Source organism: Zingiber officinale, chromosome 9B, assembly GCF_018446385.1.
Source record: "Zingiber officinale cultivar Zhangliang chromosome 9B, Zo_v1.1, whole genome shotgun sequence".
Classification (NCBI taxonomy): Eukaryota; Viridiplantae; Streptophyta; class Magnoliopsida; order Zingiberales; family Zingiberaceae; genus Zingiber; species Zingiber officinale.
In genome coordinates this window covers 98,541,580-98,685,758 of record NC_056003.1, presented here as the reverse complement: position 1 = coordinate 98,685,758, position 144,179 = coordinate 98,541,580, and the positions used below count along the sequence as shown (strand labels likewise).

General features: G+C 38.0%; 3 protein-coding genes, 1 long non-coding RNA gene and 1 pseudogene across 9 annotated transcripts; 3 read left to right on the top strand and 2 right to left on the bottom strand.

Moving 5' to 3' along the window:
- Positions 1-15,599: 15,599 nt before the first annotated feature.
- On the top strand, positions 15,600-16,664 carry LOC122023215. Its single transcript, XM_042581291.1, has 3 exons — positions 15,600-16,292; positions 16,389-16,446; positions 16,660-16,664. The coding sequence occupies exons 1-3, from the start codon at positions 15,600-15,602 to the stop codon at positions 16,662-16,664; spliced, it is 756 nt and encodes a 251-aa protein (XP_042437225.1).
- Positions 16,665-19,179: 2,515 nt separating this feature from the next.
- Positions 19,180-20,450, top strand: LOC122025401. The gene is made up of 3 exons (XR_006123686.1): positions 19,180-19,401; positions 19,552-19,650; positions 20,395-20,450. It is a non-coding gene; the product is annotated as an uncharacterized LOC122025401 (long non-coding RNA).
- A 63,112-nt stretch (positions 20,451-83,562) lies between these two features.
- Positions 83,563-84,720, bottom strand: LOC122023214 (annotated as a pseudogene).
- Positions 84,721-85,961: 1,241 nt separating this feature from the next.
- LOC122023650 (transcription factor CSA-like) lies at positions 85,962-96,983 on the top strand. 6 transcript variants are annotated; one of them, XM_042581885.1, is made up of 5 exons: positions 85,962-86,131; positions 86,314-86,434; positions 92,411-95,804; positions 95,914-96,387; positions 96,491-96,983. In XM_042581885.1, the coding sequence occupies exons 3-5, from the start codon at positions 95,414-95,416 to the stop codon at positions 96,664-96,666; spliced, it is 1,041 nt and encodes a 346-aa protein (XP_042437819.1). In that variant the 5' UTR covers positions 85,962-86,131; positions 86,314-86,434; positions 92,411-95,413; the 3' UTR covers positions 96,667-96,983. The 6 variants fall into 6 exon arrangements, with proteins under 6 accessions (XP_042437819.1, XP_042437818.1, XP_042437816.1 ...); XM_042581884.1 differs by having other exon boundaries at positions 89,012-95,804; XM_042581882.1 differs by having other exon boundaries at positions 86,314-95,804.
- Positions 96,984-103,425: 6,442 nt separating this feature from the next.
- On the bottom strand, positions 103,426-125,461 carry LOC122024153 (alpha-galactosidase 3-like). The gene is made up of 15 exons (XM_042582707.1): positions 125,117-125,461; positions 124,947-125,005; positions 122,186-122,242; positions 122,064-122,098; positions 109,533-109,636; positions 109,319-109,391; positions 109,125-109,183; positions 108,968-109,033; positions 108,811-108,894; positions 108,666-108,730; positions 108,482-108,564; positions 108,159-108,249; positions 106,017-106,075; positions 105,472-105,612; positions 103,426-103,697 (listed from the first exon to the last, which is right to left on the bottom strand). Exons 1-15 carry the CDS (start codon positions 125,296-125,298, stop codon positions 103,563-103,565), a joined length of 1,293 nt encoding a protein of 430 aa, XP_042438641.1. The 5' UTR covers positions 125,299-125,461; the 3' UTR covers positions 103,426-103,562.
- Positions 125,462-144,179: the final 18,718 nt, after the last annotated feature.

Sequence of the window (144,179 nt, the reverse complement as noted above, 5' to 3'; positions counted from 1 at the left end):
ACAAAAAACCCAATTCATCACTCAAGGACTAAACATATAGAAGTAAAGCACCATTTTGTAAGGGATCACATAGCTAAGGGTGATATTGAGCTCAACTATGTTGAGTCAAAATCAAACCTAGCTGACATTTTCACAAAGCCCTTACCTGAACTTGAGTTCAGCTCACTTAGAAGACAAATAGGAATGTGTTGGGTAGAATAGGTGTTGATTCTCAAATTCGTGGTCTTACTTCAAAACTCTTATTTAATCATCCTGTTCCTTTTAAAAATTCTAGGAAAATATTGGTTTTAAAATTCTAGCTTTTACTAGATTTTCAAAATATGGATTTAGCCTAGGCTCAACCTTAGAAATCATGCTCCCCTAAGTTTCAGCCAGAGCATCTCACAAACACCTAGGCTTACCTTGCTTGTGTTTGAAAAAACATAGAACGGCGTTAGATGCATAGGGTATAGCCTGGACTCAAGAATGCTTATATCTGTGCATCAATATGAGTTTGGGCATTAAACACCAAGTCAACAGTAATCAAGTTAAGTCTTCCAGCACTAGTCAAATCTAACTGGATTTAGTGACTTAACTTGACTAACCAAGTGAAAGTTGTTGCCCTCTAGGTAATCAGCTAGTAGCTAAATGGTTAGACATGTGGCCACAAAACAACGTGCTTGATATGTAACCAGTTTGAGTTCACTCAAGCATGAACTTTAGGGCTCTGATACCTCTCAAAAGTAAATAGTCTGAAACATATTGACTCATGCTTGGACCAACTGAATTTGAATGAATAACCTTACTTAAAGTTATTAAGGCATTAATTAAGGGGGAGTGATTTTGGATTGGTCTTAAAGTTAGTTTTTCCAAGTTAGTTGTTCATTAGAGTAATTTTTTTTAGGTTTTTAAAATGAAATTATCTTTGACTTGACTTAAAAATTAAAAACTAATTTTTCCTTATCCTAAAAAATTCAGGTTATTTTTTAACTTAGCTTTAAAATTAAAGTTATTCATGACCTGACTTTTAAATTATAACTCCTCTAGAAGCTAAGCTAAGTACTTAATTAAGTTTTTTCTAACTAAACTGAGTTAAATTATTTTCTAAACTTAGCCACTTGGCAAGATACTTTCTCAACTCAATCATTTTTAAGCTGAAAACATAGATAAGCATTTCAAATTTAGCTAAGTGGTTTTTCAAAATAATTTTTTTTAAAGAAAAAGTCTTTTCAAGAAAACTATTATTTTCAAAAGCCTTTTAAATTAAGTCTAAGTACTTAAACTATGCTACCCTTTAGGGGGAGCTTAAAATTAAAGAGACGATTTCTCTCTTGTGTTAATTCCTTTTTGATTTATGTCAAAGGGGGAGTGAAAAGTCAAAGTTAAGAAATCAAGAAATTAAACATAATGAAAGGGGGAAGCATAAAATTTAAATTGCATTCATGCTCATGGTTAACTTCTATTATTTATTCCTTTATTTAATGTTATGTTTTACTTAACTTTGACCCGAGTTGTCATAATCAAAAAGGGGGAGATTGTTGGTGCAGTGAGCACCAGATGATCGAACCTGAGTTTTGATTATGGTAAAGGGCTCAAAGTTAAGCTGTGGTGTTATCTAACAAGGTTCATGGAGATTGCAGGAAAGTCCTAAGTGATACTTAGGCAAAAGTCCTAGCTGCGGCTAGGCAGGTGAAAACCCTAGGGGGTGGTAACCCTAGGTCCTAGGGGGAGGTAACCTATGTGGAGGAAACTCTTAAGGGGGTGGCAACCTTAGGTCCTAGGGGGTCGTAACCCTAGGTGGACGAAAACCCTAGGGGGCGGTAACCCTAGGTCCTAGGGGGTGGTAACCCTAGGTCCTAGGGGTGGTAACCCTATGCGGAAAGTCCAGTCGGTCTGGAGGACTGGACTGGCATCAGGTAAATCTCCTGAGTGGAGTAGGTTAGGACGCGTTCTCCATAGAGGGAACAGTAGGTGTCGAGTCGACCTAGGGTTTTCGGACGAAAACCCGAAGTCAGACCCGGACAGTCCGAAGGCTGTCAATTCATTTGTTTACATATTATCCATTTTGCTCTAACTCTGTTTTTCAGGAGACTAACCTTCTTGTGCAGGATTAGAAGTGACCGGGATCGGTCGACCGAACCCACAAGCCAGCAGATCAGATCTCCAGAGGTTGGACCGGGCTCGACCAGGGGATCGGTCTACCGGACCTCGTGATCGGTCGACCGAACCTGGATTTGGTGTCGACTGGATCAAGTTGACTGGGCTGAGTCAGAATAGTTGATCGGTCGACCGAAAATGGTGATCGGTCGACCGAACCTCAGATAAAGTTTGACCAGCGGAGCGAGAGGATTGGGCGGATCGGATGGAGAAGATCGCCTGATCGGTCGACCGAACATTGGGATCGGTCGACCGATCCGTGTCGGGTCAAACTTGATCCTGAAGCTTGGGGATCTGGATCAGACTTTACAGAGATATAAAAGGAGGCCTCGAGGTGCAGCTCAGATCATCGATTTCGAACAAAAAACTGTGCTCTTCCATGTGCTGCTGCTAACGCTCAACAACGCTCTGCTACTCCAACGAATCACTCCAAAGTTCTCTGTTCTCTTTTCGTTGGTATAGTTCCTTTATTGCACTTAATTGTACTCCAACTTGTAATCATCTTTCCAACATATAGTTGTTGCCCATCGAAAGCGGTCAAGGACCGAGGGCCTTCGAGTAGCAGTCGAGATAGGCTCCGAACGAAGTAAACTACTTGTGTCTCTGTGTGTGTGCATTTACTTTCCGCTGCGTTTCTACTCTTACTTTTAAATCGTTAAAATAGCCATGAGCGCTATTCACCACCCCCTCTAGCGCTTTCGATCCTTCATAAAGTAGCTGCAGGAGTCTGGCCATCTTCCCGCTAACCAACCTCCACCAATTCAATTTTTAAAGATCTCAGATAGCATTCCAGAGGGAGACATGATAGACTTCTCATGATTTTTCTTACGCCTTCTATAAGTACCTTGTGATAGTTTGGATGTGATCAAACCAAGTCAAGTTAGGTCCTGTTAAGTTTTGATACCCTATGTCTAAGTGAGTAGGAACTTAAGAGCACAGGAAGTAGAGCGAAAGATGCAGCTAGCGAGAAGGATGGCACAGGAAAGAGTTGACGAGCTTGGTGTGTCCAAAGGATGATGTGCTAGGGAAGAGTGCGTTGGAGGATGAGAAGGAGGGCGCGTGACATTTTTGAGGGTGAGAAGCCAGAGTGGAAGGTTGCTTGAGAAGGCCGGAAAATGGGTTCGGGTGAGCCCTATTCTGGATGGCCAAAATCACCCAAGTGAGCAGAGCTAGAGTGGAAGACCCGGAGGAAAAGTCAACTGGAGGTTGATTATGCTCCGGGCCTTGGAGCTATTCTGAGCGCCCGGACCGCCCGTACCCAAGGCACCCCAGGCACGTACCCTAGTTAAGTTAGAACAGCTTGATCCGAGCGCCCCAGACCCACGCCCTGGTCAAGCTGGAACAGCTCAATCAGGGCGTCCAGACCAGAAAACTTATCGAAACACGCACTATCACGATCCGGTGTGGCGAGGATAAAATTCTATCCATGTCGAGGCGCCTAGAACCCTTTCAAGTGCCCCAATCAAGGCTATAAATGTAGCCCCAATCCCAAAAGTTAACAACACTGAACAATACAGAAAAGAACAATTGTAAACGTTTTACCTTGAGTTTAGCTTTATAATTGTGAGTTTTGACTGCTGTAAGAGGTTTCTACGCCCGAAGGAGATTTTAATGGGATTTTCAATATCTTGGAGTAACAATCACCTGATTGCAAACCAAGTAAAAGATCTGTGCTTATTTCTCTTTCTAATTTCTTAATTATTTTTTTAAGTAAGTGTTTATTTTAATCAAGCTGTAAAGTTCGAGAAAGATTTCTATTTTTTATTTCAGGCAATTCACCTCCTCTTGTCGACCTCCAAGGGACCAACACCTTCATGTATCCCTTTGTAATTAGCTTTTGTATATGAACTTGATCTAGGGGATTTCTACATCTAAGCCTAGATTTACTATCCTCACTCCGTTAATCCTATGCTGATTGCCCACCTTAAGAAAAACTATACCTTGGATAAGACCTGACAATTCAATGTGAATGACTCCCTAGCGACCAAACAAATTGATACTACAATATAATTAGAAGAACGGTAGTATGGGTCTTGCGAAGGACATGGGCTATATGGTGTATGTAGGACCCATTTGGAAGAGGCGAGGTTGATACCAGTCGGGGGATATTGACCCCAACTATGCCCCAGTCAAAGGAGCTTAGGCTTTGAAAAGGATGTGGGTGATACAGTATATGCTCAACCCTTTAGTAGAGGTGAGGTTGATACCACCGTCGGAAGGATCTTGACCCTGACTATGCCCCAGTTAAGGGAGTTTGGGCTCTAAAAAGGATGCAGATGATATGGTATATGTTTGACCACTCAGCAGGGTTGAGGTTGATAGCACAGCCGAAATGATCTTGACCTCGACTGTGCCCTAGTCAGGGGAGTTTGGACCCTGAAAAGGATGTGAACAATATGGTATATGCTCGACTCCTTAGCAGGGTTGAGGTTGATATCACAACCGAAAGGATTTCGACTCCAATTGTGCCCCAGTCGAGGGAATTTGGGTCCTAAAAAGCATGCAAGCAATATGGTATATGCTCAACCACTTAGCAAGGGTGAGGTTGATACTGTAGTCGAAAGGATCTCGACTCTGACTATTCCCAAATCGACGGAGTATAGGCCCTAAAAAGGATGCGAGTTATATGTTATATTGTAACGACCTGCCTTCTACTGACTAGGCTGTAAGGCCGATCGTTACATTAATCTGTGCTAACTATTCCATGACCATCATTAAATCTAAGTGCGGAAGTTGTACTAATTAAAATTTTCCTAAATTATTATCATTTCTTGGTTCTACATGTGCTAAGGGGTGTAATCTAAACTATTCATGACATATATTACATCCTCCAATGGTCAAGGAACTTAACTAAGAGTTTCTTGCTGATATCAGGCCTCCCAATCGATCTACGGATCGACTGGAATGGCCGGATCGATCCATTGATCGATCCAGGTGGCTACTGTATATGGAACTCAGGTTGGATCGATCCAGTGATCGATTCAGCACACTACTGTGCTCCGGGCAATATTCTGGATCGATCGGCTGAGCGATCTAGACTGGCCAATCGATCCAGTGATCGATCCCAGGGCTTTCTGTTCGCAACAGAAGGCATCCGGATCGATCGGCTGATCGATCCAGGAGCTTACTGTTCGCGGTGCGAACTTCTTGATCGATCGGTTGATCGATTGAGAAGCCCCAATCGATCGGCCGATCGATTGGGGTTTCTGATTTCACACCAGAAGCCTGATTTCAGCACTGTTTCATGCCAAAATCACTCATATCAATTCCAAACTAAATGAAATGCCTCCTAACATCAATTATCTAGCATTCTACACATGTCATGGTGCATAATCCACTAATTCATAACATTTAAGTAAACTGAACGACAAAAACTAAAATAACAAAGTTCTAATAGTTAAACTTGCTAAAATCCCTAAGATCTTTGTTCCAAGTTCCATCCACACACATCTTCATCACTGCATTGACCTCGAGCCTCCACTAGTCCATCTTCTCTTTACCTTTATCTGCAGTATAAGGAAAATAGTATCTGTAAGCTTGAGAGCTTAGTAAGAAACCATCTACCTCACAAAAACATGCATACGATGCTATTTATGCTTTGAAAACATGCTATTTGAAAAGAACATACTGAATATGCTAAACATGGCATGACATACAACACATGGAAATCGAAACTGATCATGGCAATAAATGCTAATCATAATCTATCATGTTTTATCAATTGAAACTAAACTGATACAAAAGCTGAGCTAAGCTAATACTAAACTGATACTAAAGCTGTACTGATTCACATAACTATTTTGTGATGTTTGAAAACTATATTCATAAGTAGATTAAAATAATAATCAAGCTGCTGTTTGGGCCCGGCAACTGTACTTGCTATGCGCGCATCCCTGACTAGACCCGGGTTTGCAAGTCCCGAATTTAGTAGGGTTTACTAGGTTATCTAAACCTAGGGATGACTATGGGAGCCCAACCCAATGGATATCTAATCCAGTATAGTGCCACTGAGAAAGTAATATACTGAACATAAGCTAATAATTCTTGTCTTTCTTTTACTAGGTTGTCTAAACCCAGAACTAGGTTGTCTGAACCTAGAGGCGACTGTGGGAGCCCACCCATTGGACGTCTAGTCCATAAAAGCTGTAGCAAGACTATATAAGCTGTAAAAAATGCTTCTATGGCATTCGTCTAAGCTAATAAAATGCCTAAATTGTATTTTGACTGTGCTAAACATTCTACCGAGCACTTGGTGTACGCTAGTGCACACCCTATGTGCTAAAATTTGCATACGACCAAACTAATGCATAAAAATCATACGAATAGCTACTTATACTACAGGTGAGGGGTTTCTTACCTCTTGCGCTAGTTTCCTTACGAATCTAGTCACTAGTTTTCCGGTGGAGAAGATCTTCTCGACGATTCTCTTGCGTCTACGCGTTCCTCTCGCAGAGAGAAGCGTCCTCGTGTCGGAGTCGTCGCCGGAAGGTGTCCTTGAAGCCCTAGGAAAGGAACCCTAGGTTTCCTTCTTGTGGTTGGCGTCGAGAGAAGGAGAGGGGAAGGGGGCGGCGTGGCTAGGGTGAGGAGAGGAGAAGTTGCGTTAAAAAAATAACTCTTCACTTAATTCCTCCCTTTTTATATTAAGTGGGTAATTTCGCCCAACTCTAATATAAATTTAATTGATTCCCTTTCCTTTCAGCATGACTCTGCTGGGTTCACTTGGTTACTAGAGTCCGCTATAAGTCGTAGGACCCAATAGGTCTTGGGTTCAATTCCCGCGTAGGCTATTTTCGTTTTCTATTTATTTTTGCTACTTCCGCTACTCTAAAAATTCTGTAAAAATATCCTAAAATTCCAGAAAAATACTAGGATATTTATAATAATTATTTTGAGAATTTTTGGGAGTTACAATCCCCCATACCTTATAAAAAGTTCGTCCTCGAACTTAGAATAACTCTGGGTACTTCTCTGTCTCCCAGGTTGCCTCTTCTGCTGTGTGACTTTGCCAAATTACTTTCACTAATGGTACTTCCTTGTTCCGTAATTTCTTAACTGCTTGGTCTATTATCTGAATAGGCCGACTGTCATAGCTGAGGTCTTCGCGGACTTGTACCGACTGGGGCTCAATCACCTGGGTGACATCTGAGATATGCTTCTTCAGCATAGAGACATGAAATACATTATGGATGGCTGACATCTCCTGTGGTAGCTCTAGCTCATATGCTACCTTGCCAACTCTCCTGCTGATAAGGTATGGTCCCACATATCTGGGACTTAGTTTGCCCTTTTTTCCAAAACGTATTACTCCCTTCATGGGAGCTACTCTGAGGAACACTGAATCCCCAACTGAGAACTCTAAGGGTCTGCGCCGTGCATCAGCATAGCTTTTCTGGCGACTCTGAGCTGTCTCTATCCTCTGGCGGATCTGCTGTATAGTTGCTGTGGTATCTGCTACTAGATCTGTTTGAAGCTCTAGTTCTTTCTGTTCACCACTCTCATACCAGCAGATTGGAGATCTACACCTCCGCCCATAGAGAGCCTCGTAAGGTGCCATACCGATAGTGTCCTAATAGCTGTTGTTGTATGCAAATTCTGCTAAGCTCAGATATTTGCACCAACTTCCCCTGAAGTCTAGGGCACATGCTCGGAGCATATCTTCGAGTACCTGATTTACTCGCTCCGTCTGACCATCTGTCTGAGGATGGAAAGCTGTGCTGAACTTTAACTTCGTGCCCAACGCTGACTGTACACACTCCCAGAAGTGTGATGTGAATCTGCTGTCTCTGTCTGATATAATGGTTCGTGGAACTCCATGTAGTCTAACGATCTCCTTGAGATACAACTGTGCTAGCTGTTCCATGGAGTAGGATATCCTGATAGCTAAGAAGTGGGCTGATTTAGTCAACCTGTCGACTATTACCCAGATGGTATCGAAACCATTCGTGGTTCTGGGTAGTCCCACTATGAAATCCATAGAAATGTCTTCCCACTTCCATTCTGGAATTTGAATAGGCTGCAAAACTCCTCCTGGTCTCTGATGTTCTGCCTTAACCCTCTGACAGGTTAGGCAGGTGCTGACATATCGAGCGATGTCTCTCTTCATCCCAGGCCACCAAAAATGTTTTTTCAAGTCCAGGTACATTTTGGTGGAGCCGGGATGCATCGCATAAGGAGTCTTGTGAGCCTCATCTAGGATTTTCCTCTGTAGTTCCTCCTGATTTGGAACACATAATCCGTCACCAAAGTACAATACCCCACTATCAGATACTCTGAATTCTCCACTGTCTGATTCTGCTAATCCTTGCTTGATCTTCTGAATTTCAGGATCCTGTTCCTGAGCTGTCTGAAGATCACCAAGTAAGGTAGACTCTAACGTCATAGTAGAGAGCTGTCCAACTATGAGTTCAAGACCGAAGTCTGTGTTCTCTTTCTGTAGGGGCGGTGACATGGCTACTAGAGATAATAGGGCAGCACTGGACTTTCTGCGAAGTGCATCTGCTACCCTATTTGCCTTTCCTGGGTGGTAGAGGATGTCTATATCATAGTCTTTAACCAGTTCTAGCCATCTGCGCTGTCGCATATTCAGACCCTTCTGAGTGAAGAAGTACTTCAGACTCTGATGATCTGTATACACTTTGCACTGAGCTCCATACAAGTAATGTCTCCAAATTTTGAGAGCGAACACCACTGCTGCAAGCTCAAGGTCATGAGTAGGATAGTTCTTCTTATAATCCTTGAGTTGTCTGGAGGCATAGGCGATTACCTTGCCATCTTGCATCAGCACTGCTCCTAGTCCCAACTTAGAGGCATCACTATAAATATCGAAGCTGTCTGTGTTCTCGGGTATAGCTAGAATAGGTGCACTGGTCAATCTTCTTTTTAGCTCGCTGAAGCTGTTCTCGGAGTCCTCTGTCCACTGATATTTCCTGTTCTTCCTGGTGAGAGCTGTCAGTGGGGAGGCTATCTTGGAGAAGTTCTCTATGAATTTTCTGTAATAACCTGCTAATCCCAGAAAGCTTCTGATCTCACTAGCGTTCTTGGGTCTTTTCCAGTTGCTCACATCTTCTATCTTACTGGGGTCTACCATAATACCATCCTTTGAGATGATGTGATCCAGGAAGGACACCTGATCTAACCAAAATTCACATTTTGTGAACTTGGCGTACAACTGGTTCTGCTGAAGGGTCTGCAGTACTATTTTCAGGTGCTCTGCGTGTTCTTCCTGAGTTCCTGAATAGATAAGAATGTCATCGATAAAAATAATAACAAATCTATCTAAGTAGTCCCTGAATACTCTGTTCATGAGGTCCATGAAAGTAGCTGGGGCATTTGTCACACCAAAGGGCATGACTACGAACTCGTAATGTCCGTAGCTGGTCCTGAATGCTGTCTTGGGTATATCCCCTTCTTTAACTTCCACCTGATGATAACCTGATCTGAGGTCTATCTTAGAGAACACTGCTGCTCCCTTCAGCTATCAACAGGTATCTATTCTTAATAGTGACCCTATTCAATTCTGTTGTTTCTATGCATAGGCGCATGCTCCCGTCCTTCTTCTTCACGAACAACACAGGCGCCCCACGGTGAGTGACTAGGGTGATAAACCCCTGTCCAGCAGCTCTTGGTTCTAGTCCTTTAATTCCTTCATTCTTCGGGTGTTTGGCAGAAATGCTTTAGAAATAGGATTTCTACCCGACAATCTCCCTGTCTGGTGCTAAGCCTGGTAACTCTTCAGGGAAGACTGCTGGGTAGTCACATACGACTCGGACCTCTGCTAGCTGTTGGTCCCTGTCTTGACTGGTACTGACTACATGTGCTAAAAATCTCGTACATCCTGAATCCATTAATCTCTGTGCCTTCATAGCTGAGAGAAATTTCTTGGGCTTTCTCTTTGGTTCTCCGACGAACTCGAACTGTGCTTCTGCTTTAGGTTGGAATACAACTTTCTACTTACGGCATTCTATTGAGGCACCGTATTTGATCAAGAAGTTCATCCCAAATATGACATCGTAGTCAGTCATATTTAGCACTATCAGATCACAAACGATCTCTCTGTTTGCTATAATGACTGGCACTGCTCTGAGCCAGTGCGCGGATGCCATAATTTCTCCTGAAGGTAACGTCGTCAGAAACTGACTACTGAGTACCTCTGGGGGTATTGCTAACTTCTCGGCAAATGCCCTGGATACATATGAATGGGTTGCCCCAGTATCGAATAAGACAGTTGTACTTTGCTGTAAAATACTAATCTGACCTGAAACAACTGTCGAGGCATTTGCTACGTCCTCTCTGGTGAGTGAGTAAATCCGTGCATTTGTCGTAGCTAGAGGGGCTTCTAGTCTGCCCTGGTTGATGTGGGGACCATCTAAAGCGGCCTGCATCTGATGCAACTGTGCTGGCTTGGCTTCGTACTGGATCGACTGTGGTGGAGGAAAGCTGGCCTTGTTCGGACACTGCTTGGCCATGTGTCCTTCTTGTCCACACTCAAAGCATCCTCGTGTGCCCTTACGACAAACTCCTGGGTGAAATTTCCCACAAGTAGCACATTTGGGATAACTAGGCTGTTTGCTGGCTGGTCCTCCCTTTGGGTAACTCCCTGGTTTGCACTTGTTGCTGGAGTTCCCTTTTCAGTTAGAGCTGTGGCCCGGTTGTTTCTGAGTACCTGAGCCTTGCTTCTGCTGCTTGATATTATTCTGGTAGTGCTCGGTGGTCAGAGCACTGCTGACTAGTTCTTCGGTGGTTTGCGGCCTATGAACGCCGCCAGCCACGTTCATCACTATTTCCGGCCTCAACATCTTGAGCATCAACCGGACTCGTTCTTTTTCTGTGCTGACTAGTTCAGGGCATAGACGAGCCAGTCTATTGAATTTCTTCACGGCTTCCTCAACTGATAGGTTGCCCTGACGTAGTGGCTGTTTGTGACCCGCATGTGAAAGAACTCCTCGAAGAATTCTTTCTCGAAGTCAGCCCATGTCATCTGATTTACTGGGCGCTTCGCTCTAATTCTCTCCCATCACATGCGTGCATCCCCTGTCAAGCAGAAAGAGCCGCACTTCACCTTTTCACACTCTGGCCAGTCCAGGAGCTCCATCGTACTTTCCAACTGGGCTTGAGCATCCCATGGTTCGTTGGTGCCTCGAAATTCTCTAGCTTGACTCTCCGCCACGATCGATAGGCTTCTCTCTGTTCCCGCCGAGCTACTGCCGCAGTCGGATCTGTGGAACCTCTAAGACCACCGTGTCGCTAAGTTTGGTTCCGGGTAACTGGGAGTATTCTGCGATTAGCCTTTAAGGTGGCTATTTCGTGTTGCTGTTCTGTAACTGAGCCACTAATGCTGTAAGGTCTAGGGTAGGCACTGAACTGCCTGCCTCATGCTGGGGCTCAGTAGCTGATGCCCTTCTAGCTGGGCGTCCTTGTGCCATTTCTAGAGGAACAAAGGACATACATAACTAGATTATCACGTTTACATAGCTAATACTATCATGTTAGTTACTATCACAGATAAGCATACTTTAGTTATCTACAACATGAAAGCAATAAACATAACAAAGTGAGAGGTATTCTTACTTGGAAGCTGCAGGTTCAATGCTGTTGTGTGTGTAGGAAGTATGGAAACTGCTCTGATACCACTCTGTAACGACCCGCCTTCTACTGACTAGGCTGTAAGGCCGATCGTTACATTAATATATGCTAACTATTCCATGACCATCATTAAATCTAAGTGCGGAAGCTGTACTAATTAAAATTTTGCTAAACTATTATAATTTCTTGGTTCTACATGTGCTAAGGGGTGTAATCTAAACTATTCATGACATATATTACATCCCCCAATGGTCAAGGAATTTAACTAAGAGTTTCTTGCTGATATCAAGCCTCCCAATCGATCCACGGATCGATTGAAATGGCCGGATCGATCCATTGATCGATCCAGGTGGCTACTGTATACGGAACTCAGGTTGGATCGATCCAGCACGCTACTGTGCTCGGGCAATATTCCGGATCGATCGGCCAATCGATCCAGTGATCGATCCCAGGGCTTTCTGTTCGCGACAGAAGGCATCCGGATCGATCGGCTGATCGATCCAGGAGCTTACTGTTCGCGGTGCGAACTTCTCGATCGATCGGTTGATCGATTGAGAAGCCCCAATCGATCGGCCGATCGATTGGGGTTTCTGATTTCACACCAGAAGCCTGATTTCAGCACTGTTTCGTGCCAAAATCACTCATATCAATTCCAAACTAAATGAAATGCCTCCTAACATCAATTATCTAGCATTCTACACATGTCATGGTGCATAATCCACTAATTCATAACATTTAAGCAAACTGAACGGCAAAAACTAAAATAACAAAGTTCTAATAGTTAAACTTGCTAAAATCCCTAAGATCTTTGTTCCAAGTTCCATCCACACACATCTTCATCACTGCATTGACCTCCAGCCTCCACTAGTCCATCTTCCCTTTACCTTTATCTGCAGTATAAGGAAAATAGTATCTGTAAGCTTGAGAGCTTAGTAAGAAACCATCTACCTCACAAAAACATGCATACGATGCTATTTATGCTTTGAAAACATGCTATTTGAAAAGAACATATTGAATATGCTAAACATGGCATGGCATACAACACATGGAAATTGAAACTGATCATGGCAATAAATGCTAATCATAATCTATCATGTTGTATCAATTGAAACTAAACTGATACAAAAGCTGAGCTAAGATAATACTAAACTGATACTAAAGCTGTACTGATTCACATAACTATTTTGTGATGTTTGAAAACTATATTCATAAGTAGATTAAAATAATAATCAAGCTGCTGTTTGGGCCCGGCAACTGTACTTGCTATGCGCGCATCTCTGACTAGACCCGGGTTTGCAAGTCCCGAATTTAGTAGGGTTTACTAGGTTATCTAAACCTAGGGACGACTATGGGAGCCCAACCCAATGGATATCTAATCCAGTACAGTGCCACTGAGAAAGTAAAATACTGAACATAAGCTAATAATTCTGGTCTTGCTTTTACTAGGTTGTCTAAACCCAGAACTAGGTTGTCTGAACCTAGAGGCGACTGTGTGAGCCCACCCATTGGACGTCTAGTCCATAAAAGCTGTAGCAAGACTATATAAGCTATAAAAATGCTTCTATGGCATTCGTCTAAGCTAATAAAATGCCTAAATTGCATTTTGACTGTGCTAAACATTCTACCGAGCACTTGGTGTACGCTAGTGCACACCCTATGTGCTAAAATTTACATACGACCAAACTAATGCATAAAAATCATACGAATAGCTACTTATACTGTAGGTGAGGGGTTTCTTACCTCTTGCGCTAGTTTCCTTACGAATCTAGTCGCTAGTTTTCCGGTGGAGACGATCTTCTCGACGATTCTCTTGCGTCTACGCCTTCCTCTCGCGGAGAGAAGCGTCCTCGTGTCGGAGTCATCGCCGGAAGGTGTCCTTGAAGCCCTAGGAAAGGAACCCTAGGTTTCCTTCTTGTGGTTGGCGCCGAGAGAAGGATAGGGGAAGGGGGCGGCGTGGCTAGGGTGAGGAGAGGAGAAGTTGCGTTAAAAAAATAACTCTTCACTTAATTCCTCCCTTTTTATATTAAGTGGGTAATTTCGCCCAACTCTAATATAAATTTAATTGATTCCCTTTCCTTTCAGCACGGCCTTGCTGGGTTCAATTGGTTACTAGAGTCCGCTATAAGTCGTAGGACCCAATAGGTCTTGGGTTCAATTCCCGCGTAGGCTATTTTCGTTTTCTATTTATTTTTGCTACTTCCGCTACTCTAAAAATTCTGTAAAAATATCCTAAAATTCCAGAAAAATACTAGGATATTTATAATAATTATTTTGAGAATTTTCAGGTGTTACATATATGCTCGACCCCTTTGCAAGGGTGAGGTTGATACCGCAGCCGGAAGGATCTCGACCCTGACTATGCCTTAGTCGAGGGAGTTTGGATCCTGAAAAAGACGTGGGTGATATGGTATATGCTCGGCCCCTTAGGAAGGGTGAAGTTGCTATTGCAGCCGAAAGGATTTCGACCCTGACTGTGCCCCAGTCGAGGGAGTTTGGGCCCTAAAAAGACGTGGGTGATAAGATATATGCTTGACCCTTAGCAAGGGTTGATACTGTTGGAACGAAATTCAAAATTCGCATATTATGTTTCTACACCCCTATATGCAGTGAAAGTTTAAAATTTATTTTATGATTTAATAATTAAATTAAAGGAGTGTTCATATTGTTGGTGTAGGGAGCACCAGACGATCGAACCTAATTTTGATTATGGCAAAGGGTCTAAAGTTAAGATGTCTTGTTATTTAACAAGTTTGAATGAGTTTGTAGGAAAGTCCTAAGTGTTTTTAGGTAAAAGTTCTAGTGTATTCTAGGCAGGTGGAAAACCCTAAGAGGAAGTAACCCTAGGTGGTGAAAAGTTCTAACTACAGTTAGGCAAGGCGAAGTCTTGGCGAGTCGAGCACTTTGGGCGAAATCCTAGAGTCGGGGACTCTAGGTAAAATCATGGTGGTCTCTCACCGAGTGAAAGTATGGACGGAACGTGGAGCAGGCATTCAGCATGAAGACCTAAAGTCTCGGACGCTGAACAAAAGTCCAAACGGTTGTGGAGGACCAATCTGGTAAAAGGTAAACTCTCCTAAGAGGAGTAGGTGAGGACACGTTCCCTCGAAGAGGGAACAGTAAGTGTTCGTTCGACCTAGAGTTTCAACGAAACTCAAAGTTAGAACTAGATAGTCAGAGGCTGTCAAATTTATATTATATATATGGTTTATTACCCGAACTAACTTTGTTTTGTAGGAAAAAGCAAGGCTAGAAAAATTTGGTCCGGGAGCCCGAAAGGGGTCCAGGAGCCCGAAAGGGGTCCGGGCACCGAGAGATGGTCCGGGCTCCCGAACTAGGCTCGCCCCGGATGGGCCTGGGGTGCCTAGGTGGTTCGGGCATCTGGACTCGTCCAGTCGTCCGGACCTGAAAGGTCATCCATAAGTTGACTTGGAGCGCATTCACTACAAGAAAAACCCTCATAGACATCGGTGGAACAACAACGGTTTTAAGCAAAAACCGATGTCTTTGAGTATTTTACACCGGTTTTTCCAAAAATCGGTGTCTATGAGCGCAGATTTTCGCTCATAGACATCGATTTTTTAGCTGATGTCTATGAGCGCCTTTTTTTTGTTAATAGACACCGGTTTTAACAGCGGTTTTTAAAATCCGATGTTAATGAACCAAAAATAATAATTTAATTTTTCCACACGCCCAAATTTATAACACTTCACAAAGTTATCTCCAAATCTAAACCAATATCGTAAGCAGGTTTTATTAATGTGAAGTGGGCAGGCAGTGGCAGTCTGGCGTAACCACGACTCGAACCGTCTGCCACACAACGCCTCTCCTCCTACCTTCCTCTCCCCCCAAACCTAAACCCATTCCCATCGATCTCTATCGTGATGGCATCCATGAAATCCTTTCACCACCTGCTTCTGCTCCTCGCCGTCGCCCTCCTCTCCCTCTTCCGCCGAGTCGTCGTCGCCGCCCGACGCCTGCTCTCCTTCGTCTCCCTGTGCGAGTTGTTGCTCCACCTCTCCTTCCTCCGCTGCGGTCTCCAACCCGTCACGCTCGACCTCGGCCACGCGTCGCTGCACATCTGGGGCCCCAACCCCCGCCGCGCCAGCCAGAAGCCTGCCCTCCTCCTCATTCATGGCTTCGGCGGCAACTCAAAGTGGCAATGGGAGCGCCAGATCGAGGCCCTATCCCGCTCCTTCGATCTCTATATCCCGGACCTCCTCTTCTTCGGCAGATCTCGTTCCTCCTGCGCCGACCGTTCCGTGGGCTACCAGGCGCGGTGCGTCGCGAAGGCGATGCGCCTCCTCGGGGTCGCCCGGTACTCCGTGATGGGGATCAGCTACGGCGGGTTCGTGGCGTTCCGCCTGGCGGAGATGGAGGCGGAGTCGGTGGAGCGCGTGGTGATTCTCACCGCTAGAATCTGCATGTCGCCGGAGCAGTTGAGGGTGATGTCTACAAAAGAGAAGAGAGACGTGTGCGAGCTGCTGCTGCCGCTGAAGGCGGACGATCTGAGGGCCCTCGTCAGCCGGTCCATGTACCGCCCCCCCCCCCCCCCCCAAGTGCTTCACAAAGTTAAAGTACTTCACATTTTCTAAGGCTCTCTTTTCTATAGGGTTATTTAATCTAGTTGTTCTTCCATAATTCATCAAACTAACAAGTTATATGATACACAGGATTCAGTAACTGTTGTAGGATATCCACCTGGTGGAGATACAATCTCTGTGACAAAGGGTGTGGTATCACGAATTGAGGTTTGATTTCATGAAATTGTGATCATAAGCTTTTAGTATTTTTTTGGTGAATTTTATATTCTTGCTGAGATTGTTTTATAGATGATAAATTGCTGACTTAAGTGTTATCAATTTTAAGTTGGTTGAAAATTTTAGAACATGGTGTCTAAATGAGTTTTTTAATATTAATCACTTTTTTTTTCTTCTGTTTCAGGTTAGTATGCTCATGGATCCTCTGATCTGCTTGGTATTCAGATTGATGCTGCAATAAACCCTGGTTGGTAACTCAACCTAGTTTCCTTGCTAGAAAGATAGCATTTTATTTTTTTAGATAGTTGGATGTTATTGCACCACTTTCTCTGGCAAGGTACAGATATATTCTTGTAAAAGCATTTTAATGTTGTCAAAGAAACGTACTTGTTTTGCAGGAAACAGTGGTGGTCCTGCCTTCAATGATCGTGGTGAGTGTATTGGTGTGGCATTCCAGATATTCCTTCTGCTAAATCTGCCTTTTATTTTCCCTACTTTATCTATTCCAAACTTTTCAAAAATCTTTTATAGATTAACTTTGTCCTAGAATAATGTTTAATGGAAATGCATCTGAGTACTGTTTAATGGAAAAGGAGAGTAGGTAGCTGCTTTCCAGGTGTTGTTGTCACCAGTGGAATCTTCTGCAACTCGAGCCATTTCTAGGGTTCCAGATTGGGAGTTTGCTCGGCGCCCGCGCCATACGAGTGCAGTCAAGGTGTTTTCTTTCGATCCTGAGAGAAGGATTTGTAACATAAAACTATGGAAATAATGCTTTTTTTTGTTTTTGAAAAAAAAAATATGAAGAACTGCTGTTCAAAAGCTAGCATTTTGCTACGAGTGGTTGGCCAACAGCTCAAAGCTTGCCTGAAATAATATCACTCCCTTTCATGTTTTGCCACTACTGTTACCTCTGAAATGCAAAAATAGTATCAGTACTATCACTCATTTGCAAATTGCCAGAGTTATTTTTAGTATCATCTTAATTTGACTATCTTGCAGGTTAAGAGTTGATCATGAGAAAATTTTGATAATGTGTTGAAGGGAGCATCAGTAGAAGATGGTAGGAGTATTGCAGTTCTTCGATTTCGGTCAAACCAGCTCCTCCCGTAAGTTGCTGGCACTCAATCGACACAATAGTGGTGACATTGCATCTTGCAAGATGTAAATAATGTACATGGACCTCTAACTTTCTTTTAAGTTAGAACTCAAGAAAACATATACAAACCTTCAACTTTGTTGCTCGAGTTAAATTATTGAAGATTCCTTCGGTCATATTTTACTATCATAATTCCTGATCTTACTGCCTTCACAGGTCTTGAACCTCCTAGAAATAGCTTAGAGGTTCCTCCTATGAATACTTATCATAATTTTCAACTGGTTCATGAAGACATTCAAGTAAGTTGTTGGGTTTAAGAATTGTTCTTCAGAGTATTCATGGCTTCTTTAGGCAAGCATTTCACTGATTTAGCAATAAGAGAACCAAAATTACTATCATTTGTGTATATCTGAACGTACATGCTTCTGGTTATGTTCTTGATTTGGTACTTGAGATTTTTCTTCGTCGATTTATGTGAATCTTCTTGTGGGGATTTAACAAGAACCGAGAACAAAAATTGATTCCCTTTTTATATTCACATGATTTCAGTGCTCAAGTTACTATAAAGAGGACATTTGCCAACAATCTCACACCAAAAAATTGATTGCTGTTGAAAGGCTCCACAGCACAAAGGATCAGCATAATAGACCCAGTGTTGTGGCTCGATTAATGGGAATGGAGTCACTGCCTTCAGACACCAAGCCTACTATACATCAATTCATCAATAAGTCTCTATCAGCTTTGGGAGATGTGATATCTGCTCTTGCCTCCAAGAACCCACATATTCCATATAGGTTCCTTCTAATGCTCATAGTCATATGCTTCTATTTTACTATCTAAACTAGTTTTAATTTTTCATTGTACTAAAGGAGAGATGTATTTTGCAGGAACTCTAAGCTAACACATTTGCTCCAGAGCTCTCTAGGTAAGAAAAAACCTTAAGAATAGTAAACAATCAAACTCCACAAGATGTGATTATAACTTTATACTTAGTTGGAACTTTTTTTTAGGTTGTGTCCCTTGTTGCCACTCAATTCCGAAGCAATCTCTCAAAGTGCCTTGTCTTAACCAATAGGTAATTGTTCATGTAATTGATATTCAACATTGCATTTCTTAGAATTGTCATTGCGGTCGAGGACAAATAGAGAGTATTTTGAATACATCACTGATGCTAAGTTGGGAGATCCTTCAATTCACTACAAATAGAGAGTATTCGTGGAGATTGTGATGAGATTTGGGTTGATAATGAGAATTTTTAGTTTGGTAACTTTATTTATGATTTATATATATGACTATTTACTTTATTTTGGTAACTTCATGAAGCTAATGATGGTGGACTTCTTGCCACTATCATGGCTGCTGGATTCAAAGGTATTGGTATCATAATCCACTAAATATGCACTATTGTTATTTTCTTGTGAGAAGGTCAATAATTTATCTATCAGGTGAGCTTAACCGGTTTCAACCTGGAGTGAGAATGGAGATATTTCGGCTTGATGCTTGGTATTTCAAGGAAGATCTATTGATAAACCCTACTAATTACATAGCGAAAGGGCTTAATCGTAGGTGTTGTCTACCATAAATTATTCTTCGTTGTATGCAGGTTAATTAGAATCTCAACCTCGATACTTTTTTATTTCTGTGCTATCTGTGTTCCTTGACATACACCATGGTGTTACAAATCTTTATTGGTCCTTTTTTGTTCACCAATATGTGTCAGTTTCTCTTGCTAAAACGGGCAATTTAAAAGATCATCGTGATGCACTTGTAGAATTAGTTGCTTCTTCGGAATATGGAATCCTTCATTTGTTTAGTCATCACCAGTTACAGGTATTACCCTCCGCATTCTACGTGAATGAACAAATCATCATAGTTTGAGTTCTACACCGTGAAAATTGATTTGAACTGTTCTTGAATATCACTGCCAACTCCCCAACAAAACATGCAACAAAAGAAATTAACTGGGCATATATTTTTCAGGAATTTTTATTAATTGAAAGGGAATGCTCATTACACGCAATGGAGTACGAAGAAGAGTTGTCTGTCATTAATTCTCAACAAGAATGATGGTAATTTTTGGTAATTAGCTTTGACTCCCTAGTTATAATGTCTTTCATTATCTATGTTTCAAAATTATGCACATATTTGCTAGATTTTTACTGGTTTAATTTTTTTTGATTGATTGACATTTCTTTGAATTGTTCCTGATGTGTTCAAATCATACGCTGTCCAAGTTATCTAGTTTAACTTTATTGCTATTACTTAAATTCAAAATTCTTAGCTGTTTGTGCATAATTAAACAAGTGTTATTCCAATTCCACCCTCTTTTACTCATGTTTCACAAAAACATAAAATCTTTAGTCATATCATTATAGTTGGCAGAACTTTCTGATGAGAGGCTGGAAATCTCTTTTTTCAATTTTCAAAAAGAAGTACCAAGAATATGTTCATTGGCACTTCTCAAGTACTGATTAATTAAAAAGGACCCCAGTTAAGAGAGTTAGATCGTGGAGCTGATATCATTGTTGCTACACCAGGATGTTTGAATGATATTCTGAATATGAAAAGATTGAACCTCCATCAAGTACTGATTAATTAAATTACAACTATGAGAAAATTTTGTTGCAATAATTTCTGGTTTGGAATATATTAAGTTCCCAGGAATGATAAATCTATCACTATATGATGTGGTTGAGATAAATGATGAATGTGTCTCCTTTTAAGCATTCAAATTAGTCATCTTGTTACCTGGTGCTCTTACTACTTTTTCAAATATGATTTTTGGTCTTGATTTACTAATATATTATTTATGTGTTTTTACAGTTTACAAATCTCAAGTACTCCAGAGTTGAAATTGATGAAGTGCGGTTCAAGTGGGCTGAATGCATGCTAGATTACATTTGAAGTGCAGTTCTACCTTGATGTGTTAAAAGAATGTTCTACCTTGATTTTGATATCTATTAGCTAGCTTTTGATGTAAAAAGAATGTTTGGGTATTTTATGGATATTGTTGTAAGAAGATTATTTATATAATTTATGAATATTTATGTATTTTATGGATATTATTGAATGAAGAATATTTGTATAATTTGTGAATATTTGTGTATTTTTTTTTGTTATTGTCGGTTTTTCATTGTTTCGGAAATCAAATTTGTGCTGTAAAAAAATATACATATTACATCAGTTTTCCACCGCTGCAAAACCGGTGTTATTAACTAATATTACATCGGTCATTTACCGCTGCCAAAACTGGTGTTATTAACATACAATATTACATCGGTTTTACACCGTTGATGAAACGGTGTCGTTAAGTGATACTACACCGGTTAATAACCGATTCAAAGACCGGTGTCGTTAAGTGATACTACACCGGTTTTAACCCGATGTCTAAAATGGCAGACTTTTAACATCGGCTTCATAGACATCGGTCGAAAATGAAATAGACACTGGTGGAAAACCGATGTCTATGAAGGTTTTTGTTGTAGTGATTGATTGGCCGGGACACGTGGTCTAGATGCTTGGAGGAGTTCCAGGCGCTCAGAACAGGCTATATAAGTAGCATTCGATCGAGAGCTTGATAACAACACTCAGAATGACTTCTGCTCTTGTGCGCTGCTCAGAGAACACTTCCTTGACGCCCAAACGTTGCTCTGATGACCGAAGGCTGAATTCTTCAAATATGTAGTTGTCGGTATTCCTTACTTTATAGTTGTATTAATCTTGTAATCACATACTTGTCTTATTTCAATTGATTAGTGATTGCCCATCGAAAGAACTCTCACGTGCAGGCCTTAGAGTAGGAGTTGTCATAGGCTATGAACCAAGTAACTCTTGGTGTTTGTGTTGTTGTCTTTCTTTCTTTTCTTTCTTATTCCGCTGCATTTTTACTCGATTATTTTAAACGAATGAACTAGACACGAGCGCTATTCACCCCCCCTAGTGCAACGATCCTACACATATGTCTTTTCAAAAACAAACATGAGTATGATCTTTAATTTAAATATGCATTACAATCTAACCATTCAAGTAAGATCCTTAAAGCATATCAAAGATAAAGTATCATTTAAATGATTCATCCAATATCATTTTAATCCTTTTATTTATAAATGTAAAACTATCTAATTTAAATATACTAGATCTTTTAGCAAAATCTAAATAAAACTATTAACATATGCATCATTATACAAATGAATTAAAACATAAGTGAAAATATACCTTTCAAACAACCTTTGTTTGGGAATGAAGTGAGGTGGATGAAGAGAGAAGTATTTTTCTTTCAAGTTGTCACCCCTCTCAAGAAGATAGAGATCTTTCTATTTCTTCCATCAAGAGAAATTCATCTCTTTGTCAATTGTTTGTTACAACTGTCTCAATGAAAAATGATACTTGATCTCTAATGCGATCAAGCATTGGAAAGGGGACTTCGATCATGGACCGGATTATACCAAGGAAACACAAGTTTAATACAAACAAAGAAGTGGTATTTTGCTAAACCTGAAAACTGATATTGGCTTGTGACACTTAGAGCATACACTATATTAGGTCTTGTAGATATCATATTATATATAATACTACCAATGGCTGACGTGTCATCATCTCTATCTCTTCACCTATCTTGGGGCATATAGACTTGGATAAAATTGTACCATGACACATTGGAAAGTATCCTCTTTTAGATTCTTCCATTGAAAATCTTTTGAGTATGGTATCAATATATATGGAGCCCCAACATCCTCTTTAATTTGTCTCTACAGCTCTGTATTCCCAATATGTAAGATACTTCACCCAAATCCTTCATAGAGAATTTACTGGTTAACCATATTTTTATTAACTGAAGCATTCCTATATCATTATCAATGAGTAGAATGCCATCAATATAAAGTATCGGAAATGTCACTGTACTCCCACTAACCTTCTAATATGTACAATCCGCAAGTGTATGATTGTCGTCAAGTAATAAAATATCGATCCCATAGGGACTATTGATTAAGCACTAGTTAATTTCACATGGTGAATTATATAGACAATCAAAATATGGTTCATTAACACTAGGAAGAAAGAGATTTAGAGAAGAGAGAGAGAGAGTAGGTGAAGTTGGATTTGAGGGAATAATTTAGTTCCACTATGATGCTAGTTAATATCCCTATGGATTATTCATCTCCTTACATCCATCTTTATGCACATATAGGAAGTCTAACTAAATACCAACACTACCCCATCACGATCATGTTGGAGTGCTACCTCTATTGGTATCCGATGTCACTAAGTAGTAGAGGTAACCTAGCAAGTCTGGTTAAAAAGATACCCCTGTCAATAGGGCCCTTCGGTCATACAATCTCTAGACTACACAAAACACTTATTAACATAGGATAAGAGATAACCCATTGAGCCTAATTAGATGCTTCCTTATGGAGAACTGCCCTCCCTTTCAAGGTAATATTCTAAATATCTAGTTAAAGGGATACCCTTGTCAGTAGGGCCCCTGGTCATACAATCTAGAGTATCCCCTCTTTGGAGTGACTGATCAATACATATCTACATGTTTACACCATTCACACGTTTCATCAAATACGTAGAAGGCACAACACACATTGAACATGGCATAAACACTTCATTGAATAAGAAAATATCCAAATGCATAGTTCATACATCACATCATATTATAGTTACTTCCTACATCCTAGATCGAGAGATCTACTCCATAGAGAAGGAAATGCAACCAAGAGACAAGAAGTAAAGCAATCTATAACTCAAAGCATAAAGAGAGAGAGAGAGAGAGAGAGAGAGAAGGCTTATCCTTGTAGTGTCGGTCTTCTTGGATCCAATTGTTACTCCAGAGGTGGACGGATCGGTGAAGATGAAGCTTCTAGGGTTCTCCCAAGCGGGAGAACCCTTCTCCAAGGAATGGGGCAGAGTCCCAAGCCAAAGATGACTAAAAAGGGGAGAAAACCCCCTTTTATAGCAAGGGACACATGCCCCCTCGTGCTTTCTGCCATGGTGATGCTTTTTGGCATGGCCTGGGCATGCATTGCCACAGCCAAAGAGGCACGGTCATGCCAATTGGCACGGTCGTGGCTTGAATCTGTTAGAGTCGATTTATAGCTAGAGGGGGGGGGGGGGGGTGAATAGCTCATCGCACTTCGTTGTCTTTCTTCATGATGATGATATGCAGCGGAATGAAACATGAAACACACTTACAATGCTAACACGAAGTATTTACTTGGTATCCACCTCAAGAATGTTGGTTGCTACTCGGAAAATCTAATGGTTCCACTGTACAAAAATTTTGTACAAGGTCTGAACCTTTTCCTAGCTACCGTGTGTTCTTTAGAAATTAAACTTGGAATCGCAAACGGAACTTATCATTATTGATTCCAAATTTAACTTATTTGTTCTGAGAGGTTTAGACTTAGATCGCAAGCACAACTTAACACTGTTGATCCAAGTCAAACCCATGTTACAAAGTTAATTAAATATTTATTTCTAAAATCGGCTCCCAGATCAAACATGGCGAGGCACTTGACCTTCTTGGGTATGAGATCATCCACCACTACCTCGACAAAGCCTTTTATAGAAATTCAATATTTAATCTACTTATGATAACCCTAGGTTTTAACCACTAAGAACAATCGAATCACAAGATCGAAAAAGAAAAAAAACACAAATCGAAACATAAATTCGAAACCTAGAATCTCTAGCCTCTTGTGTTTGGAATTCATACAAAGAAAAATTAGTATGATGCGGAAAACAATTACTAGTTATACCTTTCTTTGTAAGCAACGACCTCTTGATCTTCTACCGTATTCCTCTTCTTATCTCAGGCGTCGTGTGGGCGATGATCTACCAAGACGAGAACCACCTAAGCTCCTTCTTCTCCAAGCTAGTTTCAGCCACCATAAAAACTCCAAGAGTGGATGAGGTTCGCCCACCACCACCAAGCTCCAAGGGATGCTAGAAACAAAGCCTCCTTTTTCTCCTTCTTCTCCAAGCAATATCCGGCCACCTTCCAAGCTCTAAAGGATGAAGAGGTTCGGCCAAGGAGAAGAAAAAGAAAGGAGAAGGGAGAACAAGAAGGGTCGGCCACTCCAAAGGAAGAGAGGAGGAGATTAGAAGAGAGTTTTCTCCCATGAAGGCACCCCCTCCCTCTCTTTTATAATCCTTGGTCTTGGCAAATAAGGAAAATTTTAATAAAAACTTCCTTGTTTAATTTGCCATGGAAAGGAAAATTTAATTGATTAAAACCAATTTCCTTTTCTTATCTCAACATGGTCGGCCACCTCATATCTCCAAACAAGGTAAGTTTTAATCACACAAGAATTAAAACTTCTTAATTTGTTTTCAGAAATTTAAAATAAAATTTCTCTATAAAAATTCCCTTCATGGTTGGTTTAAAAAGGGAAACTTTTAATAATTTAAAACCTCTCTATTAAAACATATGGATTAATTCCAAAAGAGGAAAGTTTTATTCAAAATTAAAATCCTCCTTTTAATTCTACAAATAAGGAAAGATTTCAAATCTTTCTTTTAATCTTTTGTAGAAAGCTATAAAAGGAAAGATTTATAATTTTTAAAACTCTCTCTTAAATCATGATCATGGTTACAAAAAAGAAAAGTTTTCTCTAAAATTAAAATCTCCTTTCAATCTACAAATAAGGAAAGATATCAAATCTTTTCTTAATCTTTTGTAGAAACTATAAAAGGAAAAATTTAATTTTAAAACTCTCTTTTAAAATCATGAGGATGGTTTCACAAAAGGAAAGTTTTATCAAAAATTAAAATCTTCCTTTTAACTACAAATAAGGAAAGATATCAAACCTTTCACTTAATCTTTTGTAGAAAGCTATAAAAGGAAATATTTAAATTTTAAACTCTTTTTTAAAATCATGGCATCCACATAAGAATGATTTTAAAAAATAAAATCCTTTTTTATTTTAATGTAGCCGGCCACACCAAGCTTGGACTCCAAGCTAGGGTCGGCCACACCCCTTGGCTCATCTTAATTGCTTGGCCGGCCCAAGCTTGGGTTCCAAGCTTGCTTGGCCGGCCCCATTAGGATGGGTAAGAAGGTGGGTAAGGGTGGGTATAATACTCTACAAATAAGAGGCTACGATAGGGACCGAGAGGAGGAATTGGTTTTGGTCTACCGATGAAATTAAGCTTCCTGTGTTCGCCTCGAACACCCAACTTAATTTCATCAATAATAATTCATACCACTAAAAAATTATTATTGAACTACCGCACCAATCCCAAATTACATTTTTGGGCTCCTTCTTATTATGAGTGTGTTAGTCTCCCTGTGTTTAAAATGTTGAATGTCCACTAATTAAATGAGTTACTGACAACTCTCTTTAATTAATATCTTAGTCCAAAAGTAGTACCACTCAACCTTATCGTCATGTCGGACTAAGTCCACCTGCAGGGTTTAACATCACAATCCTTATGAGCTCCTCTTGGGGACACTATCAACCTAGATTACTAGGACACAGTTTCCTTCTATAATCAACAACACACACTATAAATAATATCATTTCCCAACTTATCGGGCTTATTGATTTATCAAACTAAATCACACCCTTTGATAAATCAAAGAAATAAATATTAGATATATGTGCTTGTTATTATATCAGGATTAAGAGCACACACTTCCATAATAACAAAGGTCTTGTTTTTTTATTTAGTTAGTATAAAAAGAACTTACCTTAAATGGTCCCGCTCAATACACTCAGAGTGTATTAGTGTAATCTTATAGTCAAGATAAACTAATACCAAATTACACTACGACTATTCTAATGGTTTGTTCCTATCCATCTTAGTCATAAACAACTGTTTATAATTTATAAAGAACTGATAACATGATCTTCTGTGTGTGACACCACACACCATGTTATCTACAAAATAAATTAATTGAACAATTACACTTAACATAAATTTAGATATTTGACCAATGTGATTCTTATCTCTAGATAAATATTTATACAAAAAGCTAGGTTTTTAGTATACACTCTAACAAAGAAGATGTGACTAATCCAAGGATCCACACACGACACGCTCTCTACTATGAAAAATACTCCTTTTCGGTAACTATCGGATGTGGAGAAACCTCGTACAAGACTTACACAATAAGATACAACACACGCAAAAAGAAAAATACAATAATACAAATAAAAACCTTCTTCTTACTCATTTGTTGCTTGTTGATGCTTCTTGAACCTTGGAAGTTCACCTGCACTTGTCTCCAAGAGCTTCCAAGAACTGGCGATCAATGTCAAGGAAGAACGTCTGTGAATCGAGAGAAGAGATACAAAGACGAAGGCTCGCCACAACTTTATACCTTGCGCTTCTAGGGCTCCCAATCAATTGGGCTTACTCCCAATCTATTGCCACGTCAGATCAGCACGATCCCAACCGTCCAAAACTTGCATCCTGCGCAATGGTCACATCCTAATCGATTGGTTGATCGATTGGGAAGGCTGAACCGATCGACTGATCAATTCAGCCTTCTTCTATGCTCTCATGTCTATGCGAGAAAATTGACCTCAGTCGATTAACCAATCGATTAGGGAGCCCAATCGATTAGTTGATCAATTAGGGAAGCTACTGTGCGCACTATACAAGCTCCCAATCGATCGACTGATCGATTGGGTTGCCATTTGTCGCAGCACTGTGCTCATTCAATCAGCTGATCGATTGGGCTTGGTCTAATTTGATCACTTGATCAAATTGACCAACCCTAGCTTGCCCGAGTCAAGTCTAGGGCTCCCAAACCTAACATTCGGTCAACCGTGACCTGTTGAGATTCCTCTTGCCTAGCATCCGGTCAACCTTGACCTACTGGGACTTCTTCACCAAGTGTTCGGTTAATACTTTGACCCACTTGAAATTTTCTCCTCGTGTCAAGTATCTGGTCAACCTTGACCCACTTGGACTTACCGTCTCATGCCAAGTGTTCAGTCCTCTATGACCCACTTGGACTTCCACCAGATGTCCGGTCACTCTTGACCCATCTGGATTTCCTCATGCCAAGTATCCAGTCAATCCTTTGACCTACTTGGGCTTCCCAACACCAGGTGTCCGGTCAGCCTTGACCCACCTAGATCTCCACATGTTTAGCTTTACTCACTAGGTCTTTCTGTCTGCCTGGCTTCACTCACCAGGACTTTCCATCTGCCTGGCTTCACTCACCAGGACTTTCCATCTGCCTAGCTTCACTCACCAGGACTTTCATCTAGTTTCACTCACTAGGATTTTCATTTGCTTGGCTTCACTCACTAGGACTTTCTATCTGCCTGGCTTCACTCACTAGGTCTTTCACCTGGCTTCACTCACCAGGATTTGCCAACTGCCTGGCTTCACTCACTAGGACTTCCCCTTGCCTAACCTCCAATTAGGACTTTCCCAGTCAAGTATTCAGTCAACCCTTTGACCTACTTGACTCTTCTTCACATTTAACTAGTCAGTCCTTGACCAGAGGGGAATTGTATCAACAATCTTCCCAATCGGATGATTACATCTGCAATCTCCATGTATTGTCAAACATCGAAACAGAAACATTAAGACTCAAGCTTGAGTCAACTCAAGCTTAGTCAACCAGGTCAACCTTGACCTAGGGATATTGCACCAACAATCTCTCCCTTTTTGATGTTTGACAATACCTTTAAGTTAGGTTAATCCCATAGCCTCAATTTTCCTTCATGTCAATGCATGAATGAGGGTTTCCTTCATTCTCTCCCTTTCCTAGAGAGTGTTCTCCCCTAAACTTTCCTAGAGGGGCAATGAAGGCCTAACTTAAATCATACATTCTCTCCCTATTAGCACACATAAAAAACTCTCCCCTTGTAGAGTTATCCAATGTTGTTCACAACCTCACATGTTGTTCACAACACCACAATGAAGGTCTCATACCCTTCATTGTATCCAATGCTCACCCTTGAGTATTAAACTTCTTCACAATGCTCATCTTAGAGCATTCATCATTCCAACAATGAATGTCCCATACTCTTCATTGTATCCAATGCTCCTCCTAGAGCATTCTTCTTTCCAACAATAAAGATATCTGATCTTCCATTATTTCCCCATGCTCAACCTTGAGCATTTTTCAAAATGAAGATTTTACCACCTTCTATGGTTTCGGAAAAAGAAATTTCATGTCCTTAAAGAGTAACTCCCTCTAAAGACATGCTTCAAACTTCTGTCATTGCACCAACAATGACTTAGAGTTCCTAAATCTTTAGGAAATCCAAAAACTTGAAGTTTTGAGGTTTAAAAGATCCAATATTGAAACTAACTTCATCCTAAACTTCAATCTAGTGTTCCTTAATCATTTCTCCTTGTTTTCATCATGAAAACTACTATTAAATGTATATAAATATATTCTAAGGGGTTAGGAATGGTTAATAAGGCTAAAATGACTTGAAATACTGAAATCAGGCTTTTCTAACCAAAATCAGCCTTTTTAATCGATTGGATTGGGACTCAATCGATTGACACTTGCTCAATTGATCCACTGATCGATTCAATGAGGTTCTGTTCACAGAAAAACTGAATGAATCGATCCACTGATCGATCCATTCAGGGTCGAATCGATTGGTTGATCGATTCAACGAGCTTTTGCTCGTGATAATACCTTTCTCAATCGATTGAGATACTCCAATCGATCGGGTGATCGATTAAATCTCTGATTTCTTGAAAGTGAATTTCAACAAAATACAGAAATACCTCAAAAATTCTACAAAATTCTAAAAATTATGAAAACTCTTGTAGACATTATTTAGGGTATATACTATCAGGAAAAAAAATAGTTTTCTAAGAAAATACTTCCTATTTTCAAAGATTGACACAAACTTGAAAACTTGCAAAAACTTCAATATTTTCTTCTAGTTTGTGTTTAACTTTTCCATGATGATTACTACCAAAAGATAGCCTTCACCAAGCTTTTCCAAAGTATATTTAAAATATTTTTCAAAATCAATTTCCAACTATGTTCTTTTGACTCAATGCACATAACTTGTACATTAGCTTTCCCAATGATTGGAGTACACATAACTATGTGTTTTAATGAAGTAAAACTCAACTAGATGCACTAAATCAACATCTTGAGTCTTGTTCATCATCCTAACATCTCACTTGTATCTAATATGTACTAAAACACATACAAGTTAACTTATAGTCTTTGTGAGATGTAGATTTTAGTTTTGCCCTAAACTAGGGATCATGCATATCTATCTAGACATTTTCAATTATGAGCATCCACCTAGGATGTCACTTATTAGTAAATGTCATTGTCCTTAATTGCAAGGAATTAAAAATAATGCATGATGATTTATAGCATACATCAAAATAAGAAAACTTTCAAAAGAAAACATACTATAGCTACATGATGTATGTATGACATGACATGATATTTTTATATTTTTCATAATAAACATGAATGCAATATATGATGTCATGGAATATGATGGGCAAACAATCGTGGAAAATTAGCATAAATAAAATATACCTAGATAACCTATCTAAGTATCCTTAATCCTTGCTAAATCTAAAATTAATCCTAGATTTGCCCTCGTTTTCTCAAGAAAATGTCAAAACCCAGCTTGGCATTCCTTTTACTCTGGATTTGTTGTGCCAAATAAAATTAAGTCAAATTCCTCAAATTTTAGCACATTTTACTCTTTCAAAGAGTAATCAATTTATCCTTTTTATTTTCAAAGGTTAACAAAACCTTGAAAATGCCTCCAAGTGTCAACTTCATCAAGGTTGGGTTAACCACCCTAACCAATTGGAGTTGACGCTCTCTAAGTCCATCTAGGGTGTAGAGAATATACTCCTCGGAACCCAAAACCTATTGGTGCTCTTTGGATGTTCTAGGTATTCACTAGGGATAACTTCCCTAGATACCTTTCTAATGACCTTTCTGTTGGGGATCAGACGGCCGGCTTGAAGGGGGGTTGGACAGACGGCACCCCCAAATACTCGCTTCCTATGTATTCGTTAGTGCACAAGCGGAATAATACAATACAAAATACGAATAAGAAAGCTAAACACTAAAGAAAAGAAAAACAAGCAACCCGCTAACACGTTCGTTTAACTTGGTTCGGAGATTAGGGCTCCTACTCCACGGCGTGTCCTTGAGGTGGACGATCCCGATCCGTCAGTGGATTAGCCCCCGGCAAACTCCGGCTATCTTAAGTCGCTCCTTGTGGCGGAGAAACCTCACCACAACACCAACCAAGACTCTTGAGACTAGTAGACTACTAATTAGGGTTTACCACCACTAATTTCGTCAGAGATAACCAAGCTTCCAAGCCTTGGTTATATAGGCCGCGGGTTGGAAAACCCCGCCTACTAGTCGACTGCTAAAACATGCAGTCGACTGCCCTCTATGGAAATTCGACCATTACATCCCAACGGCTCGATTCCACACTAACCGAGCGAACAGAGACATTCTGTTCGCTGCCAGTCGACTGCCCCAGTTGACTGCTAAAACATGCAGTCGACTGCTACAATACTGCTACAGTAGCGCTGCAGTACTGCTACAGTAAAACCCTAAAACTAGGATTTTACTCCGAGTACAATCTCTCATGCACTCGTACCCTCACCCTTGTGACTCATTTGACGCTTCATTTGCAGCTTTAACCTCTTGCCTTCAAGCCTACTTCCTTTGGCTCTCGTCCCTCGGATGCATTCAAGCCCGCGGCTCGTCCCCAATGTCATCCTTCGCGTATGCCTCGAAGTCGCTTCCATCGGCCCTTGTCCTCGCTGCCTTGTCCACGGTCCCTCAGATGCTCCATCCTTCACCGGACCCGAAGCCATCAACCTGAGTCACATGTGTATCCTGCAAACCTGCACAACTCAAATACACATATCAAATACAAGGGTGAACCTAACTTAAACCCTTTGCCCAAACACCAAAACACATGGTCGCACGGACCATTGGGATTGCTCCAACAATCTCCCCCTTTTTGGTGTTTGGCAATACGTTTAAGTTAGGGAAAACAAATAGCAAATAAACATGCTAATACAATGGACTTACGATGCCAAGGCTACACACTTGGACTTACTCCGCCGAGTGGACTTACGATGCCAATGCTACACACTTGGACTTACAACGCTGAATGGACTTACGATGCCAAGGCTACACACTTGGACTTACAATGCCGAATGGATGCATCATGCATTTGAACCTATCCCAAGGCTCCCCCTACACCTACGCTCCCCAATGAGCTAGGATTTTTACAACGGGCTTTTTAAGAACCTATCCCAAGGCTCCCCCTACACAAAGGTACTTTCAGGTTTTTCCAACTAAACCTTACTTCTCCCCCTTTGACTAACATCCAAAAAGTTCTGCAACAATATTCTAATTGTTGACAACTTGTCTTCCAAATTGACTCTAAACTCATGTATTAATCCCCCATGGATTTCATACATCTATACGAGCTGACCCGGTCAAAATCCAGTGTTGAAAACACTTTCAGACTGGTATCAGTCGACTGCAAGAAGTACCAGTCGACTGCCCCCATGAAAACAAGCTTACAGAGACATTCTGTGCTCGTGAATAGTGTTACCAGTCGACTGGTACACTATTCATGAAAAAATCAGCCTTTTCTGGCCAACTTCAGAAATACGCCAGAAATTCCACAGACCTCCAAAAATCCCCAAATTTTGTGGAGAGGTCTATTATATCAATATCTACTTGGGAAAAATATATATAAAAATATATCTATCACCAATCCTAATATTTACACAAAACACAAAACTAGCTAAAAAGTTCAATTGAACCTTGACCTAAAGTCCTAGTTTTGGCTTCCTCTTGATGTATTTGCCCATACTAACCCACAATGCATCCCTAGCATTGGTTTATATGACATCTATATATCCAAAACCAATTATCATGATATATGACCCCAATGTCATATTTTCAAGCATGAAACACAACCCATGTGTGCCAATTCCCTAGGTTTGAGCCTCAAGTCCGTCTCCAAACCACTTGGCACATTCCATGACCTAACCTAGACTCCCAAGTAAAACCCACTTGAGATCCATTGGCCATGGGTCTCAAATTGACTCTTTGAGCTCCCCCTAGAGCTCTTAGCCTTAGCCACCTCCTTAGGTGACTCATCCACAATGGCTAGGCCATTCCGGTGCACCTCCGGTGACACTTGGCCTACAAATCTAACTTTCTTAACCTTGGACATTTTGTCCTTGGTTAATTTCTCCAAACCATTAAATGACTTTCCCTTGCCATTTATTGGCTTCTCCTTGTTATAGTAATATGCAACCCTAACATAAGACTTTCCCTTAGCTTTGGAGGGCTCTCCCTTGCCATGATCATTTGCCACCCTAGCACATTATCTCTCATTAGCCTTGGAGGAACTAGATCGGTTTCCCAAGCCTGATCTATCATGGTTGGGTCTTTGGCTACCCAACACCATATTTAATTCCTTAGATCCAACATTGAATCTCTTAAGGAATTGTTCTAACTTATCAAGCTTTCCCCTTAAGGCTTGATTCTCCTTCTCTAGGTTCCTAACCCTAGAGTTAATTTGTCCAAATTGGACATTCCTAGACCTACCCTTTCTAGGCATATGTCTCCCCTTCTTGGGATTAATGCCTTGGGTCTCCTTAGGTCTACCATTTCTAGATTTTTCATGAATGGGTCTCCTAGGGTTTTGATCTACAATTACCCTACTCCTATCATGATATTTGAAACCAAAATTTTGCATGGGCATATAATGATTAACATTATTTTTCCTAACATGCATGGGAACATAAGAATTTGAATTTGAATTACACTTCAAATTAGGGTATACCTCCCTTACCCTTGAAGCTCCCCCTTGACTTGAGCTCCTCTTCTTCTTCTCCCACTTCTTTAGATGCTCCAACTTCTCGAACTCTCCCTTCCTTGAGCATCTTGTGTGGTAGTGTCCAAGTTCTCCACACGTGAAGCATCTAATGTGCTTCTTCTCCTTCTTCTTCCTACAACTCAAATTAGATTCTAAAGAGATTGAATTGAGTTTAGGAGATACCTCTTTCTTACCCATAGGACATCTACTCTTGTAGTGTCCTTTCTCATTGCACCCGAAACAAATGATGTGATCTTTCGACTTTGCTTCGGTGGAGGTGCTCACTAGGTTGACTTCTTCCAAGATTTCTTCTTCTTCTTCTTCACTTGTCTTGGATTCTTCTTCAACCTTTGAGGATGTAGATGCTATATCTTCCTCATCCACACTTGTGGATGACCTTTCTTCATCCTTTTCCTCAAATGTGACCAAATTTACTTCCTCTTCTTCTTTTGATGTTGAATTGGTCTCCACATCCGATTGGTCCTTCTTCTCCTCTTGGACCACTTCATCACTTTCTTCGGATTTTTCTTCTTCTTCTTGTGTAGGAAAAAATTCCTCCCATGGTAATTTCTTCACTTTGCTCCACAATTCATGGGCGTTCTCATATTTACCTACACCACTTATCACATTATGAGGCAATAAATCAATTAAAATTGCTATTACCTTTGAGTTTGCCTCCGATCATGAGGTTTGCTCCTCCGTCCAATGTCGTGTTCGGAGCTTCTTTCCTTTCTTGTCCTTTGGGACTTTGAATGGATCCTTTACCACCATCATGGTGTCCCAATCCGTGTTGAAGAAGATCTCCATCTTTATCATCCAATAGGTGATGCCCCCAAGGCTTCCTCCTTCAAACTTTGGAGGTTCAATCAAGTCTGTCATCTTCTTGTATTTGCTCTTCTCAGCGATTAGTCCGGTGAAGTGCGACCTTCGCTATGATACCACTTGTTGGGGATCAGACGGCCGGCTTGAAGGGGGGTTGGATAGACGACACCCCCAAATACTCGCTTCCTATGTATTCGTTAGTGCGCAAGCGGAATAATACAATAAAAAATACGAATAAGAAAGCTAAACACTAAAGGAAAGAAAAACAAGTAAACCGCTAACACGTTCGTTTAACGTGGTTCGGAGATTAGGGCTCCTACTCCACGGCATGTCCTTGAGGTGGACGATCCCGATCCGTCTGTGGATTAGCCCCCGGCAAACTCCAGCTATCTTAAGTTGCTCCTTGTGGGTGGAGAAACCTCACCACAACACCAACCAAGACTCTTGAGACTAGTAGATTACTAATTAGGGTTTACCACCACTAATTTCGTCAGGGATAACCAAGCTTCCAAGCCTTGGTTATATAGGCTGCGGGTTGGAAAACCCCGCCTACCAGTCGACTGCTAAAACATGCAGTCGACTGCCCTCTATGGAAATTCGACCGTTATATCCTAACGGCTCGATTCCACACTAACCGAGCGAACAGAGACATTCTGTTCGCTGCCAATCGACTGCCCCAGTCGACTGCTAAAACATGCAGTCGACTGCTACAGTACTGCTATATTAAAACCCTAAAACTAGGATTTTACTCTGAGTACAATCTCTCATGCGCTCGTACCCTCACCCTTATGACTCATTTGACGCTTCATTTGCAGCTTTAACCTCTTGCCTTCAAGCCTACTTCCTTTGGCTCTCATCCCTCGGATGCATTCAAGCCCGCGGATCGTCCCCAATGCCATCCTTCGCGTATGCCTCGAAGTCGCTTCCATCAGCCGTTGTCCTCGCTGCCTTGTCCACGGTCCCTCAGATGCTCCATCCTTCACCGGACCCGAAGCCATCAACCTGAGTCACATGTGTATCTTGCAAACCTGCACAACTCAAATACACATATCAAATACAAGGGTGAACCTAACTTAAACCCTTTGCCCAAACACCAAAACATATGGTCGCACGGACCATTGGGATTGCTCCAACACTTTCTAGGCTTCTTAGAAGTCTTGGTCACTTTCTCTAGGTCAACTCTAGGGATAGCTTACCTTGTGACCTTCTTGGTGACTTTCTTAGACTTCTTAGAAGTCTTACTCACATTGGTCTTGGCAAAAATACTTCTAGGGATAACTTCCCTTTTATCTTTGACTTGACCCCTAGACCTATGGTTGGTTCCATAACTATATGGAACACTATGATAAAAGACTACATCCTTCTTGATTTTAGCTTTGTATGTTAGAGTGTATACTAAAAGTCTAGCTTTTGGTATGAACATTTATCTAGAAATAAGAATCACATTGGTCAAATGTCTACATTTATGATAAATGTAGTTGCTCAATTAATTTATATTGTAGATAACATGGTGTGTGGTGTCACACACAGAAGATCATGTTATCGGTTCCTTATAAATTATAAACAGTGGCTCACGACCATGATGGAAAGGAACAAACCATTGGAAGGTCGTAGTGTAATTAGGTGTTAGTTTATCTTAACTATATAATTACACTAGTACACTTAGAGTGTATTGAGTAGGACCATTTGAGGTCGTTTCTTTTATACTGACTTTATAAAGAAACAAAGACCTCGGTTATTATGGAAGTGTGTGCTCTTAATCCTAATATAATAACAAGCACATATATTTGATATTTATTTCTTTAATTTATCAATGGGTGAGATTTAGTTCGATGAATCAATAAGCCCGATAAGTTGGGAAATGATATCACTTATAGTGTGTGTTGTTGATTATAGAAGGAAACTGTGTCCTAGTGATCTAGGTTGAGAATGCCCCCAAGAGGAGCTCATAAGGATTGTCATGTTAAACCCTACAGGTGGACTTAGTCCGACATGACGATGAAGTTGAGTGGTACTACTCTTGGAGCTAGATATTAATTAAGTGAGTTGTCAGTAACTTACTTAATTAGTGGGTATTTGTTATCTTAAACACAGGGAGACTAGCACACTCATAATAAGAAGGAGCCCAAAATGTAATTTGGGATTGGTGCGGTAGTTCAATAATAGTTCTCTAGTGGAATGAATTATTATTGATAAAATTAAGTTGTGTGTTCGGGGCGAGCACGGGATGCTTAATTTTATCGGGAGACCAAAACCAATTCCTCCTCTCGGTCCCTATCGTAGCCTCTTAATTATAGAGTACTATACTCACCTATACCCACCTTCTTACCCATCCTATAGGGGCCGGCCAAGCTAGCTTGGAGACCAAGCTAGGGCCGGCCATGGGTATGTTCATGGGTGAATTCATGTGGCCGTCCCTATTAAAATAAAAAGGAATTTTAATTTTAAAATTTTTCTTATGTGGATAATATAATTTAAAAGAGAGTTTAAAAATTTAAATCCTTCCTTTTATAAGATTCTAAAAAGATTAAGAGAAGAGTTAAAATCTCTTTCCTTATTTGTAGATTAAAAGGTTGATTTTAATTTTGGTAAAAACTTTCCTTTTAATTATATTCATGATTTAAAAGAAAGTTTAAAAATTAAAAATTCTCTTTTATTAGTTTCTACAAAAGATTAAGAAAAGATTTAATATCTTTCCTTATTTGTAGATTGAAAGGAGATTTTAATTTTTAGAGATAACTTTCCTTTTTGGAAATTATCCACATGTTTAAAAGAAAGATTTTAATTTATAAAATTTCTTTTTATTAACCAATCATGAAGGGATTAAAATTATTGGAGAAATTTTTATAAATTTCTAGAAACAAATTAGGAAGTTTTAATTAAAACTCTCCTTGTTTTGGGGAGAAGAGTGGTCGGCCATTATAATTTGAAAAGAGAAAATTATTTTAATTAAATAAATTTTCCTTTTCAATGGCAAAAGAATTAAGGAAGTTTTTATTAAATTTTCCTTATTTGCCAAGACCAAGGATTATAAAAGAGGGGGTAGAGGAGGCTTCAAGGCTAACGACTCTATTCTATTTTTCCTCTCTTTTCTCCTTGGGTGTGGCCGACCCTTTCTTTCCTCTCCTCTCCTTTGTGTGGCTGAAACCTTCTCATGGTGGAGATAGCTTTGGTGGCCGGATCTAAGAAGGAGAGAAAAGAAGCCTCTTTTCTAGCATCCCTTGGAGCATGGTGGTGGTGGCCGAACCTCTTCATCCTAGGAGAAGTTTTGATGGCTGAAACTTGTAAAGAAGAAGAAGGTGCTTGGTGGTTCTCATCTCGGAAGATCGTTGCCCACACAACGTCCGAGGTTAGAAGAGGAATACAGTAGAAGATCAAGAAGTCTTTCTAAAAGGTATAACTAGTAATTTTTGTTTCCGCATCATACTAGTTATTTTTGGAAATAATACTAAATACAAGAGGCATGCGATTCTAGAGTTTCGAATTTGTTTTCGATATAGTGTTCTTTTGTTTTTCTTTCCCTTGTGATTTGATTTTTCTTTTCGGTTAACCTAAAGTTATTTTAGGAAATTAAATATTAGCTTTCCATAAAAGGTTTTGTCTAGTCGGTGGTGGTTGCTCCCATATCCAAGAAGGCCATGTGCCTCGCCACGTCAGTACTGGGAACCAATTATGGAAATTAATATTTAATGGAATTAATAACTTAAGGTGATTTGGGTCGAACGTGTTAAGTTCCGCAGGAGACCCAAGTCAAAACCTACAAGAACGAATAGATTAAGTTTTGGATCAAACGTGTTAAGTTCCGCAGGCGATCCAAAATTTAATTTAAAAGAACACATGGTAGCTAGGAAAAGGTTCAAACCTTTGTACAAAATTTTTGTACAGTGGAACCTCTAGGTTTTCCGAGTAGCAACCAACAATTGGTATCAGAGCTAGGGTTTTGCCTCTGTGTATTTGGTATTAGTTTAATTATGCACATGTCATACATAATTTAGGCAGGTTAATAGTAGGATGTGCTAACTTTGTGGATGCAGGATCCAACTATTATGGCTTATAGTTATTATGTGTGTGATTGGACCCTTGGACATGTTAAGGGCATTTTATTGTGTGTGCATGATTGTATTATAAAATACAGCAGGAGCTGTATTTAGTTTTATTAGGATTTTATTTTTGATCTAGTTACATGTACATTCCTTTTATGGAATATAGGATCGATGGATGTAAATTTTATTTTATGTTCGATCTAGTTTACATGTACATTCCTTCGAGGAATATAGGATCAAAATGTAAAATTCTATTTATGTCGCGGATCGAATCTTGCAAAGCATGGAACTTTCTAAGGACCAGAGGCGTAGCGGAACTAGGAGCAAGATGGATGCGACAGCTAAACCCGGTGGCAGTGGACAAATATGGCAGCAGCTTGGGATGACAACACACGGAGGACAACAAGAGATAAAAGCCATAATAGTTAAAAATTAGATTTTCTATTTATTGCTTTTATATTGTGTTGTGTGTGCATGTTAGTTTACATATTTAGTAGGCTAGCATAGTTAAAATTCCTCATTTATAAATAACTAAGTGGGAGAGGGATTTTTAAGTAAATCCCATGGTCTCCATTACTGGTTTGTAAGTGATGCAAACAAGCTTGCGCGTTGGCTCTGAGTGCCTTCCTCCATAACAGATGAGCTTGTTTGCGGATCACTAGAACAGACTTCCATTTTTGGATGACTATAGGAAGTTAATCAAGAGCGTGTGATCTTCCCCAACGGAAGGGTTTGGTAAACTAGCATATAATCTCTAGTCCTTCTCAGGTACTTTAATATATGCTTTACCGCAGTCCAATGTCCTTGTCCAGGGTTACTCTGATATCTACTGACCATGCCCACGGCAAAACAGATATCAGGTCTCGTACATAGCATTGCATACATTAGGCTTCCTACAGCCGAAGCATAAGGAACTGCTTTCATGTCCTCTATCTCTTTTGATGTCTTTGGAGACATCTCTTTAGATAAAGCTACTCCATGTCTAAAAGGTAAGAAACCTTTCTTGGAATCCTGCATGCTAAAACGAGCAAGGATTGTATCTATATATGAAGCTTGGGATAGACACAACATTCTTTTCTTACGATCCCTTATAACTTTGATCCCAAGAATGTGTGCACATTCTCCTAAGTCCTTCATATCAAATTGTTTGGACAACCATACCCTTACGTCTGATAATACCTTGACATTGTTGCCAATTAACAAAATATCATCTACGTATAGTACAAGAAATACCACCACATTTCCGTTACACTTCTTATATACACAAGACTCATCCGGACTTTGAATAAATCCATATGACTGGATTACTTCATTAAACCGGATGTTCCAAGACCTTGAAGCTTGCTTCAGTCCATAAATGGACCGATTGAGCTTGCACACTAGATGCTCTTTGCCTTTTTCAATGAACCCTTCTGGTTGCTTCATATGGATGTTCTCTTCAAGACTTCCATTAAGGAAAGCTGTCTTGACATCCATTTGCCAAATCTCATAATCCATATGAGCAGCAATGGATAAGAGTATCCGGATAGACTTAAGCATGGCTACCGGTGAAAAGGTCTCCTCATAATCGATTCCCTCTTTTTGAGTGTACCCTTTTGCAACAAGCCTAGCTTTGAAGGTTTCTACCTTCCCGTCTGTCCCTCTTTTCCTTTTGTAGATCCACTTGCATCCAACAGCTTTTACACCATCAGGTGGTTCTACAAGCTCCCAGACCTTATTAGAGTACATGGACTCTATTTCAGAATTCATTGCCTTTTGCCAAGATGCTGCATCTATATCTTGGAGTGCTTCGTCATATGACCGGGGATCAGGTTCATGTTTACCCGGGATCAAGTCCGAAGACTCTCCCAAAAACATGAATCTTTCAGGCTGCCTTACAACCCTCCCACTACGACGAGGCACTGTCTGTGGTTGTGCATCATGTGTGACACGTGTTGCAGTCTCTTGTGGTACTTCATCTTGTACTGTTGGTACTGAAGTAGACATGTCCTCTCTAAGTTCTTCTAAAATAACTTTACTACTGGGCTTGTGATCCATTATATAGTCTTCTTCTAAAAACTGGGCATTGGTGCTAACAATGACCTTCTGGTCTTTAGGACTATAAAATAAACCACCTTTCGTTCCTTTGGGATATCCTACAAACACGCGAACTTCTGTACGAGATTCTAACTTATCAGCATCTGGTTTCAGCACATGTGCTGGACTACCCCAAATCCGAATATGTCTTAGACTGGGTTTTTGCCCATTCCACAATTCTATGGGAGTAGAAGAAACTGATTTAGAAGGTACTAAGTTCAGAACATACACTGCTGTTTCCAGAGCATATCCCCAAAACGAATTTGGTAATTCTGAATAACTCATCATTGATCTAACCATCTCCATAAGAGTCCTATTCCTTCGTTCTGCTACACCATTCTGTTGGGGTGTTCCAGGTGCAGACAATTGGGATTGAATCCCAGCCTCTGATAAGTAATTCCTAAACTCTCCTAAGAGGTATTCGCCACCACGATCAGATCGTAGTGTCTTGATACTTTTACCTAATCGTTTTTCCACATCAGCCTTGTATTCTTTGAACTTATCAAAGCACTCGGACTTGCGGCGCATTAGGTAAATATATCCGTATCTTGAATAATCGTCTATGAAAGAGACAAAATATTCAAAACCTCCTCTTGCCTGGACAGACATAGGACCACACAAATCAGAGTGAACCAATTCTAACACTTCTTTGGCTCTATACCCCTTGGCCTTAAAAGGCCTCTTGGTCATTTTACCTTCCAAGCAAGATTCACAAGTTGGAAAATTTTCCAACTCTAATGAACCCAAAAGTCCATCGGCTATAAGCCTCTGAATCCTACTTAAGTTAATATGACCAAGCCTTAGATGCCAAAGATATGCTTGGTTCATTTCTGAAGGTTCTTTTCTCTTATTTGAGTTAGAAGATGAATTATAAATTTCCATGTTTTGCTTTGTGGAAGAAATTGGATTTAAAGTATTCAAATTGCCAACTAATGCACGAGCAGATAATCACTTTATTTCTTTTAATAACTACATCGTTCTTGAAAACGAATATCCATCTAAAACAGTTTAGAAACTGAAATTAAATTCTTTCTAAAAGCGGGTACATAAAGACAATTTCTTAAAACCAAATTTTTATTTCTACTAAAAGATAAGTAGACATCTCCCATTGCACAGTTGCCACCTTAGTAGCATTGCCCATGTAGACGGTAATCTCCCCTTGAGATAGTCGTCGGGTTTCTGGAACCCTGCAAGGAATTGCAGACATGATCGATGGCTCCCGTATCTACACACCAGGTCTTGTAGATAACACCGCTAAACATGTTTCAACAACTAGAGCATGAGATATACCTTTGTTTTGGTTCTTACGAGGACGATCCGCCTTCCAGACTGCTTGCGGATGAAGCACTTGCCCTTCGGCTTCTTCACTCCAGCTTTAAATCCAGACTCTGAGATTTATTCACTTTCTTTCTTGAACCGACTTGTTTCTTCTTCTTCTTTCCTCTCGGTTTAGAAGTAGAACCATTTTCGACATAGTGAATTTGAGAATTGTGACGAAATAATGCCTGAAGTTCCGTCAGTGGTTCCCCTAATGAATAAATCCTCTTATTCATATTATAGTTCAGGCGGAACTGCTCAAAACTTCTAGGTAGCGTTTGGAGGATCATATAGATCTGGGTTTCCCCATCAATTTCTCCTCCAAGGATCTGTATCTCGTTCAGATAAGCCATCATGTTTAGGATATGATCCCTTACAGGAGTACCCTCTTGCATGGTGGCTGTCATTATCTTTCTCATAGCTTCTTGTCTAGAAGCCCTATCCTGATGACCAAAGAGTTCCTTGAGATTGTTCATAATATCATAAGCTGTTGGTAAATCTTTATGCTGATGTTGCAATACATTTGACATTGAAGCCAAAATGTAACACCGCGCCATCTCATCTGCCTTTACCCATCTCTTATGATATTCAATCTCCTCTTGGGTAGATTCACCAGTGGGTGCATCAGGACAAGGTTCAGTCAGTACAAATTTATAGCTGTTGGTGCGGTTAGCACTAACGATTTAACCCAGGTTTTGATGAATGACAAATAGGTTAAGTTAGTCTTGTTATTGTCTGACACTTTGATCGAGTGTGCAGGAGAAGTCCAGACAGGTCGACGGGCTGACCGGATGTCTGGCACGAAGTCCAGCTAGGTCGACGGGCTGACCGGATAGCTGGCGAGAAGTCCAAGCGGGTCGACGGGCTGACCGGACGCTTGGCGAGAAGTCCAGCTAGGTCGACGGGCTGACCGGACAGCTGGCGAGAAGTCCAAGCGGGTCGACGGGCTGACCGGACGCTTGGCAAGAAGTCCAGACGGGTCGACGGGCTGACCGGACGTCTGGCAGGTAAGTGAGGTAAGTCACTGGAGGGGAGTGACTGTGAGGACGCGTTCCCGGGAAGGGGACATTAGGCGTCGATCCGGCTTAGATCCATTTCGGATGTCTAAGTCGAGATCGTGACTAGATTCCGGTCTCGGAAAGACGGAATCTAAGTCATATTATTTTTGCTAATTCATACTCACTTTGCTTTTGCTAACAATCTGTGTTGCAGGGTAAATTTGCCTCCGGACTAACGTTTGTCTTGCAGGACGGATTCTGCGGGAAAACAGGGTCCGGGCCGGGCGCCCCGGAGGGATCCGGGCGCCCGGGAGGGAATTTCATCCCGATGGTCGTCGCCATGTGGAGCTCATTGGTTGGACTTGCCACGTCTCACCAGGGCGCCAAGGCATCCATGGCGCCCGAGCCTCATATAAAGAAGGGTCAGAGGTGGAGCCGAAAAGAAAAGTCTTCCACTGCTCTGCACTTCTGCGACGCTAACAAAGCTCCGACACTACGCTCCTCTCTTGTCTTTATTGTCGGTATTTGTTTTTCATTTTCATTAGCATTCATTGTACTATTTTTTGTAATCATTATTTCGAACTGCTAGTGAATTGCCCAACGAAAGTACTCACGGAGTACGGGCCTTCGAGTAGGAGTCGTCACAGGCTCCGAACGAAGTAAAATCCATTGTGTCCAGTTTTTATTCCGCTGCGCTTATACTCGGTGTTTTTTCGAATCGATATTCACCCCCCCCCTCTATCGAATCTAACGGTCCTACAAGTGGTATCAGAGCAGGCACCGCTCTGATTTGGTGCAACCACCAATCAGACAAAGAGGGGGTCTTTTTAAAGAAAAATTACATCGTTTTTATTCCGCTACGCCTTTCGTTTTTTCCCTCCAAAACTGGTTTTGAAAAATACATCGTCATCTTTTCACTATTATTTAGTATCGACAAAATATTACATTTTCAAAAATTTGAGATAATATTTTTTATTAATATTTTAATAATATTTTATTATTTTTTTTAAAAAAAATAGTGAAATATTATTTTTTTCCCAGCACTGCTAATCCAAGACCAAGTCTTGGGATTTTGTCTTTATTTCATTGTGTGCAAGAACAATGTCTTTTCAAGAAGGATGGAACCCCAATGAACCACCACCGTACGATGAAGATTTCAACTACTGGAGGCGAAGAATGGAATGCTTCTTAGGAAGCGTAGATATCGATTATATGCTAATATTGAAAAAACCTTCTTAGAACTCGGAACTGAATAAAAACGTAAGTAAAATTATTTGTAATATTTTACCTAACAATATCATATGCAGACTAGAAAAATACAAGAATGCAAATGAGCTGTGGACCCAGTTGATCAAGCTTCACGAGACGCCAATGGAGCTAGAAGATCAAGTTAAAGTCGAATCCGGACTCGAGTCAGATCCAACGGAGAAGCCTGCTGAATTAGGGGTTGCGCTCAAGGTTAGTAATATTTACCAAAACACCCTTGCTAGTAGTAGTTTAAAATATGTGCATGTTAATTTGGATATATCTGAAAGTATATGTGAAAATAGTGTACATGACAATACTTGCGAAAATACCCCTAGGACATTTTCTGATAAAACAAATATAATTAATTCAGAAAATACAGAAAATACCCCTAGGATATTTTCTGATAAAACAAATATAATTAATTTAGAAAATACAGAAAATCTGAAAATAATTAATAAATCTAAACATTCGAATTTAAACCTAAACAAATTTGAAAATTCAAACAAAAAGGGTGACAAGGTCAATATCAATCTAGAAACAATTAATAAATTGTTTAATAATCTAGACAATATCAATCTAGAAAATTCTATCCAAACCCAAGATAATTTAATTAACAAAAAATTAAATTTTAATGATAAGACTTATTTAATAAATTCCACTAATTATATCAACTTAAAAGGTAAAGAAAATATAAGGATAAAATCAAACACTTTGATAAAATCAAAACGGAAGTTAACAAACTTAAAATTAAATGTTAAAGATAACATATTAAACAAAAATAATCTAGAAAATTCAAAATTAACAATTAATAAAAAGTTAAAAGATAAACCCTTAAAGAAATATAATTCAAACAATTTAATTAACTCAAAATTAAATAAAAACCTAAACTTTAAAAATAAGCTACTAAAGAAAGATAAGTCAATTAACCCAATAAAATTAAAATTGAAAGAAAATTTAAATATTAAATATACTCTTTCAAAGAAAGATAATTTGACCAATTTAATTAATTCAAAATTAAAAACTTAAATTTAAATTACAAATTAAACATTAAAACTTAACTAAAACTAACTCTAATTATACAAGAAATCTTAAAAATAAAAATCAACAATTTAGGGGGAGGCTCCAGAATAGCTGGCACCTCCAAAAATAATTTACCCGACAGGGTAACCGAAACAAACTTACCCGGTAGGGTACCCAAAAACCAACCTACCTGGCAGGGTAGTTAGGAATAGAATAAACAGGGACAAAAGTTTAACTTGACAAGTAGTACTGGTGAAGTTTTGGATGATAGTACGTTGGGGAAGCTTGGGCATCGCATGTCTAGAAAGATATGGCTTCGATCTGGTGTATTTGGCCAAGTGGAACTGACCGAAGCTACCCCTTACGGATCCTAACTAGGTAGACCAAGGTTTAGTACTAAGCTCCGTGTATAGGACTATTCGGAAAACCTCGAAGGGTTGGTTACTTCTAATGATGTCCAGGTGACTCACCAAGCTTAGAAGTTTATCCGAAGAATGCCTATTTATTGAGACCAAAGCTAAACCTGAATCTAACACAAGTTAAACCAAACTCTGTAATTAAATCTAATTCATCTCACAAAATTATAGGATTCCCTGATTGATAATCTAGATCGGGTGAGATGAATAAGGATTAAATTAAATAATTTTCAAATTAAATTAATTTTCAAATTTCAAATTAAATTAAAATTAATTAAAATTAAATTTTGAATTTCAAATTGAATTTTAAATTCAAATTATATTAATTTTAAAAACCATTTTAAAAATTCTATAAAATCTATTTTAAAAATTCTTTAAAAAATATTTTTAAAAATTCTTTAAAAACTATTTTAAAAATTCTTTAAAATCTATTTCAAAAATTCTTTAAAATCTATTTAAAAAATTGTTTAAAAACTATTTTAAAAACTCTTTAAAATCTATTTTAAAAATTCTTTAAAAACTATTTTCAAAATTCGTTAAAAACTATTTTAGAAATTCTTTAAAAACTATTTTAAGAATTCTTTAAACTCTGTTTTAAAAATTCTTTAAAAACTATTTTTAAAAATTCTTTAAAAACTATTTTAAAAATTCTTTAAAATCTATTTTAAAAATTCTTTAAAAACTATTTTAAAAATTCTTTAAAAACTATTTTTAAAAATTCTTTAAAAAAAAAACTATTTTAAAAAATTCTTTAAAAACTATTTTAAGAATTCTTTAAAATCTATTTTAAAAATTCTTTAAAAACTATTTTAAGAATTCTTTAAAATCTATTTTAAAAATTCTTTAAAAACTATTTTAAAAATTCTTTAAAATCTATTTTAAAAATTCTTTAAAAACAATTTTAAAAATTCTTTAAAATCTATTTTAAAAATTCTTTAAAAATCTATTTTAAAAATTCTTTAAAAACTATTTTAAAAATTCTTTAAAAACTATTTTAAAAATTCTTTAAAAATTCTTTAAAAACAATTTTAAAAATTCTTTAAAAAACTATTTTAAAAATTATTTAAAAACTATTTTAAAAATTCTTTAAAAACAATTTTAAAAATTTTTTAAAAAACTATTTTAAAAATTCTTTAAAAACTATTTTAAAAAATTCTTTAAAATCTATTTTAAAAATTCTTTAAAAACTATTCTAAAAATTCTTTAAAAAAAATAAAAATCATTTTAAAAACTTTAAAAAATTCTTTTAAAAATTATTTTAAAACATTTTTAAAAATTATTTTAAAAACTCTTTTAAAAATCATTTTAAAAACTTTAAAAAATTCTTTTAAAAATTATTTTGAAACATTTTTAAAAATTATTTTAAAAACTCTTTTAAAAATCATTTTAAACTTTAAAAAATTCTTTTAAAAATTATTTTAAAACATTTTTAAAAATTATTTTAAAAACTCTTTTAAAAATCATTTTAAACTTTAAAAAATTCTTTTAAAAATTATTTTTAAAACTCTTTTAAAAATCATTTTAAACTTTAAAAAAAAATTCTTTTAAAAATTATTTTAAAACATTTTTAAAAATTATTATTTTGACTTTAAACTCATTTTCAATCTTAAACATCATTTTAACCTTAAAATTATTTTTTAATTTAACTTAACTGAAAATTAGATCTTAAATTAAAACTCATTAAAACTTAATTTAACATGACTTTTCAACTTAATTTAACTTAACTAAAAATTAAATCTTAAATTAAAACTTAATATTGAAATTACAATTAAAATTAAAATTTTTAACTTAAACTTAAAATTAAACTTAAACTTAAATTAACCACTAATATTAATTTAAATCTAAAATCAAAACTGAATCAAACATATGTTAATTGGCATAAAACATATTATAAAAATCATTTTAAATTCCTTTTAAATGTTGTTTTAGAAATCCCTTTAAAAAAATTTTTAATAATAATAATTACAACTAACACTTTCATTGACCAACTCAATCAAGTAATATGAAATTTAAATTATTTCACTAAGTATTAAATTATTAAATCAAGTAAAAACTAATCAATAAATTATTGATAATGCTTAACTGTAATTGAATTAATAAAATCTTATCTTATTTAACCTTAAACTAAAGTTAAGCACCTGAATCTAAAATTAATTAATAATTGATTAATCAAATTCAAATAAACTGTTATACCAAGGATATAGAGATAATAATATATGTATTACTAAATTAGACAAATGTGTTAGGGCTTTGAAATTTAACACAACCAAACCTTAGTATTAAAGGAGAGATATTAAATTAAGGGGAGTAACCAATTCAGGGGGAGGTTCAATTTCTTTTAAATCCCCTAGAAAAATTAATAAATAAGGAGGATTAATAAATTAAAGGAATATCAAATTCAGGGGGAGGTTTATTTTTTAATTATCTCCTTAAGCGTTATTTTTTAATCTTCTCTTTAAAATCTCTCTAGAAAATTCTACCTCATTTAAAAAAAAACATTACTTTGAATATTTTTAGCAAATATTTTCAAAATTTTAAGTATCAAGTTCAGGGGGAGAAATTAATTAAAATTTTGTGTGTTTGAAAAATGTTTTTTTTACATCTATTTTAAAACTGACTTATTTTTAAAACACCAGTTTTCAAAAAGTTAAATTTAACTAAGTTTAATCCCACCTAATTTTTAAACCTGATTTTAAAAGTTGAATATTGCAAATTTAAACTTATTCAGTTTTGTAACATATGCTTGAAAATTTAACTTTCCAAACTTAGCTTTTATCAAATTAGCCTTAAAAATTAATTTTGGCAAAATTTTATTTCTTGAAAAGTTTAATTTTTGTTTTGTTTTAAATCGAAGTTGAAAAATTTACCTTTTTGAAAATTAAATGTTACTTAAACATAAAAAGTAAATTTGAAAAGTTAAACTTGATTAACTTTAACTTTTCAAAACTCAACTTGTCTACCCCAAGTCAACTTGACTATTGTTTTAACTTGGTGTTAAAAATTGTACTTTTATCTCTTAATTTTTGAACCAAACTTAAATATGTTTCAAAATTTGATTACCTTTTACAGTAACTCTTCACTATGATTGTTTACCTTTGCTTATTTTTGATGAATGCCAAAGGGGGAGGAGGGTTAGGTGGTTAAGTTAGCTAAACCAATTTGAAAACACAAACTAACTTTAAAACCATATAAATGCATGTTGTTTCTTGCATATGTTTTCACTAACTTAACCAGATTGTCATTCCATCAAAAAGGGAGAGATTGTTGGTGCGGTTAGCACTAACGATTTAACCCAGGTTTTGATGAATGACAAATAGGTTAAGTTAGTCTTGTTATTGTCTGACACTTTGATCGAGTGTGCAGGAGAAGTCCAGACAGGTCGGCGGGCTGACCGGATGTCTGGCACGAAGTCCAGCTATAGTGTTGGTGCGGATAGCACTAACGGTCAGCCCGTCGACCTAGCGGGTCCAAGCGGGTCGACGGGCTGACCGGACGCTTGGCAAGAAGTCCAGACGGGTCGACGGGCTGACCGGACGTCTGGCAGGTAAGTGAGGTAAGTCACTGGAGGGGAGTGACTGTGAGGACGCGTTCCCGGGAAGGGGACATTAGGCGTCGATCCGGCTTAGATCCATTTCGGATGTCTAAGTCGAGATCGTGACTAGATTCCGGTCTCGGAAAGACGGAATCTAAGTCATATTATTTTTGCTAATTCATACTCACTTTGCTTTTGCTAACAATCTGTGTTGCAGGGTAAATTTGCCTCCGGACTAACGTTTGTCTTCCGGGCGCCCGGAAGGAATCCGGGCGCCCGGAAGGGATCTGGGCGCCCGGGAGGGAAATTTCATCCTGATCGCGCGTCGCCATGTGGAGCTCGCTGGTTGGACTTGCCACGTCTCACCAGGGCACCCGGAAGGCATCCAGGGCGCCCCGAGCCTCATATAAAAGAAGGGTCAGAGGAGAGCTTCAGGACAACAACGAAAAGAAAAGTCTTCCACTGCTCTGCACTTCTGCGACGCTAACAAAGCTCCGACACTACGCTCCTCTCTTGTCTTTATTGTCGGTATTTGTTTTTCATTTTCATTAGCATTCATTGTACTATTTTTTGTAATCATTATTTCGAACTGCTAGTGAATTGCCCAACGAAAGTACTCACGGAGTACGGGCCTTCGAGTAGGAGTCGTCACAGGCTCCGAACGAAGTAAAATCTATTGTGTCCAGTTTTTATTCCGCTGCGCTTATACTCGGTGTTTTTTCGAATCGATATTCACCCCCCCCCCCCTCTATCGAATCTAACGGTCCTACAATAGCTTTCAGCAGTCAGAACAATATCCAGGTTTCTTTTCCAATCTATGTAATTTGGTCCAATAAGTCTATTTTGTTGAAGTATGATGGACAGTGGGTTGAAAGTCATCCTAAGAATCACAAATAACTTTTGGTCAGAACTCTAAATTTAGAATAATATTGATTCCTCAAACAATACTATTTTAAATTAACCAACACCTCATAACACCGTGAATTTTGTATGCCACGTTAGTGTGGACGTATACAATTTCAACATTTGTAAAAGGAGGGTTTTAACCCATTAATTTTATTATCTTGTCAACCTAACTTTTTGACAAATAAAATTAATAGTTGGTATTATTTGGTCACACAAATGATAATGACTCCGTTTGGGAGGATACTATTAGATGTGTCTAAGTGTACACCATTACTTGACACTAAGTCCATTAATAAGATTATGCCCTTCCGTTGGGGAAGATCACACGCTCTTGATTAACTTCCTATAGTCATCCAAAATGGAAGTCGTTCTAGTGATCCGTAAACAAGCTCATCCGTTATGGAGGAAGGCACTCGAGCCAACGCAAGCTTGTTTGCATCACTTACAAACCAAGAATGGAGACCATGGGATTTACTTAAAATCCCTCTCCCACTTAGTTATTTATAAATGAGGAATTTTAACTATGCTAGCCTACTAAACTTGTAAACTAACATACACACACAGCACAATATAAAAGCAATAAATAGAAAATCTAATTTTCAACTATTATGGCTTTTATCTTTAATTGTCTTCCGTGTGTTGTCATCCGAAGCTGCTGCCATATTTGGCCACCACCACCGGGTCTAACTGTCGCATCCATCTTGCTCCTAGTTCCGCTGCGCCTCTGGTCCTTAGAAGGTTCCACGCTTTGCAAGATTCGATCCGCGACATAAATAGAATTTTACATTTTTGATCCTATATTCCATAAAAGGAATGTACATGTGTCTAGATCAAAAATAAAATCCTAATAAAACTAAATACAGCTCCTACTGTATTTTAATACAATCATGCACACACATATAAATGCCCTTGACATGTCCAAGGGTCCAATCACACACATAATAACTAAAAGCCATAATAGTTGGATCCTACATCCATAGAGTTAGCACATCCTACTATTAACCTGCCTAAATTATGTATGACATGTGCATAATTAAACTAAATATCAAATACACAGAGGCAAAACCCTAGCTCTGATACCAATTGTTGGTTGCTACTCGGAAAACCTATAGGTTCCACTGTACAAAAATTTTGTACAAAGGTCTGAACCTTTTCCTAGCTACCATGTGTTCTTTTAAATTAAATTTTGGATCGCCTGCGGAACTTAACACGTTTGATCCAAAACTTAATCTATTTGTTCTTTTAGGTTTTGACTTGGATCTCCTGCGGAACTTAACACGTTCGACCCAAGTCTCCTTAAGTTATTAATTCTATTAAATATTAATTTCCATAAAAGGTTCCCAATACTGACGTGGCGAGGCACATGGCCTTCTTGGATATGGGAGCAACCACCACCGACTAGACAAAACCTTTAATAGAAAGCTAATATTTAATTTCCTAAAATAACTTTAGGTTAACCAAAGAGAACAATCAAATCACAAGGAAAAGAAAGAAACAAAAGAACACAACTTCGAAAAACATATTCGAAATTCTAGAACGTAAGCCTCTTGTATTTGGTATTATTTCCATAAATAACTAGCATGATGCGGAAAAGGAAAAACTACTAGTTATACCTTCTAGAAAGACCTCTTGATCTTCTACCGTATTCCTCTTCTAACCTCGAACGTTGTGTGGGCAACGATCTTCCGAGACGAGAAACCACCAATCACCTTCTTCTCCTCCTAGCTAGGTTCGGCCAACAAAGAGGAAGCTTCACCAAGGAAGAAAATCAAAACACTAACCAAGCTCCAAGAGATGCTAGCTTTTTCTCCTTCTTCTTCTTCTTCTCCGAGTAGTATCCGCCACCACAAGAGCTCCAAGAGGGAGAGGTTCGGCCACCACAAGAAGAAGAGAGGGAAGGGTGTTGGCCGGCCACACCAAAGAATAAGAGAGGAAGAGAAATAATAAGGGTTATACCATGAAGGCACCCTCACCCCTTCTTTTATATTCCTTGGCCTAGGCAAATTAGGAAATTTAATTACAATAAAATTTCCTCAATTTCCTTGACATGATTTAATTTAGAAAAATAAAATAAAATTTCCAAATCAAACTTCAATGGCCGGCCACATCATTGGAGAACAAATTGGACAAGTTTTAATCAACAATTAAAACTTCCTAATTTGTTTCCGGAAATTTTAAAAAAATAAAATTTCTCTTTAAAATCTCTTCATGGTTGATAAAAGGAAATTTCTATAATTTTAATTTTATCAACATGTGAATAATTTTTAAAGAAAAAATAAAACATCTCTCCAATCTATAAATAAGGAAAGAGATCTAATCTCTTTCTTTAATCTTTTGTAGATCTTTTACAAGAGAGATATTTTATTTTTAATTCTCTTTAAATTATATCTTCCACATAATAATAAAAATTAAAATTAAATTTCTTTTTAATTTAATTTGGCCGGCCCTACTAGCTTGGGTTCAAGCTAGGGCCGGCCACCCAATTTTATACCTAGGCCGGCCCTAGCTTGTTCCTAAGCTAGCTTGGTCGGCCCCTATTGGGTGGGTATAGAAGGTGGGTATAGGTGGGTATAGAACTCTATAAATAAGAGGCTACGATAGGGACCGAGAGGAGGAATTGGTTTTGGTCTCCCGATAAAATTAAGCATCCCGTGTTCGCCCCGAACACACAACTTAATTTTATCAATGATAATTCATTCCACTAGAGAACTATCATTGAACTACCGCACCAATCCCAAATTACATTTTTGGGCTCCTTCTTATTATGAGTGTGTTAGTCTCCCTGTGTTTAAGATATCGAATGTCCACTAATTAAGTGAGTTACTGACAACTCATTTAATTAATGTCTAAGTCCAAGAATAGTACCACTCAACCTTATCGTCATGTCGGACTAAGTCCACCTGCAGGGTTTAACATGACAATCCTTATGAGCTCCTCTTGGGGACATTATCAACCTAGTATCTCTAGGAGACAGTTTCCTTCTATAATCAACAACACACACTATAAGTGATATCATTTCCCAATTTATCGGGCTTATTGATTCATCGAACTAAATCTCACCCATTGATAAATTAAAGAAATAAATATCAAATATATGTGCTTGTTATTATATTAGGATTAAGAGCACACACTTCCATAATAACCGAGGTCTTTGTTCCTTTATAAAGTCAGTATAAAAGAAACGACCTCAAATGGTCCTACTCAATACACTCTGAGTGTACTAGTGTAATTATATAGTCAAGATAAACTAATACCTAATTACACTACGACCTTCTAATGGTTTGTTCCTTTCCATTCTGGTCGTGAGCTTACTGTTTATAATTTATAAGGTACTGATAACATCATCTTCTGTATGTGACACCACATACTATGTTATCTACAATATAAATTAAATGAACAACTACAAACAAATGTAGATAATTAGACCAAATGTGATTCTTTATTCATAATGAATGTTTACAAAGCTTAGGCTTTCAGTATACACTCCAACAGTTAGAACATAGTGACAAGTACTTCTTGGGAGGATTTATGAGTCACTTATTAGAAGTAGGGATTCAATTCCAACTAACTGCACCTGGTACACCCCAACAGAATGGTGTAGAAAAAGAAAGGTATAGGACTCTTATGGAAATAAGTAGATTGATGAGTTATTTAGAATATTACCAAAATCATTTTTAGGATATACTCTGGAAACGGAAGTGAATATAGCACCTTCCAAAGTCAGAACACTCTACTCATATAGAATTGCTGAATAGGCGTAAGCCTATTTCGAAGCATATTCGGATTCGGGTAGTCCAGCACATATGCTGAAGAGAGACAATGATAAATTGGACAGGAATTCACTTGTTTGTGGGTTATCCTAGAGAAATGAAAGTAGGTTTATAGTCTTAAAAATCAGAAGGTCATTGTTAGCATCAATGACCGATTTTTAGAAAAGGACTATGTAATAAACCACGTGCCCATAAGAAAATTTGTTCTTAAGGAAATAATAAAAGACATGTCTAATCTAGTACCAATTGTACAAGATGAGATACCACAAGGAAACTGCAACACGTATCACAAATGATACACAATTGCAGAAACTGTCTTGTCGTAGTGGGAGGGTTGTTAGGCAACCTAAAAAGATTCATGTTTTGGGAGAGTTTTTGGACTCGATCCCTTGAGGACATGAACCTGATCTCCGGACATATGACGAAACACTCCAAGATAAAGATGCAATATCTTGGCAAAGAGTAATGAATAACAGAATTAGAATATATGTATTCTAATAAAATCTGGAAGCTTGTAGAACCACCAAATGGTGTAAAAGCCTTTGGGTATAAAAAGGTCTATAATAGGAAAAGAGGGATAGACAGGAAGGTAGAAACTTTCAAAGCAAGGCTAGATGAAAAAGGAAACTTTTTCACTGGTAGCCATGCTTAAGTCTATCCGGATTCTTTTACCTACTTGGCAAGTGGATGTCAAGACAGCATTCCTTAATGGAAGTCTTGAAGAAAGCATCTATATAAAGCAACCAGAAGAGTTCATTGTAAAGGGCTAAGAGCATCTTGTGTGCAAGCTCAATCAGTCTATGGACTGAGGCAAAGCTTCAAGGTCTTGGAACATCCAGTTTATCAAAGTAATCCAGACCTTTAGATTCATTTAGTAACTGGATAAGTCTTGTGTATACAAAAGGTGTGATGGAAGCGTGGTGGTATTTCTTGTACTATACGTAGATAACATTTTTGGTAGTTGGAAACAATATCAAAATGTTGTCATAAGTAAGGGTATGGTTGTCCAAACAATTCGATATAAAGGACTTGGAAGAATGTATATATTCTTGAGATCAAAGTAATAAGGGATCGCAAGAAAAGAATATTTTACTTATTCCAAGCTTCATACATCGGAAAAATCCTTGCTCGTTTTAAGCATGCAAAACTCCAAGAAAGGTTTCTTACTTTTTAGGATGGAGTAACTTTATCTAAAGATATGTCTCTGTAGACATCAAAGGAGATAAAGGAAATAAAGGCAGTTCTTTATGCTTCGGCTATCGGAAGCCTAATGTATGCTATGCACGAGATCAGAAATCTGTTTTACCAAGGGCATAGTTAGCAGATATCAAAGTAACCCTAGACAAGGACATTGGACTGCAGTAAAGCATATATTAAAGTACCTTAGAGGCGCTAGAGATTATATGCTAGCTTACAAGGCAGTTAATTTGGTCCCTGTGGGTTACACGGATTTTGACTTCCAATCGGATAGGGACAATAATAAGTCGACCTTGGGGTTTTGTGTTTACTTTAGGAGGAAAAGTCATAACTATGGAAGAGTGATAAGCATAGGTGTTTTTTCTGGACTCCACCATAGAAGCTGAGTATATGGCAAGCCTCTGAGGTAGCCATAAAAGCTGAATGACTTAATTACCTCAAGATAGACTTAGATATGATTTCTAGTTTGTCCAAAGATTATTACAATTTATTGTAATAATAATGGTGCAGTAACAAACTCGAAGAAACCATGAGTCTATAAGGCAAGAAAACACAATAGAGCGCAAGTACTACCCAATACAAGAAATTGTATAACGAGGAGAAGTTGTTGCCGCCTAGATTGCATCAGATGATAACCTAAGGTCCTTAAGGCAAGAGCTTTTTGAAAGGCTTGGGAATCAGAAGTATGGCAGCAGATATGGCAGCTTAGTCTTTTAGTATAAGTGGGAGATTGTTAGAGTGTATACTAAAAGCCTAGCTTTTGGTATGAACATTTATCTAGAAATAAGAATCACATTGGTCAAATGTCTATATTTATGATAAATGTAGTTGCTCAATTAATTTATATTGTAGATAACATGGTGTGTGGTGTCACACACAGAAGATCATGTTATCGGTTCCTTATAAATTATAAACAGTGGCTCACGACCATGATGGAAAGGAACAAACCATTGGAAGGTCGTAGTGTAATTAGGTGTTAGTTTATCTTAACTATATAATTACACTAGTACACTTAGAGTGTATTGAGTAGGACCATTTGAGGTCGTTTCTTTTATACTGACTTTATAAAGAAACAAACACTTCGGTTATTATGGAAGTGTGTGCTCTTAATCCTAATATAATAACAAGCACATATATTTGATATTTATTTCTTTAATTTATCAATGGGTGAGATTTAGTTCGATGAATCAATAAGCTCGATAAGTTGGGAAATGATATCACTTATAGTGTGTGTTGTTTATTATAGAAGGAAACTGTGTCCTAGTAATCTAGGTTGAGAATGTCCCCAAGAGGAGCTCATAAGGATTGTCATGTTAAACCCTGCAGGTGGACTTAGTCCGACATGACGATGAAGTTGAGTGGTACTACTCTTGGAGCTAGATATTAATTAAGTGAGTTGTCAGTAACTTACTTAATTAGTGGACATTTGTTATCTTAAATACAGGGAGACTAAACACTCATAATAAGAAGGAGCCCAAAATGTAATTTGGGATTGGTGCGGTAGTTCAATAATAGTTCTCTAGTGGAATGAATTATTATTGATAAAATTAAGTTGTGTGTTCGGGGCGAGCACGGGATGCTTAATTTTATCGGGAGACCAAAGCCAATTCCTCCTCTCGGTCCCTATCGTAGCCTCTTAATTATAGAGTACTATACTCACCTATACTCACCTTCTTACCCATCCTATAGGGGCCGGCCAAGCTAGCTTGGAGACCAAGCTAGGGCCGGCCATGGGTATGTTCATGGGTGAATTCATGTGGCCGTCCCTATTAAAATAAAAAGGAATTTTAATTTTAAAATTTTTCTTATGTGGATAATATAATTTAAAAGAGAGTTTAAAAATTTAAATCCTTCCTTTTATAAGATTCTACAAAAGATTAAGAGAAGAGTTAAAATCTCTTTCCTTATTTGTAGATTAAAAGGTTGATTTTAATTTTGGTAAAAACTTTCCTTTTAATTATATTCATGATTTAAAAGAAAGTTTAAAAATTAAAAATTCTCTTTTATTAGTTTCTACAAAAGATTAAGAAAAGATTTAATATCTTTCCTTATTTGTAGATTGAAAGGAGATTTTAATTTTTAGAGATAACTTTCCTTTTTGGAAATTATCCACATGTTTAAAAGAAAGATTTTAATTTATAAAATTTCTTTTATTAACCAATCATGAAGGATTAAAATTATTGGAGAAATTTTTATAAATTTCTAGAAACAAATTAGGAAGTTTTAATTTTTGTTTTAATTAAAACTCTCCTTGTTTTGGGGAGAAGAGTGGCCGGCCATTATAATTTGAAAAAAGAAAATTATTTTAATTAAATAAATTTTCCTTTTCAATGGCAAAAGAATTAAGGAAGTTTTTATTAAATTTTCCTTATTTGCCAAGACCAAGGATTATAAAAGAGGGAGTAGAGGAGGCTTCAAGGCTAACGACTCTATTCTATTTTTCCTCTCTTTTCTCCTTGGGTGTGGCCGGCCCTTTCTTTCCTCTCCTCTCCTTTGTGTGGCCGAAACCTTCTCATGGTGGAGATAGCTTTGGTGGCCGGATCTAAGAAGGAGAAGAAGGAGAGAAAAGAAGCCTCTTTTCTAGCATCCCTTGGAGCATGGTGATGGTGGCCGAACCTCTTCATCCTAGGAGAAGTTTTGATGGCCAAAACTTGTAAGGAAGAAGAAGGTGCTTGGTGGTTCTCATCTCAGAAGATCGTTACCCACACAACGTCCGAGGTTAGAAGAGGAATACGGTAGAAGGTCAAGAGGTCTTTCTAAAAGGTATAACTAGTAATTTTTGTTTCCGCATCATACTAGTTATTTTTGGAAATAATACTAAATACAAGAGGCATGCGATTCTAGAGTTTCGAATTTGTTTTCGATATAGTGTTCTTTTGTTTTTCTTTCCCTTGTGATTTGATTTTTCTTTTCGGTTAACCTAAAGTTATTTTAGGAAATTAAATATTTGCTTTCCATAAAAGGTTTTGTCTAGTCGGTGGTGGTTGCTCCCATATCCAATAAGGTCATGTGTCTCGCCACGTCAGTACTGGGAACCAATTATGGAAATTAATATTTATTGGAATTAATAACTTAAGGTGATTTGGGTCGAACGTGTTAAGTTCCGCAGGAGACCCAATTCAAAACCTAAAAGAACGAATAGATTAAGTTTTGGATCAAACGTGTTAAGTTCCGCAGGCGATCCAAAATTTAATTTAAAAGAACAGATGGTAGCTAGGAAAAGGTTCAAACCTTTGTACAAAATTTTTGTACAGTGGAACCTCTAGGTTTTCCGAGTAGCAACCAACATTGTATCCCAAACCTCTATGACCATTGGATGACCCTTGTTGTCTTAAACCTAAATTATGATTCTTGGACCCTTGTGTTTCATTTTTTATTTTTCTAAGGGCCCTCTCCAATTTATCAAGTCTTGACCTCAAGACTTGATTTTCTTTCCATAACTTCTCAACCTTAGATTTTTCGCTAAAGCCTTGATTTTTCTTTTTTCTTAGGCATATATTTAAGATCCTTAGAATTATTGTCTAATTTGTTATCTACCTTTCTAACCTTAGGTTGAGTGGTTTAAGCATGATAAGTTACATATTTTTCCTTAATTCTATAATGCTTCCTATTTTCATTATAAATAGCATTAAAATGATATAAATTATTTCTAGCATGCCTTTGATCATGGGTCAAAGGAATAGGTTCAATGAATGATACCTTAGATTTTACCTTAGAAGCTCCCCCTTGACTTGTGCTTCCTCCTTTGACTTTGGTCGGCTTCTTCCCTTTAAAACATTGACTCCTATAATGTCCTCTTTGATTGCAAGAGAAGCACACAATGTGCTCCTTACCCTTGCATTCCACGGGACCGACTCTCTTGGGCTTCTCCTTGCCCTTGGGTGCCACTTGGCCCTTCTTCTTGGTCAATTTGGGGCACTTACTCTTATATTGCCCATGTTCCCTACACTCAAAGTAAATAATATGATTTTTATTATTAACAATTGAAATTGTTATACCTTTACTTGTAGGGATGGAACTTGATCCTTCATTTGATGTCTCTTGATTTTTCGAGGATGCCCCATCTTCTTCTTCTTCACTTGATCCGGAAGTAGAAGCTTCTCCTTCTTGGTCCGGAGTCACCGAATGTCGCTCCCACTCAATCCTAGAGGTGGAGACTTCTTCATCTTCATCTTGTACATGGAACAAAGAGTATGCTCCCTCTTTTCCCTTTTCATTGCATTCCATTGAGGATGAAGCCTCTTCTTCTTCCTCCGATATTGAACATCTCTCAACTTCGGGCTCTTCTCCTTCTTGGTCCAATGAGTTGCCATCTTTGGATTTTTCTTGAATTGGTATAGTGGAGGATTCCTCATGAACTTAGTCAATTTGCTCCATAGCTCTTTGGCGTCTTCAAATTCTCCAATTTGCCTTAAAATATTGCTCAGCAATATGTTGACCAACACTTTGGTCACTTTGTCGTTGGCCTCGCTTCTTTGAATTTGCTCTTTGCTCCATTTGTTCTTCTTGAGAGTTTTGCCTTTTGAATTCTTTAGAGCTTCAAAGCCTTCCATTAGATCAAACCATTGCTCTATCTCCATCATGAAGAAGTTTTTGATTCTTGATTTCCAAGAATCGAAACTTGTCGATATGTATTGTGGAGGCACCCTTGTGTCGAATCCGAGTCCATCTCGGAATTCCATCTTGAAGTTGAGTCTTTGATGAAGTCTTTGACTTTGATGAACTTGCTTCAACTTCTTCTCCCTCTAGCTTGTTGCCCTTTTCGGCTATGATTCTGGTGAAGAGTGACCTCGCTCTGATATCACTTGTTAGGGTCGATTTTGTAGCTAAAGGGGGGTGAATAGCTCGTCGCGCTTTGTTGTCTTGTTTCATGATGATGATATGCAGTGGAATGAAACATGAAACACACTTACAACGCTAACACGAAGTATTTACTTGGTATCCACCTCAAGAAGAGTTGACTAATCCAAGGATTCACACACAACACACTCTCCACTATGAAAAATACTCCTTCTCGGTAACTACCGAATGTGGAGAAACCTCGTACAAGACTCACACAACAAGATACAATACACGCAAGAAGAAAAATACAAGAATACAAATAAAAACATTCTTCTTGCTCACTTGTTGCTTGTTGATGCCTCTTGAACCTTGGAAGTGCACCTGCACTTGTCTCCAAGAGCTTCCAAGAACTGGCGATGAGTGTCAAGGAAGAACGTCTGTGAATCGGGAGAAGAGATACAAAGACGAAGGCTCACCACAGCTTTATACCTTGCGCTTCTAGGGCTCCCAATCGATTGGGCTTACTCCCAATCGATTTCCATGTTAAATCAATGTGACCCCAATCGTCCAAAACCTACATCTTGCGCAACGGTCATATCCCAATTGATCGGCTGAATCGATCGGCTGATCGATTTAGCCTTCTTCTGTGCTCTCCCGTCTGTGCGAGAAAACTGGCCCCAATCGATTGACCAATCGATTGGGGAGCTCAATCGATCAGTTGATCGATTGGAGCTCCCAATCGATCGGCTGATCAATTAGGCTGTCATTTGTCGCAGCACTGTGCCCAATCGATCAGTTGATCGATTTGGCTTCGTCTAATTTGATCACTTGATCAAATTGACCAACCCTAGCTTGCCCGAGTCAAGTCTAGGGTTCCCAAACCCAACATTCTGTCAACCATGAACCTTGACCCACTTGGACTTACCGTCTTGTGCCAAGTGTTCGGTCCTCCATGACCCACTTGGACTTCCACCAGATGTCTGGTCACCCTTGACCCATCTAGATTTCCTCGTGCCAAGTATCCGGTCAATCCTTTGACATACTTGGGCTTCCCAACACTAGGTGTTCGGTCAGCCTTGACCCACTTGGATCTCCACGTGTCTGGCTTCACTCACCAGGTCTTTCCATCTGCTTAGCTTCACTCACAAGGACTTTCGCCTAGCTTCACTCACTAGGATTTTCATTTGCCTGGCTTCACTCACCAGGACTTTCACCTAGCTTCACTCACTATGATTTTTCCACTACCCGGCTTCACTCACTGGGACTTTCACCTGGCTAGCTTCACTCACCAAGATTTCCCAATTGCTTGGCTTCACTCACCAGGACTTCCCCTTGCCTAACCTCCAGTTAGAACTTTCCCAGTCAAGTATCCGATGAACCCTTTGACCTACTTAACTCTTCTTCACATCTAACTGGTCAGTCATTGATCAGAGAGAAATTGTATCAACAATCTTCCCAATCGAATGATTACATCTAGAATCTCCATGTATTGTCAAACATTGAAATCCAAACATTAAGACTCAAGCTTAGTCAACCAGGTCAATATTGACCTAGGAATATTGCACCAACAAAAGTTACTCTACTTAAATAACATGGTCATGCTAATTGGCACGACCAAGGTGTGAAGCTGCTTTGCTAGATTAGAACGACCATGCCTTTTGGCACAACAATGACTTTTGGCATGACCATACCCTGGGTAGGCTCTAGAGATTTAGCAAGGTCGTGTGATTTCACACAGCCTCCCTTTAAATAGGCAATGGATGGGAGGCACGGCTGTGTAATTTCACATGGCCATATCTCATAGCCCTGGGAAAAAAGTTGGCCTTGGCATGGCCCTGGCATGACTCTAGCATAGCTCTGGTATGGCTCTAGCATGGCTCTGGCATGGCTCTGGCATGGCTTTGGCATGGTCTCTATCATGGCTTTGGCATAGTTCTGGCATGGCTCTAGCATGGCTCTGGCAAGCTTTAGCATGGCTCTGGCATAGTTGTATCTCATGGAAACATTTTTTAGACCATCTAGATGTAGTTTTCTCATGTTGAAGTCTTCATCAAAGTTGTATATCTTGAAGCTATCTACATTTTGGTATCTGGAACAACCTATAACTCAAACCGAGTATAAGGTTATGACCATTTTAATTTCAATATATAATGTAGAAAATTTCATATGACCATGCCCTTTTTTAAACATGGTCATGTCTAAGAGGCACGATCAAAGTTTGGGAAAAACTTGATTGTCACATGGTCATGCCTCATAGGCATGACCCAAACTTTTTTGAGGCTCTAGACTCTATTTAAGCTTCATTTCCCCTTAAATTTCTTTTGTAGGATTATGAACGTATCAAGGAACATGACTAGAGCATGTTCTTTGATTAAATCTCTAATTAAAAGTCTTTTGAAAGCCTTTTCCTTCATGTATTTTTGAGTGAGCATGCTCCTTCCTTCAAATTCATGTTTCAAGACCTTTTGCTCTATTTTTGCTCTAAAATGTGTCCTATCAATGAAAATAAGTAAAAAATAGATCTCTAAACAAAATGAGTAGAAATATGATATTATAATGAAATAAAATCCAATAAACATATATTATGCTCATGAAATATAAGTAGATGTGCATTAAGGTATGGCAAAAAAACCCTATATAATTTATGCACATTACACCTCCAAACTTAAATTTTTGTTTGTTCTCAAGCAAAACTGTAATCTAGACTCCAGTGGCTAAATAGTGCATCATAATCTCAAGTGAGTCGATCTGATCCTATCAAATGATTTCATTAGTAAGCAAGATACAAAAGTTGTTTGAGTATGGCCTAAGAAATAGCTCTTCGTGCTCAGTGCAATAGTGGATTAAGCTTTTCAAATTTCAATCCCTAAGTTTAGTCAAGTTGTCATAAAGTTGTGTTCCTTATGTTTCTAGCGATAGACACTTACCTACCACACGCTTGGTTCATATCTCTAAGACTACATAAAGTCTCAAAGGACTACTCAGAATCAAGAGAAATATAATATTTATTTCTCTAGTAACCTAATTTGGTCTCAAATGGATAAATTGTTAATTTCCACTCATGACAACTATTTTCTATCCCTTATTCATATAATTTTTTTTTATTGTTTTTCTATTTTTTAGTACTTTAACGGTGTAATACTTACACAAATGCAAATATATAAATGCAAATGCAAGGATTTTAATTTTTCTAAGTGATTTTCCATGATCTTAGATCATCCAGTAACGAAAATTTAATTAAGAGGTCACCTTAGGAACACAACTACTAGTCTAGTTCTATGAATTATGACTATTTTTAGAGTTATCTATCATCAAAATTAAGCAAGGTGTAAGAGATCCTAAAACAAGGCCAACACTCAAACTTCTATAGTAAAAATATTGCTCACTTTATGCTAACATAGATAGGAAAAGATAGATCACTAAACATATTAGCACCATAAATAACCCATAAACTACATGAAATATAGAACAAGAGTGCTAGTATTGTGCATTAAGGAACAAATAATCATAATATGATGAATGATGCAACTAGTAAAAATTTTATTATGCAAAAAAAGTGCAAAAACTAAACTACAACTCAACACACAAAAAGAAATGTGCAAAAACTAAACTACAACCCAACACATCCCCCAGATTTAAACTTTTGACAGACTTTGAGATACTTGAAAAGATTGATCAACACCTTGCATGCTTTTATAATCATAATTTTGATGATCCATCCAATCTTGATTGAAGTACTGAGGTGGGTCAGGGATATGCTACTGTATTTAGAAATACTCGTGTTACTTGGGAATTTTTGGGGGTTGAAAGTTCTGAGTCTAATAATTTTCCAAATCATAGCTATCAGTGCTAGAAATTAGATCATTCATGACTTGATGTTGAGGTTAAAACAAACACTGAAATTCTAGAGTATTAGAAACTTTTTGGAAGAAGCGACAAATAACAGTTGGATGAGAAGTGCTACCACACACTCTACAAAGGTACTCAAATTGATCATCATCTGAATCATAGTTTTCATCAATGAAAGATCTTGTACTTACACTCATGGGTGTGAAAAATTCTCTTAAAGGTCTGCTTGACATGTTAGTGCTCATAATATCTTAAAAAAATATAAGGAAAACTAAAAATACAGAATTAAAAACAAGAAGAAAAATACATAATGAAAAACCAGAAAGGAAATACAAAAATAAAAGCAAACAAATAAATAAAAAATCTATTAACAAGTCTAGAGTAACTCATATGATAATCAACTAATGTTAATCGAAAACGGTGCTCGGCAATGGCGTCAAAAACTTAATGTGTACGATCGTAAGTGCACAATTGATATCAAGTAATAAAATATTAATCTCACAGGGACTATTGATTAAGCACTAGTTAACTTCGAATAATGAATTATCTAGACAATCAAAATATGGTTCACAAATGCTAGGAAGAGAGATATTGAGAGGGGAGAGAGAGAGAGACAGAGAGAAGGAGAGTGAAGGTGAAGTTGGATTTGAGGAAATGATTCTAGGAGTTCAGTTTCATTATGATGCTAGTTAATATTCCTATACATTATTCATCTTCTTACCTCCATCCTTATGCATATTTAGGAAGTCTAACTAAATACCAATACTACCCCGCGATGGTCATGTCAGAGTGCTACCTCTATTGGTATCTAATACCACTAAGTAGCAGAGGTAACCTAGCAAGTCCAGTTAAAGGAATACCCCTGTCACTAGGGAACCCCCCCCCCCCCCTCAGTCATATAATCGCTAGATTACATAAAATATTTATTAACATAGGATTAGAGATAACCCATTAAGCCTAATTAGATGTTTCCTTGTGGAGAATTGTCCTCCCTTTCAAGGTGATACTCTAGATATCTGGTTAAAGGGATACCCTTGTCACTAGGATCCCTCGGTCATATAATCTAAATTATCCCCTATATGGAGTGAACAATCAATATACATTTATATATTTACACCATTCACATATTTCATCAAACACATAAAAGGCATAATATACATAGAACATAGTATAAATACTTCATTGAATAAGAAAATATCCAAATATATAGTTCATATATCACATCACATTATAGTTACTTCCTACATCCTAGATCGAGAGATCTACTCCATAGAGAAGGAAATACAACCAAGAGACAAGAAGTAAAGCAAGCTATAACTCAAAGCATAAAGAGAAGAGTAGAGAAGGCTTATCCATATAGTGTCAGTCTTCTTGGATGCAATCCTTACTCCGAAGGTGGACGGATTAGCGAAGATGAAGCTTCTAGGATTCTCCTAAGGGTGAGAACCCTTCTCTAAGAAATGGGGTGGAGCCCCAAGCCAAAGATGCCTGAAAAGGGTAGAAACCCCCTTTTGTAGCAAGGGGCACATGACCCCTCGTGCTTTCCGCCATGGCCATGCTTTTTGGCACAGCTTGGGAATAAATTACCATGGCTAAAGAGGGGCGGGCATGCCAATTGGCACAACCAGGGCTTAAAGCTGCTCTACTCAAATGACACGACCATGCTAATTGGCACGGCTAAGGTGTGAAGCCGCTTTGCTAGATTGGCATGGACATACCCTGGGTAGGCTCTAGAGATTTGGCATGATCGTGTGATTTCACACGACCTCCCTTTGAATAGGCTCTGGATGGGAGGCACGCCCGTGTAATTTCATACAGCCATGTCTTATGGCCCTGGGAAAATTTTTGGCCTTGGCATGGCCCTGGCATGACTCTAGCATGGCTCTAGCATGGCTCTGACATGGCTCTAGCATGACTCTAGCATGCTCTAGCATTGCTCTGACATGGCTCTATCATGGTTCTGGCATGGCTCTAGCATGGTTGTGTCTCATAGAAACATCTTTTAGACCATCTAGACGTGGTTTTCTCAGGTTGAAGTCTTCATCAAAGTTGTATATCTTAAAGTTATCTATATTTTGGTATCTAGAATAGCCTGCAACTCTAATCAAATAAAATGTTATGACCATTTTATTTCAGTCTACAATGCAAAAAATTCCACACGGTCGTACATTTTTATCAGACAAGGTCGTGTCTAAGAGGCACAGCTAGAGCTTGGTAAAAACTTGATTGTCACATGGTCGTGCCTCATAGGCATGGCTTGGACCTTTTGGAGCCTCTATACTATTGGTGAATTTGGAACTGAAAATTAAACCTGAGTTTTGATGAATGATAAGTGGATTAAAGTTAGATATGTTGTTGATCTAATCTTGTTACCGAGTGCGTAGGGTTGGCTAACTTGATAGGTCAAGAGGACCAGACACCAGGCAAGAAGTCTAGTCAAGATATATGATTCCCGATTGGCAAAGTCCAGATGTGGAATTCTGGCAGGAGGTCGAGATGTTTGATTCTTGATGGGTTGAAGTCTGAATGTGTGATTCCAGCAGGAAGTCGGGATGTTCGATTCCCGATGGGCAAAGTCCCGATGTGCGATTCTGGCAGGAATACCTGGTGGGTCAGATTGGAGATCAAGAAGGTAACTTGACATTTGGTAAGTGGAGGTAAGTCACTGGAGGAGAGTGACTTAGTGAGGATGTGTCCCGGTTAAGGGGGTAGTAGGCGTCGGTCCAATTTAGGTTCATTTTAAAAATCTAAATTGAGACCCTGACTAGATTCTAATCTCAAAAAGACAGAATCTAACTCATAAATTTATATAAAGTATTCATGCATATATTTTTCTAACTCTATGTTGCAGAGATAAACATAGACCTTCAAATTATGCAGGCATAGCAACTGACAGAGGTTGATTCCGAGTTTGAAGTGTTAGCTAGAGCCCTAGAGCCAATCATTTGATGATTGTATTTTGGACTTATTGTATCATATTATATATAAATAAAGGCATTTGGTTTTTGGTTATTATACTTACTTGTATTGGTGCCAAATAAACTAAGTATAATAACGTCCTTGAGTAGACGGTTCTCACCTATATCAATCGGTTAGTTGAACCGATAGTGAGATGATATAGGGAACACTACTCTTAATCATTCATAGTCGAGTATTAACATTCAGGGACAATGTTAATGCAATAAGACTAGCATGTAGGTCAACTCGATGACTTGATCTCACAAGTCATGGATATAGAGATATCAAGTTGACACATGGGTATGCATTAAAGAATGTATACTGAATGACCCGCCATGAGAAAGTATCATGGATTGTTATATGAGTGTCATATACTTTCTCATGTGGCTATTAGTATGACTACTGATCCTTAGACCTGAAGTCACCATGGTTCCCTACATAAGGAGTTATGTACTTTGGTTTCGTCAAACGTCACCCTTATAAAGGCGATTACTGGGTATATAACGAATTATGCAGAGGGATGTGAGTGATGTAGATGGGATCTATCCCTCCCATATGACGGGAGCGACATCGGTATTCTTGATAGAGTTAGACCACGAAGTGCATGGCCATGCCCAAATGAGTCAACATGAGATGTTGGGCTCATTTGATCGAGTGAGTCTACTTGGAGTTCAAGATTTAGATTGTTCAGAGGATGACATGGTCTATGCCTCACATTGATCAATCTAGATGTCTAGGATAGGAGGACACTTGTCACATATTGTGAGGGTCACAATTAGTAGTCACAAGGTGATGTTAGATCTCAACATTCTTGTAACTTGGGTAGCAATGATGTATTGCTAGATGCCGCTCATTGCTTATGTTTCTAAAGGAGTTTAGAAACATTGCCAACGTTACAAGAACCTATTGGGTCACACACAAAGAATAAGTGGATGGAGATTGGGTTCATATGATGAACTAATTGGATTAAGTTCATATGATGCACCAAAGATTGGATTCAAATTATACTTATTGAGTTAGACTCAATTAGATTCAATTGTTGAATGAGTCTAATTTAAATTTGATTCATTGAGTCAATTTATATTAATGAATTGAGATTCATTAAATTAAAATTGACTTGAATCAAAGGTTGGATTTAACTCAACAAGGAAGATAATTGGTCAATTTTGACTTGACTAAATGGAAGTTAAAACATCAAGTTTGACTTGATGTATTGCCACATCATGAAGGTTGACTCATCCTACATGGCATGACTAACCTTGCCACATCATCTCCACCTCATGAGGTATGCCACCTCATGGAGGTTACACATCCCATGCCATTTAATGTGGCCGACCACATTAATGAGGGAGGTTACAACATGTGGCCGGCCACACTAATGGGTGTATAGGTTTTGTTTTGTGGAAATTGATTATGATTCATTGCTTCATCTTCTTCCTTGTGTTATTCCTTCTCTTTGCTACTGTTGTCGTGAGCTTTCATCAAAGGATAAGGTGGTTGAGTGAGTCCAAAAGAATAAGGAAGGGTGAAGGTCACAAAGGAGGATACTACTTCTTGATTGTATGAGATTTCTTTTGCATCCTCTCTTTTTCTTCCTTTCAAATCCTACCCGAGAGCCTAAGAAGTGCTAGCACACTTGTGGTGCTCTCTTCTCCATCCTTGAGTGTTAGAAGAACACTTCTTGTTCGTGTGGATATCACTAGAGAGTTGTCTACGTTGACAACTTCGAGATCCGGCGTACCGTTGGACGAGCGGGATTTGCGAGGGCACGCTTCAAGGTATAACTCTTATATACTGTAGATCTGGAGTGTGAAACTCGTATTCGTAGTTTTAGAAATTTTTCTTTGCACGGATCCGTTGGCTTTGGGGCTTTCGGGGTTTTCGCGGCCCGAAAAACCCAACAGTGGTATCAGAGCCACGTGCAAAGCGAATACGAGTTTATTTTGTGTTTTTATGAAAACTTTTCATATATGTAATATTTTGTAAATTTAGGTTTTTTATAGTTTTTATGGGTAATTTTCTCGTAGAAGCGAAGCACAAGTGTTTCGGCGCTTGTAGGCTTCCGCTACCGGGAAGATTTTTCCAAAACGGCCAAGTTTCACCCCAAAACTTTTTGGGACAGTGGACTAAGGCGCTGTTAGATCGCAATGGAACCCTCGTGATGGTTAGATCGCGGGTAGGGGTGCTTCCCCTGGCCCCGCAAGGGGATTCGTTCCGCGATTGCGCCCGAAAACCGCTAAACGGAACCGCCGGAAAATTGTACTCGTAAAAATTATAAAATTATAGAAAAATTACAGAAAATTATAGAAATATATAATTTTGAATTATATATATTATTTTGTGATAGTCATGGCCCAAAGACCCAATTCGATTGGATAATTCGTGTTGTAATTCATAATACGGCCTGCGTGCCGTGATGTGATGTGCGTGTTGTATGTTTTTATTTTTCGTGACCTGCGCGTCGTGCCTTTCTCTTTTATTCTTATTGTAAATTAGATTTAGACTCGAATGTAACTCGAGTTTCAAAATGTAATATAAATTTTGAAGCGATGGAAGGTCCACTCGAGACGGAGTTACGAGGAGGGCGCGAGCAACACGAGGTGGTCAAAGGAAGGAGCTTGAGAAGCTGTTGACCTTAGGTTGACCATCCGATCTTCTCATTGGCTTGAGAAGATCGTAGTAGGGGCCATGACATAATCACAAAATTATTTGATTAATTATTTAATTAATTGTTTTTGTGTGTATGTGATGCATGCTAGTTAATTAAGTAATTAATTAGTGCCTTACGATTAGATTAGATCTAAGTCGTGCACATGATGCACCCTTCGATTAGATTAGATCTATCGAGTATATGATACGCATCATCTTTTAGATTAGATCTAAATCACGTCAACTCGTAATGCCTACCATGCCGAGATACCTACCACTACCTCGATCGCATGTTGTTGTTGAATCTGCCAATGCAGAGCAACACATACTATCTTGGTAGGGTACGGAGGGACAATCTTGGTTCCGCCTATCAACGCATGGTTGAGTACAACTCAATTAGATTGAGTATTCTTAGTTAACTCGGTTGGATCGAGTATAACTATAGGCATTCTTCCAACGGTTGGAAAGATAGGTCAAAAATCACATATATATTAACTCTCGGGCGTATTAGCCAAAGCTAACTCAAGTTTTAATATAAATGCGGATTTTGATCCTATAAACAAGAGTTGCATAGAGATGTAATTGGTAATTGTTACCTACCGATCATACTAAGTCTTGGGCGTATTAGCCAAAGCTAACTCAAGGGTTAGTATGATGTGGATTTTGTCCCACATGAATTATAGAATTCAGTGGGAGCATCATTTAGTTAAAGGCCTAATTAAATGATTAAGAATATGATACTTATTTTTGCATTTATTTCTGTTGTAGAATTGTCATGACGTCGAACACGAACATCTTCTCTCTGCGTTCTGTCCTTAAGAAGGGCAAGCTCAACGGAGCAAATTTCCTGGACTGGTACAGGAATCTGAGAATAGTTCTCACTTAGGAACGTAAACTGTACGTTCTGGAGCAGCCCATTTCGGAGGCTCGTGATGCTTACAAGAAGCATCAAGATGACGCATTAGATGTGTCCTGTCTTATGCTCGCGACCATGAACTCTGAGCTTCAGAAGCAACATGAGTTGATGGGTGCTTACGATATGGTTGAACATCTTTGTCACCTATATCAAGGACAAGCAAGGCACTGGAAGAGGAACTCCAAAGAATACCTGGAAGATCTTAAGAAGAAGATAAATAAGATTTCTACTTCAGGTATACATGTTATAGAAGTCAACCTCTCTATTTCTTCATCATGGGTATTAGATACCAGATGTGCTTCGCACATTTGTACTAATGTACAAGCGCTGAGGAATAGCAGGGCATTGACGAAGGGTGAGATAGACCTACGAGTAGGCAATGGAGCACGGGTTGCTGCTATTGCTGTAGAAACTTATCATCTATCTCTTCCCTCTGGGCTTGTACTAGAATTAGATGATTGTTGTTATGTGTCTGCCTTGACTAAGAACATAATTTCAGTTTCTTGTTTGGACAAGAAAGGATTTTCGTTTATAATAAAGAACAAATGTTGTTTCGTCTATTTAAACGATATGTTCTATTGTAGTACACCTCTAATAAACGGACTCTATATTCTAGACCTTGAGAGCCCTATCTATAACATAAATACCAAGAGGTTCAAGTCAAATGACATGAACCAGACCTACCTCTGGCACTGTCGCTTAGGTCATATAAATGACAAGCGCTTATCCCAGCTCCATAAGGATGGTTTGCTGGACTCATTTGATTTAGAATCATATGAGATATGCGAGTCATACCTACGAGGCAAGATGACCAAGACTCCCTTTAGTGGGCACAGTGAAAGAGCAACTGATTTGTTAGGACTCATACATAGTGATGTATGTGGCCCTTTCAATATCGCTGCTAGAGGCGGTTATAGGTACTTCATCACATTTACTGATGACTTCAGTAGATATGGTTATGTGTACTTGATGACACATAAGTCTGAATCATTTGAAAAGTTCAAAGAATTCAAGAATGAAGTACAGAACCAGCTTGGCAAGAGTATTAAGATACTTCGATCCGATCGAGGTGGAGAATACCTTAGCTATGAGTTTCGTGACTACCTAGCTGAGTGTGGGATTCTATCCCAACTCACTCCTCCTGGAACACCACAGTGGAATGGTGTATCCAAAAGGAGGAATCGTACCCTATTAGATATGGTGCGATCGATGATGAGTCACACAGATCTTCCGACATACCTATGGGGCTATGCTCTAGACACGGCAGCTTTTATACTCAACCGAGTTCCATCCAAGGCCGTGATAAAGACACCATATAGGATATGGACTGGGAGAGATGCCCAGGTGTCTTTCATGAGGATTTGGGGTTGTGAGGCTTACGTTCGACGTCAAGTCTCAGACAAGTTAGGACCCAAATTCGACAAGTGCTACTTTATTGGATATCCCAAGGAAACTAAGGGATATTACTTCTACATTCCCAGTCAGCACAAGGTAGTTGTGGCAAAGACTGGGTCTTTCTAAGTGGAAGCGCGTTCGATCTTGAAGAAGTTCAAGATGCGAACAATAGCACTGATGCCTCGATGGAAATTGAACTGGAACCACAAAGTGTTGTGGATGATGTTCCACAAGGAGTTGAGGAACAACAACCAGTTCAAGTAGACATACCTCTTCGCAGGTCTGATAGGGTACGTCGTCAGCCTGAGAGATACTCATTTCTCTTGTCTGACCATGATGACATTGTGCTCATAGAGGATGAGCCTACCACCTATCAGGAAGTTGTGATGAGACCAGATTCCGAGAAATGGCTAGAAGTCATGAGATCCGAAATGGAATCCATGTACACCAACCAAGTATGGACTTTGGTTGATCCACCTGAAGGGGTAAAACCCATTGGGTGTAAGTGGGTCTTTAAGAGAAAGACTGACATGGATGGACTTATTTATAAGGGTCGCTTGGTAGCTAAAGGTTTCAAGCAAATTCATGGTATTGACTATAATGAAACCTTTTTCTCCAGTAGCGATGTTTAAGTCCATTCGGATCATGCTTGCTATTGCAGCTTACCACGATTACGAGATCTGGCAGATGGACGTCAAAACTGCGTTTCTGAATGGAAACCTACTCGAGGATGTGTACATGACACAGCCTGAGGGTTTTGTCGATCCACAGCATACTAGTAGAGTATGCAAGCTGCATAGGTCCATTTATGGGCTAAAGCAAGCTTCTCGGAGTTGGAATCTTCGATTCGATGATGCAATCAAACAGTTTGGTTTCATCAAGAACGAAGATGAACCTTGTGTCTACAAGAAGGTTGTAGGGGATATAGTTGTCTTCCTCATATTGTATGTGGATGACATACTACTCATTGGGAAGGACATCCCTATGCTTCAGTCTGTCAAGACTTGGCTAGGGAGTTGCTTCTCAATGAAGGACTTAGGTGAGACATCCTGGATTTTAGGGATACAGATCTATAGAGATAGATCTAAGAGAATGCTTGGCCTAAGTCAGAGTACATACATTGATAAGGTACTCCTTCGGTTTGCCATGCAGAACTCCAAGAAGGGATTTCTGCCGATGTCACATGGCGTAAGTCTTTCGAAGACTCAAGGTCCCTCTTCTAGAGAGGAGAGAGACCACATGGATCAGATCCCTTATGCCTCAGCCATAGGATCGATCATGTACGCCATGCTATGTACTAGACCTGATGTCTCGTATGCTTTGAGCATGACGAGCAGATACCAGTCAGATCCAGGTGAAAGTCACTGGATAGCGGTCAAGAATATTCTTAAGTACTTAAGAAGGACTAAAGAATATTTCTTGATATATGGAGGCGATGATGAGCTAGCTGTAAAGGATGTAAGCTTCCAGACCGACCGGGATGACTATAGATCGCAATGGGGTTCGTATTTTGCATTAATGGTGGTCTTGTCTGGAAGAGTTCAAGACGGATCGATGTGATTCTAGTACATTCTTTGCATCGAGGTAGCAAAGAAGCAGCTTTGGATCAAGTTCATCACTGAACTTGGGGTGATTCCTAACATTCTTGACCCCATTGAGCTCTATTGTGACAACAATGGAGCTATAGCATGGCGAATCGCTCACACCAATGGACCAAACACATACTACGGCGCTTCCATCTCATTCGAGAGATCATCGAAAGAGGAGATGTGAAGATTTGTAGAGTACCAACAGAGGCTAACATCGCAGATCCCTTGACCAAGGTTTTGGCACAGAGGAAGCATGATGATCACACTAGGTCATTGGGGCTTAGAGCCTATACTGATTGGCACTAGTGCTAGTGGGAGATTGTTAGCTAGAGCCCTAGAGCCAATCATTTGATGATTGTATTTTGGACTTATTGTATCATATTCTATATAAATAAAGGCATTTGGTTTTTGGTTATTATACTTACTTGTATTGGTGCCAAATAAACTAAGTATAATAACGTCCTTGAGTAGACGGTTCTCACCTATATCAATCGGTTAGTTGAACCGATAGTGAGATGATATAGGGAACACTACTCTTAATCATTCCTAGTCGAGTATTAACATTCAGAGATAATGTTAATGTAACAAGACTAGCATGTAGGTCAACTCGATGACTTGATCTCACAAGTCATGGATATAGAGATATCAAGTTGACACATAGGTATGCATTAAAGAATGTATACTGAATGACCCGCCATGAGAAAGTATCATGGATCGTTATATGAGTGTCATATACTTTCTCATGTGGCTATTAGTATGACTACTGATCCTTAGACCTGAAGTCACCATGGTTCCCTACATAAGGAGTTATGTACTTTGGTTTCGTCAAACGTCACCCGTAACTGGGTGGACTATAAAGGCGATTACTGGGTATATAACGAATTATGCAGAGGGATGTGAGTGATGTAGATGGGATCTATCCCTCCCATATGACGGGAGCAACATCGGTATTCTTGATAGAGTTAGACCACGAAGTGCATGGCCATGCCCAAATGAGTCAACATGAGATGTTGGGCTCATTTGATCGAGTGAGTCTACTTGGAGTTCAAGATTTAGATTGTTCAGAGGATGACACGGTCTATGCCTCACATTAATCAATCTAGATGTCTAGGATAGAAGGACACTTGTCACATATTGTGAGGAGTCACAATTAGTAGTCACAAGGTGATGTTGGATCTCAACATTCTTGTAACTTGGGTAGCAATGATGTATTGCTAGATGCCGCTTATTGCTTATGTTTCTAAAGGAGTTTAGAAATATTGCCAACGTTACAAGAACCTATTGGGTCACACACAAAGAACAAGTGGATGGAGATTGGGTTCATATGATGAACTAATTGGATTAGGTTCATATGATGCACCAAAGATTGGATTCAAATTAGACTTATTGAGTTAGACTCAATTAGATTCAATTGTTGAATGAGTCTAATTTAAATTTGATTCATTGAGTCAATTTATATTAATGAATTGAGATTCATTAAATTAAAATTGACTTGAATCAAAGGTTGGATTTAACTCAACAAGGAAGATAATTGGTCAATTTTGACTTGACTAAATGGAAGTTAAAACATCAAGTTTGACTTGATGTATTGCCACATCATGAAGGTTGACTCATCCTACATGGCATGACTAACCTTGCCACATCATCTCCACCTCATGAGGTATGCCACCTCATGGAGGTTACACATCCCATGCCATTTAATGTGGCCGGCCACATTAATGAGGGAGGTTACAACATGTGGCCGGCCACACTAATGGGTGTATAGGTTTTGTTTTGTGACAATTGATTATGATTCATTGCTTCATCTTCTTCCTTGTGTTCTTCCTTCTCTTTGCTACTGTTGCCGTGAGCTTTCATCAAAGGAGAAGGTGGTTGAGTGAGTCCAAAAGAATAAGGAAGGGTGAAGGTCACAAAGGAGGATACTACTTCTTGATTGTATGAGATTTCTCTTGCATCCTCTCTTTTTCTTCCTTTCAAATCCTACCCGAGAGCCTAAGAAGTGCTAGCACACTTGTGGTGCTCTCTTCTCCATCCTTGAGTGTTAGAAGAACACTTCTTGTTCGTGTGGATATCACTAGAGAGTTGTCTACGTTGACAACTTCGAGATCCGGCGTACCGTTGGACGAGCGGGATTTGCGAGGGCACGCTTCAAGGTATAACTCTTATATACTATAGATCTAGAGTGTGAAACTCGTATTCGTAGTTTTAGAAATTTTTCTTTGCACGGATCCGTTGGCTTTGGGGCTTTCGGGGTTTCCACGACGTGAAAACGCGGTTTTCGCGGCCCGAAAAACCCAACATGAAGTCAAAAGTTATAACCTCCGAAAGATTACTATGTCAAACCAGCAGTTGGAGTCACTTTAAGCTTGCTGGAAGGTGCCTTGAGCTTGTAAGATGCACCTTGAAGAGCTTTGAAGGCCCCTTCCAAAGGATAAAATTCGAAGATTTTAGATTTTATCATCATTGAAGATAGGTAATAAAATTTACTTGTGGAGGCACCTTGGACGAGGTTGAAGGTGCCTTCCACAACCTATATAAGCCCTGTTTGAGCAGCATTCAAGACATAACTCTTCTACAAGCTTCTACATGTCCATTTGGAGTTCCAACTACCTCAGCTTCCTACTGATGCTCTGCTAGGATGTTGCTACGCCCGACTACTACCGAGGAGCAGTCCAACACTGAGTCTGATCCGATCATCTTTAGGGTAACAAAATGTAAAATACGACATCTAAATAATAATTAAATAATAAATTTATTTGACAAATAATCTTATTGGATTTTCTGGGAATTTTTAGAAATTTTCTAGGATTTAATTGGAGCTCGTATGAGGTAGTTTGCGGGGATGAAATAATAGGCATGGGAAAAACCTGCTTGAAAATACCCAAATATGGGAGTTGATTAAGGAAGTAATCTATACTTTAATAAAGGAAAACCTAAGTTCTTTTATTTATTTCCTTTTCTTATTTTTCTTTGTCCTATTTCTTTTCCCCGAGCCCGATCCTTTCCTCGTTGTTCCCTCTTCGTTGAGCTCGCGACGTCATGCCCTAGCCAACTCGCGCCGCCCGAACTTCTCTCCTCGTCCCGATTCTCTCTTCTCACCGCCGCATATCGCATCTTCTCGATCCCCTCTACCTCTTGCAATGATGTTCCCATCCGGTCTTCGTCGTCGACCAGAGGAGTAGCTGTCGAAGCCTCTGCGTACCTGAAGCAGCCGTCCACTTCGGTCGTCAGCTCGTCGCGCCATCGATTTACTGTCGGCTGGTATATCTCCCTCTCTGTCCAAGCCATCCCACCCAGGTGAGTTATCAACCAAGGGCATGGGTCTCGATCTAGCCATCGATCCACCCAATCACCACAAGCATCGGTTGAATGATGGCTGCCGCTGTCACCAGGAGGGGCAAACGACGTAAGAGAGGTTGAGCTGCTACCCTCCCTCAGCTTGTGGTCCCAAATCGGAGCGATGAATCCTTGGATTCCCTGCCTCTGTCGTGTTGTTCCTGTCACCGGAGTTGTACCACAACCATTGTCCCAGCACATAGTCGCAACCGGCTTTGCTACTGGCTCGCCATCACTGCACTTCTTTCCGATCACTCACCTTGCCATCACGGATGCATGGCTAAGGTTGGTTGTGACTTGGATGTTTTTGTCAACATTGTTTTTGTGTCGATGTATTGCTTACTTGGTCATAACGGTGGTGCAGATCATATGTTCGATGAAATGCCTAATTCCTCTTGCTGTCGCTGTTCGTGTCGTCAACGCTATCATTGGCCACCATCTTCCGTGAGTAGTTGTTGGATTAATGAACAACCCTGGAGAAGAAGAGGGAGCCATAGGTAATAAATTACTTGATCTAAATTTGGTTGATCTGCGTTAGATATTTAGATGTGATATGTTGATTAGAGGTTGGTTAGCAATTGATTTGGATTATTATTCGTATGTTTGATTAGGAGGGGCGGTGATTTCATCTTCTCTGGCAGAGAGTTATATTAGCTATGGTCATTAGCTGAGCCATCAATTTCGGTGAGTGGTTAGCATTGATTTATGTGTAGTTTAATCTATTGGATTGTGGACTTAGTTGGTGTGAGTATTTATGCTTGGAATTGATTAGTCTAGAGGATGAATGATTTAGTCATGGATTAGTTTATTTGAATTGAGCTACAGATTGGGTTATGGGATGATAAGAGTTTATGGATTCTTAATCAGATTGTTGTTAAGGTGGCTATTTAGTTCATGATGGATTTAGCTAACTAGTTCATATTTGACTTAGTTATATTACGCATGATGTGATTTGCAGGTCGTTGATTCGAAACTAGCATCTCGGTATGGGATTATTTAGCATGATCATCAGATAAAGGCGGGTACTTCTTGCTTTATCTCTTTAGCACATTGATCTTAGTGCATGAGCTAAACGTTCAGATAGTTACTGTGTTCATCTTGACTACACTATTATTTTTTCCTGCGTTTAATACTTCCACTCAATCTTTGAGCTACTCGTTTCTGTATCTATACAGTCTCTCGTTGCTATCTATGATACTACCAGACACCAGATACTAGATACTAGATACTAGATATATATGTTGGATCGTGAGTTTCGCTAGAGGGGGTGAATAGCGATAAAAAAACTTTTGAAAAGAGTTAAGCAGCGGAAAAAGAATAAGCAAGAAAAGAGCAAGGCTAACACAAGTTCTTTTTACTTGGTTCGGAGCTTGTGTCGACTCCTACTCCAAGGCCCGCACGCAAGGGTGCTTTCGATGGACAATTCACTAGCAATTTGAAAAACTTGATTACAGGTTAATTACAGGAATGCTAATGAAAATAATAACAATACCGGCAAAAATAAAGAAAAGAAGAGCGCGTGGTCGGAGTAGCTTCGCAGCGTCGCAGGAGCACAAGAGAGTAGATTGTGAGTTCTGAGTTAATTATCTAGCTCCAGCCTTGACCCTCCTTATAAAGGAGGTTCGGGGCGCCCGAAACCTTCAGGGTTCCCTAGATGTGACGTAGCCGAGCCAACCAAGAAATCCATGTGTCGACGTCGCGAAGTGGATAATTTTTGCCTCCTGGCGCCCGGGTACCTCCCGAGCGCTTGGACCTCCGGGCGCTCGAACCTTGATTTCCAACAGCTTCCTTCCTGCAAGAAAACGTTAGTCCGAGGCACTTATATTTCCTGTAAAACAAATTATTAGCACAGTTTATAGTTTATCAGAAAGAGTATTAATTAGATTCCGTCTCTCTGAGACCGGAATCTAATCAAGATCTTGACTTAGAGTTTCGAAATGGTTCTAAGTTTGATCGGCACCTAAGTTCCCTTCCCGGGAATGCGTCCTCACAGTCACTCCCCTCCAGTGACTTACCTTCACTTACCTGATCAGACATCCGGTCATCCTTTCGACCCATTTGGATTTCACGCCAGCTATACGGTCAGCCCGTCGACCTGTCTGGACTTCGTGCCAAACGTCCGACCAGCCCATCGACCCGTTTGGGATTCATGCTAGCTATTCGGTCGGCCTGTTGACCTAGCTGGGCTTCGTGCTAGACATTAGGTCAGCCCGTCAACATATCTATGCTTCTCCTGCACACTCGGTCAGAGTGTTAGATAACGACGGAACTAACTTAACCTATTTTGTCATTCATCAAAACTTGAGTTAGACCGTTAGTGCTAACCGCATCAACAATCTTTCCTTTTTTGATACAATGACAACCTGATTAAGTTAGTGATAAATATGCATGTGAGAAACAAGCATAAGGTTGTTAAGTTTTTAAATTTGGTTGTTTATTTAACTAACTTAACCACCTAACCCTCCCCCTTTGGTATTTATCAAAATAATATAGAACAGCAAGTTAAAAAATGCAAGGTCAAAGAAATTTTAGAAATGAAAGTCAAATCATCTTGGGGGAGTATAACATAAAAAAAATGACTTAAGTTTCTAACTTTTATCTTTGTTTTACAAAAATAGATACGTTTAATTTAAAAGATAATTGTAATTTTAACTTAACCTTTCAAAAAGAATTTTGCAATTTGGAAACATAATTTGCAAAGATAGTAAAAAAAATTAGGGTTAGTAAAATATAAAATCTGATTTTGTAACCTTTTGGATAAATTTTCAAAAATATGTTTTGAAATCCAAATATGATTTTCAAAAACGGAAGACTCCAATTTTCAAAACCAACTTTTTAAAACTAGGTTTGGAAGGTTTAAATCAAAAATTTGAAAAGTTTAACGCAGACTTTTAAAAATAATTTTAACTTTCAAAAATGATTTCGAAAACTAATTTTAAAATTTCGAACACTTAGTTTTGACTTGATTAAAAAGAGGTATTTTGCAAAAATTAATTTTAAAATAAGTATAAAAATAGTTAACCTCCCCCTGAACCTGACATTACAAAATCTGTCTAACCAGTTAGTTACTCACTTACTATAAGAGGATAGCAGCTTTCACTTGGTTAGTCAAATTAAGTCTAAGCATCAGGTAGTGTTTGACTAAATTGAATGACTTAACTTGATTGATTTATGTTTGGTATTTAACACCCAGACTTATATCGATGCACTGACATAATCATCTTAAGTCCAGGCAATCTGTCTATACATCTCACACCTTTCTATGTTTGGCAATCACAAACAAGGGAATTCTAAGGTGTTGGTGAGATGCTCAAGTACTAGCCCTAGGGGAACATGATTTCTAAGAAATTATTCTAGTCTAGGTTTAAACTGTTTTGAATTTCTAAAAATAGGAAATTTTGAAAACATAAAAGTAATTTACCTTAGAATTTGAAAATAACCATTTTTGAAAATAATTTTTAAAATTCCTAATCTATAAGACACATCCCTAATTTTCTATGTAGATTGTTAAACTCACTTTCAGGGAGGGGTTTAGTAAATATGTCGGCTAAATTATATTTTGACTCAATGTACTTGAGTTCAATGTCTCCTTTAGTGACATGATCCCTGATAAAGTGATGCCTAATTTCAATGTGTTTGGTTCTGGAATGATGCAAGGGATTTTTTGTTAAATTAATTAAACTAATATTGTTAATTAATACTTTTACATTTGTAAGGTTTAAGTTAAAATCTTTTAAGGTGTGCATCATCCATAATAGTTGTGCAACACATTCTCCTATAGCTATATATTCTGACTCAGTTGTAGATAGAGCAACACAGTGTTGCTTTCTACTAAACCAGCTAACAAGTGATGGACCTAGTAGTTGACATCCACCACTTGTGCTTTTACGATCTAATTTGCACCCAGCATAATCTGAGTCAGAATATCCTATTAACTCAAAGTTGTTAGTTCTAGGATACCAGATTCCTACATTTGTTGTTCCTTTAAGGTATCTAAAGATTCTTTTGACTTGAGTCAAATGAGATTCTTTAACACAGGTTTGGTATCTAGCACACATACTAACTGTAAATAAAATATCAAGTCGACTTGCAGTTAAGTACAGTAGGCTACCTATGACACTCCTATAGTATTTTAAGTTAACTGATTTTCCATTGGGGTCATCATCTAGGGTTGTGTTTACTGCCATAGGTGTTTTTATCTCTTTAGTATTTTCCATTTCAAATTTTGTAAGTAGTTCTTTAGTGTATTTTTGTTGAAAAATATAGTTTCCTTCATTTGTTTGTTTGATTTGCAATCCCAAAAAGTAAGTTAATTTGCCTACTAGACTCATTTCAAACTCTTGTTCCATTAGACTTGTAAATTCATCTAAAAACTCTGAGTTCGTTGAGCCAAAGATTATATCCTCTATGAAGATTTAGGCTATAAAAATATCTTCTTTTATTAACTTAACGAATAGGGTTGGGTCAATTTGACCTTGGTTGAACCCTCTAGATATTAGGTAAGAAGTTAGTCTTTCATACCATGCCCTAGGTGCTTGCTTAAGTTCATATAAGGCCTTTTTTAATTTAAAGACATGGTCAGGGTGTTCTAGACTTTCAAATCTAGGTGGTTGTCCTACATAGACTTCTTCTTTTATTAGTCTATTTAGGAAAGCAGATTTAACGCCCATTTGATACAATCTAAACCCTTTGCAGGCTGCATAACTAAGTAATATTCTAATGTATTCTAATCTGGCTACAGGAGCATGAGTTTCATCATAGTCAAGTCCTTCTACTTGACTGAACCCTTTAGCAACTAGTATGACTTTATTTCTAGTAATTTCCCTAGTTTCACTTAATTTATTTCTAAATACCCATTTTGTTTCTATTATCTTTTTAGTTTTGGGTGGTGGCACTAATTCCCAAATCTTATTTCTTTCAAATTGAGCTAGTTCTTCTTGCATAGCAATTACCCAATCTGGGTCAAGTAAAGATTCAGCCACTGTTTTAGGTTCAATTTTTGAAATTAATGAAATTTGACTTAGGTTTCTAAAGGATGTCCTAGTCTGAACCCTTAGGTCTGGATCACCAATTATTTGACTAGTTGGATGATTTGGGTTGACTCTAATAGTTCTAGGAGGTTGACTTTCTTGAGGTTCTTCTTCCTCTTTGTGATTTAGGAATTTATTGGTTCTTTCAGAATTATTATTTTCTTGAACAAATTCAATTGGTTGAAGTTGGGTTTATTCTTGGTTTTGTTTGGATTCTTCAAATTTTACATTAGTGGTTTTTTCAATTCTTAAGGTAACCTTATTATAAACTCTGTAACCCCTATTATTTAGGGAGTATCCTATAAAAATTCCATTCTCTACTTTAGATGTGAATTTTCCTAAGTGTTCTCTTGTATTTAAGTTGAAGGCTGGGCACCCAAATACTTTAAAGTATTTTATATTGGGTTGTTTATTATAATAAAGTTTGAAGCAGGTTTTATTATATGTTTTATTTAATGTTGTTCTATTTTACACATAGCAGGCTGTACTCACAGCTTCTACCTAGAAATATTTGGGAAGATTGTATTCATTTAACATAGTTCTAGAGGCTTCAAGTAAAGTTCTATTTTTTTTTTTCTACAATCCCATTTTGTTGAGGAGTTTTAGGGCACGAAAATTCGTGGTGATAGCCATTTTCAAGACAAAATTTATTAAAGTTATAATTTTTAAATTCTCCCCCATTATCACTTCTAATTCTCTTAATTTTAAGATCGTTTTCATTTTCAACTTGTTTACAAAAATTTGTAAAAATTTCAAAGGTTTCATCCTTATTTTTTAAGAATTTTACCCAAGTGAACTTAGAGTAGTCATCTATTATTACTAGACAGTATAAACTACCGTTTATTGATTTGACCTCATGAGAGTCAAACAGGTCTAGATGTAATAATTCTAGTATTGAATTAGTTTGAGATTGATTACTTGGTGTGTGGGTAGATTTTGTTTGTTTGCCTTGTTGACAAGCATTACATATGGTTGAGTCTAAGTTGGGTAATTTTGGTAAGCCTTTAACTCATCCATTTAATTTGCTTATATTTCTGAAATTTGTGTGTGACATTCTTCTATGCCATAACCAAGTTTCTTCTTTTTGTGTTAAAGAACACTTAATTGAAGAAGTGATTAAGTTAATTGCATAGATGTTGTCTTTCCTAAACCCTTTTAGGTTTATTTTAGGATTTTCTAGGTGCTTGATTAAACATTCTGAAGCTAAGAACTTAACTTTATATCCTGTGTCACACAATTGGCTGATACTAAGAAGATTATATTTGAAATTTTCAACCAGTAGCACATTTGTAATGATAAAGTCAGTTTTTAGCTCAATATTACCTATACCAATTACCTTGAATTTGCCATTGTTTCCAAATGTAACTGTTCCTAAGCTTTTGTAAGTAAGTTGGGTGAATTTGGTGTGATCTCCAGTCATATGTTTGGAGCAACCACTGTCCAAAATCTACTTGATTTCCTACAATAGGTAGGAACTGGAATTAGTCTAAGTTCGATCTAACTTAATTTTAAGATTGTTAAGTTAAACAAAATTTGAGTTTAATTTTAGGATAAAAAAATTTTAGAGTTAAATTTAAAAATATTAAGAAGAAAAAAAAATATAATGAATTTTTAAAGTTAATTTTAAAATAAATTTTTAAGTTAATATTTTTTTTATTTAATTTTTTTTTAAAAAAAATTAAAATATTTTTTTTAAGTTTTTAAAATAATTTTTTAAAGTTTTTTTAAAAAAGAATTTTTAAGAGCTTTTAAAATAAAATTTTAAAATAATTTTTTAAAGTTTTTAAAAGAATTTTAAAAAGTTTTTAAAGGAATAATTTTTAAAGTTTTTAAAATAATTTTAATTTAATTTAATAACCATTAGATGGAAGATGTGTTGGCGCAATCTTAACAATTGGTTAGGAGGTACAACTAGTATAAATAGGAGTGAACTCTCATTTTGTAACAAAATCAAGATTTCAAGTAAAGCAAAGGTTTCAATACAAGTTCAAGTTCTCTTATTCTCTCTTCCATCTAAGTGAAATTTGTCTTCCATAAGCTTCTCATTCCAACAATGTGTAGGTTGGCTTAGTTCAAGCATAAATTTATGGGGAGCTTTAATCTTGAAACCAAGTGTGCACACAAACTAGTTTGCTTCAAGCCTATTTCGCTTAAGCCTATTTCTTGGGACATATAGTTCAAGTTATATCAAACTCTCCTTTGATGTGGTTGAAAGAACGTTGCGTTTAACCATCGAACTTATTGAGTTTTGACCTAGTAGTCAATAGAAGATCGACTATGAAGGGTGCAATCACTGTTAGATTTTATTCATCAAGAAAAGACACAAAGCTGATCACCTGATTTTTGCTGATTAAATAGGCGTGGAATGTTGTGAGCCCGCCAACAAACCAAACCACAAAGAAAACATAGAGAATGAGTGCAAGTGACACAGCTGGCCGCTCATGGATTTCCACACCGAATTGTGGTACTTCTTCTTTTCTTTGAGAATGTTTAGCCACGAGAAAGTGAATACGTAAATGCTGAGGAGGGTCGAGGACAGTATAAACATGAAGAAGAACCGATAGTTGCGCTGCAGATCACATTTCAGAGAGTTACAAAAAAACATAAAAATTGTTAAGTTTCTTCAGCCAAAAGTGATGCTTATATATAATCTCATAGAGTGGCTTGGCTTACTAATCCAATGCACTGGCCAACCCACGGACAGTGGTGATCAAACTTCTGCACGCAGTTGTTGCAGATGGCACATTGAGAAACCCGAGGTGGACGATACAACAAACATGTCTCACAGTACTTTACTCTCACACTAAATCCATTTACCTCCACTTCCTTGGTGCGAGGTAGCCTCAAGTTTTGACTAGCTGATCCATTAGGCCATTCCATGGGTGGATATGCGTCATCGTCAAATCTTTGTTCAAATTATGGCGCCGGCCGCAGATTCCGCGGTACTATGTCTGGATCTCTACTAGAGGTCAACATCAAGAAAGTCAAGTCCTGCATAGTTATACCTGCAAATTGATCATGTCGAATCGAATCTACACTTTGTGTTAGAAAGTAGCTAGCTAGCTAGCTTATGATGATATCTTACCGCGACTAGGAGAATCATTGCCACAATGAGCACTGGCTACCCAAGTATATGATGGCTTTGGGGTTGAGTTCGATTCATCTCGTGGTTATGGATTTTGACAATAACTTGAGTACAAAATATGATTGTTGGTGTAGCTATCAAAAACATCGATAGGAATACTGAAGTAGCATCCGGACCAAATACCAACCTTCCGCCACACAAGAACCTCTAAGAGGACATAACTCTAGATTATAATTCATAACAAAAAGTTGAAAAGAGAGAGAGAGAGAGAGAGAGAGAGTCTCAGGTTGATCGAAAGAATAATGTGGGGATCTCTTAATCGTACATTGTTTCCGTGTCAAACTTGATACAGCCTCTTCAGTCTGGGCGATTCCATGGAGATCAAAAACTATATTTCAAAGGAGATATGGAATTTGGAAGGTCGAATGAGAGAGAGAGAGAGAGAGAGAGAGAGAGAGGGAGGGAGGGTGAAGCTTCCCCTCCGGTCTCTCTATTGCTCTTCTCCTTTGGACGTTTGGGGTGGGTCACCACTAGCTGCCCCCATCCTTGTTTGGATATTTTCCCTTGCTTAATTAAGGCAATGCCTTTGTTCTTCTCCATTAATCAATTTGCCTACGACATTTGCGCATAGAGGCAACGACGGTGAAGGCGCGACGATAAGCATGCCTTTTTTACAAGCCATTGTTATGCGTCGTGTTCTAAAAAGCGTCATTAAGCACTGCTTAAGCGCGAAGTGAGGAAGAAAAGCTTCGCTTTATGTGAAAGCGGGGAAAAAAGTTGTCAAAGTATGTTTGACCAAATTAAGTATGATTAAGCGCGCTTAATAGCGCTTAAGCGCGATTTTTTATTTATAATTTTAATTGATTTGTAAATTTTTAAAAAAATAAGGAAAAAAATTTAGAGAAAATAAAGAGACACAACGTCTCTTAACTCTTGAGAGAAAAGTCATAATCTATCATAAATCCCCTATCTGCCTGCTATCGAGAAAAATTGAGGAGATCGAATTAGAATCAGATAAGGAATTAAATAATATTTAGTTTTTTTTATGTTCTTTTATTGTGAAAACTGAAAACTAATGGATATTATAAACTTTGTGACTTTTGAACCTTAAATTTATCATGTTTAAGTATTATTTGATCTATTTATTTGTTTAAAATAATTAAATTTTATTTAAAAATAAAAAACACTTTTTTACGTTTAAAATTATTCTAAGCTCGCTTAAGTTTACAAAGCTTGAAGCTTGGACTCGGTGCTTCGTTGCATTTCGCGCTTTTTAAAACATTGATTATGCGTGATGGAATGGAGGAAAAAAGCGAGACAACAAGTTACAAAGGCCGAGCATTTAGGCAAGCTTGTTAAATTTAACGAATCTAATGCGCACTTTTAGCTTTTAAATAAATCTAACCACAGATTAATAACACCTTTTTAATTTTTATTAAACACTATCTATTTTCAAATTTAAATATAATATAAAAGCAACCAAATAATAAAAGGTTAATCAATTCTAAGGTCATTTAATTTTATTTTTTAGAGATATTTAATTGTGAAATTTAGAAATTTTAGGATATTTGAAAAATGGGATATTTAAATGACGACGGCTACTTCGACTTCGAGTCGTCTTGCAGAAACCTAGCCTCGTTATCCTTGTCTCCGCCGCCGTGGCCAAGAAGCGAAAGCTTACCTCGCCCGCTGCGGCGGCGAAATTGCACGCCGAAGCGGGTGCCTTCGAGGAGCAAGCATCCGGAGATGTCCCGGTCACTGAATTTCAAGAGGGACAAACATCCTGGGTAATTTTCAGTCCTGGGTTAGGCTTGACAAACATCCTGGGTAATTTTCAGTCCAGTGGGGTGGAAGGAACTACTGGGGCATTGCCAAACAACTCTGGGCATTGTTTGCACAGTGGTGGTATGGTGGTGGTGGTGTTGGGGAGAGTGTGAATTCTGGGATGATGGGAGGTTATGGTTCACAGGGACATGCGCAAGGTGGATATGGAAATTCCTCAACTGCACAGGGAAGCTCTGCTAGGAGCCAAACAGGACACGGGCAAACGGGTGGCCTAGGCCCTTACCTGGGTCATTAGATAATCACAGGTATAACTACTATCAAATTTTAACAGTTTTTACTGACCTTTCGCTTGTATTTGAACTCCAATCTGAATCAATTAGGCTTTGTTTACTGGGATTGTGAGGATAGAAAATGAGAGAGAAGAGGATGTGGGACAAAAACATGAGGAATAGAATGGAAAACAATTTCCTCTCCCATACGATTACTTGTATAGACAGAAAAAAAAGAGGGAGTGAAAAATAACATTTTTTATTGTCTAGTTATCATTTACTGACAGAACAAACTGCCAGTTAATATTTGCCAATGTTGTCAACCAGTTTGTTACTAATTGGCTGACGTTTATGAGTAGATTTAGCATTCATTCAGAAGCACTTCTTCCTTCCAAATTTTATTTTAGGGATACGATTGAATGTTTTTTGTGGTTTGTATAGTAGGAGCTGCAACAACATGACACTATGAGCAATACAAACTAGTTTCTTTTTCCTTCTTTCTCTGTCTATTGGCTTGCAGTGGCAACTATTAGTTGCCCTGTTGGTTCCTGATATTTTCTTGTGCAATTGTACCCTAGTGAACTCACTCCCTACCTTATAGGATTGTCTGATTGTTGTTGTCAGCATAGTTTTCAGAATCGTATGATTCACAAATTATCAAACAATACAATGTGGTCCCTATATAAAACAATAGGGTTCTTGCATATGAGTTGGAAATAACTGTTACGATTGAGTTCAATTCAATATGAATCTTATATTTGTATACAATTCTGAATATTAAAAAAAACAATTAAAAGTTAAATTTAACCAATAAAAAAATAAATTAAATGAAATGTACTATAAATTAAACTGAGTTAACTAAACTGAATTAATATAAAAGAAAGGAAGAAATGATGAATTTATATTATTCAATAGAAGTATGTGGTTAAATAGAGTGAAATCTCAACGTTGACTATGATATGGATGAAAACATCTCTTCAAATTGAGACACAAAATAGATGATAGCCAATTATGAACTCGTCATCGATTAAGAATGAATAAATCCTTTTATATTGATAAATAGAATGACAATAAAAATGATATGTTAGTGAGTTAGAAGTCATGTTAAGTCTAAGTTACCTACCTTTGATGAGAATGATTCTGTAAGTCAAAAACATTTGGTGAGTAAGTTTTCTATTGCTTATTTCATTTATATTCTTAATAGAATGAAATAAATTATAAATTGTACATTCTTATTAGTGGGACACATGAACTTGTGCAATTTTGTTATGAATCAAATCAATTTATTCTATATTGTTCATCCCAAAAGGGTGTCCAATCCAACCCAAAATGCCAAGGCACTCACGATGTATTTAAACATAATTTAACTCCTCACAACATGACATCTTTTTTAGCAAATCTATTTTATTATGTTGTCAAATGAAATATTATATTATTTTACATATTATTAGATACCAAAATTATTCTGAATTAAGTAAAATTATTTTTAATAGATTTTATAATTGTTATCTGAACCTTAGATTGACGGTTCGATACAATTGATGATTCAACAATTAACAAAACTGATTCATGATATGAACCTTGATTTGACAACCCCCATTGATTTTGTTTTTATGGTTTTCTTACTAACTTTAGAATTTCAAACAAATTGAGGAATTGCTTTTGATGTGTTTGAAGGCACACATTCTAATGCTTCAGTTCTATAAGCTCTTTGTTATTCTTGGATCTTTCTCAATCATAGTTGATTCCTTCCCCTGTTTACGTGTGTAGTTTATGTTTCCCTTTTCCAAGTCCCACCGTTCATTTTTTTTCTCATCCATAATGTTTTTTTAAAGAAGCCAGAAAAGTGTAGCTAATTTAATTTACTTGCATGTTTGATATTTACCTGTCATAAACACACCCTTGAGTTGGGACCCATTGAATATAGTGCAAGTGTACTGAAAAGCTTTTCACATGAATCAAAAATTATCTTTGCTAAATTTAATGAGAAATTCCATTTAGATCCACATGGGGCCTTTGTATTGCTTTCTATAAAATACAATTGTCTGATAAGTTCCCAATAGTCGACCATAAATAGTTCCAAGTCTCATGACTAATGTTTCAAGTTAATTCTCCTGTAAATCTCAATTATTCAACAGATTATTACTTTAGTGAACTTACCTTTAATTAAGACATTTTGGTTATTTATGTTGATCATACTTTTAATTAGGTCATCTTGGTTGTTTATGTTGTGAAGAATGATATGCAACTGTTTGGTCATAGTTCATCAGAAAGGTTGCTGTGTTGTATCATCAATTTCTGCCATGATAAAATTCCACACTAACTTTTAAAATGCTAACCCAATTGGTAAAGCATTATATTTCCAGCAAGTATTATGAGTTTAGTTTATATTTTCAAAATTGCTAAGTTTAGGGAGTGAAGTATTATCATTAATGTTAAGTTTTTCTCTTCTAAACCTATTTATTTCTGTCAAAATTATCTGGCCATGAGATGATTAATTTTGAATCAAAATTTCTGGCAGCCTCTTCCCATTATTGTTTTTTTTTAAATTCTTTTTTGCCAGCATTTTGAAAACCTTTTGTGCAAATGTTTTCACACTTAATTATATTGCAGATCCTTTCTTGGCGCATAAATCTTTTTTTTACTGGAATGTTGCTCCTTCTGAAGTTCCTGCTTCTGCGATCAATAAAATGATTTTTTAACTTGTTTTGCAATAATTTAAAATGATGTTTTGAGCACCTCGGTGGTAAAATGTTTATCATGATCCTTTTGACTTATGCAGTATTTTGAGTTACTATATGGGCCTATTTAAATCCTCTGTCCTCTGAATGGTTTCTTGTAAAGACCCTGCTGATTTAAAACTCAAGATTATTTTTAGTTTATTATTATTCTGTTACTAATACGTTTACTATGGTTCTACCATCAACATTTTTCTAGTCACGCAATTGGTAAAATTGGCAAGAAATTCTTTCTACTTTACTTATAGGTGTTGGTTTATGTACTGAATTCTCTTACAAAATGATTTTTTTAAAAAAATTAAAGGTGATGTTTGGGCTGTAAATGGTTACATAATCTATTAGTATTTTTGGAAAATAACTATTCAACTTATCAAAGTACATTTTTTGTCTTTCAAAAATGTTTATTGATTACAAATGCTATGATTTGGCTGCTTGGCCAAAAATTTGATTTCGTTTTAAGTTCTTGATTCAGTTTCTTTTTCTTGATTCACCATTTTGCACCATAGCTCTTGTCCTTCTGGATCAGTGGCCTTATCATATTTTTGAAATAAATCTTACATTGGAATTATTATATTGTGCAATTAGGCACCGAAAGTAGATCGCATGATTTGGTGTCAACTGTCAGTACTTTCGCTTTCTTTTCACTGTGTTTCTTCTCTGCACAGACCACCTATAAGTTTTGGTCAAGTTGGAATAGTCTGTTCGTTCATTAAAACTATTCATTATTGGCCATTCTGAAATCATTATTTATTCCATTATGTCCTTAAATTCTGTAAAGTTTTCTAGTCTGAATTGGCAACAGCTTATATTTTTGTCATTATAGTGTCAAGGCTTCACAAGTCGTAGAGATGTAGATGATCAATTCTTAGATTGGATAAGTTGTTTGCAGACAATCAATCCTTAGATCAGGATAGCCACCTTCTCTCGCTTGAGTTCTGTGTACCTGAGAGGAAGGAAGCAGAAGGCGAAAGTGAGAAGAGAAAAGGGAGGGAAAGGAAATGGGCAAAGCCTGGAAGAATTGACTACCATAGCAGTGAGAAGGGAAAGAGTGAAAGGAGGTGACAGTGAAAAAGTCATTTATCTCTGCTTGTATTGAACATTACTGCTTCCGGAGGATTGTGAGGAGAGAGGGTTGCATTGAGGGGCTTATTGGACATTTTCATCCTAACATGTTCCATTCTGCTTTTGCTCGATTTTGGACTGAGTGTCTCGAGGATTATGAGGGTGGAGATGAGGATAAGGAGGAGCATCATGATGAGGATCCAATAATAGTACCACTACCATTTGTAGCTCTCAGAGGATGTCAGGATGGACACTCTAAGTTGGAGACAAACTTTTTGACACATTATCATGTGTTTATTGCTTGTCACATACGTTCAGTAGATGAGTGTGAGCTTGATTGCAATCAAGTTGCAACAACTTCATGAGTAGGATGAAGAATACTGGAGATAGATAATGGCCATGTTCCAAGTGTGGAACTTAGGATGTTAGTTCCCACTCGAGTAGTGTCGTATCTTAGGGGCATCCTAGTGTTGTGGAAACAAATGCTCCTAGGTGGTTAGATTTGTATATGTTGTTTTGATGATTTTGGTAAAGAGTTTAAGTTATGTTTGACTTGTACCAATGATATATAGAAATCGTGTGCCCAAACTTAAAATATTGCACATAAAACTTGCGGAGTTGGTTGACTCAACACAGTATGCTGGTTGCACTCAATGGATTAAGGCCTGGAATGAATGTCTAAGCTTTGGTAGAGCTTGGAGGACAGTCTAGAGCGTGTGGAGTGTTGAGTGGTGATGTAGGATTAGACGACGTGATGCAAGCTCAAGGTGCTTGGTGTATTTGATTGACTATAAGCGTTGCATGAAGTGGGCTTTAGAGCAAGGAACATCGATGAGCTTAAGACATGGAGATATGAGAGCGAGGGAGGTTTGTCTTTGGGTAGCAACATCAAACACAATGTGCTGGGTAGGGCAGACTACCTAATTGTTTATTTTGAAGCCTTTGACCAAGGGGTTGCTAGTCCCTAATATTTTATGGATTTAGCTTTGCCCTAGGTCTTTGCATAGGCTATAGGGGGCGTAAGCCAAGTGAAGGAGAATCACTTTCAATAGACTGAAACATGTTAGTTGATTAGGAAGTCAATTAAGTCTGAGAGTCGGCGAACAAAATGATTCTGCTAGAGCAATAGTAAACTAGATATGACTTTTAGTTGACTAGCAGCTTTAGTATTTAACTAAAGGTAAATAATTCCATGACATAGCCGACTGGAGAAGCATTCCAATTGACTAGAGGTAGACAAAATTGATACATTGAACATCTGTGTACTTGTAACTTTGCATAAAATCTTTCTTAATTCTCATGCGAACAAGTATTAAGTGCTCAAAGCTTCCAAGGGAAGATGAAGGTTTCAACAAAAGTCCTTTGTAATTTCCTTCTCACTTAAGATATTCATTTCATCATCTGTTTGAGAGAAGGGACATATTGTTTAGTTCAACATCTCTTATGAAAAAGTAATTTTAGTGGATATTGGAGCGTGATATATCAGGTGCGCCATAGGCTATGGATTAGAAGCATACTCTTTGAATTACGTTATATTGTAATGTATTAATATTGTGGAATGTTTTATTCTTATTTTTGCTGTCTCTATTCTTGACACGATAACTGAATACACATGAGCACGCATATGCTACTAACAATTTATATTGTCTTTGTATTTGAAGGATATATTTTTTTGTCTAGTAAAACGTATTCACCTATGAAATTTAGGTCTACCATCTCATTTAATTACCTTATCTGATGTTATACTTTGAATATTTGATGTTGTGCCTTGGATATTTGATACATGATCACGTATCCGTTGCTTTTCATATTTAACTAGTTCTGCTTGGTTGTGTATAATTGTGTAGGACCTTTGATATTTAATTACCCCTTTTTATTGTATGCAGATGCTTATCTTGTTGTATTGTTTGTTTATTTTCTCGGTTATCTTAATGTATCCATTACTACTATCATGCTTTATTTTATTTTATTTATTTATTTATTTTTACAAGTGTGTTTGCTATAACATGATAATTTTTACTTCTTTGATAGTCGATGTTTGTCAAAAGAGTAGTTATTTAAGTAAGCTTTCCTTGGTTTATTGGCTTGTCATTCTTGTTGAATGCTAATGCTACTTAATGTGATATTGTGTTATCATGTTGTGATCATGTATATTGTATGGTGATATTATTGTGATATATCATATTATGATCATGTTCATGATCATGTATAGATCAGTGCAACTCTTGTTTATGTTGTTGGAGTGGGTAGCGTATGGAGAATGGAGATGTTTCTATATACAGTGGAGATTGTAAGTTTTTCGTCAAAAAGGTAGAGTTCTGCCTCAAGAAGCAGGCAACTTGAGGGTGTCGTTTCCTTGTTTAATAGCTTGAATTGAGAGAACTCAAGGACCTAGATCCAATAAACTTGAGTGTCAGTAGCCTAATTCAAGGGTGAATTTCAAGATAGGTTAAGAGTTTTGGGCTCTGAGTGAAAATTGGTTTGAGTTGAATCTAATTTTCATTCATGCTTACTATTGTTTATACCTAATTTAAGCTATTTGTCAAAGGATGATTGTCGGTTCCTTGTGATTAGCAATAATAATAGGATTTTAATGTTTGATTAATGCATTTAAGTTAAAATTGTAAGTGGAGCTGGTAGTGAAGCTACCATTCAATGTGCCAAGGTAACGAGCATAAAAGATTCATTGAAGACTACGAATTTTGTATCTGATTGATGGTTTTTCGTGGAGCTTGTAAGTTGGCTATAAGGGACTTTTGAGATAATGCCAGTCGAGTAAAAGAAAACATAACCCTTTTGCTCCTAGGCATTTGACCATACAGCCAATAAGATTGAAAATAAAAGTATTCTATTCCTAGGTCAGTGCCAGTGATTGTTCTCTAGGCAATCAATCAATTAACAACATGTTTCATATGGGCATCAATATATAAGCTTTATGGAGTTTGTTTGGATTCAATAAATTATCTTATTGTTCGTTCCTATTTGATCATCTTCCTTCTGTAACTTGGCTTTGTTTTTTTTTTTACACTTCATGTCACCATTCACGCAGCCCCGCACCAACTGTACGAACACACGTAGCCAGCGCCCGCTCCCTATGACCATTCATGCAGCCAAAGCATAAAACGGTTTCGCAAGCGTCCAAAACCCCCGATAGGAGATAACGAGACGACGAAAACGTACCCGAAAAGGAGCACAATCCTTTCTATAAATGCGCAACGGACAAGACTCGTATCAAACGGTCCGTTACAAGGTGACAGTGGGCGGTTTCAAGTGCAACTCCATCCACCCACCAACACATGCGCCACGTCCTTCCAAATCTGACCGTAGCGGCAGTTTTCTTTCCCTCTCCCAGTCGTCTCCCTTTTCGTGCGTGAACACGTAACCAAGAAGAAAAGGATGACTCGTCTCATCTCTCATGCAATATTAGAAATCATGACACATGCAGAGGATAAAAGGCCAAAATAAAAAAAATAAATGAAATATTTTATAACATAAATGTAAAAAAAAAAAAAAAATTGAGGAAGCAGGTGGAAAGGAAGCAGCTCGCCCTGCTGCCCCCCTTAGCACCTACCTGCAACGGCCCCTGAACAGTCCAAAACAAGGCCTTTTACTGTGGGGGATATCAATTACCCTTCTGTTTTTTTGTCAATTCTACCAAACAACTAATGGAACTCCACCGTGCATGCCAACTCTTAATACTTTTTTTGTGAAGGAGGCGACAGGTTCAAATTCCAAGATATCACTTTTGGAAGAAATGTTAGAATGATTACCTATGAGAAGCTCTCTTAAAGAAAAAACAAAAGAAAGGGAAACCTTTTGAAGTTGAAAGAAGAGCATAGCATAGGGAATCAAACACTTTAAACTGTTTATGCTTAACCTTTCTACAAACATGAGTTCATAAGAACAAAATTTAGTTAATAATATCAATTCGCTGACATTAGATCATATTACTTCTTCCTCCTCCTCTCCCCTTATGAACGAAGGCTTGTAAATTTAGAATTGTCACTGGTGATATAGTGGCCGCTTTCATAATGAAGAAATCAATCAGTAAATGTCAAATGCCATGGTTAATTGTCTTTTCCCCTGAAGATCTACAGGAAAAGCAAAAAAAAAAAAAACAACTATGTTTTTGAGATTGATTAAAAGCAATCTGAAATAAGAAGTTAAAGATAAGTTTGGGAGGAGTCATGGGAAGGACAAGAGTTGGGAAAAGGGTACACTGAATAAAGTTGTACAAGTACCACGAAAATTGAGATGGTCAACTAGCAAAGGCAGCAGTAGTTCCTCCATTTATGGGCAGATTTGTTTGTTTTCCTTTTCAGCCAATATTTTTGTTTGGTGTTTATCTGAATCGACTTGTGTTTTTTGGGGCATTGTGCCTGCTAATGGACAAGGGAGTTCTGGTGATTTTGCCCAGGCCGAGAGAGACAGGGTGCAGCTCCAATATAAAGGAGAACGGTGAGAAGACTCAGACTTCCCACCCACACGAGTGGCTTCCTTTTGAATCAAATCAAACTCTCTGTCCCTCCCTAATATCATTTGTCCTCGTGTCTCACTCGTCACTCCAGTCTATTATCAGTAGCTTTCGTCTGTTGCCCCGATTAATATTATAACTTTTAGGAAAGATGAACCTAAGGGGGTTGTCATCGGTATTATTGGCGTCTGAATCTGGCCGGATTTGAGTAAATTTTTTTTTACTGTCGATCTAAACTCTTGCTCAAATTTGACCAAATTTTGATACCTATGGTATTGATGGCGATTCTTTTGAGTTCATCTATCTTAAAGGTTCAAAGATTATAGTGTTGATCGGGATGATTATCTGAGACCGCCGGCGATAGAATAGGACGATATGTGAGATAGGCAGATAGATTTGGAGAGAGGATTTTAACTCTTTCTGAACCCTGTGATTGCGTCCCCCAATGCTCACACCCCCCACAGTGTTATCAGTCTCAGAATAAGGGAAGCATGGAGACAGCTCACAGGTGTGTGTGTGTTATAGAGAGAGAGAGAGAGGACGCTCGGTTTCCTTCTATCAATGTTAATGCTGTCTTCCCCCACTTCACCCTTTGATCTCCTCCATCTTCATGTTGTGTAGGTCTCGTTCCTCAAACATCCTGAGAAAGCAATAACAACAGTGCTTCATTAAATTCTTTTTTTTCTTTGTTTGTTTGTATTTTTTTCTTCTTCTTCTTCTGGTCCTTTTTGAAGAAGTAAAATGGCTTCGGATGAGATGAAACCTGCTGGTGACATTGGGCTGTTTGCTGGAGGACCACTTCTGCCTTCATTCGTTGGATCTTCTGCTTCTTCTCCTCCTTCTAGTTCTAGGGAGAAGGGCTTGGTTAGCAGTGGTGAACAAGCTTGGGGATTGCAGTGTTTTGCAGAGGGAAAGGAGTACCATGAGAAAGGCGAGAAGAGCAGCAACCAAGGCGAGGAAGCTGATCAAGCTGGCGACGACAGTTTCAATCTCGAGAGCGTGCAACAGCAGCAGAAGCTCTGTGTCAGGGGTCACTGGAGACCAGCCGAGGATGCCAAGCTCAAGGAGCTTGTCTCTCAGTATGGCCCTCAGAATTGGAATCTGATTGCTGAGAAGCTGGAAGGAAGATCAGGTAACAAAATAATCATGTCGAATGGACGAACCTTTGTACCAGCTGCCTATTTTTTTATGTGTTCTGGCTTTGATGATTCTCCTCTGCTTTGCTTTGTGAGTTGTGACAGGGAAGAGCTGCAGGCTGAGGTGGTTCAACCAGTTGGACCCAAGGATCAACAGAAGTGCCTTCACTGAGGAGGAAGAAGATAGACTTTTGGCTGCTCACAGGCTTTATGGCAACAAATGGGCACTGATTGCCAGGCTCTTCCCCGGGAGGACAGATAATGCAGTGAAGAATCATTGGCATGTGATCATGGCAAGGAAGCACAGAGAGCAATCTGCCTATAGGAGGAGGAAGCCCACCGCTATTTCTTCCTTAGACTCTCCTCCACTTCCACCTCACACCCTTGTTTCCAGAAGGATGGAGCTGAACATACCCATCAATGCTTGCAGTGGTGACTCCTCCACCATCACCAGCATCAGAAACGAGTCCGCCTCCACCTGCACTGACCTCTCCCTCAATTCCTCCTTCACCAGGACTTTTCCTACCTTCTGCAGTCCTCTCCAAACCCAATCCTTCCCTCCCTGTGATATCTTCAGTGGTACGGGACACGTTCTTGTTTAGCTAGTTGCTTCCATTGCTGCAATGCCGTGATGCTTAATATATATCTATGCATATGAGGCCTTTGTTTATTGTACATGCAGGATTGAATGTCTCTGGAGTCGCCCCCATGGAGAAAGAACCTGCGATCGATCATCCTAATTACTCGACTGCCGAGGCTTCTGCAAGGAGCAACGCTTGGCCACAAGGGGAAGCAGATCATGGAAGAGAGAAGATCAGGATAGCCTTCATTGATTTCCTTGGTGTTGGTGCAACATAGGAGATAAGGGAGTAGGCAAGGGAAGTGACCAGAGCCGGGCAAGGCAAAGCAAAAGTGAGGAGGAAAATATACACATTTCGAGTCGAGTGTGAAAGAGAAGGGAAATTTTGTAGCAGCAGCAAACCTATACTTTGCTGCTTGGATCTTTAATTAATTTATGTATGAACTTTCCCCTTCCTTCATTCCTAGTAAGCCTCTACGTTCCATATATAAGCCAAGGCACATGCAAACTCTTGATTGATCTCTTCCACTATTTGCTGCTTAGTTGTTGAATCGTTCTCTGTTCTGTTGTCTTGTCCTGTCTTCCTGAAGACATGAAGAAAAAAAACATTGATCAAGAAATGTGATGCTGTGAATGAAGCTTAGCTTTCAAAATGCTGTCAGATTTGTCTTTCTTCTTATCTTTAAGCCCACTCCAGTTCCTTTTCTCTGCACTGTCTGCATGCAAGAAGAAGACATAATGGCAATTGAGGCACATCGGATAGAAGAATTGTCTCAAATTCCAGTGATTTCTCTTGCTTTCTGGAAGAGCCTTAAGCTCCAAACCAAACCGCTGCACCATCTCGTTTTTAGATAAATTAAGCTTCATTTCCTACACAGAAAAACGAGAAGAAGGGCTTTGGACGAATGAGCAGCAAACTTAGAAATGAGGAAAAGGAAGAAGATTCAAAGGCAGGAGTGTTCATTTTATAGAATTTCGGTTGCCGAGTGCAGCATGAGTTAGTACTTACCAATGGCTGCTTGAATCACCCAATGCATTTAAGAGATTTGACAAAACTTATCTTCTGATCTTTTGGATTGTAGCGTTTTCACTGTCGTTTTCTGGTTAGGTTGACTCTTGTTTTCCTGTTTCATTTTAGTGATTAATTTCAGATGATCAGTCTTTGCATTGTCTTCGGCTAAGAATCAAATACAGTTGCATAGTTAGGTTGTTTTCCCAATTGTACAGGGAAAGTGGAAGAAGAACAAATCCAACCGCAATTTAACAAAGGAAATAAAGTATTTTATGGCACAAATTATAATTAAATTCTTAGTAAATATAGTTAAATGGAGAACTTCTGTATGTACGTCTCTAATTCTGACAGAATATGTTTTAACCATAACGCTTTGAATTATGGGTCTACGCACTCGATGTAACAATAACATTTTCTTTTATTTACTTCATATATTTTTCACTGAAAAATGTACAATAACCAGTGTCATATTGATGATCGTTTAGACAATAAGCTCAATTTGTATTTACATTGCACTTCTCTTAATCAGCCTATCAATCTCTAATATCTCCCAGATTTATAAGCATTTTTGGAGTAAAAAGATAGTGCAATATCATCGGCCTCACGGTAAGATACAAGGAAGTTAATTACGGGGGACATTTTACCCTAATACAGTCATCTTTTGTATGAGAGAGGTTAGAAACTCGACGAGACATTTTATACTCATTGAGAATTGATCCTAAGACCTATTGGAAAAAATACTCATGTAAATATCAACTACGCAAACTCATTGGGCAATTGCATTTATAATAAGTTGCTAGTTTTGATCGACTATTGAAATGAGGAATATTAAAAATCTCTACATTTACTATGAATGTCAATAGTTATATTGGCATAGAGGTCCAAGTAAAGATGGATCAACATGATCACCTCCGCTTGACTGCTTCAAGATGAGAGGCCTCACCATTTGACTTGGCCGAGCCCATCCTTATAGCTCAAGTGCCACCTCAAGATGACATGGTCTGACCACAATTTTTTACGATATAGGGCGTAGGTTATATAATCTTTGATACAACGATGTGACACTCTTTCTATCGTGAGTATGACGTCTCATCAATCAACATCTAGAAAGAGATATCATTTCATTCCTTCAACAGTAATATAAAAGGAGTCTACTTCTCTTTAGACAAACGTACGCATGCGCCAACACACATTTAACCACTTACAAACTATCACAAGCATTCTTTTTATTCTTCTTCTTCTCCACCTCCTTTGTCAGAGATTGACTCGAATATCGGAGTGATTGAGTTAGGACACTCCCAGTCTCCATTCTAACCCTCTCTTTCTCTCGAACTGCATAAGCATTCCGAACAGTCTCACCTTCCCCTCAGGGTTTGATGACTTTATCATCATCATCATCAACAACAACAACAACAACAACGGAGATAATTCATCTATGGCTTGTTCTTCATCAGTCTCAAACAGGAACAACTATAGTTCCAAAAGGTTCACACTCTCATATCTATAATTCCTATAATCGATCAAGAGATCTAAACCATTCCCATACTTAAAAAAAAAAAAACTAGTCTAATACATCTACTAATTAATCAGACATTTATTTGCTGACAGAACAAAAGCTTAACAAGTGTTTTACTTTTACTCTACAAAACAACTACTTTATATTGCAACTTGCAAGCCATGAAAAGGAGAGGGAGAGATTGAGCATCAAATACGCCTAAGCATTCTGAAATAGAACTCTAGTTTCCAATGGTTAAAAGAGTGTTGGAAGATGAATCCCGAGTGGAAGACTGAGAGTGTCCCAGCGAGATGTCGCCAAAGGCAACAACAGTAACTTGTTTGACACAACTCCACCTACTGTTGCCTTGCAACCACAGCCTTTGCCCTCCGTCAGTGGTAACGGCCCCCCTTTCACAGCAACAAGGATAGTAACAGGGCTCGTAGCTCCCCTGGCCCAGAATGCTAGGGTGTGGGGTCATCATTTCACCCGCCATAAATGGCATGGAAAAATGTCTGGCCATTGGTTAGGCAAGCGAAGACCTTTTCTGTTGTCTTCTTTTCCAACTCTGAGGACCATTTGGTGTACTCAAAGCTGAGACACGGGCAGACCTGCAATCATGTGGTGAACAGTTAACTCTCTGAATGTGTGAGGAAAACAACAGTGAAGTGGTGGAAGGGGAGTTGAGAAAAATAAAAGAAAAAGAAAAGACTGGCGATCACAGTGGTTCCAGTGTTTGACAGTGAGGTGAAAAGATGCTTCATGTTCAAGGTAGCAAAGAAGACAATGTCACATGAAGGAACGAACGTTTTCACTCTTCAGTAACTTGCTTCCTCCGGTAATTTCTTAGTCAGTATTCAGATCCATTCAATTCAAAATGCACACTCAAGTGTCTTCTCATGAGATGAGAGGTGGTACATGCATGTTTGCATCGACTCTGGAAGACCACTGTTTTGCTTGAGGAATCGACCTTAAATCCCACGTACAATTCAAGTTAACGAAGCATGGCATGATCTTGATGCTAGTACTAGAGCTCGAACAGCTATAGTGCGTTGTAGAAGTAGAGTTAGGTGGATTATCTTTGTCTTAGTCTAGAGCAGAGACCGTCAGCTTAATTGTGATCACAATGAGAAGATTAAGTTCAAACACGTGAGAACAGTAGGAGGAGGAAAGAAGGTAGAAAAGAATTAAAAGGGTGAATCTCTTTTCCTTTAGTTACAATGAGTGGGTAGGCATGATGCAGACGTGTGTGAGGGGAGTCTGTGAAGAGGGTTGATAAGAGGTTTGAAAGTGTCATCAAACTAAACTGAAGAGACACCATTTATGGGGAGCAACAAGTGACAGATGAAATTGCCAAACCAGAAGCATAATCCATGGGATTCATAACTGAGGCCAAATATTTATAGTGCAGAGATTTGGTGATCCTTTTGAGGTCGATCTGATGTCAATTGTATAACCAAGGAGGGAGGGAGGGGAGAAAGAACAAAAGCCCACTGACTTGGGCACGTGAGAAGCTTAAACAGTAGGCATGTCAACCGAGCCACAAGCAAAGGTGGTCTTTTTTGTTTTTTCTTCTTCTCATAAGGGACTATTTACTCGGAGGATAAAATATCCAGTTACTCAAAAGGATAAAAGAAGAGAGAGAGAGAGGTAAACATATGGATAAAATGTTAGACAATATTGTACCAAGGATATTTTGAATTGAAAATTATAATAAATTCAATTTAGACTTACCTAATTTAGATGGTGTGATATGATAATCTCAAATCGTTGATAGAAAATATGAGCTATCGAGTTATCCGAGTATGAATGGGTTGTCATTGACGGATTGCCAAATGCTTCCCAAGTCTGAGTGGGAAACGGTTTTCCGAGTTTGGAAAAGTGAAGCTGAGTCGAGATGTTACTCGACTGTCGATGCCGAGTGAGCCGAGCTTTGAGTCAGGGTGTTGAACTGCCCGAGCGGATTGCTGAGTCAAGACGCCGAGTGCTCGACTGTCGAATGCTAAGTGGTCGAGTCTAAATGGGTCAAGTGCTCGGGAACTGTAACGACCCGGCTCTCTTGGCCCATTTGACGGCCCATTTGGCGACCTCTCATGTCGTCGACCGTCGGCCCTTATGTCGTCGGCCCATTTGGCGACCTCTCATTGTTAAGACCTTCGGATAGCGGCTAGAGAGTGGGGTGTGAATGTAAAATCGGGCAGCTGGAAAGTCCTAGTGAGTAACCACATGGTCGACGACATGAGAGGTCGCCAAATGGGCCGACGGTCGACGACATGAGAGGTCGCCAAATGGGCCAAGAGAGCCGGGTCGTTACAATAAAATATAACTTCTTATAAATCCCTAAAGGATTTGTCTCACTTGGTTACCAGGATTCATAAACTCTAATACTTAAGCCTGGAGGTTTAGAGTTCGAGTCCTGGAGGAGGCAAAAATCCACTGACCAGGGGTGGAAAGTCCTAGTGAGTAACGGCACGGCCAAGGGTCGTCGGTCGATGACATTAGAGGTCGCCAAATGGGCCGACGACATAAGGGCCGACGGTCGACGACATGAGAGGTCGCCAAATGGGCCAAGAGGGCCAGGTCGTTACAGGAACAAAGTCATAGTATCTGAGAGGTTGTCTAGTCGATTGGGAATTGATGTAGAGTACTCGAGAAGTAAACTCTATTGCAAATGGGTTTTCAAGTGCTCGAAAACATAAAAGGCCTCGTCGAGGTCGATGTTCAACTCAATTTTCTAAAATAAATTCGTCCTCTCTGATAGTGCTTCGAGGTTACGATGAACGTTTGTTTCTCAAAATACAATGGAAAAATCACGTATACAACCAAATACTAATTGTTAGTGGCAAACCAAGTGTGTACTCGAACGCTATCATCAAGATTCTACTAAGCAAAATACACTACAGAGAGAAAGAAAAAGAGAGAAATGAAGTAGATAGAATTTTCATCTATTTTTCTTATGCCTCTTGAACTAGTTTTCTATTCATGATCACTATCTCCTTAAATAGGAGTGTCAACCTTTTAGCTGCGTTGAATGACCTCATCAGTCATCAATGAGCGATCACTGTTAACATCTTATCGTCAATGACTTTATCGATTATCAATGGTCAGTCATTACTATCTAGGTGGTTATGAATTCATCATTAACATCTAATCGTCAACACATTAATGTCTCCGTTAATTTACGTGATAAAATGCTAATTAATTTACTTGCGAGAGAAAATATCTCCCCATGTATGTGTTCACAATTTCAATACTTAAAAAAAACTTCAATACTTGTGATTCTATATAAACCAACTATTACATCTTAACTCTAAACATGCAACTAAAGTTCTCACGTGAAGTCTCTTCCATCCATCATTTTTTTTCCATTTACATTTTTTCTAACCTAGAATTATTTAATGGTGTAGTTCAGACGAGTAGGAGTTCAAATTTACTGCTTATGGTGTAGTTTTGTTATAATTGTTAGAATCACAAGATTTCAATCAATGACAAATTCAGATGGAAATGGTACGGGATTTGACAGGCATGATGATTCAATTTGATACTATAGGACATAATCCAAATCTTATTTTATATGATCCTGAAAGAAAGAAAGAAAAAAGTTAAAGTCATAGAGGGTGGAACCTCATAGTTGACAATGACATAAAAAAAAGCTTGCTACGTGAGTCACAAAGCCAATGGTAGGAGCCAATGGGAGTCGACACATATGGTAGAGTAAATAGTGACTAAGAAGCAATCTTGTCTTCTACTCCTCTCTCATCGTCTAGTACTGTTGTTGTCTTCTTCATCGCTTCGACCATGTCGATGACATTGAGACTCGAAGCCAACCATAAAAGTGGATCAATGATAATTTTTCTATTTCCAAAAAGCAACGGACAAGAGCATGTTTCACTGTCCTTTCTTTTTTTCACTTGACACAAGGAGATACACAATATTCCAAGGTGATAATTCATAAACAGCTGACACTGACGCAAGTCTATCACTTGGGTACCATGTCATCCTCCTTCACATCAGAGGAGAATCCTTTCTCTTAGACATGAGCACTATGATGAGGTGGTGCTGAGTTAACTGGAGGTCGGCCAGCTCATCACCGGAGCATTTTACAGTGCCGGCGGCTGGAGACCCAACAGTGGCTGGACGAGCTGCTCCAGTTGGAAATTATGGTGCTGACTGATGCTAACTCCGCGGCAAGCATGGAGATGGAGGGCAATGAGTTCATCGACTGCAGAGTCAAGATATTGTACAAGTGCTAAGTGCTCCTCTGCACCTTTAGCATCGACAACCTCAGTCCTTTGCACTGCCTAAAGCTGACATCAAGGAGATCTTCAAGCTACATCATCTCTAGAAGGGCAGGACGAGATAACTGTGACTGGATGAAAAGGGGAAAAACAAGAATATCTTTGAACATGAGATCAACTACATTTTTCACACTTTTGAACAGAAGCATTAGATCTTCATGTTGGGCTTGAATTTGAGCAAGAAAGTAAACGAGAACAAAGTGAAAGACAGACCCAAGTAATCACACTGATCTTAACTCCGGAAATGTAGTTAGTTGGGCGACCAAAGAGAGTATACTGCATTTTTTTCTCACTGAGATTTTATTCAAGAATCCAACACCTCAAGTTCGGTGCGTTCAATTTGTACAAGGAGTCGTTAATGCGTGGAAACTAGAGAACAGAAATAACCGAATTTGATCGATCGACAAAACGGGTGGGTATTGGCGAGAGTATGTATAATTTGCAGTCATGAGTGTCCACCTCTGCAGAGAAATTTCCAGTAACTTCGGCTTGCAGGGTGTCATGCTGCAGAAAGACGAGGATAAGATAACTGGAGATGTAAATCGTTAAACAAAACAAAAAATAGAAATGATCAAAGAATCTCATGCTGTAGTAAGGAAAAAACTTACATGAGCTAGAAATTTAAATCATGAAGCAAAGAGCAAAAAAGAAACACAAGGACAAAAATAATGAAAAAAGAGAACACTCAGTCAAAACTTTCATTTTCCAATTTTCATACATTTAAAATCAGAATTATTAATACATGAGAAATAATTAGGTTAATTACATTTGTTTATCTGTATCACGTACATGTAGAAATTTTTATAATAGACTACAGAATAATTTCTATTTCATGTTACAAAATGTCATTAAATCAGAATGTGTTTAATTAGTTACCATTTAAGTGTCTAAATTATTGTCATATCATGATGACAAATACTTTTAAGAACATGGTTGTTACAAAGTTCCATTAAAATTTAAAAAGTTACATTAATCATCAATTAATTATGGAGATTAATATTTGTAATCTTTTTATTTTTTGACGTCACCATGTTGGAAAGTAAATTTTTTTGTAAATATAACTCCTCTATTCAAAGTATTGAAATTTTATTTCTGTTAAACACTAAATTTGAACCTATTCAAAATTTTCATGTTTTAAATTAGTTTTTAAAATTTTTAGACAACAAATTAAGTGGTGAACTGAACTATTATTTTGAGTTTTAAGTCTTAAGTTGAAATAGGGCTTGATGGAGCTCATCAAATACACATGATGATTAAAGTTGTGTGAGTTCAAACTGAACACCATATGAACTCGTTTTGTTTGTTAAGTTTAGAGCTGAACCAAGTTTGTATTTGGAATAGTTCAGTTCTCCTGTGTTTGGTTGAATTAGTGGAATTATTCGGAGGTTAGAAGTTATTTACATCTCCTCTCTGTCTCTTTGCTTATTCTCACCCCTCTGTTCTTGATCCTCCCTTTTTCCGCTTCATGTGACATTGTCGCTTGATCTCTCCCTCACCACATGCACATGACACCACCCCAACCCACCACTAGTTCCCTCTCTCTCCCCCCTTCCCTCTCTTCTATGTGCACTGCTGCTCTCTCACCACGTGCTAGTCACTATTCCAAAGGTTAGTAGCCGTCCGTGATTTACCTCCTCCGTGTTGGCCCTGGGACGGGTTGACGGGGGCGCTGGGGGCGAGCGTATTCGCCTTTTTGCCACCAATGTGCACTGCTGCTCTAAGCTAGGGCAAGAAAAGCTTATTCCATAACTATTCTTTACTTATTCTATTCCCTAGGAATAACTATGCTATTCCTTATCAATTTTATTCTGTGAACTAAGTACACCATTATTAGTTCTATCGGGAAAGTTCACTGAACATAATAGACAATACAAAAGTATCCCTGTGTAGATTATTCTCCATGTAGAAAAACAGAACATGAGCCATGTAATACCCATTGAATGTTACAGAAGAACAGCTGCTTAATGACTAACAGTGGTTAATATATAACTGCATATTTCAGATGGACCGCAAAGCAATGATAACGTTCCTTGGAGCTAAATGTCGCCTTCTAACACTAAGACATTGTAAATGCTAAGTTTCAGATCACTTGATCACTAAACAGATTGAAACAGATATCTACAGAAAACATTTAATAATCTGAATATGGAGAATAGTTTATTTTCTATACTAAAAAGATGGACCCAGAGATATCAACTGATGAACCATGCAAAACAATGTGGCCTAAAGTATCCATAAAAATTTGTGTTGCAAGTAACAAGAATATAGCTACACATACCTTCCAAATATCTCTTAGTGAAAAGCTGGCTGCAATGTCGAGTCCAAGTATTTCCCAGCTGACAGTGATTGTGACAACTTCAGAACAACGATTCCATAAAGCCACAACTACGCGACTTTCAGAAAGTGGACCAGCCCACACCTGGATGAGGCAAACATAGTTATGTAAATATGGGATAAAACACCAAGAAACCCTTGATCTCCAACATGATGATTTAAGCATGTTTCTATAACATCAATCTATTGCAAGTAGCTGTAATAAATTTGAACAAACGTGGATCCAAATTAGGTTGAATCACAAACATATGTAGAATGGCAACAACAACTAAAACCATATGACTACAGCTATTTAAGTGCCACAACCAAAATTGCAGGAAGACCCTTGAAGTACAGAAAAAATTTGAAGGATACATCCTAGTTAATTTGATCATGTTGACTACTAAACCTGAATGAGAATCCATGTGGATAAGAATGGAAGAATTTTTTAGAAATAGAGCATACATTTCAAAGTTCAAAGAGAGACGAAAAGAGTGCAAGATAGAGAACCTGACTACAACCATCATTTCCTTGAGAATAAATTTTCCTGCCTTGAATACCAAGAGGATCTGCAGCAAAAAACAATGGAAACCATCTGTTAGTTAAGAACTAACTAGTATATGATGGGTTCAATTAATGACTCTTTTCCAGAAGTGATTGTTAGACGGTTCCAACTTATTTTTTCCAGATATGATGGTAATGGTTCTAAGTATTTAAATATATTTTCTATTTAGTTCAAAGGTACCATGCAATTTACCTGCCTATTCATAGAAAATCATAATATATAATACTAATCAATGATTTATAATAAAACAACTAAAAACATCCAAGGGGAGATGAGTGAAAGAGTACATACATAAAAACTTGGGAGCACATTTTGTTACATATTTATTTTTGACTTTTTCTGGGTTTATTTTATTTTTAATAATAATTAAGTATTAGAATTTTATTTAATGATAATTATCAAATTAAATTTAATGAGAAATATGAATCATTGTAAATTCTCAAGTTCTATAACTCAACTTGTCTTAACTTTTAAACTTTGCATTTGAAATTTATAGGATAATTATTGCTTTAGAAATGGAAGATTTCTCAAATTTTATTAATTTTGTGAATTCAGAAAAATAGAAAATGTCTGATCCCGTTTTTATATAAACACCCTCTTATCTTTATATTGGAGAAAAGTTGTCTTTTCGGGTCTAAGAAAATGGTTACTTAACAGATCACAATTTTTAATTTTAATTAAATTAAGATTCTAGTTAATTGATAAACCTAAGTTTTCTGGTTTAATTAAATCAAAAGTCTGGTTAATTAATAAATCTAAGTTTTCTGAATTAATTAAATCAAGATTTAATTGATTAATAAACCTAAGTTTCTTAATAAAAATATATTGGTTAATTAATAAATCTAAGTTACTGGTGTAATAAAACTAAGTTTCTGATCATTTCAGTCTAAATTTTATGGTCTAACCAAACCAAGTTATCGGATTAGTTGAAACCTAAATTTATTGGTATGATAAAAAAAATGGTTTTTATTAATATAAAGATTACTGGTTTAATCAAAACCAAAATTTCTAATTAATTTAAAATATTACTGGTTTAATAAAATCAGGGTTTCTAACTAGACTAAAACTATAATTCTAGATTATTAAACATACAATTTTTCATTTAAATTTGGCTACTCAAATAGGAATACACATGAGGACATTATAGGAATATGAAGCTGAGAACACTCAAATTAAGATTTATTCAATTAACTAGTTACCAAGCATAATTTTGTTATTTCGTTAACCATGATAAATTATTTTAGTATGGTTTATATTTATGTTATAATCCTTGTATACTCAAATACTCGTTTGCCTTGAGAACTCATTTGCTTGTATTGATAGTTTTGTGTTAGCTAGCGATCATTTTTAGGATTTGAGTTGTTAGACATGGCAACTATGAGGTTCACTGTCCTTGTGAGGATAATATTGCATTCGTGGGCAATACACAACTCCCAAGGAGTGCAGAAGTTCCTCCATTCGTCATTAATGTCTCGGGTATATGCTCTATGCCTTTTTTGTGTTCTATGCTTTTGTTATGATTGATGACCATGTTTATGACACTATTTTGCTGTACTTTATAGAAGTCCTTAGTTATCTAATTTGCTTTGGTATATGTAATTTTTTTAATAAGCATTTGGTCTTCATTTAGAAAAAAGGTAGATTCACTACCTTAATGGCCTCCCTAGTGCCGATCCTACGGATATGGAGGGAGGTAAATACAAGTATAAATCCCAGGTCATCAGTTCTTGAGAATCGACCCTTGGTCATTACGTCTTCATTTAGAAAAATCCTACTTAGTGGTTGTGTTAACCCCTATTACTTCAATATTTTTGTTCAAGATTCTAATGAGCAATATAGGAAGCTGTTTCGGAAAAAGTTCAAGTTCATTAAGATATGATGGTTATTTTTATTTCTTTACTAGATTCTTTAATAGTTGTATAGAAACTGAACTTAACATATTTTCAAAATTGTAACAGCATTTGAGATATCATAAAAACATCTTAGATATTATGTCAATGGATGTTTTAATAATGTTTTTGATGCAGATGACAAGTATTCTAATGTCCTAATGACGTATTAGTGCATTGATGGTATAACAACTTTACCTTGGTTGACAGCAATGACTTCTTTGTTGCTTAAAATTTCAAATGTTTCAGCAGTCATGTTTCTCACGTCACAACCTACCAGAAGAGGAGCCTGCAAATATTGATACCTATGAGGAATGTCAAGTGAATCAAAGTATAAGAGCAATACAGTTCTGCCTCTGTGACAATCAATGGTCAAGCCATCATACTTTTTAACTGAAGGGCAATTCCAAAAATGTACATATTCTAGATGTTTACTTTATATAGCTATAGAGCATGTAAGTTTCTTGGAAATACTAATACATTAATTGTTGTTCCTATAGTTTTTCAGGAAGAGAATATACCTTCATCAGAGCCCAGATGCTAAAGTGAGATCGATACTCTGCATAGGTCATGCCACCATTACCAACCTCCAACATATCGGGATCTATCCATAGTTAAATTGGGGAGCCATGAAAGTTCATGGTGATTCAATCAGTTGAAAACACTTGATTGCATGACATAGCAAAATTAGTAGGGGAAATATACCATTCCATCCACCAGGGCCCGCATAAGATGCCCACTTGTCATTTATATCAGCAATGGTGATCATGCTTGAAATAATCATAAATTCATTAATTAACAAAATAAAACTTTTAATTCCTTGTAATGAAATGGGGATATATAGACTCACCTTTCCCATGAATCAGAGATGTCATCTGTTGTTCGCCAACTGTTACCAACTTTCCCAGCCCATAAGGCTGGATCATCAACACCCCTAGAAAAAAAAAATCAATGAATAGATAACTACGTTTAGGTATAAATGTCCCAAATCAGGGTAAGAAGCTTACCATTCACACAGAGAATAGAAAATTGCATGCCCAGTGGAATTCAGTGCATCTTGCATTTGGGGGTAACTGAAATGAAAAATATTTCAAAGATATAACTATACAAAAATGCATATCTAGTTCATTAACACATTACACTTATGAATGCGAAAACAAGTACCGTTTCTCAGGTTTTATTCCCAAATTGTAACAATTGTCATACTTCAAATAATCAACTCCCTAAAGAATCAACTAAACAACAGAATCAGCAAATATTAACAGCTAATAGATGGGTGAATAGACTGAACTACCATCTCTAAGAAACTAAACATTAAAATTATAGCAAACATTAAAATCCAATAAATAATAACTAACCCATGAGGCAAAAGTTTTCGCATCATCGCTTTCATGGTATAATGATCCAGGTCGAACTTGACATGTGAACGCCCTGAAATTTAATTTTATCAAAGAGATAAGCTCTCTAGTAATAAAGAGTGTTTTCTTGGTTATCATACTATAGAGCCTATCAATTACAATGTTATCCATGTATTTTTTTAATGTTATGCAATTACATAGCAACATCTCCTACCCAGCATCAGAGTAAATACCAAGCTTGAGGTCTTTTAGATGTACATAATCTGCTAATGCTTTTATTCCAGAAGAAAATGTCTTCGGATCAGGAACAAGGTTTCCCTGGAAATTCAACATAATATGAAAGAGAATAAGCACAAATATGCTAGCAAAAGCAAGCTAAATCTTATTTTAACAATTAACCTATGCCATGGGAAGACACTGAATAATAGATTAAATGTCATTAACATTTATTTAAAGAGAAAGCACCATGGATATTCAAAATTCAACTGTGAATCAATTTTCAAGAAGAAATGTCATGTCATTTTGCTATAAGTTCAGCACTATCCAATATAATTGTGATCCCTGATTATTTAAGGCTAAACATAAATAAGATGGAATTTCGTGCTTAAGCCTTCTATTTTCATGTGTTTCATTGAAATTGGAAGTATGTTCTCATTTTTGGATAATACTGTACAAAAGTCTCTTCAACATAGAATGCCAATAGAAATTGATGTGTTGGGTATTCAGTACCTTATACAGATGTGATGAGGAAAAAACATTATCAAGGCTAGTACTATTTACTGTCAAAATTGTTGATAAATGACTCAAAATTAACAATTGAGTTAGTGGATTGATTAGGTTGCAATGAGTGGTAATAGTGGTAGTAGTGGGGTAAAATAGTTGAGTTAGTGGGGTGAATTGTGGAGTTAGTGGGTTGTAATGAGTTATGTAGGTAGCTTATAAATAGGCTACATGTTTTATGATTTAATGGAAGTGTAATAGATTATTGTGTTCCACTTGTCCATCTTCTCCTCTTATCCTCCTCTCAATTTTCTCTAACATCAGAGCGCCGAGTTTGACGTGTCCTAGTTTGCTCGCAATAACAATCAACGGAGTTTCTCAACCCTTCATCCCCATTTTCAAAGGAGAGTTGCTACGAATTTTGGAGTATCAAAATGAAGACTCTATTTAGATCTCAAGATCTTTGGGATTTAGTAGAGAAAGACTTTGACGACAAGGATGCCGATGAAGGTCGATTGCAGGAGAACAGAAAGAAAGATTTGAAGGTACATGAGACGATTTTCTCAAGAATTGCAACTGCCTCATTTTCCAAAGAAGCATGAGAAATATTGTAGAAAGAATTCCAAGGCTCCTCCAAGGTGATAGCAGTGAAACTCCAGACTCTCAGAAGTAAGTTTGAGGCCTTGCTTAAGGGTAATGAAACTGTTGGTGAGGGAAGCATTCGACAATCGAACTCAAGTTTTGATAATGGCAAAGGAATTCAAAGTTAAGTTTAATTGTTATCTAATGTGTATGATTGAGTGTTTCAGGAAAGTCCTAGCTGCGGTTAGGCAAAGGGAAAACCCTAGGGGGTGGTAACCCTAGGTCATAGGGGGTGGTAACCCTATGCGGAAACTCTTGGCGGGTCGGAGCTTCGGGCAAAAATCCTAGGGGGCAGTAACCCTAGGTTGAAATCCTGGTGTCGCGAACTGGGTAGAAGTCTGGACGGGTTGTGGACCGAACGTCTAGCATGAAGACCGGAAGCATCGGACCGGACGCTGAGCAAAGGTAAAATCTCCTGAGTGGAGTAAGTGAGGATGCGTTCCCCGGAAGAGAGAACAGTAGGCGTCAGTTCGACCTAGGGTTTCCGGGAGGAAATCCGAAGTCAGAACCGGACAATCGGGAGATTGTCAAATTTATTTCTATATATTATCGTTTGTGTTCTAACTCTGTTTTGCAGGAAACTAATATTTTTTATGCAGGGTTAGGACTGACCGAGATCGGTTGACCGAACCTTGGGATCGGTCGACCGAACCCCCAAGCCAGCAGAACAAATTTCCAGAGGTTGGACCGGGCTCGACCAGGGGATCGGTCGACCGGACCTAGGGATCGGTCGACCGAACCAAGGTTGGGCGTCGACTAGATCAGGCCGGCTAGACTGAGTCAGAGCAGCTGATCGGTCGACCGAACCTGTTTATCGGTCGACCGAACATGGGATAGAAGTTGACCAGATCGAAGCGGAGCAAGCGGATCGGATGAGGTGGAGGTCATCTGATCGGTCGACCGAACCTGGGATCGGTCGACCGATTCACTTCGGGTCAAATCTGATCCCGAGGTTCGAGGATCTGGATCAGTCTTGTAGAGGCTATAAAAAGAAGCCTTGGGGTGCAGCTTCAGAACAGAACACGAACAGAAGAACTTGTGATCTAGTGTGCTGCTTCGAAACCTTCGACTACACTCTGCTGCTCCGACAATCAACAATCACTTTCATCTTTTGTAGTTTGTCGGTATTACTTTTCTTTTAAGCTTATATTTGTACTCACCTGTTTGTAAAGATTTACGAACTTATAGTTGTTGCCCACCGATAGCGATCAACGATCGCGGGCCTTGGAGTAGGAGTCGTCACAGGCTCCGAACCAAGTAAATCTTGGAGTCTTTTGTGTGCTTGTTATTTCATTTATTTCCGCTGCGTTACTCATAAGATTTCCGAAACAAAAAGTGAAAGCCACAAGCACTATTCAACCCCCCCCCCTCCTAGCGCTTTCGATCCAACAATTGGTATCAGAGCGGGGACGCTTCGATTTGGTGCAACTACCAGTCAAGCAAATTTTACGTGGTGTTTTTAATTTCTCGGAGTCAATCGGAATTAGTATAATTACTAAATTCTGATCAAGTTTGTTTTCGTAATCGGACTTTTGTCTCGAAGTTGGTGCAACACCACTCAAGTTCATTTTTTTATTTTTCCCACACTGCTAATACAGGATCAAGTCTTGGGACGCCCTTTCTTTTTCTTTGTTGCAAGTTTTTAAATGGCCCTTCAAGAAGGATTTAGCACAGTCCGTCCGCCACTCTTCTCCGGCGAGGACTTTGGCTATTGGAAGAACCAGATGGAATACCACCTCAAGACGCAAGTCAACATGTGGATTATTATCCAGACCGGTCTCGAGCTTCCACGCGACGGCACCAGAGAACTCGTCTCATGCATCAACTGGGATGCCAGCATAAAGAAGAAGGTGGAAGCTGATGCCAAAGCAACCTGCATGCTACAATGCGGCATTTCAAAAGAGGAACTCAACAGAGTAGGACCCTTCTCAAGCGCCAAAGAGCTATGGGAGAAGCTGATCGAACTACACGAGGGCACCTCCGATGCTAAGGTAAGTAAGAGGGACTTAATTTTCAATAAATTATATAATATTAAAATGCAGGAAGGTGAGTCGGCCAACCAGCTTCATGCCCTGATACAAGACCTACTCAACGGTCTACATGCAATCGGACAAAAAGTTGAGAACCGGGACATCGTAAGGTATGCCTTAAACGCCTTTCTAAGGAATACCTTGTGGGCATCCATGGTAGATGCTTACAAGGTTTCCAAGGATCTTTCTTCTATTAAATTAGATGAAATATTTTTTGAATTCGAGTTGCATGAGCAGATTCATGCACGCCCGGTCGAAAAGGGAATAGCTTTTGTTGCAGGTACCAGCAGAACGCGCGAACCGACGTCGAGGCGCAAAACCAAACTCAAGTCCAAAGATGAATCAGACGCAGAAGACGATGATGAGGTTATTTCCGAACTGGTAAAGCTTGTACGGAAGATATGCAAATTGAAAAAGGCGACTCAAACAACCAAGGAGGACAAGACTAGAGTCACCTGCTACGGTTGTAACCAGAAGGGGCACTACAAGCCAGATTGTCGACACGAAGAAAAGAAGGAAGGTATTGAAGGCAACTTGGTCCGAGTCATCAGATGAATCCGAGACTGACGAAGAAGAACCGACGAGCTTCCTCGCGTTACCGGTGCAAGCGAACATTGTCGACACCGAGTCCGAGTTCGAATCCGAAATGGAGAGCGAGTTAGAAACCGAGTCCGAGCGAAGCCACGAATCTGTATTCGTTTCCGAAGGACCAAACCCCACTGTAAGTGCCTTACTTGCCGAAACTCAATTAGATGATTTGCAAAAGTTAATTCCTTACTTGCTTAAGAAATTAGCTAAATCCAACGTTCGGGTCAAGTCACTCCAAAAGGAGATAACATCCCTTAAGGAAGTGACGGACTCGAGTTCTTTAACTGAGCCTATTCAAAGTGGAAGTTCAACTCAAGGCCAACAACTTGAGGAAGAAAATTCCAATTTGAAAACTCAAATTAAAGAACTCAAGAAAACGTTGGAACGGTTCACCATGGGTTCCAAGAATCTGGATCTGATTCTTGGAAAACAGCGAGCCGTTTACAACAAGTCCGGACTTGGATTCAAAATCAAAAGTAAGTAAAAATCATATCTATCTCTAGTAAATAGAAATAATAGAAACATAATTCAAGTATGGGTCCCCAAGTCAAACTTGGTTAATCAAGTTGGACCTGGTCACTATTGGGTCCTCAAGGATCAGATCCATTTCCTTGATAGACCATATCGAGGCTATGATCCAGGAGGAGCTAATAGAAAAACTATCTCAATAAATAGATAAAATTGATTGATGCTTGTTTATTTATTTTTCTTGCAATATACATGCCTAGACTAGCATAGCTTAAGGATCTAGACGTAATTTACACTTACTAGTTAAATTTAGGAGTTTCAAAAAGAAAATTAAATATATATTTCTTTGAGCGATTCTGTCTAGGAAGGGGTGGATGATTCCATACCCAAGAAGGCCTAGAGTCTCGCCCTGACCTGAGAATCAATCATGGAAAGATATATTTAATTGACTAAGTGGAAAACCTAAGTTTAATTCAAATGTAAATTAATCCTTAGAAATAACCTAAATTAAAGATAACCATCTCACAAAATTACTTAAGATTACCTGATTGATAATTTAGAATCGGGTGAGATGGATCTAGGTTCAAATAAGTTCAAATTGTTCAAAATTTAAGCAAATTTAATTAAAAGCAACTAAACACAATCAATCTTTACTCTGAAAAATTATTTTAAAAATAATTTTAAAAATCATTTGAAAATTATTTCAAAAACTTATTTAAAAATCCTTTGAAACTTATTTAAAAAATCCTTTGAAAATTATTTAAAAAAACTTCTTTTGAAAATTATTTCAAAAACTTATTTAAAAATCCTTTGAAAATTATTTAAAAAATCCTTTGAAAATTATTTCAAAAACTTATTTAAAAAATGCTTTGAAAATTATTTTAAAAACTTCCTTTGAAAATTATTTCAAAAACTTATTTAAAAATCCTTTGAAAATTATTTCAAAAACTTATTTTAAAAATCCTTCGAAAATTATATAAAAAAGCATTTGAAAATTATTTTAAAAATCCTTTGAAAATTATTTCAAAAACTTATTTAAAAATCCTTTGAAAATTATTTAAAAAAGCCTTTGAAAATTATTTTAAAAATCCTTTGAAAATTATTTCAAAAAAAAATTATTTAAAAAATCCTTTGAAAATTATTTAAAAAATCCTTTGAAAATTATTTCAAAAACTTATTTAAAAATCCTTTGAAACTTATTTAAAAATCCTTTGAAAATTATTTAAAAAATCCTTTGAAAATTATTTCAAAAAAAAATTATTTAAAAAATCCTTTGAAAATTATTTTAAAAATCTTTTGAAAATTATTTCAAAAACTTATTTAAAAAGCCTTTGAAAATTATTTTAAAAATCCTTTGAAAATTATTTAAAAAAATCCTTTGAAAATTATTTTAAAAAATCCTTTGAAAATTATTTTAAAAATCCTTTGAAAATTATTTAAAAAAATCCTTTGAAAATTATTTTAAAAAATCCTTTGAAAATTATTTTAAAAACTTCCTTTGAAAATTATTTCAAAAACTTATTTAAAAATCCTTTGAAAATTATTTAAAAAATCCTTTGAAAATTATTTCAAAAAATTATTTAAAAAATCCTTTGAAAATTATTTTAAAAATCCTTTGAAAATTATTGCAAAAACTTATTTTAAAAATCCTTTGAAAATTATTTTAAAAATCGTTTGAAAATTATTTCAAAAACTTATTTTAAAATCCTTTGGAAAATTTGAAAATTATTTCTAAAACTTATTTAAAAATCCTTTAAAAAATTAGTTCAAAAACTTATTTAAAAATCCTTTAAAAAATTAGTTCAAAAACTTATTTAAAAATTTCACTTAAATCTTTCAAAATGCTTTGAAAAATAATTTGAAAAATCTTTTAAAAGTATACCTTGGAAATTATTTGAAAATTTTAAAAATTCCTTCTCAAACTTAAATTTTAATCCTTGAAAAAATTATGGTTCCAAACTTATGCCAAATTTTCTAACTTAGCTAAACATTTACAAAAAAAAAACTTATTTTAAAAGAGCTAAGTGTTTATGTCTATACTCATATTACTCTCTTATTTATTTTGATAAATGGCAAAGGGGGAGAGTATAAGGAAATTCAAAAGAAATTAAAGAAAATTTAAAATAAAAAGAAATTATTTTATGGGGAGTTTTAATGTGCTTATGTTTTATTTATGCTTGTGCTAATTTATACTGATCTTTACTGCATTTTTTTCTTAACTTTGAATTTCGGTTGCCATAATCAAAAAGGGGGAGATTGTTGGTGCGGAAAGCATCCGACGATCGAACTCAAGTTTTGATAATGGCAAAGGGATTCAAAGTTAAGTTTAATTGTTATCTAATGTGTATGATTGAGTGTTTCAGGAAAGTCCTAGCTGCGGTTAGGCAAAGGGAAAACCCTAGGGGGTGGTAACCCTAGGTCATAGGGGGTGGCAACCCTATGCGGAAAGTCTTGGCGGGTCGGAGCTTCGGGCAAAAATTTTAGGGGGCGGTAACCCTAGGTTGAAATCCTGGTGTCGCGAACCGGGTAGAAGTCTGGACGGGTTGTGGACTGGACGTCTAGCATGAAGACCGGAAGCATCGGACCGGACGCTAAGCAAAGGTAAAATCTCCTGATTGGAGTAGGTGAGGACGCGTTCCCCGGAAGAGGGAACAGTAGGCGTCGGTTCGACCTAGGGTTTCCGGAGAAAAGTCGAACCATTAGGAGATCAAATTTATTACTAATATTTTTTATGCAGGGTTAGGACTGACTGGGATCGGTTGACCGAACCTTGGGATCGGTCGACCGAACCCCCAAGCCAGCAGAACAAATTTCCAGAGGTTGGACCGGGCTCGACCAGGGGATCGGTCGACCGGACCTAGGGATCGATCGACCGAACCAAGGTTGGGCGTCGACTGGATCAGGCCGGCTAGACTGAGTCAGAGCAGCTGATTGGTCGACCGAACCTGTTTATCGGTCGATCGAACATGGGATAGAAGTTGACCAGATCGAAACGGAGCGAGCGGATCGGATGAGGTGGAGGTCATCTGATCGGTCGACCGAACCGGGGATCGGTCGACCGATTCGCTTCGGGTCAAATCTGATCCCGAGGTTCGAGGATCTGGATCAGTCTTGTAGAGGCTATAAAAAGAAGCCTTGGGGTGCAGCTTCAGAACAGAACTCGAATAGAAGAACTTGTGATCTGGTGTTCTGCTCCGAAACCTTCGACTACACTCTGCTGCTCCGACAATCAGCAATCACTTTCATCTTTTGTAGTTTGTCAGTATTACTCTTCTTTTAAGCTTATATTTGTACTCACCTGTTTGTAAAGATTTACGAACTTATAATTGTTGCCCACCAAAAGCGATCAACGATCGCGGGCCTTGGAGTAGGAGTCGTCACAGGCTCCGAACCAAGTAAATCTTGGAGTCTTTTGTGTGCTTGTTATTTCATTTATTTCCGCTGCGTTACTCATAAGATTTTCGAAACGAAAAGTGAAAGCCACAAGCGCTATTCACTCCCCCCTAGCGCTTTCGATCCAACAGAAACTTTACAAGACTTTTTATCTAGAGTAATTTCGATTATCAATCAAATGAGATCTTATGGAAAAAAGATCACTAATGCAATTATTGTTTCGAAAGTTTTGTGAAGTTTGACTCCTAAATATGATTACATAATAATTGTGATCGAGGAGGTAAAAGATCTTTCGATTTTATCTTTTGATGAACTAATGGGTTCTCTGCAAGCTCATGAGGCAAGGCGAAATAGATCCGCTGAGAAGAATGAAGAAAAGACATTTCAGGCTTCTCAAGTGAAGGGGGAGATAGAAAAAAAGGAAGACTTCGCTGGCAAAAGTCGTGGAAGAGGAGGTTTTCGTGGTAGAGGAAGAAACTATTTTAATGGACAAGAGAAGCAATTTAACGGGGATCAAAAATGGAATAAAAATTCCATTTAGTTATGGCTACAAAAGATTTGGGCATATAAAGGCAAATTGCAGAAATAGCTCACAAGCAAACTATGTGAAAGAAGAAAACGAGGGAAGTAAATTATTTATGGTTCATTCTCATTTTAACGAAGTTTAAAACAATATTTGATTTTTGGATAGTGGATGTTCAAATCACATGACTGAAAATAAGTCATTATTTAAAGAGCTTGATGAATCACAGAAGATGCTAGTAAGACTTGGAGACAATAAGCAGATAGAAGGCAAAGGCACAATTACCGTGGAGACTAGCGATGGTAAAGTAAAATTGCTTTACAATGTCTATTTTGTTCCTAGTTTGGCACATAGTTTGTTAAGTGTTGGACAATTGATGATGGGTGGCTATGCTATTGTATTTGATAACGGAGCTTGTGTTATTTCTGATAAAGATTCTGGAAAGTCTATTGTTAGCGTGCAAATGACAGAAAATAAGATGTTTCAGGATATCTAATGTGGGAAACCAAGCTTTTATTGCTAGCGAAGATAATAAATCCAAGATGTGGCACTTGAGATATGGGCATCTCAACATCAAAGGCATGCAACTTTTAAATCAGAAAGGTATGGTTTTTGGATTACCTCAAATTAGTTCTCTTGGTTTATGCGAAGGATGTATTTATGGAAAACAAACAAGGAAGTCTTTTCCAAGTGGGCAATCATGGAGAGCTTCAGAATGCCTTGAGCTAATTCACGCTGATTTATATGGTCCTATGAGAACTACATCGTTTGGTGGGAGTAAATATTTTTTAATGTTTACCGATGATTTTAGTCGAATGAGTTGGGTATATTTTCTAGCAGACAACTCAGAGACTTTTGAAAATTTCAGAAAATTCATGGTGGTTGTGGAAAATCAGAATGGTACTTTAATAAAGACTCTTCGTACAGATCGAGGAGGTGAGTTCTTATCTAAAGAATTTAGTAAATTTTGTGAAGAACATGGTATTCACAGGGAATTGACAACGCCTTATACACCGGAGCAAAATGGTATTGCCGAACGAAAAAATCGAACCGCTGTAGAAATGGCTAGAAGTTTGTTGAATATCAGAAGACTTCCAAATATTTTCTGGGCTGAAGCAGTGGCCACATTAGTTTACTTGCTGAATATTTCTCTAACAAGGGTCATTTTAAATCAAACACCATATGAAGCATGGCGAGGTAGAAAACCATCGGTAAATCACTTAAGAATTTTTGGTTGTATTGCATATGCTTTGATTAACTCTCAATTTCGTCATAAACTTGAGAAGAAATCTGAAAAATGCATATTTGTTGGATATTGCAATCAATCAAAAGCATATTTGTTGTATAATTCTCTTACTGACAGATTAATTATAAGAAGAGATGTAGATTTTGATGAAAATTCAAAGTGGAATTGGAATACACAAGGTGAAGAGACTCAAATTCACATCCCAATGGAAGATAGAACTCCAACAACAGAAGGTGTTGAATCATCTCCTTTGGAATCACCAACTCCCTCACCGTCAAATTCATTCTCTTTACAAGAATCTTCTGATGAAACACCTCCAGCAAAGGTTAGATCTTTAAGAGAAATATATGAGTCAAGTCAATTTGCTCTTTTGGTTACAGATCCTACAACCTTTGAAGAAGCAGTAACAAAAGAGGAATGGAGGAATGCAATGAAAGAAGAATTAATTGCAATCCATAAAAATGAAACATGGGAGATGGTAGATCTACCCGAAGGCAAGAATGTGATTGGTCTCAAGTGGGTGTTTAAAACAAAATATCATGCTGATGGAACCATTCAAAAACACAAAGCTCGACTTGATGCAAAAGGGTATTCGAACAACAAGGTATTGATTTCGAAGAAACCTTTTCTCCGGTTGCTAGATTTGAAACTGTGAGAATTATCCTAGCATTAGCTGTACAATTGCATTGGCCAGTTTATCAATTTGATGTTAAATCTGCATTTCTAAATGGCAATTTGCAAGAAGAAGTTTATGTAGATCAGCCAGAAGATTTTATAATTGAAGGAAAAGAGACAAAGGTGTATAAATTGAGAAACACACTTTATGGGTTAAAACAAGCCCCACGGGCATGGTATAGCAAGATTGATGGTTATTTTCGACAACATGGTTTCACAAAAAGTGAAAATGAAGTCACTCTTTATGTGAAAAAAACAAGGTAGAGATGATTATATTATTGTGTGCCTTTATGCCAATGATATAATTTATAGGAGTTCTTCTGATTCTCTATTGGATGATTTTAAATCTAATATGATGAAGAGGTTTAAGATGTCAGATATGGGAATATTACATTATTTTCTTGGTCTTGAAGTGAAGCAAGGAGTTGATGGGATTTTTATCTCACAAAGAAAATATGCGACAGATCTTTTGAAAATGTTCAACTTATTCAATTGCAATCCAGCTACTACACCTATGAATATAAATGAGAAATTACAACTGGAAGATGGTTCAGAAAAAGCTAGTGCAAGAAATTTCAGAAGTTTGGTTGGAGGTTTAATTTATCTAACTCATACTAGACTAGATATTGCTTTTTTCTGTTGGTGTAATCTTCAGGTTTATGCAAAAATCCTACGAAGCATCATCTTGGAGCAGCTAAAAGGATTTTACGCTATGTTGCTGGAACCGTGGATTATGGAATTTATTATACTAAAGTTTCAAAATTTGAATTTTACGGGTTCACTGATAGTGATTGGGCAAGTTCAGTGGATGGTCGAAAGAACACTTCAGCTAGTGTTTTTAATATTGGATCAGGAGCAATTTCATGGAGTTCAAAGAAACAAGCTACTACAGCCTTATCATCTTCAGAAGCAGAATATGTAGCAGCAACTTCAGCAGCATGTCAAGCAATTTGGGTTAGAAGATTACTTGCAGATCTTCATCAACAACAAAATGATGCAACTACTATTTTTTGTGATAATAAGGCGACAATTGCAATGACAAAAAATCCATCTTTCTATGCGAGGACTAAACATATTGATATTCGTCTACATTTCATTCGAGACTTAGTTGCAAATAAAGAAATTATGTTGGAGCACTGCAGCACACATGAACAAGTGGTGGATATCTTGACGAAGTCACTTCCAAGAGAAAAGTTTATTTATTTTAGATTGTGTCTTGGTATTTGTAATTTTGAATCAAGGGGGAGTGTTGATAAATGACTCAAAATTAACAATTGAGTTAGTGGATTGATGAGGTGGCAATGAGTGGTAGTAGTGGTAGAGTAGTTGAGTTAGTGGGGTGAATTGTGGAGTTAGTGGGTTGTAATGAGTTATGTAGGTAGCTTATAAATAGGCTACATGCTTTATGATTTAATGGAAGTGTAAAAGATTATTGTGTTCCACTTGTCCATCTTGTCCTCTTATCCTCCTCTCAATTTTCTCTAACAAAAATAGCATAACATGTTGCATCAATATTGCTACACTGCCTATTTACTGAAATTTGACGAAGTAATGTTAGGATCTGTATAAGAAAATAAATCAAAGGAAATGACACCTGCTAAGAGAGAAATTTTCAAACAAAGAGCAGTTTTAGAGAACCTACTCTCAGGACTGAACAGAATTAGATTGTCAATTCATTGCATCATATGAGTGAATCTTGCCCAGAACCATATCAGGAAGCATACTACATACTTCTTTACATGTAAACAATAACATGAGGTTCCTCATTAGCAGACAAAAGATAGTGGTGTATTCAATTTTGTTAAATACAAAATTGAGAAAAGCGACTCTTTAACATACAAGATTCCTGACTTTTGAGAGTTGGCTACAAGAGCAGACTCTGAGCCTAACTATTCTAAATGTAATCTGATCCTGACATACAACTCTGGTTACTAACACAACTATGCCACTGGATTATCTGGAGTCAACAGGACTACCACATACTATTCCTAGTTAAAAATATAGAAAACCAATCTAAATAATGATAAATTGGATCAGAGAATGCTTAAAAGAATTGAACCATATGTTCTCAATTTCAAAGGATATAATAATACAAAAATAATTCACTTTTCGAAATTATCAACTTTAACATTCTGAAAAGATGCAGCTAGAACTTCTCTGTGTCAGTAACTCAGTATTAAGACATACTAATTCATGTATGAAAATACTAATCAGAGTTGATCCCATAGCAGAAGAAAAATTCAACCAGTATGCAAATCTACCAACTCATCATATTCTTTTGATCCCATTTCAATTAATCAGAGTTGATCCCTTAGCAAAAGCAAAATTCAACAGGTAAGCAAATCTGCCAACTCATCATATTCTTTTGTTGCCATTCCAATAAAGAAGTTAATTTCAAGCATATGGTAAGTCCCAGTATTTGTGCAATGCTTGGAGATGGAATACCACTTTAGAACAAACCTGTTGATTTCGTGATGAAGAGGACCAGCAATCATCTGTTCAAAAATATGCCAAAACCAGAGAAGCAAAACTGATTAATGAATTTGAACATTCAGGTGGGAAGACATTAACCCATGATTCACCTATATTTACATAGTTGTATCCTAATGCAGCCAGTCCAGAAGAAACAAGAGCATCAGCTGGAAAATGAATAAAAAAAAAAATAGAGTTAGTAACTGTACTGTTTATCAAATACTGTAATGGTTTCCATAAATCTAAAAAAATATCTCATCTGAAAAGAAAGTTGAGCACAATCATAAAGAATAGTAATGCACACTTCATAGTTGAAGTAAGGAGTTTACTCAACAAAAAAATATCTCTTATCAATAACTATATCATGTAGTTTATGACAGACAGGAAACAGATCTTTCCCGAATGTGATTTCTATAGGAAAACTACAGAACTCTATCCAAGAATGATGTTGAATGTGAATATTATGTCTCATTCCCAGCCTCTTCTTCTTCATTCATCCTCCTCTAATTCCTGTTCTTACTCTTTCTCTTCCTCTTGAATTTTTTATCGACACCATCTCATACTTACATTATGTTGATTTCATCTAGTTAGATATCAATGACTGACCCAAATGAGATTTTAAAGCTTGGTAAAAACTAAGCATATAACTTCTAAATTCACGCAAACAAATAGATATGCAATTCAATCACCCAAACTTGATTACTAAAGACGTTCCTCTTACAAGAAACTCTACACACAATCTACGATTTTCAGACACAATTATGATTTCTATTAATTAGATTAATTTTACAACATGAGTTTCAATTTCATAAGCTATTGTAAGTGAGCCCTTGCTTCATACTTCATCGTGCTTCCTTCCAGGCTTCATTAGTTAGTCTACACCAAGGCAGGCCTAAAGTCTGAACATCAACTATGCTTAACTCTTAAGCAAGCTTCACAATTGTAGCTATATCTTAAACTACACCCTAACTAATCAAAAATTACATTTCCTCATTAGTAAATCCCATTTGTCTTGCATTCGTACCTTTTGATTCCTCCTCTCCAACACCAGGACTCAACTCAATCGTTTGTGTTTGCATTTGAACACAAATAAGAATATCAAACAAAAAACTACAAGGAGTTAAGAAAATGCCCATTCAACAAACACCGCTAGCTACACTTGAGTGTTTGACCCTTGGGATGATAACTCTATGTTAACATTTGAGAATTCAAACCATGATATACAATTTTGTTTTTTAAGGCCCAATTTAGCGTTAGAAAAAAAAAGGAGTCAATATGGTGCACATTACTTGAAAAAAATCAATTCTAAGTTAGTAGGGATTAGTTTTGGAAAAATGGTCAACACTTTTTATGTAAATTCAGATATCAATGGTCTCGGGGTAAAATGCTATTCAAGAAGATGCTGATTATATAGATAAAAACATGCAATATGAGTACATCCTATCATGTATCACACTAGGTTCAAGAATATGAAGCCTCATATCCTAACAATATACATAGGACCATAGGCTAGGCACGGTGCATGACTTAAATTTGAGTACGCTATATCTTTTATATTTGTAACAATTATGTATTTTTTAATTTGTTTTGACACATTAACCAATTGGTAAATCTGAACCTAATTGGCTTCAAGTAAAGTCTAGTTAGGCCAAATTACATCCCTGGTGGGTGATATAAGAATCAGGCGACATGTAGGTTCAATTTTGGTCTGATAATGGTTTGAGCTAGAGTCAAAATCATGTTAAACCAAGCTATCAGAACTAGGTATATAGTATATTATATATGTATTAATTAATAGTCATATGATTTGGGGTTATCAAACTCTTGCACCTGATCTGCTCTGTGTGATGATCAATTCCTAACCTTCATGGCTAATCACCTCCTCCACTGATTTCCACAAAGTCATTTAACTCATTCCCTCACTGCATCAAAAACCATTGCACCTTTGGACATTTACCACAAACCCGCATATCAAGCTTCCAGATCCACTTCTGTATTTAATCCACCCTTTCTTCTCACCAAATGGAATGTCAATTTTGCCTAAAACCAGATGAGATAAATGTGTATATCACCAGTACAAACAATACATGGTTGCAATCGAGCAATAATGTGAAGCATGTTATTTTATTCATGCTAACTTGGTTTTGGTTTCAATCCCTGTGAGGAATGACATGTTTCACCTTTCTCAAGGCACATTTCACCTATGTCGATTGACATGTAATGTGATTTCAAACAACAATAATACACTAATTATATAGACATATATACATATTAATATCATAAAAACTATGATAGCTTATTCTTTTAAGCTAAGTGGAGGGAATGCCCAGTATGCTACATGTAAATCCACCTGTCTTTATCTCAATTAATCAATCAACAACTTGTAACAGTCAACTTCAATCAGTTGGCTAAAATATGCACATATTTGTGTCAATTTGAATACTAATCTAACTAGGGATTCACTAATACATTTAATTTAAGGCTGAGGTTTTGTCTATCAGATTTGAGATGTTTTGGATAAGGCACAACATATGAAGTAGAAGAAAACAAGCAAAAAATCAATAATTTAATTGAAACTCATAGCCAAAAAACCAATTACAAAACTTCGGGATCCTAATTAGATTCTATGAACATCAAGTGAGCAAAGTGACTAATCTGCTTTCAGAAAACATATGCAGGCAGAGGCACTGCGCATCGCAGATACAGTATGTGGGTGCATAGGTGATCAGTATTATTGTTTCATTTAATAAGAAAAAATAGCTATATGTGCAATACTACAGGAATCTACATATGCTGCATATGCATATCATAATCTGCACTATGTCTGTTCCATCAAGCGAGAACAAACGGACATGGTGAGAATTACCGCACCTGTTTCCTTAATCACTGTCTCGTCGATATTGCAAGCAAAGAAGTTCCAACTATTCCATCTGCATCACCAAATTCCAGTCCGTCATATAAATCAAAGGAAGGTAAATCAATACAAACGCGTCATTGTACAAACGCGTCCATGCAAAAAAAGAGGGATCTCAGAAACGGACCCCATTTGAGGGGTGCGAGCCAATCCATTGTTGAGCTGCAACTTGCCATAGTTGGAGGTGTCGAAGATGTCAACAACCCCGCTCGGCCCGAGAAACTCCTCTATCAAAGGCGCCAATCTTGCCGCTGCTGAAGCGGAGAGAAGGAAGCAGAAGAGCATGCGAAAGAGGCGAACGGAAGCCATCGATTCTTTTCCTCTCCTATCTCCTCTCCCGGCAACGGCAATCGCTAAACAGAGATAGCCTTGACTCAACTCGACGACTGCTCTCTCGCCGGCGAGATTATATGCAGGGGGTGGAGCAAGGAACAGAAGATCGTAACCGCATAAAACTGGCAATCATCGCGTGCAAGACGTGATGATGAGCCCGATGGTGCGGCCCCGGGGTTGAATGGGGCCCGCTAAATAGGACCCGAAATTGGAATATTTAATCCGACAAGGCAATTCGACATTAATTGATTTTTTTTCTTTATTTACCTCCGTTATCTTCTTTATTTACCTGTGGACAGCCGTTCCTATTCTCGGCCGCACAATTAATACAGAAGAGATTCTTTTTATTGCTGCATCTAATCTCCGTTAATAGGATGAAACGCGAATGAGGATCCAATGCGAGATTCGACCCAATAGTATCTAATGATCAGTTTAATTGGAAGGGCAGAAGAAGACAAGGACGGATTACACCCGAATCGAACCATTCATCTATTTACATGTAAAAAAATAATAATGGACTGATAAATTTCCCATCCATCGGTGAGTTACTTTGCCTCTATTTTATTGGATATTTTCAATAAATTAAAACAGCTGGAAAGAAAAGTCATAATTTTTAGAAAAAGTCTATCACTTTTGATCATTTTTGGACGTGCTTATCTGTCTATGAACGAGGTTAAGTTGGATGAAAAATAAATAAATATTTTTATTCTCATTTCTTTTATTTTTTGAATTTTATTATTCAATATAAAATATAGACAATTAGCTTCATCTCATCATATAGGATATTTAATTTTTATGATATTTAATTTTTATGGTGGATAATTTATAGATCAAATAAAATCTTTCAAATACGATTTAAAGTTCAAGATTGATCTTATTTTCCAGCACTAGCCTCGTACTACACCAATAATCTTAAGACTTTATGCTACCATGATATCATCCAAAATGACTAGTGTTGTGAAAGATCTAACATCCAATATAGTAAAGCTTAACAGGTTTGATGGCGACAACTTTATCCATTGGAAGAAGAGGGTTCATTTCCTCTTTGTGGCCCTAAAGGTGATTTATGTGCTTAACACCCCAAACAGTGGCGGATTTAGGGGAGAGCGGGGGTGTGCTTGAGCACCCCCTTGCTCCAGGAAAATTCCACTAGTATGTTGTAGTCCGAGGGACAGCGAGAAGGAAGACGAGCTCGAGCTCCTTTCTTTGAGCACCCCTTGCTTTTTTGTCTGGATCTGCCACTGACCCCAAAGCCAACGCATGAAGGAGAGGAGACATTGAATGAGCTCTGTGCAAAACAGAAATGGAAAATGGATAATGAAATCTGTAGAGGTCACATCCTCAGCGTTATGGGAGACAACCTGTTTGACATCTATCATACGGTAGGAACCGCGAAGGAGCTATAGGAAAAACTTGGGCCAAGGTACATGAGAGAAGCCTCCACAAGTAAGAAATTTCTTGTCTCAACATTCTTCACTTATAAAATAATGGACAATAGGCTCATCATGCACCAATTCACTGATTTAGAAAGAATGTTAAATTATTTTTCTCAACACAATTTGATTATGGATGAGACAATAATATTAAACTCCCCCCTTCCTCATCCTCCTCGAAAGACTTCAAGAGAGATCTCAAATATAAAAAACTGACATGAAAGTCTAGCTAATTCTCTTCATATTGAAGAAGAATTGAGAAAGCAGGAAACCCCTCAATCAAAGGAGGATGATAAAGGCTATGCGTCAACTATCAAAGTAAATGTCATAGTGTTGGATCGTAGAGTTTCGCTAAAAGGGGGGCGGTGAATAGCGTTAAAAATTTTCGAAAGAATACGCAGCGGAAAAGTCGAAAGCCAAAATAATGCTAACACAAGAACCTTTATACTTGGTTCGGAACCTATGTCAACTCCTACTCCAAGGCCCACACACAAGGGTGCTTTCGATAGGCAACCACTAATAATTCAACAGAATATTACAAGTTAAGTACAGGAATTAATTAGTAAACAAAAAAGCCGACAATTATGAAAAATAAGACAGAAAGAAAAACTTGTCGGTGAGCTCTTAGCAGAGTCGCAGGAGCACAGAAGAGCTGATTGTGAGTTGTTGTCCTGACTCCAGCCTTGACCCTCCTTATAAAAGAGGTTCGAGGTGCCCGGAACCTTCAGGGCGCCTTGAATGTGACGGAGCCGGGCCAATCACGAACCTCCACGAGTCGACGCACGAATATGGATAAAAGTTCACCTCCGGGCTGTAACACCCACAAAACTATAAGATAAGTATATGAGTGTTAGTTGCTTTAGAGCATAAAAGTTAGAAGAATCAAAGAAAAAAAAAAGAAATAAGAGAAATAAAAGAAGAGGTGAAGGTTTGAACCTCTCATAAAGAATAGAAATAAAATTATGTATGATAACCACTAGGATAATAAATAACATGTGAATGGGAAATGATGGAAATTGTAGTTAAAAGTAAAGATATAATTAAGTGAGGGAACAAGAGAAAATCAAGTAGCTTTCCTTCCTCTTGTTTACCTCTTGGTTAAGAAAAGGAGTAGCAAAAGACAAGTTGTTTTCCTTCCTTCTTTCTCCTCTATTTTCGTAGGGTTAAGGGAATAATGAAGAGAAGAGTTAAGGGGAAGGAATGAAGACACATTCTCATTAGAAAAATACATGCATGCATTAAGGAGGAAAGGAAGCAAAGTTCACCTTTGTAACTTCCACCCACTTAGCATAAAAAGGAAAGGAACTAAAGGATTTCATTTTTTTTTCCTTCTCCCTCACCCTTGCCGAGACTAGAAGCCTCCTTCCTCATCTCCACAAGCCAAGTTTAGGTTTCTCTCTAAGAGAAAACTAAACTACAAGAAGGAGCCTTCAAGGTGTACCCTTCCAAGCAAGAGAAAAATCAAGAGGAGTGCTAGAAGAAGAAGCTCCCTTCTTCCTCTTCACCAAGGGTACCAATTCTTTAAAGATTAACAAGTGAACACTAGGTAAGCTTCCCCTCACCTGTGGTACAATAGTTCATACGGTTTTTCCATGGAGATAGATCGCTTAAAAACCTAGGACTTGCTTTGAGAAAATTCGGCCAAAAAAACAAGAAGAAGAGTCTAAGAAAGTTGTAATTGGATATGCTTACTATTTTTCTTGTGACATGTATTTTATGTAAGAGGTTAATCTAAGTTTTCCATGCTAGAATAAATAATGAAAAACTAGATCCATAAGCCTTAGACTCTCGGCCAAGCATGAACAAGAAGACTAGGTAAGTTAAGACTCAAACTAAGCATGTTTCCTTATTCTTTTGTTATGTACCCTATGATAATGAGGTTGTTAACCTTTTCTCTTACTTGTATGTTGTTTGAAACTCCATTTCCATGCTCATGAATATTCGGCCATATAAGAAGTAAAGGCCTAGAAGAGTTTTAAACCTAAGACTAAGCATGTTAAGATTTTTCCTAAGACAAGATATGAAGCTAAATGTTATGACATGATTGTATGTTAGTTATGAATCTTATTCCATGCCTATGAAGGTTCGGTTATGATGAGATTTGAATGTCTAGGAAAGATGAAACCAAGGCTAGGAGGCTCATGACCTTCTTGATAAAATAATATGAAACTAGTTGATGTTTTTATGGTTGCTTGTTACATAGAATTTTGGTTATTCATAACTTTCGGCCACACCAAGTTTTTAAAGCTAGGATGTGTAGATTTGTAACTAAATTTACTCATGTTGTTCCTTGTTATGATACCATGAAAATTGTGTAGGGTTTCCATGCTTTTAGGCCATATGAAAAAAAAAACAAAACCAAGCTCATATGTTTCGGCCACCTTTGGATTAAAGGCCTAGGAAAAATTAGAACCTAACTTATATATGTTCATGATGTTTCTTGTGGTAAGTACTATGAAAGGTAGTTGTGTTTTCCATGCTCTTATGCCACTAGAAACTTAACTTCATGCTTGATAGGTTTCGGCCAATACTAGAGTAAAGGCCTAGAGAAATTTTGAAAACCAACTTACATATGTTCATGATATTTCTTGTGATAAGTACTATGAAATGTAGTTGTGGTTACCATGTTCTTATGCCACTAAAAACCTAGTTCCATGAGTTATAGGTTTCGGCCACCTTGAGTTAAGGGGTCTAGGAAGTTTGAAATTTAAAACAAATATGTTTATGTTGTTCCTCATGAAAATGTATAAGATATTGGCTTAATGTGCAACACTTCCATGCTACTTGTAACCTAGAATGAGACAAGCTAGGGTTCGGCCATGATAAGATTAGGAGCTTAAGGAACTTAGAACCCAAACTAAATATGCTTAAGTAGTTTCCTATGAAATATAATATGATATGAGTTTAGGGTTTACATATTTCATGTTGCTTAGAACTTGTTTGCTCTTCATGAAAGGTTCGGCCATGAAAGAATTAGAAACCTAGGAGGGCTTAAAAATTTAGGTTAACATGCTTATGACCTTTCTTAATTTAGTATGTGAAGATATCATGAGATTTTTATGTTTGTATGTTGTCTAGGGATCATGCCTCTACTCATGACTTTCGGCCATATGGGTTTAGTGACCTAGATATACCTCACATGCTATGAATGAATCAAGAGATGATATTTAATGATTTCATGAATGGTTATGTCTTTTCATGTTATGTGATATGTTCTTTCATGTATGCTTATGACCCATGTATGTGCTAGGTGCTCAAATATGCTTACTTTATGACATGAGAAAATGATACGTTCATTATGCAAGCCTATGATTCATGCATGTGCTGTGTGCCCAAATATGCATACTTTATGATAAGTGATATGTTCATGATGTATGTTATGATTCATGCATGTGTTGTGTGCCCAAATATGCATGTTTTATGATATGTTAAGAAATATGATATATATGAAATGATAAGAACTATGATATGTATGTCATGCTACTTTACTTTATGTATGGCTTGTACCAAGGGTGGGCTCCATAAGCGCCCCGAGGTCGATGGACTAAGAAACGGGCCTCGTTAGGGATGGGCTCCTAAGTGCCCCTAGGTCGATGGACTAAGAAACGGGCCTAGTATGTATGCCTTGTAGGGTTCAAGACTTGCTACCTTGGACCTACATAGGACACGCGCATTATGTATGTGGTACAAGCCGGGGCCCTAATCATGTTGAGATTATGTTTAAGTATGTATTGTATAAAGTTTTCAAAAGACATGTTGCATATGTTGCATGATACATGTTTAAGAATTTACCATGCTTATACTTTAAGATTATGTCATGATAGTTATGATGATGTTATGCTATGATAGGATACGCTTGATGATCATGTTATGTTATGCCATGATACTTTATGCTATGTTACGATATGCCATGATATGCTCTTGACATGATACTTTTATCTTTATGCCTTATGACTTGTGATTTTAATATGCTTTACGGTTTTTGTGAGTAGGAAAGGAATTTACTGAGTCATGAGTGCTCACAGCTTACTTTCTTGTACCACAGATAAAGGCAAGGAATTGATGTACTAGGGGAGCAGCAGGAGGGGCTAGAATGATGTGTGCGGTAGTGGACTGGCTAAAAGAAAAGACCTGCCTTTGTTTAATAAGAAATTTACCATGTTGATGTTTTTACTTTATGACTCTATGACCTTAAGTATGTGTTGGGTATTAAGACTCAAAATTTATGATAGGTATGCTATGTGGTTCTTTTATGTCTATGGTGAGTTTTAAGTAAGAAAAGGTTTTTTTTTTAAATTCTCTAAGTTAAGACTTCCGCTGTGTTAAGTATGTATGCGTAGCAAGGTAACCCCCGTCGCCTTAGCAGGAGGGGCGGGGTGTTACACGGGCGCCCGGGTCCCTCCCAGGCGCCCAGACCTCTGGGCGCCCGGATCCATCCCAGGCGCCTGGACCCCAGTTTTCTAGCAACTCCCTTCCTACAAGAAAACGTTAGTCTAGAGGCAAACATATGATATATATATCCTGCAACACAGAGTATTAGCACAGTTTAAATTTAAGCAGAATATTAATTAGATTCCGTCTCTCTGAGACCGAAATCTAGTCAAGATCTCGACTTAGAGTTCTGAAATGGTTATAAGTTGGATTGGCGCCTAAGTTCCCTTCCCAGGAACGCGTCCTCATAGTCACTTCCCTCAAGTGACTTACCTTACTTACCTGCCAGACGTCCGGTCAGCCCTTCGACCCGTCTGGGCTTCGTGCCAGCTATACGGTCAGCCCGTCGACCTAGCTGGACTTCGTGCCAAACGTCCAGTCAGCCCGTCGACCCGTTTGGACTTCGTGCCAGCTATCTGGTCAGCCCGTTGACCTAGCTGGGCTTCGTGCCAGACATCAGGTCAGCCCGTCGACCTGTCTGGACTTCTCCTGCACACTCGATCAGAGGTTAGATAACAACAAAACTAACTTAACTTACTTTGTCATTCATCAAAATTTGAGTTAGACCGTTAGTGTTAACTACACCAATAATCTCCCCTTTTTTGATACAATAACAACATGGTTGAGTTAGTGATAAATATGCAAGTAAAAAATAAGCATAAGGTTGTTAAGTTAGCTCTATTATTAGTTTTATTAGTGTTGTTTGTTTAACTAACTTAAGCACCAAACCCTCCCCCTTTGACATTCATCAAAAGATTAACATAGAACAACTTGTACTTGAAAAATGCAAAAGATTTAGAAATGTACGTCAGATCTTCTTGGGGGAGTTTTAAGCTAAAAACATAGAAAAGATAATTTAAGCTTTTAACTTTATTTTTTTTTAGAAAAGATAATTTAAGCTTTTAACTTTATTTTTTTTATTTTTTGTTTTAAAAAATAGTTACATTTAACTTTAGAAAGATAACTGTAATTTTAACTTAATCTTTCGAAAAGAGTTTTGCAATTTCGAAAAGAGTTTTGTAAGATAGTAAAAAAAATATTAAGGTTAAGTACAATTTACAAGTCAAGGTTTTAAGACTAAGTAACATCAAGTTTTAGTTTATAAAACTTAAATAAGTAAAATTTGAAAATTAATTTTCAAGTCTAAGTTTTAAACAATTTTAACTGTCAAAACTAATTTTGGAAAATCCAAAAGAAATTTTTAAGACACTTAGGATTGAAAGAGAGTTTTTTTTTTCAAAAATTAATTTTAAACTAAGTATATAAAATTAATTAATCCTCCTCCTGAACCTGACATTATAAAACCTGTCTAACCAGTTAGTTATTTACTGACTATTAGAAAATAGCAGCTTTCACTTGGTTAGTCAAGTTAAGTTTAATTGTAATTAGTTAGTGTTTGATTAAACTGAATGACTTAGCCTGATTAATGTCTATTTGGCATTTAACGCCTCGACTTATGTCGATGCATTGAAATAAGCATCTTAAGTCAAGGCAATATGCCTATGCACCTCACCCCTTTCTATGTTTTGCAATCACAAACAAGGGAATCCTAAGGTGTTGGTGAGATGCTCAAGTACTAGCCCTAGGGGAACATGCTTTCTAAGGGATTGTCTTAGTCTAAGGCTAAAACTGATTTAAAAATTCTAAAAAAAATTAGAAATTTTGAAAACATAAAATGCATTTTACCTTAGAATTTGAAAATAACCATATTTGAAAACACTTTTAAAATTCCTAATATATTAGACACATCCCTAATTTTCTACGTAGGTTGCTAAACTCACTTTCAGGGAGGGGTTTAGTAAATATGTCAGCTAAATTAGATTTTGACTCAATGTACTTGAGTTCAATATCTCCTTTAGTGACATGATCCCTAATGAAGTGATGCCTGATTTCAATGTGTTTGGTTTTGGAATGATGCACTGGATTTTTTGTTAAATTAATTGAACTAATATTGTCAATTAATACTTTTACATTTGTAAGGTTAAGTTAAAATCTTTTAAAGTGTGCATCATCCATAATAGTTGTGCAACGCATTCGCCTATGACTATATATTCTGACTCAGTTGTAGATAGAGCAGCACAGTGTTGCTTTCTACTAAACCAGCTAACAAGTGATGGACCTAGTAGTTGACATCCACCACTTGTGCTTTTGCGGTCTAATTTGCACCCAGCATAATCTGAGTCAGAATACCCTATTAATTCAAAATTATTAGTTCTAGGATACCAAATACCTACATTTGTTGTTCCTTTAAAGTATCTAAAGATTCTTTTGACTTGAGTCAAATGTGATTCTTTAGCATAGGTTTGGTATATATCACACATACTAACTGCAAATAAGATATCGGGTCAACTTACAGATAAGTACAGTAGGCTACCTATAACACTCCTATAGTATTTTAAGTCAACTGATTTTCCATTGACGTCGTCATCTAGGATTGTGTTTACTGCCATAAGTGTTTTTATTTCTTTAGTATTTTCCATTCCAAATTTTTTAAGTAATTCTTTAGTGTATTTTTGTTGATAAATATAATTGTCTTCATTTGTTTGTTTGATTTGTAATCCTAAAAAGTAAGTTAATTTGCCTACTATACTCATTTCAAATTCTTGTTCCATTAGATTTGTAAATTCATCTAAAAATTCTGAATTAGTTGAACAAAAAATTATATCATCTACATAGATCTGGGTTATAAAAATATCTTCTTTTATTAACTTAACGAATAGGGTTGGGTCAATTTGACCTTGGTTGAACCCTTTGGATATTAGGTAAGAAGTTAGCCTTTCATACCATGCCCTAGGTGCTTGCTTAAGTCTATATAAAGCTTTCTTTAATTTAAATACATAGTCAGGATGTTCTAGACTTTCAAACCCAGGTGGTTGTCCTACATAGACTTCTTATTTTATTAATCCATTTAGGAAGGCATATTTAACGTCCATTTGATATAATCTGAACCCTTTATGGGTTTCATAACTGAGTAACATTCTAATGGATTTTAATCTAGTTATTGGGACATAAGTTTCATCATAGTCAAGTCCTTCTACTTGACTAAACCCTTTAGCAACTAGCCTAGCTTTATTTCTAGTAATTTCCCCAGTTTCACTTAGTTTATTTCTAAATACCCATTTTGTTTCTATTACTTTTTTATTTTTGGGTGATGGTACTAAATCTCAGACTTCATTTCGCTCAAATTGAGCTAGTTCCTCCTGCATAGCTATGACCCAGTCTGGGTCAAGTAAGGATTCAGCTATGGTTTTAGGTTCGATTTTTGAAATTAAATAAATTTGACTTAGGTTTCTAAAGGATTACCTAGTTTGAACCCTTAGGTCAGGATCACCAATTATCTAGTCAATTGGATGATTTGGGTTGACTCTTATGGTTCCAAGAGGTTGATTTTCTTGAGTTCTTTCTTCCTCTTCATGATTTAAGTCTTGATTGGTTCCTTATTGATTATTATTGCTTTGAATGAACTCAATTGGCTGAAGTTAGGTTTAATCTAAGTTTGGTTTGGACTCCTCAAATTTTATATTGGTGGTTTCTTCAATTCTTAATGTAACCTTGTTATATATTCTGTATCCCCTACTGTTGAGTGAATATCCCACAAAAATTCCATTTTCTACTTTAGAAGTACATTTTCCTAAATGTTCCCTTGTGTTTAAGATGAAGACCGGGAACTCAAATACTTTAAAATATTTTATTTTGGGTTGTTTATTATAATAAACTTTGAAAAAGGTTTTATTATGTACTTGCTTGAAGATTATGGTCCAACCATTTTTCAAGCTCTGCCAACTCATCAGGGGTGGCATTGATAGGAGCCTCTTTTGGAGGTTCCTTATCCAGTGTATATGCGATCTTTTCAGAAGCCATAACAATTTTTAAGTTTATTAACCAGTCAGAATAGTTAGGTTCAGTTAATTTGTTTTGATCAACTATCACATATATATAGTGGATTCCGAGATGCCATATCAAAAATATACTAGAATGAAAAATAGATAATTAACATTACTGACTATTTAAATATTCATAAGATAAAATATGTGGACTTTTATATTTTGAATTTACTCCCACTATTTTGAATATTTCCATCACCCTCTAATAGAAATGCGAAATTAGATTTCCTTAGTAGTACATAAAGCCTAATTAGTCAATTGTGATTCCTAAATGATATCAGTCGATCACACTTCCCAAAAGATAGAACTCAATTACATCATATGCAACCTCTATATATTTTGCCTCACATTTGACAAGGGCTGAATAATATGACAGTGATTATCTTTGAGTGTTAAGCCGACCCATCAATGTTAGATTAAAATGGGCGTTCGTCATGTGTTCCCCCAATGATATGAGCCAAAGGCATGGGAGTTCCTCTCAATCCATATCACTTATGTCAATGGAAGATACAACTTTCTGACATCTAAGCCTTTCCAATGATATGAGCCAAACACTAACTGCAGGTAGCATTCATCATGCAACCACTGTTAATGGAAGGCAGTGAAAAATATACTCTTTTATTTTTTTCCCCTTTATGGCTTGATGGAAGGTGTTTATCATCTCAATCCATTTCGATGTTATGTTATTAGATTTTGATAAACCTTTTTAACTAACTATTCTAAACTAAGCAAAAAAGTAAACTGAATCCTAAGCATGCATAGTTGATTAATCAAGTTGGTTGAACAATTTTTCTATTTGCTCTCCCTGAGTCATAACTTAGATATGGTCTATCTAAGTAGTGAATTTAACTTTTAGGGATCAAATATTAATTTGGTTTGATTGATTTGGTTAAGCATTTTTTAGGAACCCGTGCTTGGACTTGATTTATAACATTTTGACTAATTAAAGATAGATATGGTTTATTGGTTTTGTTTGGATTACAACCGAATCCCAATTTGTTGTATATGGCTCATTGTGACCCAAGTATCATATTTAGACACTTATATCCTAGTTCGAACTTCCAACGTTTTCTTGAGTTGCTCGACTTGACCTTTCAAGTTGGAATTTTCTTCAAGTTTTGCAACTTGATTTGAAGTTCTGATTTGAACTTGGTTAGTCAAGTTACTCAAGTTAACTTGCTCCTTAATGTGGTCAATTTCCTTAAGTAGTAAGTTATTTTATTTTTAGAATTTGTTAATTTTTTAAATAAACATTTAACTACTTTAAGTAAGTTTAACTTGGAATAAAAAGTTATCATATCAGGACCTTCAGAAATGGATATAGATCCGTGGCTTCTTTCAGACTAGGTTTCGGTCTCAGACTCATACTCTTCCTTGGACTCGAAATCTTCATTTCTTGCCATAAGGGAAAGATGGGGCGAATGTTTTAGTTCTTCCGCATCAAACTCCTCGGAAGATGGCTCGTACCACGTCGCTTAGAGGGTCTTCTTCCTTCTTACTAATTTTGATTTTTTCCTCCTTCCAGTTTGGGCATTCGTATTTAAAATGTCCCTTCTTGTTACATCTATAATAAATCATTTCTAATTTATTTTACATCTGGTTGATTGGTGTCTTCTTGGTGCTCCCTTTGAACTTCTTCCTTGTTAGTAGTTTTCAGACCATGTTGACCAGCTCTTCTTCATTGGTTGGGTCTGAGTCAGACTCACTTTCTAGTTCATTCTTGATTCTGGTCTTAGTTTCTTTGCTTGATCCTACATACAGGGTAATTCCTTTCTCGACTTGACTCAAGTTAGACTGTTCGTGTAATTCTAATTCATAAAAAACTTTGTCTAATTTAAGAATGGAAAGATCCCTTGAAACTTTGTATGCATCTACTATTGATGCCCATAAAGCATTTCTCGGTAAGGCGTTTAGTGTGTATCTTATTGTGTCATGATTCTCTAGGTTATGTCCGATCAAATGTAGGTTGTTGAGAATATCTTTTAGTCATGCGTGCAGTTACGTGACCGTCTCTCTGGGAAGCATTTTAATATTAAATAAATTATTTAATAGTAGATCTCTCTTATTTATCTTAGATTCATTGGTTCCTTCGTATAGCTTTACCAGATGGTCCCAAAGTTCTTTTGTATTTTCTTAGGGTCCGACTTGGTTCAGTTCTTCCATGGTTAGCCAGCACTGGATGGTGTTGATTACCTTGTAGTTTAGTTGTACTTGTTGGACCCTGTGGTTGTTTTGATGTGATCAACCAAGTTAGTTAGGTCCTGCTTTATGTTTGATCCCTGTGTCTGAGTGTGCAGGAGCTTAGGAGTGCAGGAAGTCGAGCGGAAGACGTAGCTAGCGAGAAGGACGGTATGGGAAGGGAGCCGACGGACACGGTGCGTCCGAAGGACGAGAGAGCTGCGGAAGAGTACACCGGTGGGCGAGAAGAACGTGCACGGTGTTCAAGGGACGTTAAGCCGGGGAGGAAGGCTGCTCGAGGAGAAGGTCAGAAACTGGGTTCGGGTGAGCCCTATTTCGGTTGGCCAGACTCACCCAAAAGGATGAAACTTTGGAAGTTGAAGCAAAGAAGAAAATGAGCTGGAAAGGTAGCTCAAGGTGCCTTCATCATGGCTTGACGGCCCCTTCACCTTGAAGGCGCCTTAAAGGCTTGATAAAGGCACCTTCATCCCGGTCAAAACACCCGTTGTCGACCGGATAGAGTTTTATCCGTTCACTCGACTTGAGACGCCTTGGACCTCAGTTGGAGGCGCCTTAGACCTATGGGATAGACTTTCCAGGGGCTATAAAAGGACCCCTGGACCTAGGAATTAATCATCAATTGTTTTTTCAACTTTGTAGTCATTCCTAGCAACTTGTCTGAGCCTTCCATTGTGTAAAAGGCTTCTCCGCCTTCAGAGAAGGAGATCTTTTCAGAGCGCTTTTCTTCTACCTTGGATTAACAACCGTCTTGGTTGTAATCAAGTAAATCGCTGAGTCTGTTTCTTTGTTTATTTTACTATTGCTTATTATTTTGAGTTGAAAGTCTTGAGGAGGGTACATTTTAATTTTTCAGAAGCAATTCACCCCCCTCTTGTCGGTCTCCGCTGCACCTACAATTAGTATCAAAGTCAAACCGCCTCAGAAGGACTAACCGCCGACTGAAGCACAAAGATCAAGACGATGGCCGGAACAAGCATTCATCCCCCGAAGTTCGGCGGAGACTTCACGACATGGAAACGCCGGATGGAGGTATTTTTTAAAACCGACTTCTATATTTTACTAACTATGAAATATGGTTTTGAAGTTCTGAAAGACAAAGAAGAGTATCAGTGGAGCAAGAAGGAGCAAGCCAATTTTGTCGCCAACGGAAAGGTAGAATTTCACCTACTCAGCGTTCTGCCGCCCCAGGAGGTAAGTCGGATCGGAAGCTACGACTCCGCCAAAGACCTCTGGGAAAAATTTCTGGAGCTTCACGAAGGTACCTCGGAAGCGAAGCTGGCAAGATGCGACATTCTCCGGACTCAACTTACGAACCTCTGGATGAACCAAGGCGAGAAGGTAGCGCAACTCCAAGCAAGGATTAAGGAGCTAATCACTCAACTAAGCAACCTTGGAGAAGAAGTAACGAACCAGTACTTGATCCGGTACGCGCTTAATGCCTTCCCCAGAACTCCAAAATGGGCGTCCTTAGTAGATGCTTACTACATCTCTAAGGACTTCGAGGTAAGTACTTTAGAAAATTTGTTTTCTACTTTTGAACTTCACGAATCTCGGATTGCAGAGCCCAATGAAGTGGAGAAAACAAGTCAGAACATTGCCTTAAAGGCAAGAACAAACGATTCTGACTCCGAAGCCTCGATCGACCAATCGGAAGCGGCACTACTGGTAAAGCGTTTCAATAAGTTTTTTAATTCTAATAAATTTAGATCGCATACAAAGAGGCATGAGCGAAAGAGAAGAATGGTCCGTTGCTACAACTGCAACGAAGAAGGGCACATCAAAGATGACTGCCCAAAATTAAAGAAAAAGAGGAAAGAGAAGGAAAAGATAAAGTACAAGAAACCAGAATCCTCCAAACATAAGAACCTGAAGGCCACTTGGTCAGATTCTGTTGGTGCGGGAAGCATCCGACGATCGAACCTGAGTTTTGATAATGGCAAAGGATTCAAAGTTAAGGTGTGTGGTGATCTAACAGTCTGAATGAGATTGCAGGAAAGTCCTAACTGTAGTTAGGCAGGTGAAAACCCTAGGGGGTGGTAACCTTAGGTCCTAGAGGGTGGTAACCCTAGGTGGAGAAAAGTCCTAGCTGCGGTTAGGTAAAGGGAAAACCCTAGGGGGTGGTAACCCTAGGTAATAGGGGGTGGTAACCCTATGCGGAAAGTCTTGGCAGGTCGAAGGCTTCAGGCAAAAGTCCTAGGGGGTGGTAACCCTAGGTGGAAAGTCCTAGTGTCGCGAACCAGGTGAAAGACTGGACTAGCCGGGAAGCGGATGTCCAGTAGAAAGTCCGGAAGCTTCGAGTGCTGAGCAAAAGTCCAGTCGATCTGGAGGATCGCACTGGCACCAGGTAAATCTCCTAAGTGGAGTAGGTGTAACGACCCACCTCCTACTGACTAGGCTACGAGGCCGATCGTTACGTAATGCTGTGCTAAATTACTATTGCAAAAAATCTGGATTGATTAAAATTTTGCTAAACCGATTACTATAAAATCTGAACTTAATATTCTAGTGTACCTAGGAGTTGTACACATGCTAGGGAAGATAATCTATGCCTCTCGGATGACCTGCTAGCTGAAATCAGGCATTTCAATCGATCCATGAATCGATGGGGCTGTCGGATCGATCCAGTGATCGATCCAGCTTGATACTGGCACGGAGAAAGACCCTGGATCGGTCGGCTGATCGATCCACGAGCCTCATCGCTTCTGTACATGGCTGGATCGGTCTACCGACCGATCCAGGAGCACACTGATCGGTCGGTAGACCGATCCAGTGTCTCACTGATCGGTCGGCTGACCGATCCATAAACTCTCTGTTCGCGACTGGATCGGTCGGCTGACCGATCCAGCGGCACAACTCAACTCTGATCGATCCGTAGATCGATCGGAGTTTCTGATTTCACCCTGAAACTCTGATTTCAGCACTCTGGCGTGCCAAAACCTCACACAACAATTCTAAAATCAATTGGAATATATTCTAGCAACTATTAACCAGCATTCTAACATAATGACTAACAAACTAAATAAAATCCCATGGTTTAAACATTCTAAGGTCTAAAAATGCATGAAAGAAGAAATACTAAGAATTCAACTACTTAAGCTTGCTAAAACCCCTGAGGATCTTTTATTCCAGTTCCTGCCACACACACCATCTTTGCATTGAACTCCAGCTTCCTTTGCTAGTCCATTTTCCCTTTACCTTTATCTGCAGTATAAGGAAAGTAGAATCTGTAAGCTTAAAGCTTAGTAAGAAACCATTTACCTCACTAAAACATGCATACGATGCAATATGTTTTTAAAACACGCTATTTGAAAATACATACTGAATATGCTAAGCATGGCATGGCATACAACACATAGAAGTAAACTGATCATGGCAATAAAGCTAATGATAAACTATCATTTGTATCAACAGAAAACTAAACTGATCTGAACATAAACTGAGCTAGACTGGAGCTGAATTCAAACTCAACTAACATAACTAATCTTTGTGAGTTTTGAAAAACTAATAATGTAATAGATTAAAGTATATAATCATACTGCTAGTGGGCCCGGCAACTGTACATGCTATGCGCACATCCTTAACTAGACCCGGGGTTGCAAATCCCGAATTTAGTAAGGTTACTAGGTTATCTAAACCTAGGGACCGACTATGGGAGCCCAGCCTAGTGGATATCTAATCCTGTACAGTGCCACTGAAAATAAAATACTGAATATAACTACTAATTGCTTATTTTGCTGTTTCTAGGTTATCTGAACCTAGAGCTAGGTTATCTAAACCTAGAGGCGACTGTGGGAGCCCACCCATTGGACCGTAGTCCCATGTAAGCTGTAGTAAGGCTAACTAAGCTATTTTAAATGCTTCTATTGCATTTACTGAGCTATTCATTTAATCGAACATCTAGTGTGCTTAAACTCTCCCCTCTATTAGGGAGACTACCTCTAGGCACCCGACAACATCTAAAACCTCCAACTGAAGGGGGAAAGACGTGTCCGACCCATCCAAAGGTACTCACTAAATCCCTAAACCTGCGAGGAGGGTTAAATACACCCTATGTGTCCGAAAAATCTGCATATAACTAAACTAATGCATGGAAAACCAAACGGAAGCTACTTATACTGCAGGTGAGGGGTTTCTTACCTCGTGTGCTAGATTTCTTACAAATCTAAGCGCTAGTTTCTGGTGGAGAAGGTCCCTTCGTCGATCTTCTCGCGTCTACGTGTTCCTCTCGCGGAGGGGAGCGTCCTCGTGTCCGAGATGTCACCAGAAGGCACTCCTATGGCCCTAGGGATGAAACCCTAGGCTTGCTTGGGTGTTGGCGCCGAGAGAAGGAAGGAGAAGAGGGGGGTTCGGCGTGAGGGTTTGGAGGAGAGGAGTTTGCCGAACCAAATTCTAAAATAAACCAAACCCAACCTAACTCTTCTATTTATATTAAGTGGATAATTGAACCCAACTCTAATATAAATATAATTGATTCCTCTTTCTTTCAGCACAGCCCTTCTGGGTTCACCGGTTACTAAGGCTAACTAAAAGTTATCGGATCCGAGGGGTTCCGGGTTCGATTCCCGCCTAAGCTATTTTGCGGTTCTAATTATTTTTGCTGCTTCCGCTACTCGAAAAATTCCAGAAAAATATCTAAAAATCATAGAATATTTATAATGCAGTTTCGAGAATTTTCGGGTGTTACAGTAGGTGAGGATGCGCTCCCCGCAGAGGGAACAGTAGGCGTCGAGTCGACCTAGGGTTTCCAGTTGGAAACCCGAAGTCAGACTCGGACAGTCCGGAGACTGTCAAACTTTCACTTTTATACTATCACTTATGTGTTATGAGCTAACTTTGTGCTGCAGGGTATTTTTGTGTTTAACATATCTTGCAGGGACCAAAGTGCAAAATTGGCCTCGGATGAACAGTACCGAGGCGCCTCCATGGAGCTTGGAGGCGCCTCGGGTGCAAAACCTGAGCTGGCTGAGAAGCAAGCTTGGAGGCGCCATGAAGGAAGCCAAGGCGCCTTGGACAGCTTGATGAAGGTGCCTTGGAAAGGCTGAGGCGCCTTGAACCTGATAAGGTTCGACCAGTTCAACCCTTATCTCCGCGGCTGACTCGGCTCATTCAAGACGCCTTGGTGAACAGTAGAAGGCGCCTTGAACACCCTTTATAAGGGATCTCGACCAGCAACTCACAATAAGCAATTCCAAGCAAACTTTCTGCTATAAGCTGCCTACGAGAGGATCCCGAAGTGCTGCAACGACACCCCGACAACCCGGAGCTTCAGATTTAGTCTTTTGTTGTCGGTATAATCTTTTTACTGCTTTGAATTGTAATTAGTTTGTAATACTTTTTACGAGCTTATAGTTGTTGCCCACGGAAAGCGATCAAGGATCGCGGGCCTTCGAGTAGGAGTCGATCAAGGCTCCAAACGAAGTAAATCCTCCTGTCTCTGTGTGTTTGTTTTCTTTATTCCGCTGCGTTTTTACTCGAGTCTTTTAAGAATCGTACGAAATAGCCGCGAGCGCTCTTCACCCCCCCTCTAGCGCTTTTCGATCCTACAATTGGTATCAGAGCGGGGTAGCGTTAATCTGGTGCAACCACCAATCACGTAATTTTTTCGCGGTGTTTTAAATTTTTTGGAGTTAACTGAAATTAGTACTATTACTATATTCCAGTTTTTTTTCGTTCATTCGTATCAATTTCGCTCGAGGTTGGTGCAACACCACTTGAGTTAGTTCTCTTTTCAAGTCTTTACTCCCGCACTGCTAATCCAGGATCAAGTCCTGGTACATTTTTTCCCCCTTCTTCTTTGTGTGCAAGTTTTTTAATGGCCCTTCAAGAAGGCTCGAGCACTACCCGCCCCTCGCTCTTCTCCGGCGAAGACTTTGCCTATTGGGAGAACCGGATGATCTACCATCTCAAGACGCAAGTTGAGATGTGGATCATCATCCAGACCAGTCTCGAGCTACCACGTGACGGCACCGGAGAACTGGTTTCCTGCACCAACTGGGACGCCAGGATCAGGAAGAAGGTGGAAGCAGATGCCAAAGCCACTTGCATGCTACAATGCGAGTTGACAAAAGAAAAACTGAATAGAGTCGGACCATTTTCAAGTGCGAAGGAGCTGTGGAACAAACTAATCGAGTTACACGAAGGTATGTCAGACACAAGTAAGCATGATAAATTATTTGAATTACATGAGCAGACTGATACTACTCCGGCCGAGGAAGGTATTGCGTTGGTTGCAGGTACAAACATAACACAAGAAGCTAGAAAGATGAAGGCAACATGGTCTGAGTCATCAGACGAATCCGAATCCGACGCAGAAGAGCAGACGAGTTTCCTCGCTCTACCAGTACTAGCATCCGTGGCCGAAACCGAGTCCGAGTTCGAATCCGAAACCGATAACGAGTCAGACACCGAGTCCGAGTGAAGCCACGGATCCATATCCGTTTCCGAAGGACCCAAACTCACTGTAAGCTCTTTAATGTCTAGTATTGACTTAGAAAATTCGGAAAACTTAATTCCTTACCTGCTTAAGAAATTGGCTAAATCCAACATTCGGGTCAAGTCGCTCCAAAAGGAGGTAACAACCCTTAAGGAAGCGACTGAATTGAGTGCTTTAACTTAGCCAGTTCAAATTGGAAGTTCGACTCAAGTCCAACAACTTGAGGAAGAAAATTTCAATTTGAAAACTCAAATTAAAGAACTCAAGGACACGTTGGAACGGTTCACCTTGGGTTCCAAGAATTTGGATCTAATTCTTGGAAAACAGCGAGCCAGTTATAACAAATCCGGACTTGGATTTAAGACCAAAACAAAATCATATCTGTCTTTAGTAAATAGAAATAATAGAAAGGTAGTCCAAGCATGGGTACCTAAGTCCAACTTGGTCAATCAAGTTGGACTTGGTCAATATTGGGTC

Coding starts and splice junctions, on each gene's coding strand:
- LOC122023215 (XM_042581291.1), top strand. CDS start 15,600: ATGGCATCCATGAAATCCTTTCACCACCTGCTTCTGCTCCTCGCCGTC. Junction 16,293..16,388: donor AAGTGCTTCACAAAGTTAAA/GTACTTCACATT, acceptor TATGATACACAG/GATTCAGTAACTGTTGTAGG.
- LOC122023650 (XM_042581885.1), top strand. CDS start 95,414: ATGGCTTCGGATGAGATGAAACCTGCTGGTGACATTGGGCTGTTTGCT. Junction 95,805..95,913: donor GAAGCTGGAAGGAAGATCAG/GTAACAAAATAA, acceptor GAGTTGTGACAG/GGAAGAGCTGCAGGCTGAGG. Junction 96,388..96,490: donor TCCCTGTGATATCTTCAGTG/GTACGGGACACG, acceptor TTGTACATGCAG/GATTGAATGTCTCTGGAGTC.
- LOC122024153 (XM_042582707.1), bottom strand. CDS start 125,298: ATGGCTTCCGTTCGCCTCTTTCGCATGCTCTTCTGCTTCCTTCTCTCC. Junction 108,895..108,967: donor TTCTATTCTCTGTGTGAATG/GTAAGCTTCTTA, acceptor TTTTTTTTCTAG/GGGTGTTGATGATCCAGCCT. Junction 103,698..105,471: donor CACTAAGAGATATTTGGAAG/GTATGTGTAGCT, acceptor GTCTTTCTGCAG/CATGACACCCTGCAAGCCGA.